This window comes from Podarcis cretensis (genome assembly GCF_951804945.1).
Source record: "Podarcis cretensis genome assembly, chromosome: Z".
In the NCBI taxonomy this organism is placed as follows: Eukaryota; Metazoa; Chordata; class Lepidosauria; order Squamata; family Lacertidae; genus Podarcis; species Podarcis cretensis.
The window spans coordinates 48,289,758-48,433,239 of record NC_137184.1 but is presented as its reverse complement, the minus strand read 5'-3'; the positions used below and the strand labels follow the sequence as shown (position 1 = coordinate 48,433,239).

Genomic DNA, 143,482 nt, shown 5'->3' with positions numbered 1-143,482 from the left:
TCGAGGATCAGAGCCCTACCTGAACTGGAGAAGGAAAGTTTGATAGATTTCCTTACACAGGAATTTGATGACTTTTGGGACTGGGACTTGGGTCAAGAAGAGATTAAAACTGTGAGGGCTCTCGGACTTGGAAGTGGAGGGAAAAAAGAGAAGAGAGAAGAGAAGAACAAAATAAGAGACTGTTGGAAATACCAGAGGAACTTAGAAGAACAACAGTCAAGAGTGGAAATTTTGAAAGACGTCCTGAAATACCTTTCAGATCTTAGATTTAACTACGGAGATTTGGTTGCCCTGTCGAGAAGGAATAAAATCATCTTTAGGCGGGAGTTTCCCCGAGATCTACTCTTTAGCCTCAAAGGAAGGAAAATGAAAATAAGATCAGTGGAAGACAAAGTAAAGTTCATGTATAAATATCAAGAAGACTCGCAGAAGGGACTTGGAAAAGAGTTAAGAGCATCGGACAGAAGATCACCAGGTTGATGGACTATAGGGAATCGGCGGATATGACTGGCAGAATCCGGGACCAGGGAGAAGAGTCGGTGGAAGAAGATTGGAAAAAGTTTAAAGACTATTTATAAAAATATTGTAAAATTAATGAGTGTTAGAAAAATGTTGGAAAGGAGCTATATGGCTTTAGTAGAAATGTCACAAGGAATTAAGTACAAATAGATTATTAGAGTATTAAAGGGAAAATAAAGTTAAAATATGTTAAGACAATTATATATTAAAGGGAAAAATAAGGTTAGAATATGTTAAGATAAATTACAGGACAGAAAACAGAGGAAGATGGAAAGGAATTGCTGAAACAGTTAATTAAAGTGGAATACAAAAAGGGAGGTGTGAGGAGGTCGTTGAAACAAGTAAATGAAAGTTAAGATACTGAACTTATTAGATGTGTTTTAAATTGTGTTTGTTTGGTTTTGTTAATTTAATGTTTGGGGGTTGGTGTTGTGTGGTGTTTTTGTTTTTATTTTTGTATTGTATTGTATTGTTTAATTCTTTGTCTTTCCTTTGCAGTCTTTAAAATGTTAATAAATATTATTAAAAAAAAAAAAAGACCTCTGAAGGTCTCCCTTCTTAGGGTTCTTTACCTTGAACAGATCTTTAAGTCGAGGCCAACTTGCAACAGAGGACTCAGGGCAGCTTTTCCAGCAGCTCTGAAACCTTTTTAAATGGCAAAATGCCTTGAGAGACAAGTGGTGCATAAACAAGGCACATAAAGTACTTAAGGAAGCAAATAAAGAGCAGAAATTCAAACAAAGGAAGAGGCGCAAAGGACAGTGGGCTCACCCACACTTCCACTTGCTCTGCTGCTCCCTCGCCCCAGGAAAACCAGTTCTTTCCTACTGAATCGGAGCAAACATCAAACAAATTTCCCCTGGGTTGATGTTTGCTCTGATTCAGTGGGATAGAGCAAGTTTTCCAGGGGAAAGTGGTGTGGGAAATGGAAAACCGCTTAGACAATGACCCCTAATTTGGCTAGGTAGGTTTTTCATTTTTTAAAGCATTTAAATTAATCTGAATCAATGTGCCTATTATTATTGTTTTCAAATTAAACCTGTGGGAGCCTCTAATGATGGTGCCATGAGAGACAAATTGCATCCCCTCCGTGACATCTCAGTAGGCAAAAAACTGTTTGAGCGAACATTTAAAGGCATTATTTTTAAAAAATAACCCGACAAGGAAGTAAAGAAAGCTTTGAATTTGCCCATATGAGCTCTTTCTCTTTAATGAAATGAACTTGTTGTTTTGCTAAAAATGTGTAATGCCAGATGGCTCTACTGAACTCCAAAAGAAGAGTTCTTTTCTAGGAGACCTCCGCAATAAGTCAGTGGCCTTCTATGCTCATTAATAGCATCGATCAAAATCCACCCCCTCCTGCTAAATCAGGTGTGGGGAGCTGACAGCTCTTTAAATGTTGTTGGACTCTAACCCTCTCTACCTGAACCTTTCTGGCCTCTTTCTCTAACAGGTATGGGAGAGAAGGTCATTTCAGTTCTCAAGTAAGGACAGATTGCCTTAATTCACGTTTTCCAAAATGTGATGCAAATCCAAACACAACTCTCTGCATCTTCCTTCCAGGCACATAAGAGGCAGCATCATTCTTCAAGGACACATTTCATCCGGGGGGGGGGGCGGCCTTGGAGGGTCTACTTGACACCCCCTGCCTCAGGCCTTTGGTTTGCCATCCATGGAGTGGGACTTACAAAATAATCCTTGGCATGTCTGTATTTTATTTTGTGAGCTGTTGCTTAATTTTTCAATCATTATTTACAAGCCCATGGGTAACAATGGTCTCTCTGCAATGGTAGGTGGCTGGTTTCATGTGATAAAAGCACAGGCTGGTATTCATTCCCACCAGACATGGGCCCCTTCTCCATTATACATTTAAGGTGCACATTCCTCACACATTCACACTCCTGTCTCAGCAACATTTATGCTGGCTTGGTCATGCCCACAGAATGGAAAGATGGCAGGATGTCCAAGGATGTGCTCTACAGGGCGCTGGCTTTGGGCCAGCTCAGTTTTACAAAGATGTCTGCAAATGTGACATGAAGGTTGGCAACATCAACCCCGTCGTGTGGGAATCCTTTGCAGACAAGGCCAGTGCCTGGAGACAGGTCCTGCTTCCATAGCAGTGACCAGAGGAGGAATGACTGCTGGGAGGAGTGCAGAAAGAAGAAATGCCATGGTGCATCTGCAGCAACACAACCAGGCGCCTTCATCTACCCCAGCTGCAACAAAACATGTCTCATATTGGTGTCTACAGCCACAGCAGGCGTTGTTACTCTCCATCAGTTTGACTTTTTCTCTGAAGGCTCACTCCTCCATTGTCTCATGAGGCAGCTGGACATTAACCAACCTCTTTAAACAGTCATGGATTCCCTCCCCCCTCCAAAAAGGGAAAGTGTAGCTGGTTGAGGGTGCTGAGAGTTGTTAGACCCCCTCCTCTAAAAAATTTCCCTGACAAAGCTGCAGTTCCCAGGGAACTCTGAGAATAGTAGCTCTGTGAAGGGAAAGTGGGGGTCTTCCTAACAACTGTCAGCAGCTGTAACAAACTTCAGCTCCTATGACTATTTAAAGTAGTATGATACTGCTTTAAATTTACAGTGCAGATGTCCATGAAGAGGCTACTTTCCTTTTGGCTGCTGACTTAAGCTTAATAAAGGCTGAATCACTCACATCGATAATGTGTTCAAAATGATGATTAGGGAGGACTTTGCAGATTTTAATAAATACATATATCTTCCTTGCCTGCTTGTAGATCGCCCTTACATAGTTATGAGTGCTGAATATTTTCAAGAGTGGAAATATATAGTTTAATTCCTATTCCCTAAGCAAATAGCTTAGCAAATAGGGATTTATGGGCATCTTCTGAAAATGCACAGCCTGTCCATCTTTCATAGGAGATTATACACCTATATGATTTCTATATTAGTGGAGAGATCCAAGAGAATAATTAGTACCATGCAGGGCTGTCTCTCAAGCTTTAGAATGAATAATTCTAATAAAATAAATTCATATTCCCCTTCACCACAAAAAAGTGTAACTCCCCCTTTAAAAAAAAAGACCACCAAAGCAGAAGTCAAGCTGTATTTTTCTTATGTCCCAAGGATAACTAAAGAGTTAAGTCATAGACTTAATTCACATTCAGTCATGTATGCCATGCTATCACTGAAATCATGCCATGTGTTGTGTTGTGTTGTCTGAAACAGTTACCTGCGTAATTTACTTATTCAGTGTCAATGCCTGATACTCCAGGATATAAATTATGCCAGCCAGGGGTAGCCAATGAGGTACTCTTTAGGTGTTGCCGGACCACAGCTCCTATCATCTTTGACTATGCCAACTGGGGCTTATGGGAGATAGAGTCTACCCCATCTGGAAGGAGAGGCTGATTTTGGGGAGTGCAACTGGTTCCAGTGTTCTGGGCGCTGACACTAAAGGGCACTGCAGGGCCACAGAGTGGCCCGCCTGAGAGTGCCAGGAGTTTGAGAGCAGAACGGAAGACGAGTTGGGAGGGTGCTGAATTTTGGCCTCACACAGGGCTCCGCTGAAATTTTAAAGCCCACCACTGCTTACGTTCAATACCCCCTCCCCCGATGCGTTATATCAAGCATTTCTGCCTCCTTGCTGTATTCCAGTAACTTCTGCTAAGCAGATCAGTGTTACATTTGCAATGCTCATTGCCTGCTATTACTTTGGAAATTTCTCCTTTTACTTATACCTAAGTTTTTGTTTTTTGGGTGTTATGCTGTATTTGCTTCATCACTCTGCATGGAAAACTTCAGTAAACATATAATTAATAGTAATAACGAAAAGCAAACAACAAATGGTCCCTTCTCCTCTGAGTGCATGGATTCTGCCTTTAAATGGTCGCCTCAAGGAAGAGAAGAAGAGAGATTTTTTTCTCCCTGCTGGATTTACAGTCACTTGCCTCTCTCTTCCTCTAGTCCAGCTCACTGGGACAGAAGATTGTTCCTGATGGATTCCAATCCCTTTTGTCCTCAGAGTTCTATCTGAGATACCTTCCTTTTATCATGCTGTTTTGATCTCGGTGAGAAGATTTTCGAGTCGCTTAATCCTCCAACGCCGGCCTCTGCCAGGGCCTATTCATTCCCATAAAAGTCTCTGAGAAAGCCACAGTGACACAGTTGTTGTGAAATTGTAGCTTATTGATTTAAGGCAAGATGGTTCGCTGTGACATGAAATGTTTCTTCAATAAAGCTCAGAGTGTCTTCGGAACAAAATAAGTGACGTTTTATATCTGTGTCCTCTGCCACTCACTTTTGGTCAGAGATAAGTCATTTGGTTGAGCTTCAAGATTGCTGCAGGTCAGGGAGGACAACAAACCTGGTTTTATTTCTATGATATAGCGGACACACAAATTGATTTTAATAACTGCAGTCTTGCTTTTCATTGGCAATTATTTAGGGAAAAATCAATAGACTGCCCCAGCAACATACTATGAAAGTCACTGGCAAGTAAGAGCAGGGCCCCTCTTAGCCTGTTCAATAATCCAGGCTTGGTCCCAAATGGCCTTGACCATCACAACTGCCTGGGGAGATAAATCGAGTGCAGAGCCAGGTATGTATATGCTTGATTGTTTCGCAACCTTTTTGTGGACCTTATTTGAGCACCTCTGTTCCAATTTTGTGAGGAGTTCTAAGACCCTTGTGAACAACCAGTTTCCTGGGAGGTTATGTTGTTCACTGTTGCAGGCAGTGTGGCTCTGAATAGCAGGTGCCAGGAATCACAGGTGTAGGGAGTTGCTGTTGTGCTCAGGTCCCGCTGGGAGCTTTGCAAGAGGCACCTGGTCGGCCACTGTGAGAACAGGATTAGATGGCCTGATCCAACTGGCTCTTCCTACTGTTCCTTGAAACTGTTCTTACTGTTTGCTTTGAGCTCCCCAAAGTGCTGATTCCTGGTCTTCCTCAGCCAGCACGCAATAACCCTGCACAATGCTGAATCCTTGTGGTTACTTGATGGAAGCACACTATTTATATGCAAACTCTAGCCATGTCATAAGCTGGACAATGAAATATCGCTGCAGTTCTGCATGTTTCTTTGGAAGTTTAACTCCATTAAAATCAATAGGTTTGGCATTGGAAACAGGAACATGTTTAGGAGAAAAGCCTTAATATGAAATTGTACTGTGATTTCTCTTTTGGCAATTTTAACATGTGAGGCAAACAAACTCCTTCAACTACTGTTTTCCAGTCCTGCAATGCAGTTTGCTTTTCAGGTGCTGTTCTTAATGTTGCTATTTTAGTTAACTGCGTTTCACATGCTTTTTACTGTTTTATGGTTTTGAAATATCCTCGAGAAGCTTTTTTATTTTTTATCTTTAAAAATCCAGTATAAAAATATTTTAAAAACAAACAAACATGCCAAAAGAGAAACTTGCTTGATTTCCAAGTAAGCCTTATTGGGGCTGGTCAGAGAGAATCAGCTGACACCCATTTTGATGTATTAGGCCTATCACACCTATGGGTGCTTCTGCCCACAGAAGGAGGCTTCTGTTGGTGGTGGGAAGGGACTGGGGGGAGGGACTGGGGGGGCTTTTCCACCCTTCTGCCTACTAATTCAGACTGCATTTGTGTCCCACTTTGACTCCTTGAAGCCACTGAGGGGGGTGTACATGGCTCTCCTGCTCCCCATTTTATCCTCACAGCAACCCTGTGAGGTAGGCTAGGCTGAGAGTATCATACTTTTGGTCACTTTGATTATAGCTTAAGGAGCATTTCAAGGATGAAGGAGTGAAGGTAAATTTCTAATATTTCTGCAGCAGGGCTACACTTCCTGAGCTTGTCGAAATTGCAAATGTTCCTATGCTAATCCGACTCATTCATATTAATGCCTGGAAGATCAAGGTTAGCCTGATCAAAATATATGCTCAGCGTTGAATTTTTAAAAGAGAAAAATCAGATTTATCGCCAAAACACTATTTTAATGGAACATTAATCATGTCAAGGCAGGAGAGGGCTTATGAAAATCAGTCAGAGAATGTTTTTTTTTAAAGAAAAAAATTAATTAAAGTTTTCTTGGTTTACAAAGGTATGTGCAATGTCTCTTTTTTCAAGTTACGTTTTCCATAGGTCAGTTTTATTTGTTGAGACATTAGGGTTACATTAGGAAGAAAAAGGGGGGGAAGAGGTGGAGGGGGAAAGGTGAGTGGGGGTGGGGTCGGGAGGCGATGTTTCTATGTTGCGTAATGTATGTGTGGAGTTTTGTGTCAGTGTTGTTTGTGCGGGTTCTCTTTGCTATTCGCTTGTGTTCCTTTGGTGGTGAGAGAAATTGGGGTTGGCCTAGGGTGCAGTTGCTTGTTTGTGGTTGGCTATGGTGATCTTTGTTTTCATGTGTGAGTGGAGTGGGTGGGTGTTTTTGAATCAGGTTAGCCATGTTGATTTGTATGCTGTTGGTGGATTCTTGTCATTGTCTTGTTGGGCTTGTTGTATGTGATAAAGGGGAGCCATACCGGGGTGAAGGTATCTTCTTCTTATTTGTTCCCGTGTCAGTTTCAGTTTATTGGTAAATTTTTCTAGTAGGGCTGTTTCCCATACTATTTGTTACTATTGGTCCATGCTTACTCCTGGCAGGTTTCTCCAGTGTATGGCTATGATGTTTCTGGTTGCTGAGGGTAGGTGAGTGATGAGTTCTTTGTGGTGTAAGGTAAAGGTAAAGGTACCCCTGCCCGTACGGGCCAGTCGTGTTCGACTCTGGGGTTGCGCGCCCTTCTCGCTTAAGAGGCCGGGGGCCAGTGCTGTCCGGAGACACTTCCAGGTCATGTGGCCAGCGTGACGAAGCTGCTCTGGCGAGCCTGCACCAGCGCAGCACACGGAAACGCCGTTTACCTTCCCGCTATAAAGCGGTACCTATTTATCTACTTGCACTTAAGGGTGCTTTTGAACTGCTAGGTGGGCAGGAGCTGGGACCGAACGACGGGAGCTCACCCCGCCGCGGGATTCGAACCGCCGACCATGCGATCGGCAAGTCCTAGGTGCTGTGGTTTTACCCACAGCGCCACCCGCGTCCCTCTTTGTGGTGTAAGTGGGCATTATTGTCTTGGAATATGCATAGTAGGGCCAGTTCTGGGGTGATTTCTAATACTTGCTTAGTTATTTTACATATTTCTTGTATGGCTGTTGTCCAAAATAGTTGGATTTGGGGGCATTCCCACCACATGTGTATGTATGTGCCTGGGGAGGTGACCCTCTCCAGCATTTTTGTGAGGTTCCTGTGCATATTAGCGCTAATTTCCTTGGTGTTAGGTACCACTTGTAGGTGAGTTTCAGAGTGAGTTCTTTCCTTTTCATTGATATGGATTTAATGGGGCGTTTAGACCACATTCCGGTCCACTGAGTGGGGTTAATGTCATAGCCTATGTTGTCTTCCCATTGTTTTTTGATTATGTCTAAGGCAACCTTAGCAGGAACACAACAGGAGTTCATTAAGGATTTTTGGAGAGTCAGAGAAAAGGGAATTAGCAGAAGAAGGTGCCAACCAGCTCCTGGGAAGAAACTAATAATAACAGCATGACTTGGAGTGAAACATATAAGAATGTAAGAAGAGGCTGCTGGATTAAGCCAATGGCCCATCTAGTAGAGCATCCTTTTCTCACAGTAATAACCAGATGCCTGTGGGAAACCAAAAAGCAGGACCTGAGCATGAGAGCATTGCACCTCTTGCAGTTCCCAGCTACTGGTACTCAAAAGCCCTGCTTCAGGGCAAGCCCAAGACATTTTGGTACCTGCAGAGAATGACAAAATGTCGCAGCACTCCACCTCACAAGGTGTTTAACGTCCACATGAAACCACTGGGTGGGGTTATCCAGAGGTTCAGAGTACGTTGTCAGCAATATGCTTTTTTCTCCTTCACATCTGCAGGTGAGGCAGTGGAAGTGCTGGACCAGTGTCTCGCCTCGGTAATGGTCTGGATGAGAGTCAACAAACTGAAACTCAATCCAGATAAGAGTGAGGCACTGTTAGTGGGTGGTTCCCTGGACCAGATGGCTGGGGGGTCGCCTGCTCTTGATGGGGTTACACTTCCTCTGAAGGAGGTTTGTAGCTTTGGGGTACTCCTGGATATTTTGCTTGAGGCTCAGGTGGCCTCAGTGGCATGGAGTGCCTTCCATCAGCTTTGGCTGGTGGCCTAGCTACCGCCTATGTGGACAGGGATAGCCTAACTAATGTTGTCTATGCTCTGGTAACCTCAAGGTTAGATTACTGCAATGCATTATACGTAGGACTGCTTCTGAAGACAGTTCGGAAACTTCAGTTGTGCAGAATTCAGGGTCCAGGTTGCTCATCGGAGCAAGACAGTTTGAGCATATTGCACTGATCCTGATTCAACTGCACTGGCTACCAATTGGTTTCCGGGCTCAATTCAAAGTGCTGGTTTTGACCTACATATAAAGCCTTAAATGGCTCAGGACCGCAATACCTCAAGGACTGCCTCTTTCTATATGAACCTACCTGGACCCTGAGATCATCTTCTGAGGCCCTTCTTCGTGTGCCTCCTCCTCGAGAGGTCCGGAGGGTGAAAGCATGAGAACGGGCCTTCTCTGCAGTGGCGGGGGGGGGGGGTCTGTGGAAAGCTCTCCCCAGGGAAGTTCGCCTGGCACCTTCATTATACACCTTTAGGCAACAGGCAAAAATGTTCCTTTTTAATCAGGCCTTTGGTTGATTTTATTGACATCCTGTGCCCTTTTAAAATGTGGCGTTTTTTATGGGGGAGGGGTAATTGGGTTGTTGTTGCTTTTATTGTGATTATGTATTTATATTTTGAATTTGTTCTGTGAACTGCCCTGAGACCTCTGGGTATAGGGCAGTACAGTGGCGTAGCGTGGGGGGTGCAGGGGGTGCCAGCCGCACCGGGCGCAACATTTGGGGGGGGGCGCACTCGCAGCTCTCTGCCCCTACCTGGCTCACTCCCGCCTGCAGCGGCAGCAGCAGCCTGGCGAATAGGGCGCACGGAGTGGCAAAGGCGAAGGAGACGAGGCAGAGGCTGCGGGCTGGCGGAGGAAACAGGAGAGATTCAGATTGCAAGCAAGCCGGGACGCTTCGTCGGCTTGGGGAAAGCCCTGCGGGGGCCAAGGGCACGTGCCTCGCTTTGCTGGGCGCAGAGGTGGGGAGGGAAGAATCTCCACCCCTCTCTCTCTCCAAAGGGGATTTACGCCGGCTGAGCTGGGTTTCGCCTCCTCCGCCACCGCCTGGGGACAGCTCCTCGGAGGAGAAGGACATTGGGGAGCGCAGAGAGGAATCGGGGGGCCGCAGCTCCAGCCATCGCCCATCGCCAGCAGTGTCCGTGCCTCCTTCGGGGGGCTCCTCGGGGGGCTCCTTGAGGAATCCGGGCAGCAGGATCTTGGAGACGCTTTGCCTGCGAGGCAGCTGCCTACCACTCCCAGGGCCAGCCCGGGCAGCCAAGTGAGACCCCTGCTTCTTCAGAAATTTCTCCAAAGGCTTCATCCCGCCGACGGCAGTGGGGGCACCCAGGGGCTCAGCTGGGCCCCAGGATGAGGGGTGATCCAATGTGCCCTTTTCAGCTTAGGCCAAAATTGGGGATCAGGGGCGGCGCACTCTGCGTGCCTGCGGCGGGGGTGGAGAGATGTGCGATCAGAGAGTCATGGCTATGCCAGATGTTGGAGGTGGGCGAAGATCTGGCCAAGAAGGTGGCAGGGAGCTGCCTCTTTGGAGAAGGGAAACGTGTCCGGCGTTGGGGAGGGGGGGTGGAGCGGGGGCGCTGCTTTAGGGGGCGGGTTGCGTGGCTTTAGGGGGCGGGGTGCGTGGGGTCCTGCTTGACTCTCCCTGCAGGGGGAGTGACCAGAGACGCCTCCGATGGCTTCGCGTCCTGACGCCCTCCTGAAGTGGTAGGCGGCGAGAGGCAGACAGGTGGATTGCCGTCTACTCTTTGGCCGTGCCAGAAACGTGGCGAGCGGGGGCAACATCTGGGGGTTAGGGTTAGGGGGCGCAAATCCACAGGTTAGGGGGCGCAAATTACTTGCCTTGCCCCGGGTGCTGACAACCCACGCTACGCCACTGGGGCAGTATATAAATTCAATAAATAATGATGATGATGGTGGTGGTAGGTGAGTGAAGACCTACAGAAGGGGTGACAGTAAGAGTAGTTCGACTGTGGAAATGTCTCCCTTGGGAGGCTGGGGACTCTCCTTCCTTGGAGGTTTTAAACAGAGGTTGGGTGGCCATCCGTCGGGGATGTTTTAGCTGAGATTCCCGCATTGCAGGGGTTGGACTAGATTGCCCCTTGGGTCCCTTCCAACTCTACAGTTCTATGATTCTATCAGAAATTGGGGTGGTGGTAGAATGAAGATCTACATCAGGAACAAGACTGGGAGGAGACCAGCACTGTAGAGGAAGCACTGGAGGGAGGGAGAGAGAGAGAGAGAGAGAGAGAGAGAGAGAGAGAGAGAGAGAGCAGGGGGGTTGGTGAACTGTTCATCTCATTTTGCACCAATATTCAACTAAGTAGATTTTAACACTAGGTGCACTGAAGCAATCTCTTGAAAATCCCCAGCGGTCCAAAAGAAATATGAAACTTATGAAGAGAAGGAGGGGGAACCATGTTATGTGCTGCCCCAGCCTCCAAGCGGTGAGAGACTCCAGGGGTCCAAAGTTCTTTACCCATTGTTTGGTTTCCTTGGAATGAGGGTCAACGCAGACTGTAGTGTCTTTAGGATATATGGTTTTATATGCACATATATGCAACCTCTGCACAGGAAGAAGGGGCTAACACCCCAAGAGATCTTAGAATTATAGAATTGTAGAGTTGGAAGGGATCCTGAGGACCATCTACTCCAACCCCCTGCAAGGCAGGACTATGCAGCTGTCCCCTATAGGGATCAAGCCTGCAACCTTGATGTTATCAGCACCATGCTCTAACCAACTTTGCTATCCAGGCTCCGTTATATTTCCAGAGAAGCCCCAAAGTCTAGCGTATGCTCAGCACAGGGCAATACATATATCTCCCTCCAACTTTCCAACTCTCACACACAATAACTCTGGCTACTGTTCTATCTACCAACCATGTGAAGGTGGGGAGGAAAAGCCCGCCCATTTGTTTCTATGGCAACAAAGCTCACTTATTTAAGATGGTTCTCACTCTTTTAAGCTTCAAAGTTTGGCGCTTAGCTGAGCAGCTAAGGTCATGACCCTGCCAAAGGGACTAGTCTGACGGGCACACCAGTTTCCCTCTTATTTATTCCAGCTTCACAGATACAAGACCACAGGTTTTGCAAGGACCCACTCCATGCAAGTTGTTTCATCAGTGGTGGAGGCTTCCTAGGTATGCATGATGCCATCAGTTGAGCATTGTGCCTCATAACATGTGCATAGCCAGGACTTTTGTTGGCGGTGGGGGGGGGGGCAGAACCGACGTGATTGGTCAGTTAGTTAAGTATTTCTATTGCTTTACTTTTTTACTTAATGGGGGGGGGGGCAGCTGTCCCCCTGCTCCCCCTTGGCTACGCCCATGCCTCACGAGTCCCCATTTGTTTCCCTTGTAACATTATTATTATTATTGTGGTTGTTTGCCATATGCTAATCTGAAAGTCTACAAATCTTTTGCAAAATAGTAAATCGCATTAGGGAGATGTAAAGGCTTGCAGCCAAAACTCCTCCAACTAAGTGGCAATCACAGATAGCATCCCCTTCTCTTTCTGCATTCTCCCCCGCCCCCATTTAGCCACAGGGTGAAAAGGCCTTGTCTTCTTCCATATTTGTATTGTGACAGCTGTTGTCTGAATGAGAAAGCCACTTCCGGCCTGCCCAGGAGGTGGGGTTGCGGGCTTCACGCCCACCCCCACATGAGCGGGGGCTGCTTTCAGCCCCCACGAGAACAAGGGAATCCCGGCCGGGTCTGCCCTATTTAGGGCTGGCGCAGAGGGGGCTCGCCCTCTTTTCGCCGGCGGTAGGCATTGGTAAGAAGGGGTTAAGAGGATGTGTGGGGGGGAGGAACGCCATCACCTCCCCCCAGTGAGCGAAGGGTGGTCCGTTAAAGGACTCCGGGGGGCGTGGCCCTGTCCGAAGCCTATGGAGGTGTGGGCCAAAGGCACGCCCCAGAGCGGTGACCCGGGGGAGCTCCTAGTCGACGTGCCTTGGCAGGAGACTCCCCCGATAAAGTGTTAACCCTTCCCCGTGTCTCCAGCAAATGGGCTGGAGCCGGATAGTCGATAGGACCAATGCCTAAGCCAATGCCTCTCATTCCTGAATTCAATAAAGTTGTGGCCTAATTCGCCCAATTAACCTTAATTATGGTGTCTCGTCTCTTTATTTATCCTGGTGGGGGGCGGGAACTCACCACGCAACCAACTTACTTTGAAATATCTTTGTTCTTCCAGCTTCAGTCCTTTTGTGCCAAGTTCCATTTGCATTTCTTTGGGTAAAAGCAAAGGCCAATGTGAAACTTGCTTGTTCCAGTGGGACAAAAATGAACTTGCCAGGGCAGCAGGTAATAAAAATGACAGCAGCAAAGCTGGCAGCAGCCTTAATCCCAGAACACCTGTGCTCTCTGCAGCTCCATTTAAGCATGCCCAAGTGTGGTTCTGACTCGTCCTCTTTGCACAAAGGAACCTGCTTTGCAGATTGACACAAATGACCGTGATTCTGCTTTGGGAAGAACAGTTGCTCGGGAGGCTGATCCTGACCCCATACACTTGCAAAGTAATGTGCATTTAGCTCTCATTAGTCAGTAAGAACTCCTGAGGACTAACCCCCTTGCCTTAAAGAAACACAAACATCTTATTGTATTTTCCCAGAATAAATGATTCAGCTTCTGAGAACCAAGGTGTGATCTGGCTAAATGGTTTTCCATAAAAAGAAACAGAACGTTGGACTTAAGTCACATCAGGGATCTGGCCCAAAGTAAGCTAAACTAGGCAGTCTTAAAGGGGAATATGAAACTGACTTATAAGGGGCAAGGAATCTAACCCTGGTGTTCAGCAGACAGCTTTTCAAGAGAATAATATCCCCTTTTCAACCTGTGGGATCAGAGGAGGGAGTTGAAAGCAGAAGGTGGCTCTGCCAACCAGGAAAATCCAGGTGGGGCCCTAAGATTGTTGGACGGGGCCTTGTACACTTCCTTCTGGCAACTCTTGCAGCCAAGCTCTGCTTTCCTTTGGACCACATCAGTGAGGCTGAGGGGGGGCGGTCTTGTCACCTGTGAAGCCCAGGACCTCCAGATCTCCAACTCAGGCCTAGGAAGGTCACTTCGTTGCTGCTAACACAGCAGTTTGACTTCACCCCCAGAGGTACACTCCTTTGTCTCTTGGGACAGATGAATGCCAACAACAATAATTCCTCTGGGAAGGATATGCTTTTCAAGTGAATCGTGGGGCAAGCAATACACTCACAGATGTGGCTTACCTTGATCCCAGGAGGCAGGCTTCTCCTGACACCTTTAGCTACTTTGGCAAACTCTGCCAGTATTTTCTGCAAAGTGCCGCTGATGAGCATCAGGTCAGTTCACTCTCCCCAACTTTATATATGCGGCAACAGCTGCCAAGGTGGTAACATCAAGCATGAAGGCTGTGAACAATGGAAGCATTTGTGGCACCAGGGATGCTACGCTAACAACTCTTGCCCCAAACAGGCATCTCTTCTATTTACTGTGAAGACTCATACTGAAATGAATGCTGATGGCAACTCAGCTGGATCCAGGAGCGCTTCCCTTTTCTCCGGAGGTTCTCCTCCTGAGTGAGTGGCCTGAGGCTTGCAGCCATGACAGCGCAAAGTGGCATTATTAGGGCAATAGTTTCATTGGGGCCTAGCAAGACGTCAGAAAGCAGTGGGCAAGCTTTTGAGTTCTCCAGCATTTTTCTCCAGTATGCATGTGAAGCAAAACAACAAGTAGGGAGGTAGAGGGAGGGGAGGGGGAGAGAAAGATGGGACAGGAAGTGCCAAAGGGGAGGGTTTTGCCAGCCCTTTGGCCCTCTTCCTTATACCTCAGTTTTGAATTGAAAGTTCACATGAGAAGTTTTGTCTCAGGAAAAAACCCTGCTAGGGCAAACCAAAAGGTTTAAGGACATGGCAAGAGCCCTGATGGATCAGGCCAAGAGCCTATCTAGTTCACCATTCTGTTCTCACAGTGGCAAACCAGATTCCTCCTTTGGGAAATTTGCACTCAGGACCTGAGTGCAACAGCACTATCCTCATTTGTGATTCTCTGCAACTGGTGTTCAGAAGCATGTTGCCTCCAGCCATGTAGAACATAGCCTTCATTACAATTCATGTACCAACTGCACCAGCTCCTTAACTGGCGATGGGGATGTATGCCTTAGGTGCACCCCACTTGGGCTCCTATCGTGTGTTCTACATGGGACTGGTCATAGAGAGCATGTTACTGCCTCGTTAAATCAACTTCACTGGCAAACAGTCCATTTCTGGTCACAATTCAAAGTGCTACTGAAGACCTATAGAGCCCTGTATGGTTTGGGCACAAACCACCTGAAGGATTGTGTTTCCTTTACATGAACCTGCCCAGGTGCTAAAAACCTTGGGTGAGCACCTTCTCTCAGTCCCATCAACATCAGAGGCATGGTTGAGTGGTGACGTGAGAAAGCACCTTCTCTGCAGCTGCTCCCATGCTGCAGAATTCCTTCCCAAGAGAGGCTTAGGCCGGCTCCTTCCTTGTTATCTTTCTGCTAAAATCTTCCTATTCAGGCAAGCCTTTGGAAACCAAGCGCTGACTACTGGGTTAACTGCATTTGAATCGCTGGTACTAAACGTGTCCTGATGAGTTTTGATTTTTGTTATTGTAGTTTTTTTTAATGTTGCTTTTAACTGACACCAGCTGCCTTGAACCCAAGCATGGGAGAAATGCATGGTAGAAGTACATTTAACAGTAATCGTAATGGGGTTGGTTTTTCTTTTGGGACCATACCAGGGAGGGGGTGGGGAAGTTAGAAATAAATAACACAAAATCACCTAAGCTGGTTTGATTCCTCCCATCTTACCAAGGAAGCACACTCTTAATGAATCCTATTCCATAACACACTCGCTCTAGCAAGCAAAGGAGAGGTGGAGCTCTCATCAGTGTCTCTTCTAATTAGCAATCATGTGCTTTCATGATAATGCGTCTGAAGGGTGCCTCGGAGGATCGAAATTAGCAGCTGGGACATTGTTGCAAGTACATTTCAGTGTGCCTGTGTGTGAATGCAGAAGTGGGCCAGGGGAGGAGAGGTAGGAGCTTTAAAAGAAAATGTGAAGTGACAGGGTGGCAAGGAAGTGTTGGAAACAAAGAGTTGCATAACGGAAACCACACAAAGGAGAACCCTTTGCTCCAAGTTTTCCCAACTGCAGGAAGATATTGTAGCAGGTGGGCAGGGCCAGCCTAGCCACTGGCCATTCTGGTCTGGGACTTTGGAGGGTTGTAGTCCAAGTGGAGTATGCCACATTGACTGCCCTTGCAAACAATAAATTAAAATGCAAGGCAAGATTATGTGGGCACCCACAAGAAATGGGCCCACAGCTGTACACAGGAGCTAAAACAAGCCGTTGGGTTAATTGGCAAAAAAGGCTCATTTTCCAGAGTGCAGCTGGGAAGGTGAGATGATGATTAAAAAGAAAAGGAATAGGGTAGATTTCACACAAAGTCCAAAGCCAACAGACCATCAGCAGGCAGCTATGCAATGCCATTCCTATCAGTCACAGAGACTTTTAAGATGTTAATTTATTAGCACCATTGTATCATTGCCAAGAGCTTTCCCCTTGCTGATTGTTTCTGCTTCTAGAGAAGCTGAGAGTCACCAGCGGGGAAGAGATTCTCCAGTAATTTGAAACTCTGTGGGTTTTCCAGAGGAATGAGAGAAGGAGCATTTTGGAGCAGTTGGTCCAGTGGCATCCTTGAAGGGCATTCGGATAACCCATTTTCCCACAGATGAGAGGGGCCTTGAGCAAAAATCTGGTCTATTTTGCCCCTAAAGAGGTAGCAACACAGTAAGGAATGAGCACACCTGGGTTCGCTTGCCAAGAGACATTGGTTGATAGTTCACGGGGGTCAGATGTGGTTTGTGCTGGCTGGGACTAGAGCTGTAGTGGTTCGGGGTTACAGAGGGTTAAAGACTTGTTGCCATTTCTGTAGAGGGTCTCAGCAGGGTCCTTGTTTCCAGCATCCTAGAGCCAAACACTCAGCATGAAAGGGGAGCTTTTTAGCTACTGAAAAGAAGTCTCCTCCTTCTTTGTGCTGACTGGAGCTGGTCAAAGTAAAAGGAGGAGAGTCTGCCATGAAGGACTGGCTCCTATAGACACCCCAGAGAAGGCGCGTAGGAAGAACACCTTGGAGTTGTTGGTCTGCAAGCTCCAAAGCCAAACATTTAGAAATGCTGAAAGCATAAGGCGTTTCCGGTTGGATCTAGACACATCAAAAAAACGTTTCAGGGAAATGCGTTGTAAAGCTCATAATGGGAAATCAAGTTGTGTGGCTATTCCCTCCCCCCCACAGGTGGAATAAATGAAGACAACGGACACAGAGTTTTAGGTTAATGGGCGAAAATGGCCACAACTTTATTGATTACAGGAAAGAAGGGTATTGGCTTTAGGCATTGGCCCTAACCGACTATCCGGTCTGACCGGGAAGGGTTAAACACCAACAGGGGGAGCCACCCGAGATGCATATCCCTAGGCGCTCCCCGAGGGGTTACCGCTCGGGGGCGCGCTTTAGGCCCTAGCCTCCGTAGGTTTCGGACGAGGCGTCGCCCCTCGGAGTCCTTTAACGAACTACCCTTCAAGCATTGGGGGAGGTGATGGCGTTCCTCCCCCCCAACCTCATCTGCATGATAATACCCCGGCCAATGCCTACCGCCAAAACCGAGGGAGTTGTGACGATTTGCTACGAGGTAGGCGAAAAAACCAAGTGGCTCACAACACCAGCCAATTAGCCAAATGGAAAAACTCCTACCAGGCCCCTTGCGGCGACCAGCCGAAGCCCATAGCAAGGTCAGTGGCAAAACCTAAAGGGCGGGTGGGTGGGAAACTGCGTCGTCTCCAGGGAAGAAAGGGGGCGAGCCAGGGGCTGCCCCGACCTTAAGTGGCCCTAGGAAGGCCCGCCCCTGCCGCCAGCCAATTGGCTGGCGCCACAGGGTATGCTAATTGGGTGAATCCCTGTCTCCTGCGAGGCTGACGCCAGCCTCGCAGAGTGTGGGCGGGGTCGTGATCCCACAACCCCCCCTCCTCCTGAAGATCGGAAGGGGCATTGCTGAACTAATGTAGCTGAGTCTTCTGTTTCAAGAGAATGGTGCATAAGTTCTGTTGCTTCTGTTCTCCCAACATTTCTCAGTACTCTTAACAAACTACAGCTCTGGTAATTCTTTGGGAGAAGCCATGGCTGCCTAAAGCAGCACAATCCTGCTTTAAATGTGCAGATGGGGCTAAAGTCCATCGTTGTAACCCTGCTGCAAAGGGGTTGTGGCTGTTTTGGTGAGAAAGTGTTGGTCCCACCAGCCACCAGGAGCAAGGAATGAGAAGAGGTTTGTCAAGCCCTTGGGAGCCACAATATGGCTGCAAGCAGACTCCCATTTACTCTGCACCCAATGCATTTTGACTGCTGGTTTGGGAAGCAGTGTAAACACAACATTAGCCACAGTCTAGATCTATCCTGTATTTATCCTGTTGCTTCTGGGTTTGGAGACATTATTTCCACAAACTAGTTACGATCTGGACTGAGGAAAAGGACAACATTGCTACGCTTTAATGCAGTCATGTGGGTACAACTTCCGGGGCTCTGGAGCTCCAGCTTGGTGGGTAGCTCACAATTTGAGCATATGTAAGCCTTCACACTGAAGTTGCAAGCACATTTTCTCCATGAGATTACTTTTTTTTCTTTTACACAGATCAGGACTTTTTTTTCAGCTGGAGCTCACCAGATCTTGGCTCCAGCACCTCTCAGGTGGGTGCCATTGCCATTCTAAGAGAACAAGGGAGAAGTTCATGGTGAGCTCCAGCACCTCTTTGTCTAGAAAAATAGCACTGGATAAGGTAATAACAACTGACAACGCTGGGCTTAGTTAGGAGGAGGAGTCTTTTCCAGAACTCCCAGCACTATGATTTCCAAAGCTCTGAGGGCTAATTCTTGCTCCGATTCCTTGTATGCCCTTCTTTTTTCCTTCCACCAGCTTATCCCTTTTTCCAGGGTTCTCTTCCCTGGACATACCAGCAACCACTGGCCATCTGGGAGGCCGATGTGGTTGCTAGGCAACCCCAGCAGGCCAAGGATGTGATAAGTGTTCCAAGTCCTTCAGAAGCATTGGCTCAGGGCTCAAGCTGTGTGATAAGGCAGGGGCAGTGGGGGAGTCCAGCTTCCTTACTGGCGCTGAAGTTACTCGGGGAAATCATTTCTGAACAAGCCAGCAAAAGTTTTCAATATCTGTAGCAAGCAGATAAACAGGGAGATTTGCCGCAGATGTTTTGAAAACTGGGCTTGCTTTTTGGCTTGCCTCACATGAAAAGGACAAAAGTGCCTGCCTTGACTTCCCCAGCCCCCATTTTCCACTTCACTTACTGTTGAGGAGGAAATGCAGACTGCCGCCACTCTGGATTTCAAGGAATATGGATATATATTTATCCTATAAATGTAAGAGTGCTTTACAGAACCAATTAAAAGTGACTCTAGGCAGATAACCGTGGAAAGGCTGGGACCTGAAGGCAGAGAGAGTAAACTGGGGATTGACATACTATTGTTTCACTGACATGTGCTTAGGTTTTGGGCCCAACTACCTGCTGTGTTAACAGTTACCTGATTTGGTACACTGTGGTTTTTTCAAAAAGAAAATACCAAGTGCACAGGAGATAGGGGATGACCCACAGCAGCATGTGGATGTAGCCTACCTTGATTTCAGCAAGGCATTTGACAAGGTGCCCCATGATATTCTTGTAAAGAAGCTGGTAAAATGCGGTCTTGACTATGCTACCACTCAGTGGATTTGTAACTGGCTGACTGACCGAACCCAAAGGGTGCTCATCAATGGTTCCTCTTCATCCTGGAGAAGAGTGACTAGTGGGGCGCCACAGGGTTCTGTCTTGGGCCCGGTCTTATTCAACATCTTTATCAATGACTTGGATGATGGACTCAAGGGCATCCTGATCAAATTTGCAAATGACACCAAACTGGGAGGGGTGGCTAACACCCCAGAGGACAGGATCACACTTCAAAACGACCTTGACAGATTAGAGAACTGGGACAAAACAAACAAGATGAATTTTAACAGGGAGAAATGTAAAGTATTGCACTTGGGCAAAAAAAATGAGAGGCACAAATACAAGATGGGTGACACCTGGCTTGAGAGCAGTACATGTGAAAAGGATCTAGGAGTCTTGGTTGACCACAAACTTGACATGAGCCAACAGTGTGACGCGGCAGCTAAAAAAGCCAATGCAGTTCTGGGCTGCATCAATAGGAGTATAGCATCTAGATAAAGGGAAGTAATAGTGCCACTGTATTCTGCTCTGGTCAGACCTCACCTGGAGTACTGTGTCCAGTTCTGGGCACCACAGTTCAAGAAGGACACTGACAAACTGGAACGTGTCCAGAGGAGGGCAACCAAAATGGTCAAAGGCCTGGAAACGATGCCTTATGAGGAATGGCTAAGGGAGCTGGGCATGTTTAGCCTGGAGAAGAGGAGGTTAAGGGGTGATATGATAGCCATGTTCAAATCTATAAAAGGATGTCACATAGAGGAGGGAGAAAGGTTGTTTTCTGCTGCTCCAGAGAAGCGGACACGGAGCAATGGTTCCAAACTACAAGAAAGAAGATTCCACCTAAACATTAGGAAGAACTTCCTGACAGTAAGAGCTGTTTGACAGTGGAATTTGCTGCCAAGGAGTGTGGTGGAGTCTCCTTCTTTGGAGGTCTTTAAGCAGAGGCTTGACAACCATATGTCAGGAGTGCTCTGATGGTGTTTCCTGCTTGGCAGGGGGTTGGACTCGATGGCCCTTGTGGTCTCTTCCAACTCTAGGATTCTATGATTCTATGTAGGGTGGGGTGGGGTTAAGCTCCCCCCTCCAGCTATGATCTTGGTAAGAATCACCTCCTGCACAACAGTGAGCATTAGAGAGAAAAGCTCCCACTGCTGCCCATGGAAGCTCTTCTCTCTAGTCTAATGACCGTGTTTATCCAGAGGGAAGACTTAAACCACCTACCACACTGTTGTGACACTGTCCATCTCAACCCTCCCCCCACCTGGTTGCATATTTAATAATGCTGCTGCTGCTGCTCAAAGTTACAGCAGAGTCTTAGGGGGACTAAGGGGTTGTGCCAGAGACTTCTTCAAAAAAGGTAGTGAATACAAATTTAAAATTATGAGGATTGTGGAGGGAGCGGGGGGAAGTCCAAAAGAATTTTGTATTATAGTGGATACGAATGTGTTATTTAAATTTGTAAAAGAAAATTTACTTAAAAAATTAATAAAAAAAAAGGTAGTGAATACAGCTACAAGCTGTCTCTACACATGTACAAGCATTTATTATTATTATTTTAAAATGTTCTCCTGGATTCAGCCCTGAGCCTAGATTGGAACTGTGTGGGAGAAGAGTTTCCCCCTTAACTGGGGACACTGGAAGAAGCTGTTCTTGAAGCAAGAGATCTCAGAAGACTCGGCTGGGGCTTGGCATAGTCTGCTGATACATCACACTGGCTGAGGTGTGGTGAACTACCAACTGACTCCCACAAGTCACCAACACTGATGACTTGTACATCAGTCTCCCTTTCTTCTCCAAACCTGTCTTCTCTTGTGGGTTTCTCTCCCTCTTCTTGGCTCCTTTCCTCCTCAGTTCCTCCAGCTGACACCTGTTCCCTCCTTCTCTTGTTTGCTATCCAGGAGTCAGCACTACGCACATCTTCCAGGGTCAGGTGGAGTGATAAGGCAACCCAAGTCTCCATTTTATACGTGGCACAAGAAATGTGAAAACAAGCCATGCGTTCTTGCTTTGGCATCATTCATGTGTTGCATCCAGACTGGTCCAGAAACAGCCCCAGTCTTGTTCCACCACCTGTTCTGTCCAGGCTTGAGGGCCTGTTCCCTTGGACATCTTTCACATGGAGAAGCACCTCTATGCTAATTTGCCCCGGAGGCCTCTGCAGTTTGCAATTATTTTTCATGGGGTCCGGAAGAGTCAGTTGTAAAAAGCCAAGGATGGGGCACACCTGCTTATGAGAGGAAGGGGACACCCCATCACTTGCCTTGAACTCTCATTATACTCCCCAACATCCAGGACTTGTGGACAAGTTGGACAAGGAAGGTGATGAGGTACTTGCCAGCAGACTAAGTTGAAATAATTAAAATAGCCTCAGTGATTAATTGAAATAGCCTCAGTGCAGTTAATCAGGTCAGAGCTGAGTTTTAATGCAAGTTAGTTCTGATCCAAATTGAGGCATGTCAGGGTCAGCATTTGTATGGATAGCTCCATTACATTTTTAGAGGCTCAACAGTTTATCTGAAATTATTAGTGTATCAAAAACAGAGAGAGAAAGGAAGATGCACTTCTCAACGACGAGGCTTCATTGGTGTCCTGAGACTAGAATAGACATATTTCCTATTATGAGACAACATGTCAACAGCTGGATGTACCTGGAGCCCAGCACAGGGGTCTTCTTCTCACTGACTGGCCACCTGGTGTGTTGGGTTCCAGGATGCTCCTTCAAGGCACAGCGCGGCCTCCAGATTTGTGTTGCCTCTCAGCACGCCCCTCCCCAGCTATGGCTATGGGCCTCTCCTTTTCCATTCCTTTTACACACATGCACACACACACACAGTTGTGAGGGTCTTTTTTTGGGGGGGGGGGGTAGGCTGAGTCTCTTCAAATTCCTGGATCCAGCAGGGATCTAATTGCTGAATTAGACAGGCAAGGGCCATAATGGTGTCCAAAGTATGGACTATTAAGGTAACAAAGGAAGTGGCTCTGTGCCAGAGAGAAAATGGGTGGGCCCCTCAACTGTTTGTTAGTTGGAAAGACAAAAGCCAGAGTTGTGTGGGTGTGAGCCAGAAGTTAGAAGCAGGCTGGGCAGCTGAGAGACAGAGTCGTCCCTGATTTCTCATGGAATCCAAGGCTGTGGCTATGGGAGAAGCAAGACTCTCTTGGGGTGTTAATGCTGTGAGCTCCTCCATCGTCAGCTCAGGTTGTATATATGTGGAAATAAACCATATATAACAAAGGTACCACAGTCTCTGCTGTCCCTCATTCTGAGGAAACCAAACCTGGGTAAGTGCCTGGAATAGCTAGAATCTCACCTGATTGGAAAATGGGTGACATGCAACTCACTCTCTCACTCTCTCTCTCTCTCTCTCTCTCTCTCATCTAGATCTAGATCTAGATCTAGATCTAGATCTATCTATCTATCATCTATCTATCTATATCTATATCTATATCTATATCTATATCTATATCTATATCTATATCTATATCTATCTAATCTATATCTATCTTATCTATCTATCATCTATCTATATATCTATCTATCTATCATCTATCTATCTATCTATCTATCTATCTATCTATCTATCTATCATCTATCTATCATCTATCTATCTATCTATCTATCTATCTATCTATCTATCTATCTATATCTATCTATCTATCTATCATCTATCTATATCTATCTATCTCTATCTATCTATCATCTATCTATCTACGTATCATCTATCTATTTATCTATCATCTATCTATCTATCTATCTATCATCTATCTATCTATCTATCTATCTATCTATCTATCATCTATCTATCTGTCTGTCTGTCTGTCTGTCTGTCTGTCTGTCTCTATCATCTATCTCTATCATCTTAGGGCTACCATACATCCGAGATTTCCCGGACAAATCCGGCATCCATCTTTCGGAAATTTCCAAAATGTCAGAAACAACTCTGTTCTGCCCCCCCCCCCCAAACACAAAAATCTCAACAATGCCCAACTTTTTTGTCCAGATTTTTAAAATATGGCAACCCTTATCTATATGTATCTATCTATTATCCATCTATCCAGTGTTTTTTTTCTGGGGTACGCATACCCCTAAACATTTTGTTAATCTAAGTTTGGCCTCATTGAGAGGCAATATTTCAATATGAGTAGGAAAATGAGAGTACCCCTAAACATTTTTTTAGAAAAAAAGCACTGCATCTATCCTTCCTATATACAAAGAAAGGTAAGGTTGTCACTGTTGGGTTTGGTGGGTTTGGGTGAGATATAAAGGGAGGCGGTATGGCAAGGAGGGTGGGGGATTTGGTGGTAGCAGCGTGTGTGCGTGTCTGCGTGTGTGCGTGTGCAAATCCTCCCCAACAGCATCTTAAGCCAAATCGCTTCCATTAAAAACACATTCTCTCTCTCTCTCTCTCTCTCTCTCTCTCTCTCTCTCTCTCTCTCCTCTCTCGTTCTCTCTCTCCCCCCTCTCACTCCCTCTCTCAAATCATCCTCTTGAGCCATCTGAATTTCCAACCGCTCATCAAACAGCATTTAGAAAGCCCCAAACAGCTGTGGTTTAATTGTGCTTAGTCTCCCAAGCTTGTATTCTAGAATCTGTTTTCTTTTCTCCTTCTCTGCCTGGAGACAGATAATAGCTCTTTAAGAGCAGGGGGGAAAGGGGTCTGTGAGGGAGGAGGCAGAATCACTTCTGGCAGGAGTGACAAATGCACACATTCCATTTTAGGGTGGCCACTTATGTGTGGCCTACAAAGGGACCAAAAAGGAGTCAGGTTTGCATAAAATGCATGGGTAGAAATGCAGATTTAGAAATAACTGCCGTAATATAAAAGAAATGCATCTGATGATAGTGGGAAGAGCAATGATCAGGTGAGCTGGACAACTCCATCTGCTGTCCAGGTGCTGCTAATTGCTGATTGAGAACTTCTGCTTTCTGACCTTTCCATGAGTTCTTTGGACCAGGCAACCCTCTAAAGTAGGACACATGGGCACCCTAGTTCCTTTGGCTCCACAGTTGCCACCGATGATACATAGCCAGAATGCTGTGACAAAGAAATGGTTGGCATCCGTCTGACTTGGGAGGAGTGAGCCTTTGGGGGTGAGGTCAAGCTGTTGGCAGATTGCAGCCTGATGTGGCTGAAGAGACTGATGCAGCTGCGTGAATCTCTGGCAGATGATCACAGGGCCTGGAGACAGGCAGACAAGTTGTGTATCCATAGCAGTGACCAGAGGAGAAATGATCTCCGGGGGGAACGCAGAGAGAAGAAATGCCATGCTATACAACTGGATGCCTTCATCTGTGACAAAGAGGAGAAACATAAATACCTAAGAAGAGCCTGCTGGATGAGGACAATGGCCCATCTAAGCCAGCATCCTGTTCTCAAAGGGGTCAACCAGATGCCTGTGAGAAACCAGCAAGTAGGGCAGGACACAAGAGCCCTCTTCCTTCCTGTGTCTTCCAGCAAGTGGCCTTCAGAGGCATATTGCTTCTGACTGTGGAGGCAGAGCAGAGTCATCATGGCTAATAGTCATTGAGAGCCTCATGCCCATGAATTTGTCTAATCCTTTTTTTAAAGCCATCCAAGTTGGTGATCATCCCTTCCTCCATCTGGAGAGAGTTCCATAGTTTAACTATACATTGTGTGAATAAGCCCTTTATTTTATTTGTCTTGAACCTTCTAACATTCAGCTTCATTTGACCTCCATGAGTTTTAGAGTTATGAGAGACGGAGTAAAACTTCTGTTTATCAACTTTTTCTATGCCATGCATAATTTTATGAATTTCTAACATCACCTTTTACTCACATTTTCTCTAAACTAGGATTTGGGACATTTTAAAAAACCTGTTTCTTTAAGCAGGGTTTAGTTAAACTATGGAACTTGCTCACACAGGAGGCAGGGATGGCCACCATAGTGGATGGCTCCAAAGGAGGACTGGGTAAATTCATGGAGCATAAAGCTGTCAGGGACCTCTAGCCCCGATGGCTATGTTCTGCCTCCATGGTTGGAAGCCAGAATGCTTCTGAGTACCAATTTATGGAAACCACAGGAGAGAGAGAATGCCTTTGTGCTCTGGTCCTGCTTCTGGGTCTCCCTCAGGCATTTGCTTGGCCTCAGTGAGAACCGGATGTTGGACTAAATTTCCCTTTGGATTGATTCAGCAGCAGATTCGTCTTATGTCGTTAACAATAAAAGCCTGAAAACACTGCAGAGCAAATAAAAGGCTATAAACACAGCTAAATAGAAAGGTAGAACTACCAGTGCCACCCCAGTAAAAGAGGCATGATCTCACACCCTTCAAATCAAGGGCCAAAGTCAATAGAAGAGCATTTGTTTGGTGGCCTTCTAATCTTAGTAACAGAGAAGCACCCCCCCCCCAAACCCTTTAAAAGGACCACTTTTTATTGAAAGGGCTAAAGTAAGGTTACCAAATGTCCCCGTTTCCTGGGGACAGTCCCCAGATTTACAGCTTTCTCAGCATTCACATGTATGTAGCGAACAATAAGTGTCCCCAGATTCATTGGGGGGAAAATGGTAACCTGTAGGCTAATAGCAATGTAATGAGTCAATGATACTAATTGAGATACATGAAAATCACAGCAGCCAAATTACCTTTTGCGCAGAAGTTGCTTCTTCTGCCAAGAGTGAGCTTGCTTCTGTAAGCACCATTGCAGAAGGCTGCAATTCTTCCTCAGCCCCCCCCCCCACGCACACCTGCCTGGCCCACCAAACAACCCCACCTGACAAGCTATTCTCATCAGAAACAAGGATGCAATGCCACAGTTGTTTTATGTCTGCAAACTGCAGTGCTTCCTAGAGCCTCCACCTGAGCTCAGCATTACGGGGAGTGATGATGACTGAAGAAACTTACGCACAACCAAACCTGACAAAATCCAAACTGGCAGCTGGATTTTGTGCTCAAGTTTGGTAAACAGGGCTTCAGAATGGAGTTGTCGCATGTCTGGCCCCAGAAACTGGGCCTAAAAAATGTTATTCCTCTCTGTGTCCTTCAGCTACGAGCTTATCTTATTAAGGAAGAGGACCCTGCTGATCATGGCCTTAACACTGTGTGCTTCCTGAGTCACACTGAGGCTTTCTGATGCTGAGGTGAACAAACTCTCTAGGAAAGCGACAATGTGTGTACCTGAATTGCCACTTTGCCTCGTTTGCACAATTTTCTTCTCTTGCTTTTCCTTTTGCTGTAGAAAAGGAAAGAAGGTGAGTTTTCTCACCCATCGTTGGGAAAGGAACTGCTTGCAACATAAAAGCCCAAAAGTCTTAGGGAGCAATAAATTATGAATGAGAAGCAGCTCTTGTGGAACAGATACCATCACTAAAGCAAAGTCTCTGGTTTCATGTCACAAATTGTAGTGGGAAACAACTCATCCAAGAGAAATACAAAAGTAAGCACATTTTTAGCTCAGAGGAAATGGGATCTTCCTTGTGCTGCAGAGAATGCCAGCCTCCCAAGAATCTCCTATATAATTTTGAAAGTGGTTTGACTGTTATTTCTCCATGGTTTCAGCTGCCCCTTATCTTGTCACAAAACTTGTCATGAGGGGGTTCATCAATGTTTGGATGCTGGCTACCATTTTGATTCAAGATGGCAGACCAAAACATGACTTTGCTCATTTTCTCATTTGGAGCTGTCTCTTGTGATATCATTGCTAGACCTGGCAAAAGGGTTCCTGTAGTGGGGGCAGCCATCTTCATTGATGTTTGGATGCCAGGCACCATTTTGAATCAAGATGGTGGGACCAAAATATGCCTTTGGAGTGACTTTACCCAATTTTTGGCATGACAGGACCAAACTCACAAATTGCACTATTCATTTAAAAAATATCCACGCCTTTTCATTTCTACAAATTCCCAGGCAGTGCAGGGCATACCCTGATACTAAGATAGACACTGTGGGTCCATTTGTGTTCTGCTTGTGCCTTGGTTGCCAGCTTCCAAATCAGCCCCTGCACCTGTGCATTAAGCAGTGCTTCTCTGTGCAACACTTAGCATGCTGATCGCTTTGCTGTTACTAAAGGCACAATAACAAAACAAAAAAGAATGATGATGAATTGACAACTGCACAGGTGGCCTGTTCACATATAGCAGTACAGTGGTACCTCTGGTTGCGAACAGGATCCATTCTGGAGCCCTGTTCACAACCTGAAAGGAACACAACTCGCGTCTGCGCACGTGCGGGTCGTGATTCGCCTCTTCTGCGCATGCACGTGATGTCATTTTACGCATTTGCACATGTGTGAGCGGCGAAACCCGGAAGTAACCCTTTCCAGTACTTCTGGGTCGCTGCGGGACGCAACCTGAAAAGATGTAACCTGAAGCAAACGTAACAAGAGGTATGACTGTAGTATCCAATGTGGTGTCCTCGACATTGTTGGAACTCCATCTCCCATCAGCCCCAGCAAACATGGCCATTGGTCAGGGATGATGGGAATTGTCCATTGACATCTGGAAGGTCCCACATTCTGTGCCACTGAAATCTGTGTAAGGGGTACAAGACTCTTTCAGCGATGTAGATGATGATGACTCATCCCTTGTAGGAAATTATCTCCTGCTATTGCTCATCCAAGCCTTTTTGGGGATTGATGACTTCAGCTAGACAGATTTTGTACATTTTGTTTGTTGCCCTTTCCCCACTTAAAATGTATTATAAAGTGTTTATTTTTAAATGACTGAGCAGTTAAGCTTTGAATGGCAGCTGCATCACCCCCCCCCCCCCAGTTAGTGTCATCATAACATCATTATGTTGTTGCTGGAACTCTTTTTTCCCTTTAATCTCCCTCTCACCAAAATATGCATGCAAATAAACGCCGATTCATTTATAGAGCAACATCAAATTAAACAGCTTGGATAATGACTTAACACCGATTATCACCGCCCCGAATAATATCCACTTAGACACACCACTTTGGAATCAAAGGCACAACGCCTGTTGTAACATTCTCGTGTTTTTTAAACATTAGATACGGTAATTCCTTTAGAAACCAGGATGGGTGTATATTTCTCTCTCTCTCTTCCCCCTCCCCAAAATGGCCAATCTTCAGTGGGACACTTTGGTAGGTGGACAGAGTCACCAATCAATCAATCTCCAGGCATCCCAAGCAGAAAAAGGCAAAGCCTAAGCCTACAAAGGAATCAGAAGTGTGCCAAAGAGACAGGGCATGCTTGGAAATGACCAGGAGCTCAGATCCCTCCCCAAAGCGGTGCAATGGGGCAATGGGCCAGATTCCAATTGCACCAAAGGAAAAGCCATGGCTGCAAAAGGATGTTCCTATTTACACCCATGGATTCAATTTGTTGGTATGCTCAGTTGCAGCTATACTTGTCCTGCACTTAATGTCAGGTGATGTCAGGTGATGGACAGGCAGAAGGAGAGGCCTGGTGGGCCTAACTGGGCTCCAGGGACAGTGGTTCTTCACCATCACTGCTCTATTTTCAGGCATCCATGCCATACAAATCACTGCAAAAACATTCTTCTCATCCTCCTCCTGCTCGTTAGTTTGAACACTGCTCCTGAAGATGGTTAGATATTTGTTGAAACAAATGAGACCCACAACAATATGTTGCTGTGCATCCTTTTTCACTGCCTAGCAGGATCACTCCTGTTTTGGTTTCCTGCCGTTGTTGTTGTTGTTGTTATTATTATTAATATTAATATACTGCCCTTCACCATAAGATCTCAGGGTGGTTCACAAGATAAAAGCACAAATAACACCAAGGTTGCAGGTTCGATCTCTGTAAGGGACAGCTGCATATTCCTGCATTACAAGGGGTTGAATGGGACAATCCTCAGTGTCCCTTCCAACTCTATGATTACATTGGGGTGAAATACCACTATGTGTGTGAGGTGATAAAAGATGGACTCGTTGATTTTGCATATTGTCAAGCCAAAGAAAAGACAGCCAATATTCTGACCAAGCCACTACCAAGAGACAGTTTTGAGAATCTTTGAGTCAAGATGGGACTCTGGGTGGTTCATTACTTGTGCATGCAATTGTTATATTTTCCAGAGAAGGGGTTTCTGCAATAACCAGCTTCATACAACCAACATGCTTAAGTCTATTAATGCATGAAGGGGTTAATAACATAAGGTAAGCTGCCCTGGCAGGCTTAGTGAGGTCACTTTCCCTTAACTTAGGAGGAAATGGGTAACCAAGCCTATTGTTCAACCCTCAGTCTACCAGGGAAGCTCAATGCCATTTAGTTCCTATACTGTACCAATGATTTAAGAAATTTCCCCAGTGCAACTAAGTCAAGTTTTACTGCCTGTGCAACCTTTCCTGGATGATGTATGGAAAAGCACATGAATCTGACCTTTAGAGAGCTTGAAAGTAAACTATTTTTAACTTACCAAATGTGTGGTCTTTTTATATCTCTGTTTTTTACTTGAACCAACGTGAGTCACATCCATTGCTCCACCCACTATTGTATGTAGCCCCACCCACCACTTGTAAGTGGACCCTGGAAGGCTATACAAAATAAATAAATTCCTTCCAGTAGCACCTTAAAGACCAACTAAGTTAGTTCTTGGTATGAGCTTTCGTGTGCATGCACACTTCTTCAGATACACTGAAACAGAAGTCACCAGACCCTTCTATATAGTGAGAAGGTGGGGAGGGGTATTACTCAGAAGGGTGGTGGGATTGGGTGATTGGCAGATAGCTGTGATGAGCCTGTTGACGACTCTTAACGACTGCAATAGGTCTTACAGGAAAAAGCAAGGGGTGAGAAGGTGAAAAATGGCTTTGTCATGTATAATGAGATAAGAATCCAATGTCTTTGTTCAAACCAAGTCTCTCCATGGTTTTAAGTTTGGTAATAAGTTGCAATTCAGCAGCTTCTCTTTCCAGTCTATTTCTGAAATTCCTTTGTAATAGAACAGCTACTTTGAGATCTTGTATAGAATGTCCTGGGAGATTGAAGTGTTCTCCTGCTGGTTTCTTTGTTGTGGTTCCTGATGTCAGATTTATGTCCGTTTATTCTTTGGCGTAAGGTTTGGCCTGTTTGTCCAATATAGAGAGCTGAAGGACACTGTTGGCATTTGATGGCATACACAATGTTAGACGATGAGCAATTAAATAGTCCCGAGATGGTATGTGTGATGTTGTTGGGGCCAGTAATGGTGTTGTCCGGGTGTATGTGGCAGCAAAGTTGGCATCTGGGTTTATTGCAGGCTCTGGTGCCAGTGTCCGTGTTAAGTCTGGTTGTAGTATTATTGTGGGTTAGGAGTAGTTTAAGATTGGGTGGCTGTCTGTAGGCAATGAAAGGTCTTCCTCCCAGAGCTTGAGAAAGAGAACTGTCATTGTCCAGGAGAGGTTGTAGATCTCTGATGATGCGTTGTACTGTTTTAACTTGGGAGCTGTATGTGATGACTAGAGGTGTTCTGTTATTTTCTTTTTTGTACCTGGAAGGCTATGTAAGAGGGGAGGGGGGCCTTTGAGTTAAACAAGTTTTCCTGCCTCAAGCTTACAGGGTAATTGATCCAGGCACCCCATTTAAATTGTTCCAACAAGATTCCCCTGTTCCACTTCTTGTATATAAATAACATTTTAGTCACACAAATGAATTTTATTAACTATTTTGATTGTGGGTTGGGTTGGGCATATAACAGTTTGGCAAAGGCCAGCCTTCCTCAATGGTTTGGATTTCCAGCTTCCACCAGCCCCAGCCAATTGTGTCCAGCACTGCAGTCCAGCAGCCTCTGGATGGCACCAGGTTCAGAAAGGCTGGTGTACAGAGAGAGATTTGGTCACAGGTGATGGTTGTCCTCTAATCAGAAATGCTCAGCTGAGTCCAGACGTTCTCCACTGTCCAACTCAGGTCTGAAAAATGGAAGTACGGTATTTTAAATGGTGACAGTCTATGGGCAGAATTAAATACTGAAGTCTTGAGATTGGTTCCCCTCTGGATTCCATTAGGCTGTCTACAGTTACAATAAAAAGGAAATGATTGTTTTCCTATCAGGTATAGAGTAGAGAGCCAAGTCTTAGAGGAGCATCTGCCTGATGGCGCTCTCTGTATGGACCACTGGTCATCCTTTGGGATTATCCCTTTCATGGTTGCTCAGATTTTCCAGCCATTGCTTCCTTTTCCACCTGTCCTTCCGCTCTCCACTTAGCTTTCTTCTCTGCGTTTATCTTCAGCAGCGTGTCTTCTCTTTTGACAGCCTTCAAAAATAAGAACATCTGGTTGGTAACATTCCCTACAGCAGAGAACCAGGGTAAAGATCACAAGGGCCCCACACAGCTGACTGTTTCTTGAGCAGCCCCCAAGTGCAGGCGTCACTTGTCAGTGTTTGGTAAAAAGAAAATTTTCTTAAGGACTTTGGGAGAAATATAGAGAACTCAATTTCAAATTAGAAACATGAGAAACTTGGGCAGATCCACACCATATATTAAAAACACGTCCAATGCTTGTTGAAAGCCTATGACTTCTTTCGAAGAATCCTGGGAACTGTAGTTTAGCCTTCACAGAGCTACAATTCACAGGATCCTTAACAAACTGCTGTTCCCACGAATCTTTGTGGCAAGTCATGTGCCGTACTTTAAATGTACATTAAATGTGCTTTGAATCTTAGGTGTGGCTCTACTCCAAGAGAAATCAGAATGGACAGATCTGTCCATCTCTGGCGGTAGCCTTATACAGGTGTGATCCCTCGCAGGGAAGCCCCTCTCAAGTAGACACAAATAGCAAGGCATGTAGAAGCACTGGCGGAGGAAGAGGGGGCGGCGGGTGGAGCGCACCACCCCCAGCAGCACGATCCCGGTGGGGTTCCATTGTGGTTGCCCCCCCACGCTGGGTGCCACAACCCCAGGCCTGTGCACCACACCCCTGTGGGCGGTGCACCATGCCCCTGGGCAGAGCACCAGCCACGCCACGCCTGCTCTTTGCCCCCCCCCCCAGTGCCAGAGTATGAAGCTCCGCCACTGTGTAGAAGCAAGAATCTTCACAAACGTATGTGAACCCCTCTCTCTGTGTATGTGTTTAAAGTACGTTGGGTTGTATTTCTTGGTCTGAGAAACAAATGAAGTCAATTCCTTTACCATTTTACCAGAGGTGATCATGGCCATGCATCCTAGCAGAGTCAATGCAATCATGATGTAGCAGATTCGGATCCTCAGCTGGCTCTGAGCAGCCTTGAGGACTTCAACTCTGGAAAACCAGAAAACAATGGCATTGTAGTGTCATTGACTATTCTAGGCTCCAGTTGGAACCTCCTGGTTGTTTAGGGACTCCATCAGCTCCAACCAACATGGCCAACGGTCAGGGATGGTAGGACCTGGAGCTCATCATGTCTGGTGAAGGGTGAGAGCCACTCATGATCTAAAGTATATCCTCTCTTCAATTAGCACAATACAACACAACACAACACCACCCTAGATACTATGCCACCAAGTACAAAGTACCACATGTTGTCACGTATCAACTTTCAGGCAACAAGTTTTGAAATCAGGCCCCCAAAACTGCACTCCCCTCCCCCTCCCCTCTTCTGGCACAGCTGCAGGTATATATGATTCTATGATATTGGAGCTAACACAATAGTTAATTGATCTCTGGTTTTATTTATTTTTCTGTGCTTTTTGCAAAATATGTGCTTTTTGCAATATGATCTCATGTTTTCTTGCTGTAAAGCACTGTTTTTTTATGAATAGCAATATACATTTTTTATTACTATAAATAAATATATGAATAATTTTTTGGGAACTTAAAGCTTTTGCAAATGACCTTGTATTGACATTACAGGAGCCAATAGCTAGTACTAAGAGGGCCCTAGAATTAATCTAGGAATTTGGCCAAGTGGCAGGATTCAAATTAAATAAGTCAAAAACTAAGGTTTTGGAGAAAAATTTGATGCCGATTGAGAGAGAAAGGTTTCAGAAGGAGACAGATTTAACATTGGTAAAGAAGGTAAAATACCTGGGGGTGAATATGACTTCTAAGAATGTTAATTTATTTAAAGATAACTATGAGAAATGTTGGTCAGAAGTGAAAAAAGATCTAGAGATTTGGTCGAACTTGAAGCTTTCCTTGCTAGGTTGAATTGCTGTTATTAAGATGAATGTATTGCCGAGAATGCTGTTTTTGTTTCAATCTTTGCAAATTATTGACAAGATGGACTGTTTCAAGAGGTGGCAAAGAGATATCTCTAGATTTGTCTGGCAGGGCAAAAAGCCCAGAATAAAATTTAAGATACTTACGGATGCTAAAGATAGAGGGGGGTTTGCCCTGCCAGATTTGAAACTTTATTATGAATCAGCAGCCTTTTGCTGGTTGAAGGAATGGCTACTTCTTGAGAACACAGACATCTTAGATCTGGAAGGTTATGATAATGTATTCGGGTGGCATGCATATTTGTGGTATGGCAAGGTTAAAGTACATAAAGCCTTTAAAAACCATATTGTCAGGAAAGCATTCTTTAATGTATGGTCGAGATATAAAGATTTTTTGGAAAGCAAAACCCCAAGGTGGCTCTCACCCATGGAAGCGAAAGCTTTGAAAAAAATATGGAGACTAAATGGCCAAAATATTGGGAAATTTTGGAACAGGAAGGTGACAAATTGAAATTGCAGAGTTATGAGAAGCTTAAAGATAAGGTGCGAGACTGGTTACATTATTTTCAAATAAGAGAGGCCTATAACCAGGATAAAAAAGTGGGTTTCCAGGTGGAAAAATCAAAGTTAGAGACAGAATTGTTAGAACCCAAAGCTAAGATATTATCAAGAATGTATAATTTGCTGTTGAAATGGAACACTGAGGAAGAAACGGTAAAATCAGCTATGATAAAATGGGCACAAGATATAGGACATAACATTATGTTTGCTGACTGGGAGAAGTTGTGGACCACCGGGATTAAATTTACGGCATGTAATGCCCTAAGAGAGAATATTATGAAAATGATGTACAGGTGGTACATGACCCCAGTCAAGCTTGCAAAAATATATCACTTGCCCGATAATAAATGTTGGAAATGTAAAGAAACAGAAGGTACATTCTTTCACCTTTGGTGGACATGCCCAAGGATTAAGGCTTTCTGGGAGATGATATATAATGAACTAAAAAAGGTACTTAAGTACACTTTCCCCAAGAAACCAGAGGCCTTTCTCCTGGGCTTAGTCGGCCAATTGGTGTTAAAGAAGGACAGGAATTTTTTTATGTATGCAACAGCAGCAGCAAGAATACTCATCGCAAAGCAATGGAAGACACAAGACCTACCCACTCTGGAAGAATGGCAGATGCAAGTAATAGAATATATGGAGATGGCGGAAATGACTGGCAGAATCTGAGACCAGGGAGAAGAGTTGGTGGAAGAAGACTGGAAGAAATTTAAAATTTACTTACAGAAATATTGTAAAATTTTTGACAGTTAATGGCATTGAAATGAACTGAAGGGGTTCTAGCAACGAGGTTAAAAATAAGATTGGTTGAATAACTAGACAAATAAATTGGATATGAATTTGCTGAATTAATTAGCAACAGGGATACAAAAGAGGGGGATGTGAGGAAGTCAAGAAAGTAAGTGAATCAAAGATGAGAAGCAAAAAGAGGGATTTATGTGTTTTTCTTTTTCTTTGAAATGTGTTTTTTCTTTTTTGAGACTAATTTTTCTTTATTTTTTATGTATTTTACAACTTTGTATTTTTGTGTATTTGTTTTTGTTTTTTCTTATGTTTGTTGTTCTTCTAAAACTTAATAAAATAATTATATAAAAAAAATGAATAATTTTTTGGAAGGAGGCAACAGCAAATTTTAGGGGACGCAGGTGGCGCTGTGGGTTAAAGCCTCAGCGCCTAGGACTTGCTGATCGAAAGGTCGGCGGTTCGAATCCCTGCGGCGGGGTGCGCTCCCGCTGCTCGGTCCCAGCGCCTGCCAACCTAGCAGTTCGAAAGCACCTCCGGGTGCAAGTAGATAAATAGGGACCGCTTACCAGCGGGAAGGTAAACGGCGTTTCCGTGTGCGGCTCTGGCTCTGGCCAGAGCAGCGATGTCACGCTGGCCACGTGACCCGGAAGTGTCTCCGGACAGCGCTGGCCCCTGGCCTCTTGAGTGAGATGGGCGCACAACCCCAGAGTCTGTCAAGACTGGCCCGTACGGGCAGGGGTACCTTTACCTTTACCTTTAACAGCAAATTTATTTCGGCTTTCCCCCGCTCTCCAACATTTGTGTGTTACTATCAAGCACCATACAGATGAACCATGATAAAAATGCTGCAGAGATCCTCTGTGTACCTTGTCATGGAAGCAGCTGAGTGCTACAGTAATTTGCTTTGCAAAATTTCTCTCAAAAGCAAGTGGAAGCGGTTATGGATAAACGAATGCTTCCAACTTGGTTTGGTTTATTTTTGGACGGAGACAATGATCGACGCCCACACACTGAACTTCCTCTATCACACACAGCCCCGGTGAAGCTCTTCCAGAGAAAGTACACACTTGCCATTAAATGTATTTTGGGTGACAAGGGAATTAATGGCTGCACAGGCGTTATTATGAAGAGCGAGCGAGAGAGAGAGAGAGAGAGAGAGAGAGAGAGGAGTAGGGATTTAGTTCTCTCTGCTTGGAGACAGGATGTTGCTTCTGAGACAGCAGATGGGTGGAATGATGCAACAAAATGTGACAGGGTCTTAACTCTCATTTCGCTGGTCTTGCTACCACCCCTTGTTTCACAAATCTGGCAGGATGCCTCTGAATCCCAGGAGCTGGGGATCCCAAGTGGGGAGAATGCTGCAGGTGCCCTCAGGACTTGCTTGCAGGCTTCTCAGTGGGGCACCTGAGAAAACGGTGTGCAGTGTCCTTTTACTGTTGAATGAGCACTTTTAGTTAACGATGTTTCTTTTTTAAAAAAAATCTGATGTATTCTAAATTTGGCATGGTATGGTTTTTTTTGGGGGGGGGGAGGAAGCAGCTTAATAATCATGCTAGGGTCATATAAAGAAGCCATGAAGGCTGCACTTGACCCCTGGGCCCTTTCCTTTTAAGGATATTGTAATAAATAACTAGCGAACCCCTGTGGCTACTTACGACAAGAGGTGTGGGATGTCTTCTTCTTTTTTAAACCGTCCCAACCACAGCAGTACCTTTTTGTCAAACTTGGTTGGTCTTCTTTCATTTCTGAATGCTCTGTGACCTTAAAAATATAACCAAAGTTCAGTAGTTGTTGGTTCCAACTGCATCCAGAACAGGATCCTTGATCCCTCCCCCCGCCCCCCACTACTGAATCAATGGATAGGATTGACCACTCTAAATAATTGCCTTGTAGGATGGGATTTGTGGATCATCCCTTTCCAGCAGGCAGGTGATGGAAAAGCCACAAGTACTTTTCAAGGTGAGATGATGTTTTCTTCTCTTAAACTTTGGTTAAAGGGCAAAAGGGTGGGGGGAGTTCCCCCCTTCCTTTCCCTCCACCCAATTTTTTTAAAAAAACACAGCCCAGATGGAAATGGCAAATGTCTCGTCTCCCTTTAGTAATTCTCTTCACTGAAATCAATAAAGCACACAGCTCCCAGAACAAGCTATGCAATGAAAAGAGTCTCTAAATGATTTATAGTTTGTGGGAAGAAAGTACCCAGAATAAATTGCTAAGCCGGGAAGTTATAACAATGCTGCTGCAGCCCCACTGGGTACTTACTTCAAGAAATAGATTATTTAAAAGAAGATTTTAAATTTCATTTAAAATCACCTTTCTTCATTTCTACCCGTCTACCTTCTGCAAGGAAATAGAAAGACTTTTACAAGAGAAAGAGGAAAATCATATGCATGCCTCTCAAGTCTTCCATTATTCAGAAGTAAGCTGTTGTTTTTTTGCTTTGATTTTCTAATAACTAAAACAGGGGGGACCAAGCTGGGTGACAGATCAGGAGTGGAATTAGATGCAGTTCAAATTCCCTGCTTCAACTCTGAAGATTGTTTGGTGACCTTGGACCAACCACCATCTTATTTCTTTCTTTCATTTATTAGGCACCCAGTAACAGCACATTTTGAAAAAAAGGTTGCACACGAGGGAATCTGGCCCTTAGGTGAAAAAACCTCCCTACCTCCGGCTTACTGTTTTCCTAATATTTTATTTATTTGAACTATTATTTGAACTATTTCTATATCACATAACTCCAATAGTCCAGACCCTCCAAATGTCCCTATTTTCCAGGGACATCCATGATTTAGAGACACCATCCCAGTTTCTGATTAGATCCCAGAATCTCCCACTTTTTCTTAGGATGTCCCTGTTTTCACTAGATAAATATTGGAGGGTACAGAGTTATCCGACCCCCAAGCCTTCTGAAGGCAATCTTGTATAGGGAATGTTTTTAAATGTTGTATTATGTTTTTATTTATGTTGTAAGCTGCCCAGAGTGGCTTGGGCAACCCAGTCATATGTGTGGGGTATAAACAGTAAAACTATCATTATGGAATGGGGAGTCCCTATTTTCTTCAGAGAAATATCAGAGGGTATGATAGTCTCCAAGCAGTTTGGAAAGGTACAATACCAAAAATAAATAAAAGCCGGTTAAAACTATAAAATCAAACCTCAGTTAAACAAATGCTAGCTGGAATGCCAAACAAACAAACAAACAAACAAACAAACAAACAAACAAACATCTTCAGTAGATGCTGGTTGTTCAACAGGTAGAGAGCCTGCCTGGACTTAACTGGGAGGGACTTGTACTAATTTGGGCACGTAATACTGAACACAGGGCTTCTGATTGATAAAGGCTGTGCTCTAAGCCATGGGGGACCATTCACAGTGACTCCCCCAAGGATCCCAGTGACTTGGCAGGGAATAGACAGGATTAGGTGGTCCCTTGGACCCAAGTTGCTATGGGCCTGATAAAGTAATGCAAGAACCCTGAACCTGGCCTGGAAGCATGGGAACAGCCAGCACAAGCTTTTGAGCACTGGAATTGTGTGATGTCGATTGTCTCTTCCCATCAACAGCCTAGCTGCAGCATATTGTACCAGCTGGAGTTTCTGGACAAGGGAAGGATGGTTGGATGGCACATTCGCGTGCGTGCACACACACACTGCAGTAATTGAGACTTGAGGTTAACATTGTGCGGCTTATGGTGGGCAGACTATCCCTTTACAAGAAAGGTTGCCTGCTGTGCCCTCCCCCGTGTATATTCCACTTGTTCCATTACTTTTCACACACACACACAAATTCTAAACAGCTTTAGAACTGCTCTTACCGACCTGAAAAAGTTCTAGGAGATGCCAGCCTACTCTTCACTGAGCCCTCCATTTCGGGCAAAGGGGTTTTCCTCGCCAGTGTCATTCCGGTGCCATGGCTCCTACAGAAAGCACCTGTTTTCCACAGTGTGGCTAGAGGCCTGTGTCCAAACAACCTTGCAAACATGCTGGCAGCCTCAGTGCTCCCTTTGGAGTTCTGGCTAGGTAGGCAACACAGGAGCAATTGAGTCTGTTGACTGAAGCAAGGCAGTATGGAACAGGCCGCTCCCTCCTGAGGTGACTCAGAGGTTTTCTTTCTGGGTTAAAGCTGATGATCATTATATTATCATGAACCTTCTCCCAGTTAGATCTCCAAAGTAACAGTGACAACATCAATCAAATCTGCTTCCTTTGGCTGTGTACACACCATATATTTAAAGCAACCCCACCTTCCAAACCTCTCCCTTTTGCCACAGGCCATGCATCCCAAAGGAGTCTGGCACGGGAACAGCTTGGGAAGCAACCTTGCAACGTTCATATAAGTCACCTTCCTTCTCCAGGGCAGAACTCCCATAAACATCCAAATGTAATAGTGCCACAAAACTTAGCTGTGGGTGGTGATGGTTGGCCAGCACATGTGAAGCTATCAGGACACTTCTCCCCTCAATCCCTGGAGAAGTTCTGCAACTTTTTTTTTAGAAAGTGGTTTTGGTGCTGGGGAATAAAAGGAAGGATGAAATGTACATAGAATTGCAGAGTTGGAAGGGACCATGAGGGTCATCTAGACCAATCCTCTGTAGTGCAGGAATCTTTTTTGCCCAGCATGGGGCTTGAACCCATGAGATTGAGAATCATATGTTCTGCTAACTGAGCTAGCTCATCAAAATTTCATTTCTAGAAGGCAGAGGGTTCGTATGAAGTAGGGTGGGTTCTCCCACACTGCAGGTCTCCAAGCAGCCAGCCATCTCTTGAAGGTGCACTTGTTCAGGATTCCCTGCACCAAGGGTCCTTCAAGTCTGACTCTATAGTCCTGTGTTGGAGTGGGCTAACCCAGCATTTGACTCCATGCAAGGATGGGAAAGTGGGAAGGAGCCTGGCACACTAGGAACAGAGGAACTTGGCTTCTACTGAGTCAGGCTAGCTCAGTATTGCAGTGGCCGGCAGTGGCTTTCAAGGGGTTGAGGAGGAGTCATTGCCAGCACTATGTGGAGATGTTAGGGGCTTGACCCTGGGACTTTGTTCATGCATATAGCATACCCTCCAACATATGGGTGATCCAAATGGGATTTTTGGTCTGGTGCTCTGGTCCAAGCCAGTTGACTCATGTCAGTTGATTCATGTCAAAGAATGGGATATTCTGGGATCCAAGCAGAAGCCAGGTATGGCTTCCATAATTCCAGGATGTCTTGCTTAAATCAGGATGGTCCAGCGGTATCACATGGAGGGGACTACACCCTGTGACTTCTCTTTAAATATTGATGCCTGCTCTTCATGCCCCCAGTGACTCCCATTTCTCATTGCTACACATCTTGCTAGAAAAGCCAACAGGTGGCATTCAGTGTTAGCCATACTCAGAGCAGACTCATTGAAAAGAACTGTGATGACTTATTTAGGTTTGCTCGGTTCAGTTGGTCCATTCTGAGTGTGCGTTAGTTGGCGCCTGACCTACAATCTTCCACTTACATATTTAATATGTCAACCCTGGCAATGAAAAAGGATGATACTGGTGAGGGATTTGTCACAGAAGGCTCCTAGCCCAGTGAACTTTGGTTGAATATGAGTGTGATTCACCTTTGTGGCTATAAAAAAGAAACAGCAATGTTTCTATTTTTTAGAAGGGGGGGCGACATTTGCAGGAAGTCAGATGATCCCCGGGGAAGTTAGTTAGTTTGATTTATTACGGCCATTGGCCCATATCTAAAACAATACATCAAAATTCATCCATAAACAATACCATTTAAACAGTTCCAAGTTAAAACACCCATATAAAACCAATTTTACTTCAATTAAGTAAACACTATACACAATAAGCTCCCTCTATGTAAACCGCAATTCAAATCCCTCAGATTTTGGGGTATATGCGTCTTAGTTCTGGCACTTATTGATGGTTCTTAAGTTTAGCTAAGCTGTCAGAGTCATACAGTGATCCATTTCTCCTCTTTTGAAATAAGACATTAATCAGGTATCTAGCGACTGCAAGTGATCTACTTGTGTCTTCGTCGTTTAATATAAGTATATTATTTGGGCTTCCTGAGGTCTGTCAGCAATTCTCAATAAATATGGGGCCAGAAACTTGGACCGTGAAGCCGAATGTAATGGACAACAGATTATATGATATAATGATTCTCTAGATCCACTTTTACAGTCACAGAGGAGTGAGATCTGTCCGTTGGAGAGTCTGTTACCCAACACATTTGATGGGAAAACATTGAATCTAGCCTTTATAAAGGCATACCTGTGCATCACCACAGATAAGGTAGTTAAATAAGATGGAAGCTTCTTTGGTGGTGTTAAGCCAAGGTTTATCGGCGAACAGGTGCCACCACCTGTCGCAATATTAAATTCCCCAGGGAAGTTGCAGCAGGAACAAAGCTCCCCCCCCCCCGCCGCCTTTAGTGAAGAGCCCCAGATCTGCTTACCCCACCCACACCTTTTAAAACAGGCATGGCCAAACTTGGCCCTCCAGCTGTTTGGGGACTACAATTCTCATCATCCCTGAACACTGGGACCGAGGTGTGTCACCCACTTGCCTGCCATTTTGTCACACCCCCCCTCAGTCATGACACCCGGGTGGACCGCACCCACCACACGCCTCACACCACACAACCTTCCCAGGTTGGAGACCCCCATCCTTCCCTCACTTTCCTCTTCCGTATGCACAGAAACTGCCTTCTTGGCCTTTGGACCTATGACTGGTCTCATCTGCTCAATCTGCCAGAGCCTGTCTTCACACGCAGGGCACAGGGAAGTCCCTAACTCACCTGATTCACTGAGAATCTGTTGGAGATGTGGAGACTTTTGGAAAGATCCTGTGAAAATGTGGGAGACTTTGTGAAGGGCTTGTCTGAGGGATATTGGACTTTGCCCCAGCAAGAACCTTGTAAGCTAGAGCCCAAGCTAGACTCAGAGAGTGAAGACCTTCTTGCAGCAACTGTAAATAGTGTTTTTATATAATGTGTGTGCTCGTGTTTGCTGTGTAAAAGCTGTATCTGCCTTGCTGTTGTTTCCTGTGGTGAGCCTAAATGTTTGACTGAACTTCTGTGGCACATACTCAACACAAAACACCCCACCCCCACCCCCATGTAAGTTTTGTGCTGAATGCCCCCCTTTTGAACACCCTAAAAATCTCAGTGACTTTCCAGTTTAGCAGAAGCCAGCCTTCCTCGCTTGATTAATATGAACTGCTTGTTTGGAATCAAACTAATTGAGCATTTTGAAGTGAAAGGTTAATCTTGTAGATATCCTTTAGACTGCATTTAATCAAAGTCAAAGCAAACATGATTCAAAGGGGCTGAGGTACCTAGACAAATATGATACACATGAGAAATTCCAATGAAGTTGATGCAAAACTCCCAGCAAACATGAGTAGGTAGAAAATAAGGCAGGCTATAAAAGACGAAAGGGCCCTCTTATGCCTATGGAGTGTAAAGGTTTGGGTAATGGCAAGAACACACCCTTTGCATGTAAAAGTCCCAGGACCAAGCCCTGAGATCTCCAGGTAAGGCTTGGAAATACTCCCATAGAAGAACCTGGTTGTTGCCAGTCAGTGTAGACAATGCTGAATCAGATGGAATAATAGCCTTCTATAAATCAACTTCTTATTTTTTTCTTGTTTTATCTCAAAATGCAATCTATAGACTGGAAGGTAATTTCAGATCACAGCTTCTGATGTGATGAGGTGAAAAACCTGTGAAGTTTAGGTAGTTTCTATAAGTAGCGGTCATGAGGCCCCCACTCTCCTCATGGATACAATACCCAGAGTTCCCTTGGAAGAGGGATGGACTGTTAAACCAGGGGTGGATCTACACACAGGAAAAAAACACAGTATAAATAATACAGAAATTAAATTGTTATAACAAAAGAAAAAAAAATGCTATGGGAAATCTCAAAGAATTTTTTTTGCTCTCCATCGCCATCTGGTGTTGCATGTTTATAATGTATTCAAAGCACTGTTTTTTTGCCTGATGTAGGTGAGTTCCAGGTCCTTAGTATGTGGGCTGAGAATTGCAGCCTTCAGGGGCACCAGTCTGAGCTCTGTCCTTTATGAACATCTCCATCTAAAGTCACTATGCTAGGTTCCCCTCTCACTACAGTAGCCTTTCACATGACCTCATACCTTCCAACATCCCAGTGAGACAAATCAATGGACGCCATGTCCCTTCTCAGGCCCCACCCCTTCTCTGTTCTCAACTCCCTCCCTCCCTCCCTCCCTTGGGGCTCACCAAATCCCCGCTTGCACCATCCTGCTGGTGGGCCCATATGCACTTTTGCCCACCACCACTCCTTCAAGAGCCACTGCGACTTGGCTTTCCAGACAGCATACTTCTGGAAGCCGGTGCCACTTCTGGAAGGAGGAAGAGGAGTGTGTGACGCTTGGGCACAAGGTGAGAGAGCATCTTTTGGTCTCATCTTTTGGTCCCATGCTCTGGTGGGAGTCAACTGACTCGTGCCAGAATGTGGAACCCAAGAGCACACATCTTTTGGTCCTGTATTCTGGCACGGCCAAAGCACAGGAGCCACAACAGGACATCTGGGAATGTGATCAGAAGCCAGGGTGGCTTCTGTAAATCTGAGATGTCCTTTTTAAAATGGGACAGTTGCATGGTATGTGAGCTGCCAGGCCTGAGAGCTCTCAAGCCTTTCTGGGCAGTAGGCTAGATTAAATGTTCCATACCCAGGTTTCCTAAACATGTGAGAAGAAATGATCCCCTCACTTCAACGGAACCTGGTAACACCCACTTCAGCTAATATGTTAATTTCCCACCAGTGATGTTTTTTCTCATTTGTTACACTTTGTGGTTTTTATTTGAATGCCTGAAACTGTGGTTAATGCTGATGTTTAATTACATCCCCAGGACCCGTCCCCATGACATCTGTGGGCCCCCACCCCTGCTTCTCAGGTTTTGGGAATCTCAAGGAATTTCAAAGTCTGGCATGTGCCTGACTGCGCTTTACATTTGTGCTGCAGATGAAGTTCTGGAGAAAGTCTGCTTAGTTCCATTTTTGATGCTGTTCAGGAGGCAATAAGACAGGCCTGGCCCAGTGCACTTTAGGGACTTGTGTTTGCCAAACTGATTTTTGTTCTTGTTTCTGAACAGTATTCAATGACATCTTTGATCTAAATGTATGATGTTTCTGCTGTCATTTGTATAATGTTTGATATGTGTTTGGAGGATTTTCTTTTCTTTCTGCCTGTGATTTTTTGTGTTCTTTTAGGGTGGTCTGGGAGCTTTCTGTTTTCCTGTGAACTGCCATGGGCAGCCTTTGCAATCAGGTGCCCTTTATGTTTGGGGCTACAGCTGTAATCATCCCCAGCCAGTTGTTGCCTCCAACATGTGGAGGGCACCAGGTTGGCCAAGGCTGGTTTCAAGTAAGCTCAGTTAGAAAAGGAGGCTATATTAGTGGGATAGGCAACAAAATATTACACTGTTGTTTTAGGTTTTTAAATTTATTTTGCAAGCATCCATTCTAATGTGCTTGCATATTGGTTAGACTAAAGTTGTGCATGCACTAACTCATAGTGCTGGCATGTTGACTCCTGATTATGTGAGGCTCTGGGACTCCCACATATGTGGAAGCCTATAAGTCACTGACTTGCACTGATTTAGGCCATCAGCATTGTAGATCAGTATTGTCTACACTGCCTGGCAGGTGCTGTCTGTGGTTTCAGTTAGGCATTTCTCCTAGCCCTACCCAGAGAAGCGAGATTGACCCTGGGACCTCCTTCTACATGCAAAGCAGATGCTCTACCTGCTTCCCCAATATACATGCAGGTTTCCATGCTTCATCTGTATAGGTTTTTGTACAGCAGGGCCCCACTTCCTAGTATAAGTGGGCAAGCCTTTGCATGGAGAATGCATGAAGGGAGCTGCTGTTATGCCCCATTACACCTGGGGGCAGCAGGACAGGGGCAAGCACTCAACTCTTTCCTCCAGCAGCTAGCTCTTGCTGATTGTGTGTGTGTGTGTGTGTGTGTGTGTGTGTGTGTGTGTAGGGCAGGGGGGGGGAGCACACTCTATCAAAGAGGAGAGCCGGCCCCGCTCTGCTGTTCTGTAGCTTTAAAGGCAGTTTTTGCCCTAGCCTCTGCCTGTGCTGGACCACAGCATTTGGTGATGTAAGCAGGATGCTGAAGGTCAAGGAAGAGAAATAATGATGATGATGATGATGATGATGATGATGATGATGTTTTGATTAGTTTTCCACTATTTCCTCAATAATAGCCAAATTATAACAATATCAGTTATTTTTCCAATTTATACAATTATTCAAATGCCAGAGACAGTTTTAAAAAGAAGGAACTTGACAGAGATGGATGGTGGTCAGGTTGAATCCTGACAAGACTTAAGTACTGTCTCTGGGGGGCAGGTGGGGGGACTCCCTGGTCCTGAATGGGGTAACTGTGCCCCTGAAGCACCAGGGGCATAGCCCGGAAGTCATTTTGGACTCACAACTGTCCATGGAGCCACAGGTCTAGGACAGCTGTCTACCAGCTCCGTCTGGTATGCAGGCTTAGACCCTACCTGTCTGCCGACTGGCTTGCCAGAGTGGTACATGCCCTGGTTATCTCCCACTTGGACTACTGCCATGCTCTTCACATGGGGCTACCTTTGAAGGTGATTCGAAAACTACCACTAATCCAGAATGCAGCAGCTAGACTGGTGACTGGGAGTGGCTGCCGGGACCATATAACACCAGTCCTAAAGGATTTTCACTGGCTCCCAGTACATTTCTGAGCACAATTCAAAGTGTTGGTGCTGACCTTTAAAGCCCTAAATGGCCTTGACCCTGTATATCTGAAGGAGCATCTCCACTCCTGTTAAGTTGTGGGTGAACATATCAGTTGGTCAGTCACCGGCGAGGAGGCCCAGGAGTGGCTTGTGGTTGGTGATGAGGTCGAAAGTCCTGCCGTAGAGGTATTCATGGAACCTCTTCACTCCAGCCACAAGTGCCAGTGCCTCCTTGTTGAGCTGGCTGTGATTCCGTTCAGTCGGAGATAGCGTCCTGGAAAAGTAGGTGAGCGGTGCTTCTCTTCCGTCTGGAAAACAGTGACTGAGGACAGCACCGATGCCAAAAGGTGAGACATCGAAGGCAAGGACTAGTGGCCTGGCTTCACTGTACAGTATTAGCACACTGTCCTATGAAAGGAGAGCCTTGACTGCGTTGATGTGGCCCCTTCTGGAACACTTCCAACAGATGGCGTCTCTAAATCGACACTTGGCATGGGAATGGTTGCCTCTGCAGCTGGCACATTCCAATTGGCCCTTGGACTTCTTTTTGAACTTCCCACGCTCCCGCTTTGTCTGGTGCACGTCATCGTCTTCACTGGAGGATGCCTCATCACTGCTGGCCTCTTTGTGATGCACTGGAACTGGCTTCCTAGCAAGACACAGGCTGCTGGCCTTGCGGATCTCCTGGGCAGCTTCCGAGGCCACGGCCTCCTCAATGGCTTTCTGCAGTGTTAGGTCTGGCTTGGCGAGGAGACACCGTTGCAGACGGATGTCCCAGATCCTGCAGACGATTTGATCCATCAGTGCATCGTCTAAGTCTTGGAACTCACAGTGCATTGCGGCCTGTCAGAGGGTGGCGGTGTAGTTGTTAATTGACTCCCCCTCTGCCTGGTTCCGGTGGTAGAACACTTGGCGGGCAGCAATCTTGGCGCGTAGTGGTTGTGGAGCTTCTCTTGAATCGTGTCCCATGGCGCTGCCTGGACTGCTTGAGGTGCAACTAATGCTTGGGCCGTCTCAAACACCTTGGACCCACAGAGGCTGAGAAATAGGCCCTGCTTACACTCCTCTGACACTTCCGTCAGCTCGTTGGCTTGGAGGTGACGCAGGTGGCGCTGTAGGTTAAAGGGACGCAGGTGGCGCTGTGGGTTAAAGCCTCAGCACCTAGGGCTTGCCGATCGAAAGGTCGGCGGTTCGAATCCCTGCGGCGGGGTGCGCTCCCGCTGCTCGGTCCCAGCGCCTGCCAACCTAGCAGTTCGAAAGCACCTCCGGGTGCAAGTAGATAAATAGGGACCGCTTACCAGCGGGAAGGTAAACGGCGTTTCCGTGTGCGGCTCTGGCTCGCCAGAGCAGCGATGTCACGCTAGCCACGTGACCCGGAAGTGTCTCCGGACAGCGCTGGCCCCTGGCCTCTTAAGTGAGATGGGCGCACAACCCCAGAGTCTGTCAAGACTGGCCCGTACGGGCAGGGGTACCTTTACCTTTACCTTTTACACTCCTCTGACACTTCCGTCAGCTCGTTGGCTTGGAGGTAGCAGTCAAACCGAGCGAGGTAGGAGTCCCATGATTCAGAGGCTGGGGCAAACGGCGGTAGAGGCACAAGTGAAGCCATGGTTCCAATGCCAACGTGGAGGGCGATGGATGGAACACAGTGCTCTAGCCAGAACAGTCAGCTCTGAATTGTGATTTCGCTTGGTGTTTCAGCTCAGTGATTCAGCTCACCTCCGAGGGTGGCCGCATCTGGCTGTGCTCTGATGTCCATCAATCCCATCCTTGTCGCCAGTGTTAAGTTGTGGGTGAACATATCAGACGACACAGCGATTCTTCAAACAGCTCTTGTTTATTCACAGGCCAGAACAGAACTGAACTGAACGTGTCCAGAGGAGGGCAACCAAAATGGTCAAAAGCCTGGAAACGATGCCTTATGAGGAACGGCTAAGGGAGCTGGGCATGTTTAGCCTGGAGAAGAGGAGGTTAAGGGGTGATATGATAGCCATGTTCAAATATATAAAGGGATGTCACATAGAGGAGGGAGAAAGGTTGTTTTCTGCTGCTCCAGAGAAGCGGACACGGAGCAATGGTTCCAAACTACAAGAAAGAAGATTCCACCTAAACATTAGGAAGAACTTCCTGACAGTAAGAGCTGTTTGACAGTGGAATTTGCTGCCCAGGAGTGTGGTGGAGTCTCCTTCTTTGGAGGTCTTTAAGCAGAGGCTTGACAACCATATGTCAGGAGTGCTCTGATGGTGTTTCCTGCTTGGCAGGGGGTTGGACTCGATGGCCCTTGTGGTCTCTTCCAACTCTATGATTCTATGATTCTATGATTCTATGATTCTATGATTTGAAGGGTTCAGCCAGCCTGCTTATATAGAGCTCCACTACAACGCAACTGTAACACTTTCTGTAACTATTCAATCATTGAACGTCACTTTCAATCCCTTATTTGCATATGTGGACCTGAGTGAAAACTATCTACAGTATCCCCCTGCTGGCCCAGGGTGAGAACATCAGTACATAACAGGTACCCTCCCTGTGGAACGCCCTCCCATCAGATGTCAAGGAAATAAACAACTACCTGACTTTTAGAAGATATCTGAAAGCAGAGCAGAAGGTTTTTTTAATGTTTTATTGTGTTCTTATATCTGTTGGAAGCTGCCCAGAGCAGCTGGGGCAACCCAGTCTGATACACGGGGTCTACATAAAAAAGTTATAATTATTATCATTATTAGAGAGAAATGTAAACTGCTTAGAGGTGTTTTATGATGGTGCAGTGTAGAAACTTAACTAAACAAGCAAGCAAGCAAACAAACAAACAAACAGAGAAATGTCGAGGAACACGATTACAGCTGGGCAGTCCTATGCAAAGCTGGGGAGTACATAACTGATCTTGTTCCCAGTGCCACTTACGTTGTAAGAATTGGGCATGGTAACAGCTTGCCCTGCAATGAAATGCACCTGGCATGGCTGCAATTTTGCAAGAGCAATGACGCTCCATGGTATCCACTTTTGATAACACTTTTTTGTTCTCCCAAGTTGTTCTTTTTATTATTATGTATATGAGCCAATAAAATTGCACCACGTGCAAACTACGAGGAGGATGCATTTGCTGAGAACGGGGGCGACAAGGACAAGGAGGCAGCAGAACACCTTGAGCTTTCACCCCCGCTTCTCTTTCCCCTTGTCAAGGTTGCTGAACTAAGCAACAGGACGGCATCACTGCAGGCTTGGGGATTTGCTCAAGGCCAATTGCTCTGGCAGATGTTTGTGCATGTTGAGTAGAAGCTGGGTGTTTCTTGAAAACCAGCCCATAGAGGGCAGCATAACCCAGCAGTAAGCATCAAAAGCACTTTGTGCACTGATGATGAAGATTCTCTAGCCCATATGGGAACTCCTGCAGGACAAACTCCCAAAGAAGAAGGTGGATCCAAACAGCACAGTTGCCTCTTTTCCATTTCTTTATAAAAGGCTCACACTGTGCAATTTCGTTTTCATATTTGGCCCTTTAAGTTATATCTCAGGGCTACTACCGTGAGAAGCATTTTTAAGCCTGCCAGGCATTGCACAGAGTTATAAATGGGAGGCCTTGAGGGTAGAGAAGCTGCGCAGGCAGCTTCTATGATGCAGAGGGGATTGGTGTATTAGTGAGCCTCTGTGGTGGTTCTTAAGAAGGAAACCTCCACCTTCAGAGGCACTTTACCTAGGACTGCTATGTGTTGAGGACAAACAGCAATGGCTGTCCCTGTCTGACCTGCTGAGAGACAGGGTACTGGGTCTATTTTGACCTAAGCTGGCAAGCCAAGCCCTCTGCTACTGGTTCTACCCCCCCCCCACTTGATGTGGATAATCACCCCAGGGGATTGTGAGATTGTAAAAGATAAAGGTAGGAAAGGACCCCTGGACTGTTAAGTCTAGTCAAAGGCAACTATGGGGTTGCAGCGCTCATCTTGCGTTCAGGCCGAGGGAGCCGGCAACTGTCCACAGACAGATTTCTGGGTTGTGTGGCCAAACCACTTCTGGTGCAGCAGAACCCCATGACGGAAACCAGAGTGCATGGGAATGCTGTTTACCTTCCCGCCAGAGCGGTACCTATATATCTATTTGCACTTTGACGTGCTTTCGTACTGCTAGGTTGGCAGGAGCTGGGACAGAGCAACGGGAGCTCACCCCGTCATGGGGATTCGAACCGACAACCTGATCGGCAAGCCCAAGAAGCTCCATGGTTTAGACCACAGCACCACCTGCATCCCTTGTGAGGGTGTACATTGTTAGGGAGCCAAAGCCTCTAGTCTCAACCCCGATCTCCTTATTTCCTGCTCCTTTAAAAAACACCATATAGTGGTACCTCGGGTTAAGAACTTAATTTTTTTCTGGAGCTCCGTTCTTAACCTGAAACTGTTCTTAACCTGAGGTACCACTTTAGCTAATGGGGCCTCCTGCTGCTGCTGCCACACGATTTCTGTTCTCACCCTGAAGCAGAGTTCTTAACCTAGGTACTATTTCTGGGTTAGCAGAGTCTGTGACCTGAAGTGTCTATAACCTGAAACGTCTGTAACCCAAGGTACCAATGTAATTGTATTTTTTTCACTTTGGTTACAGGGTGTGTCCAGAGGCATGTATACATATAAATTAATGCATTCAAATTTCATGCCAGTTTGTGTTATGGGCCTTTTTAAAGTACCTCACGACACTTCTGAATCACCAAGAATTTGCAATTTGACCTTGTTGCTACCACATGCAAATCCAGCTGAGGTTTCAGTGAAATCTCATCTTGGGAGACCTTGGTGATATCTTGCCGGAAATCAGCACAGATGCTGGTGGCAGAAGGCCAGTGGGGGCAGGTGAGGTGCATCACCTTGGGAGCTTTTGCCACCCAAGGTGGCTCCTTCACCCCACCTCATGGTTGGGCTATGCCAGGCCTGCAGCTGAATCAAACAGACAGAAATCAGGCAGCAGGAAGTGGGTGAGTTCTTTTGAACTGCTTGTTAGGAATGCTGCAAACTAAAAACCCAACAATGGCATAAGCTGAGGCTGCCCTCTAAGGGCGAAGTCTTGAATGCACAGCACAGCAATGTCTCTTGCAACTTGCTTGTCAAAACTTTCTGTGCCTGTGGAACTATTTCCAAACCGAGGTCTTATCCATACCAACTTAAAAGCTGCCTTGTTTTTCATATATTTTGTGTGTGGATGAACCACATCACATTTCTATAAACTGGCTGATATGCTGGTTTTTGGGAAGGCAAAAATCCAGCTTCCTACTAGCAGGCAATAGCACAGATCTGATTACATGGCAACTTGCCTGCCAACCTGTATTTGCCAAATCTTGGTTTTGTGGTTAGCCCACTTTCCCCTGTCTCCCAACCCATCTGCAGCCATGTCCAAGCCACTAAACCTCAACCTTCCTTTCCTCCTTTCTTTTGTTGTCGTTGTCACTGCTGTTCATTTCCAGTTGCAACTTTCTCTCCTTTCTGGGCGGATTTACCTGGGAGGTAGTTTCTTTGCACTAAACAGTGCTTACTTTTGAGTAGTAGGGTTTACCAGAGGTACAATTCTGATTGTTAAACCACTCTGAGAATTGTAGCTCTGTGAAGGGAAAAGGGGTCAAGCAGGTCAAAAACAAACAAACAGAAATTTTATTGGTTTTGAGATGGCAACATGTTCATTTCCCAAAACAGACAATACAGTGGTGCCTCGCAAGACGAAAAGAATCCGTTCCGCGAGTCTCTTCGTCTAGCGGTTTTTTCGTCTTGCGAAGCAAGCCCATTAGCGGCTTAGCGCTATTAGCGGCTTAGCGGCTTTTAGCGGCTTAGCGGATAAGCAGCTTAGAAAAAGGGGGGGGGGAGGGAAAAAAAGTCGGAAAAACTCGCAAGACATTTTCGTCTTGCGAAGCAAGCCCATAGGGAAATTCGTCTTGCGAAGCACCTCCAAAACGGAAAACCCTTTCGTCTAGCGGATTTTTCGTCTTGCGAGGCATTCGTCTTGTGGGGCACCACTGTATGTTTTTTTGCAGTACAAAAACACACCTGGGGGAAACCCAGAGCTTCCCACCTATCACCACAGGCTCGGTGTCCCTGGCAAAGAAAGTGCCCTGGCCCTATTTTATGTCATGGACTGTGAAGGCAGCTAAAGGACTCTTTTCAGTGAAAGTAGACTTCCAGGACATTGGCCTACAATTGACAGGAAACGTGGAATGAAGGTGGGTCTAGTGGTCATGTGACCGCTTGGTACGGCAGCTGGAACATCCTGCCACATTGCAATGGCATTTTTCTACCACCCACCCACCCAGAATCAAACATCTGGGGACAAATGGTGGCCACATCCACACTATGAGTTGAAAGCACCATGACACCACTTCAAACGGTTATGGCTCTCCCCCCCCCACCCAAAAAAGAAAAAAGAATTCTGGGAGCTGTAGTTTTTTAACGGCACTGAGAGTTATTAGGAGACCCCTGTTCCTCTCACAGAGCTGCACTTCCTAGAGAGGCTTAACCATCCCTCTTCACAGGGAACTCTAGAAATTGTTGCTCTGTGAGTTGAATAGAGGTTTTCTAACAATTCTCAGCACCTGCTTTAAATTTATGTTGTGAATGTGACCTGTTTCTGGGATCCCTCCTTGTGGCTGCCATCAGAACCAGAGTAGCCAGTGCTGCCTGTCCTGACGTTGTTGAACTACAAGTTCCATCACTGGCTAAGCTGTTTGCGGCTGGTGGGAATTAAGAGTCTATCAACATCTGGAGTGCATTGTGTTGCCTACCTTTCCATTAGAACAGTGTTTCCCAAACTTGGGTCTCCAGCTGCTTTTGGACTACAATTCCCACCATCCCATGCTAGCTAAGGATGGTGGGAGTTGTAATGCAAAAACTGCTGGAGAGCCAAGTTTGGGAAACTCTGCATTAGAAGGATAAAACAACTCCACTTCCATTCTTCAACTGAGATGACTTAGGGCAAAGGAAGAGTGTTCTTGCTCCCCCACCCTGTGCCCAAAGAGGCTGTTATCTTTCAGAGCATAGGCCAGGGCTGAAGAATTGGTGTCCTCTAGATGTTATGGGGAACCTGTAGCTCTCTGGCATGGGCAGTGGCTGGGGATGATGGGAATTGCTGTCTAGCAACATCTGGAGAGCTGGACATTCCCCCTCCCAGGTGTTCAGTGGGACAAGGCTATGGACATCTTGCTGTATCCCATTATAGAACCACAGAACTGTAGAGTTGGAAGGGACAACAAGGATCATCTAGTCCAACCCCCTGCAAGGCAGGAATCTTTTGCCCAACCAAAGGTTTGGACCCATGAGATCAAGAGCCTCAGGCTCTACCAGTTGAGTTATCTTCTAACAACAACAACAACAACAACAACAACATTCTGAAATAATATATATATATTTAAAGCCACTTTTCTCTTTTGGAAGTAAACAAATTCGATGCCATAAAGCTTATAGCAGGAGCTTCAGGGAAAGTTCCTTTGTAACTCAGGTTGCCTGAGGGTTTAAAGAATGGCATTTTTGAAGAAAACTAGAAAACAAGTGCTGACTCACTTGTCAACATCCTTAAGAAAAATGACCCTCTCCAGAGACACTCACAAATTAGAGATTCAGGAGAGAATGGGGATAAAGATGGATGAAAGGAAGAGCCTCTTGAGAAGATCGCAGCCATTACTAGCTCAATACAAGATCAGGCAGAACAGAAGCATCGTGAAAGTCAGGTCTTTGGGCTAGCCAGCCAGCCACTCTGGGCTTTCTGAGACTAAGCAAGGCCACAAAGCACAGAATATGGCACTAGGCACAGGACCCAGCTTCTGAAGTGTTGCATTTGAAAAACAAACTCCAAACACCAAGCTGCTAGCCTATATTGCTGGGACTGTAACAATATGCTTAAAGGTGTGGCAGAAACACCAGCTGAAATCCCGCAAAGCCAAAGAGTTGGCTGGATCTTTAGCAACTGCATGAGGGGTGGAGAGCACCTGGCTTATCCATCAAGAAGAAAATCTGAACATCATCATCATTATTTTGCAAGAGGATAAAAACAATAAATTATGCAAAATAAAATAAAAAGTGCACATCACTCAGGTTTCTGTGGTGCCAAATTTGGAATGCCTGGATGCAGAAATACAGATATAGATCTGATGTATCATACACACAGTTCCAGGAACAGGAATACAGAAACAATAGCTAATTGTCAAAAAACTAATCTATTTGGGATTACATCCCACTGACTTCAACAATGCTTTCTTGTAGGTAAGGCACTTGTGTGATACTGAATCACCTTTGAGCATCATGGAAGTGTATTCCTATCACAAAGCCTGTTAGGATGGGCAAGGCTGCTGCCCTCACGTTTTCAGTGGAGGATTAAGACTCCGGGCGGGGAGGATTTCTGCAGGGTTGTTACAGGAATGGATCATGATGGGTTAGGGAATGGAGCCCACTCCTAGCAAGACCTATGTAACAGCCTCCCCTGGGAACAGGGACTAAACTCTGGAACTTCTTCCAGCTCTCCCCATGCATAGCATGGACCAGTTTTAGCACCAGCTAAGGGGTCAGGAGACATGCTGTCTTCCTCACTATATCTAGCAACTGGGCAGGTCAATAGGGCAGTACATGTTAGCGACGAAGAACCTGCCTCCACGCTCCGTTGACTTGCTGTCCATTGATCTATCACAATATACAGTTCTCAGAATAAATAATATGGCTTCCATTATATATAAAAAAACCCCGTTCACACAAACCCAAAAAACCCACTCTCTCTGCTGCACATGAGTGCCAATTGACTCCCAACGGGCCACTTCACTCTGGCTTGTGTACGTAGGCATCCACAGTCGGGATTTCGATGTCTTTCTCCTTCTCTGTGTCAACCATGTTGCGGTATCTTTCTCCACGATTGCGCTCTAGGGCGGGACCCCAGTTGGGCTGGGGCTTGCAGCAGAAAGTAATGCGCTAGAAGGGGGAGAACCAGAAAGGGGGAATGAAGGCTCAGTCTAGAGGTGTCATCCTAGTAGCAAACACAAGAGGCCTGGCGCAATTCCCTGCTGCAAGGTGTGTAGGTGAAAGCCTCTGGTTTAGATAGCTCTTCCAAACAGATTAGGTCAGAAGTATGGAACCTCAGGTTTGTGGGGGAATGAATGTGGCTCCTCTCCCCAGGCCTTTCTATCTAGCCCCTGGGATTCTCCCCAGACCATGCCCCTTCTTCTCAGACCAAATCCCTCACCACTCCTGCTCCATTTCCTTATGAGAAGTGTCCATAAGTTTCTAGTCCTTAATGTTATGAAGAATGACTGGAAGGTACATGGCCTGTGTCAATATGTGACAAGAAAACTCAGGACCCCAAGGGACAGGAATCTGAGCAGCCACCATGCAAGGGTTCAGAGGCACCATATTCCCAAGAACATTGAGCTGACACAAAATCTGATGTCGCTCCACGTCTGGCTTCATGTTAGGCTTCAACAATTGGGGGAGGGGCCAACTCCCTCAAACAAGAAAAAGAAAAAGATTGGGGGGGCAAAGAGCCTTGGGCCCCCTGGAGCTGTTGCCTATGCAAGGTTTCTTGGCCAGCAAGTCTTTGCGGAAAGTAGAAAGCTTATAAACCAATGATTTAGATTGCTTAGCAAAATTGTCCTAGCATTCATGGGAATTTACATATGCATTATTATTATTTGCTATTGTTTCAGCTCTGGCTGAACTCAGTGCCTCTGAGTGCCTCCAGGCTGATGTTTTACTGCAACATTTTCTTAACATAACAAAAGTGCAGTAATAGCTGGTTTTATCTGCTTTAGTTTGGTCTGTGAAGTTTCTCCAATGCTATCACATTATTGATGTCTGGAGGGGCTACAGCAGAACAAAAGCAGGGCACCCGCCTGCCAGAACATTTGTGGTATGAAAAGTTAGGGAATTTCAACTGGAAGTTACAGGGTATGCACTGATGGGAAATGAAGCTGCCCCAAAATCTTTACAGGCACAAACAGTATCAGGATTGCGTCTAACCACTTCAATAGCATTGTGATCACAAATCATCACGAATGCACAATTAAGGGACATCTGAAGGGACCCAGAGAAGGGCGACTATCCCATCAGAGCAGAGTTCATGATACCTCAAAGCACTCACCTGCCACAAGCTCCCTTTTGCTTTTGATATCTTGTAAATGGCAATGATGGGAATCCAAATCAGGCAGAACATGATCATGCACCAACCAACAGCAGCTCCCCAAACTGGGTATTCCACAGAGCCAAATGTTGGGCGCTCAAATGTGACCAAAGACCAAATCAAAATTGCCTGTTTGAAAAAAAAGTTAGAGAAACAGGAGAGTCAAACTTAGACCAGCCAAGACTAAGCTGCATGTGCAGCATTGAACAAGACCTGATCAGACATGTTTTAGGCCCAGCATTCAAGACTTGGTTTCCTAACCTCAAAATCTGGCCAAAAGGGAAAGCCAGGATCTGAGACTGAACCACAGCTGTAGAGCTGGTGGCCCCTGGTAATGTCATGAGGTGGGCCTGGAGATGGACGCTAATTGGAAGAGGGGAGCAGAGGAGGGCAACCCCCCCAAGTGTTTGTGCTATCATTTGCAGCCAGCTCCTGCCAGACTGAAGCCTGCGCTGTCTTCTTACTATATTTTTTTTTTATTAAAGGCACTCTTGCTCACCTGGAGATTCAAGCTCTCCACCTGACACCTGAAGAGGCACCAGGCAAACCTGGGGACTTCAGAGCAGACCTAGATGTCTGGCAACTGCACCAGGGAGAGAAGTTCACCTTGGCCTGTTTTCACACTGCATTTGAACATGGCTGAGCATGGCCCCATCCTTCACCTATTCATGCTTAATGTTTGCAGAGTGCCAAGGAGAGTCAATGTCATTGTCTTCAGTGGTGCAGCCAAGCCTAAAATCAATGTGGCTTGTTTCCTTCTGTGTACCTAAGAACCATTCCAAGATAGCGCATGGCCCCCCCAAGAGAGGCATCTCATGGGAGTGCTGGGGTGAGGGAAATATTTTGCTCCCTCTAGCCCAGGAGCTTATCCAGTCAGCCAGGATATTTCTGGGCAGCCCACAAAAAGACTACAAAGATCTTCAATATTATACGTCATGGCATTACAAGGAGTGGGAGCAAGTAGTATTAAGCTCCTCTCTGTGCTTCTGCTGGTGAGCCAGATTCTTCAGGATTTGGGTGTGCAATGCAGTTTCCTGCAGGGGGCGGGGCGGACATCTCACACATCCAAAGCATTCCTAGATGTGCATGTGAGTTTAATCCTGCTTTCTGCAGGAATCAACCATGCAAGGTGCTGATCCAGCCATGTTGCCACCTGCCCAATACCTGACACCATATATGATGTCAGCTGTGGAGATGAGGGACTTGGATTTGGGAAAATATGGGGAAGCTTGGCTGGAAAAAAAATGACCCACTGAGGTTCCCTGTAAGCCCAGCTCTACCTCCCCCCAGCCTCAGAGCTACTGAAATCTCTTGCTAAAAGTTGGCTACTTACGAGGAGGAGGAAAGGTGTGATGAAAAACCAGCAGGCTCTCCACCACAGCCAGAACAACCAGCTTTTCTTCCCGATCATCATCTCAGTGTCTTCGATAAATCGGTTTCCACCTGTGCAAAGGGGACACAAACCGCTGGCTTAGTTCTGTTTGTGAAGAGTCAACTTTCTTTTACTTCCCTTGGGATGGTCTGCAGACTGTCCTCAACTGCAGGTGTGTGGAACTGAGGTTTATGCCTTGGAGTGACTGAAAAACGGCTGCTAAAGGGTTTTAAGATGGGGAGAGATGTTAACAGACAGAGAAGGCACAGGACTGGAGTGATTGAGTGGATTCCAGAATCTAATCCAAGATGTGACCGGCTTGGATCAGATCCTGTGACTCCATGCTAGAGTCCTGCGATTCCTCCCCACTCCTTCCCTGCCTACCTCACAGGGTCGTTGTGAGGATAAAATGGGGAAGGGGAGGAGCATGTATGCACCTTCAGTTCTGTGGAGGGAAGATGGGATGCAAATGTAATGACGAGGATGAGGATGCCAAGAATTAAACCTGGGACCTTCTGCATGCAAAGCAAGTGTTCTGCCACAGAGCCCCTTCTCACAGGCATAGTGGTTAGAGTGCTGGACTTGCACCTGGGAGACCAGGGTCTCATGAAACCCCTGGGTGACCTTGGGGACCAGTTGCTGCCTCTCAGCCTAGTCTACCTCATAGAGTTGTTGTAGGGATTAGATGACAAGGGGTTCTTTCTGTGTGAAATAAACAAGCTGAAGGTTCCTGATGTTTGGGTTATACCCTCAGAGCGCTGAGTACAGCTGGCTTAAACCGGTTCTCTTATCTCTTTCTGTCAAGGTTGTGCTGACTATGATAATCAGCCAGAAGGAGCCTGGGTTTAACTGTCTCTTTTTATCTCTTTTCCTTCTGGTGTGATGTTTTGTACATAGTGTGCTTAGTATTAAGGTTTAGTCTTATTATAAGTTATTGTAAGTTTAAGTTAAGTCTGCTGCAACTGGATTTCTTATGGACAGTGCCAATCCTGAATATATTGGATTTTTAATGGTTATGCTCATTTGCCTTCAGTAGCAGTAAAATTTTATCTTCTGGATAAAATATAATTGCCTCTGGTCTATTTTGGGGGAAATCCTGCAATGTGTTGAAGTTTTTATTCTGCTAACTATACTTTGGAGTTCTGCTCTGGATCAATATTGAGTAGAATTTCATGACGGAACCATGTACACCACCTTGAGCTCCTTGGAGGAAAAAAAAGGGATATAAAAGCAACAAACAAACAAACAAACAAACAAACAAACAAAGCTGCTAATTCAATCTTACAATTATGGGTGTCACTGGGTCTAGCCATTTGACCAGGGCGAGGTAGCATATAAAGCAATGCATTTGGGAGACTGAATTATCAAAATTTAAGTTAGATGTTAAATGTTGATCACTGACAGAGGAAGAGGGGGGTGGGGGGAGCGCACTGCCCCCGGCACCACGATCCTGGTGGGGTGCCATGGCAGCTGCCCCCCCCATTGGGTGCCACGCCCCCTCAGGTGGTGCACCATGTCCCCAGGATGCACGTCACGCCCCTGCGGGCAGCGCACCACTCCCAGGACACACGCCAGTCTGCCCCCACCTGCTCTCCTGCTCTCTGCCCCCCGTGCCAGAGCAAGAAGCTCCACCACTGATGCTCCCAGGATGCACGTCACGCCCCTGCGGGCAGCGCACCACCCCCAGTACACACGCCAGTCTGCCCCCACCTGCTCTCGCCCCCCCCCCTGCCAGAGGAAGAAGCTCCACCACTGATGCCCCCAGGATGCACATCATGCCCCTGCGGGCAGCGCACCACCCCCAGGACACACACCAGTCTGCCCCCACCTGCTCTCTGCCCCCCCCATGCCAGAGGAAGAAGCTCCACCACTGATGCCCCCAGGATGAACGTCACGCCCCTGCGGGCAGCGCACCACCCCCAGGACACACGCCAGTCTGCCCCCACCTGCTCTCGGCCCCCTCCCCGTGCCAGAGCGAGAAGCTCCACCACTGATGCCCCCAGGATGCACGTCACGCCCCTGCGGGCAGCGCACCACCCCCAGGACACACACCAGTCTGCCCCCACCTGCTCTCTGCCCCCCCCCATGCCAGAGGAAGAAGCTCCACCACTGATGCCCCCAGGATGAACGTCACGCCCCTGCGGGCAGCGCACCACCCCCAGGACACACGCCAGTCTGCCCCCACCTGCTCTCGCCCCCCCCCGCCAGAGGAAGAAGCTCCACCACTGATGCCCCCAGGATGCACATCATGCCCCTGCGGGCAGCGCACCACCCCCAGGACACACACCAGTCTGCCCCCACCTGCTCTCTGCCCCCCCCATGCCAGAGGAAGAAGCTCCACCACTGATGCCCCCAGGATGAACGTCACGCCCCTGCGGGCAGCGCACCACCCCCAGGACACACGCCAGTCTGCCCCCACCTGCTCTCGCCCCCCCCCTGCCAGAGGAAGAAGCTCCACCACTGATGCCCCCAGGATGCACATCATGCCCCTGCGGGCAGCGCACCACCCCCAGGACACACACCAGTCTGCCCCCACCTGCTCTCTGCCCCCCCCATGCCAGAGGAAGAAGCTCCACCACTGATGCCCCCAGGATGAACGTCACGCCCCTGCGGGCAGCGCACCACCCCCAGGACACACGCCAGTCTGCCCCCACCTGCTCTCGGCCCCCTCCCCGTGCCAGAGCGAGAAGCTCCACCACTGATGCCCCCAGGATGCACGTCACGCCCCTGCGGGCAGCGCATCACCCCCAGGACACACGCCAGTCTGCCCCCACCTGCTCTCGGCCCCCTCCCCGTGCCAGAGCGAGAAGCTCCACCACTGATGCCCCCAGGATGCACGTCACGCCCCTGCGGGCAGCGCACCACCCCCAGGACACACGCCAGTCTGCCCCCACCTGCTCTCTGCCCCCTCCCCGTGCCAGAGCAAGAAGCTCCACCACTGAGGTTGATGAAGCCTTCCTAACCATGAAGTTGCTGTTGCTGCTTTGGAACTGGGGAGTTTTTGGTGAGGTTAGTGTTTTATTAGGGGCTGGGTGAGACAGCATTCATCATTTACCATAAATCCAGCAGATCCCCACCAGCTCCAGGACAGCTGCAAAAAGGATCCCCCAGCCAGCACAGAAATGGTCCACCAGGTTGACCCAGTAGATCCCTGCCTGCAGAAACAGGATGAAAGGCATCAGAAAAGTTAGTTCCATTCCACACAGATCTCTTTCAAGTGTCTCTAGATTAGGGATGGACAAGTCTGTCAATTTTTGTTTCCTCTGTTTCTCAAGTTCTTAAGTTCAGTTCACATTTTTGCAGCATTAACAAAATGCAGCAATTTCTCATTTAAATCTTCATGAAAATTTATCAGCATTTTAGTGTGATTTTTTCCTAATATACACGTTTATTGTATGCAGTTTTGCCTAATATACACATTTTTGCAAAGCCGTTTCCTCCACTGTAATGCATTTTCGTGTTATTTTCAACAGCATATGCATTTAAATTGGATGCAATTTTTGTACCCAGTACTTGGCTGGAGAACTGCATTGCAAATTTCGGAGGAAGATGAATTTGGGAGCATGGGTGTGTTTCAGTTTGTATACTGTTTTGGAAATCCAGTGGGTTTATCTTTAAACCCAAACTTCAAATTACCGTAATTTCTCCCCCATTCCTTCTTCTGAGTGTCACTACTTCCAGGAGAGACTGAATCACATCTCAGAAATATAGGCTCACATGGTTAAAAGGGCACTCTCTTGCCCTTGCACAACAAACCCTCTTATCCTTATTCTCCCTTTAAAAAAGACTTTTTGCAGCTAGGGAAGTGACAGGAATTGCACTGAGAAGTGCAGGATGCACAGATCATTAGCAGGAACATGCACAGCCAAACAGGATGATCACTCAATAATGATGGGAATAGGGCATCAGCTGGGCCATGATTCAAAGCAGTATCACACCACTTCAAACACTCATGACTTTCTCTAAAGAATCCTTAGAAGTGTAGTTTGCCATGGGTGCTGAGTGTTGTTAAGGAGATCCTTATTCTCCCCACAGAGCGACATCTCCCAAAGCTCCCTGGGTAGAGGGAACGAGTGTGCTAAACCACTCGGGGAGTTATAGTTTTGAGGAGGGTATAGGGGTTCTCTTAACAACTCTCAGCACCACCACTGTTTAAAGCACTATCACAGTTCTTTAAATGCATAGTGGAGATGGAGCCACAGTCTGACCAGTGTGTAAGCTTCATGCACACAAACCAGGCTGCATGCTCAATAGGACAGTCATCTGGAAAAGGCTATAGTGATTCCCACCCCCCTTTGTCCCTGAGATGAGAGATTCACAAATTCTATCCTCCTGGGGTCCCATGCCTCAAGGGAGAAGGTGGGCCCATGGAGGCTTTGCTCCCTCCTACCTGCGTAACACAGACAAGCCCAAGCAGGAATAGCACGGTGCACAGGCCCAAGGTCACTGGGATCCTCATTTTCTTCATAAGTTTGGGGTAAACATCTTGGATGGTGGTTGTAAGAGTCTCTGCAGGATAAGGTGGGCATGGTGAGCATTAGTACTACTGATTTATTTTATCATTTCAAGCTGCACTATACACACTATACATTTAAAGTGTGCAACTTCCCCACCAAAGAATAATGGAAACTGTTGTTTCTCAAGGGTATGAGGAACTGGATTCCTAGAACTACAGTTCCCAGGGTTCTTTGGGGGAAGCCATGTGCTTTAAATGTTCAGAAGTTTGCCAATCTAACATGCATTGCAAATAATTCATTTCTGCAGAAGGGTTTGCAGAGTTTAAGGGACTGTAATCCTAGGAAGACAGTTCAGAGTGGCAACCTGATGAAATAAAATTTACTACAATCTCTGCTGGCTGATTAATCAAGGGTTCATTTGAGGAGGTTTGAAATGTTAATAAATTATTAACTAAAGAGTGCAATCCTAAGCATATGACTTTTCTGTTCAGGCCAGGCTACCCAGACATGGAATTTTGTTGTATATATTGCTTGCTAATTTTATCATGTCTATTTGTTTATAAAGTCTGTTGATTTTATTGCTATTTCCCCATCATACTAGGTTTAAAAGCAATACATAAATGAACACCTATGAACAGGCTTGTGCAGAGTTTGTCTGAGGCCTGGGGCTGGAATCTTGCTAGAATAAAATTATAAACTTAAACAAAAAAGGAGCCAGTCCTTGGCGGAGCCCCCCCCCCCCCCCCAGCCAGCTTAGCTTTCATCTTTGCATCAGGAAACCAGCTGCGCGAATCAAGGCTGGAGATTAGCATGAAGGTCACAGGGAAGAGTGCCTGAGATAGGAACAGCTTGTTTTGTAGCATGACTCACCTACAGTAGCAAACTGGGAATCGAGCCCCAGGAGCAGGAGCATGAAGAAGAACAAGAAAGACCAGAGGGGGGCGACGGGGAGCTTCGAAAGGGCCTCCGGATAGGCAACAAACGCCAGATCAAAGCCTGTAGCAGAAGAGAAACAATTGTGGGATGAGAAGGCAACAGGAAGTGGTTTCTTGCAGTGTCTCAATGGAGGCCTCTGATGCTGTGGATCAAGGAAGAGCAGCAGGGAGGCTGCAATCTCCAGCCTAGTTTCATCAAAGTCAGCTCTCATTCCGTTCATTCTGCTGCAATTCTGCATCTGCTAAAATCTACCTTGTTCGTCTTGCTATTTGCCATGGCCAAAACTAATGCAATTAATTACATAATCATGCATTTGATTTCAGTGGAGGAAAACAGCATATTTATTCAATGCTTATGGACTAAAAACCCCTCACAATGATAGCGAATGCCGCTCATATTTGCTCGTGGGATTTCTGTTTCTGGCCTTGGAATATATGAATTGATGGGATTTTTTTCTGCTTCCGGTTTCAATGAAATGCTCCAACTTTCCTACCAACACATATCCCAAGAGCAGCACAACCCCCGGACGCCCACAGCCTGTTACAGCAAAAGTAGGTGCCCCAGCAGGCTCTGGCTGCAGATGACCAAGTACCCTCCAGCTGTGCTGCCCAGTGGTCGGAGGGCACCAGTTTTGGCAAGGCTGCTGTAAGATCACCAGCAGAGCCTTGCTGCATCAGAGCAGCTGGGCTGGCACAGAAGAACATTTGGTGGAGTGCTCCCTCAGCCGCCTCTCCTCTGGGCAGCTGCCCCCACCCCCCCACCCCCCCACGCCCCGCAAAGAGAGGTGCCTCCTCACACGGCCCCACAGGGGCCTGGGAAGAAGACATTCCTAGCCTTTGTGGCCCATTGGAGACTGACCAAAGGTGAACATGAGGCCAGCACTTTACCTTGAGAGGCAGCAGTGGCGGCAGCAGGTGCTGCGAGGCCTGCATGGCGGAAGGGCTCCACTTTAGCACAGGGCACTCAGCTCCCAGGCAGGCCTTGCACACAGTGAGCACAAGAAAGGCCAGTGTAATGGCTGTCTGCCTGCCCAGCCTCCCATTTGTCTCTCCATTTCCCAACAGCAAGGGCTGCTGGGCTGGCTGTCTGGGCTCCCTCGCCCACTTGCTTGCTTACTCCGAGGCTGCCTGAGCTCCTGGCAACCGGCACCCCATGTCCAGTCCCAGAGACACCATTTGCCACCCTCCCTGGTGGAGTGCTTATAGCCAGGGCTGCTGCAACAAACAGCTCGGCAAGCCTTTGGCAGGCTTGAGAGAGAGCATCAGAGGAGGGAGGGAAGTAAAGAGGGACAGAAGCCAGGGTTGCCCGCGGCACCCCTGACTATCCTTCAAGGCGCCCCAGAGTGCCATGACACACAGGTTAAAAACCCCTGGTGGGGCAGGGCACAGGGCACACAAACCTGTGCTCGCTCCCCATCCTTCTGTACCCTCAGCTCTCTCTCTGCCTCATGGTAAGGCTAGGATCCAATTTGTCACAGTTCTAAGAAAGCTCAGGAGAATTAATGGAAGGATCTTTTTTATTTTGCTTCTCCCAGCTTGTTTGCTTTTTCTGTCTTAGATTCTCTACATTCTTGAAGCAATTGGTGTACTTTCTTGGTGTACAAAGGCTTGAAAATGTGCCAGTGTTTCATCATTTTTTTTGTGTGTGTGTTCCTAATCAACACATTTTTTTGTATATTATTTTGACTGCAAACATTTCTGCAAGTCACTTCCCAGTTCTGGGGAGGGCAGGAAACAAACAAATAAATACCTAATGGAATGCATTTTTGTATGTCATTTCCACGAATGCTTTCATTTTTTAGGCATGCTTTTCTCTGAAATAAGCATTTTTGTAAACATTGGTTGGTAGGAGAGCTGCATTGCCAATTTTGGAGAAGTGCAAATTTTGATGGCTGGCTGGCTGTGCTCTGCTTCTCATATACTTCTCGAAAGTGCAAACTTGATAGATCCAACTTTAAATGCAAACTGCATAGAATTTCTCCCCCACCCCTACACACAAGTAGGGGATGCTTGCCACAGCCCACTGCTGCTCTATAACACCCAAGAGCGCCACATTTGAATGTCCATTTTCTCTCCCCACATTCTAGGTCAGGACTGCAGGCAGATACACACAGGGTCCATGGCTTCAACAACAGCCAGCCTTTCCTCCACCCAACCTTTACTGCTTAGTATCTAGCGTGATGAAAAGCCACGGAGAACCCCAAAGTTGGCACACTATCATTGTGATATTTTATTTATCATTAAATCATTTGATTCTTAAAATTAGGCCCGATTCATCCTTTCCCCAAATAACCGAGGGCAGCAAACCACTAACTTAATAATTCCAGTACAAACACAGACTGGGAAAAATCTCCGTTTAAAAGAGGAAGGTGTTCAGTTGGCACTGGAAAAAACATCAGAGGAAGTATCTGTCTAATATTTAATGGGAGGGAGTTACATAGGATAGGTACCACAACACAAAAGACCTGATTTCTTTGTTGTGTGGAAGAAATCTCCAGATAAGGAGGCCTTCACGTGCAGAGCATAGTAACTGATTGGGGTGAGATAATCTTTCAGGTTTCCTGGTCACAAGCCACACAGGGCTTTATACACTTAAGCCAGCACCTGTAACTTGGCTGTTAACTGCTAATTAATTGGCAGCCAGTAGCAATTAGGCCAGCACTTTGGTTGAGCAAATAAAAGTATTGCTTTAATTTGGATTAAAAAAGAAGATTTTGAGCTACAGGAGGACAGCTGTGTTGAGCCTCCCACCCTTACGTCTACTTATTACTTATAGTCCTCCTTGTCAAGGAGCCACTGCAGGACAAATGCATTTTGGTGTATCTTCACCCAGGCATGAACTATGAACACATCATACATTAAAGCACAGAGAATCTTGAGAACAGAGCTGCAATGCCCTGCACCCTTAACAAACTGCAGTTTCCAGGATTCTGGGGGCGGGCGGAGGGAAGTGTCGCATGCTTTAAATGTCCCTTAAAAGTACCCAGCCACAGATGGATCTAAACAGTATTTCTCCAGTCTACCTGAATCGACGACTTCTGAGACTTTCTTGCCTGCCTCGTGTGCCATGTGCCCCAAGATGGAGAAAATCGCAAAACCAGCAAAGACGCTTGTGAGGCAGTTTATCACGCAGACAAAAATGGCATCCGAATAGCAGTTGTTGTTGAATTTGTTGTATGAGGAGAGGGCGACCAACCCTCCCCACGCAACAGACAGAGAGAAAAAAATCTGCGTGGCAGCATCTTTCCAGACCTTGAAAAAGACAGATGGAGGTGGGGATGGACAATATAGATATTATTGCATCACAATCCCTGCAATGTAATAGGCATGTGTGTCGCAAAGGCTGTTGTACACAGGTATAGGCTGGGGTAGCCAACATAAAAACACAAGAGATCGCTGGGTCAGGCCCAAGGGGGCCCATCTAGTCCAACATCCTCTTCTGAAAGTGGAGGAAACATCTCTGAGGAACAAGGGGAAGTTTAGGTGTGTGGCCTGATTCTGCTCATATTTATTTTTTAAAATATAATGTCCCTGCTCTCTTCATTTAGCAATGTTAGACAACAGGAAGTTTTTGCAATGATGCCTGCCATGTTCAGACTGGGAAATGATGTGTTTTTAATGCCACACTGGAACTCATACTTTGGGGGGGGGCAGAGGGGAGGTATGTAGGAATTCCCACTTTGCCTGTTATCAGTAGTGTGGAAAGAGGATAACAGGGACTTGATCCTTCTTAGGAACATCATAGGAAGCTCCTTTATATAATGTCAGACCATTGGTCCATCTAGCCCAGTTATGGAGATGTTAAGAGGTCATGACTCCCCAAGGTTTCAAGGAGAGGACACCCCAGCCCTGGGAAGTCCGTTGGGGATTGAACCTGGGGCCTTCTAAATGCAAAGCACTTGTTCTACCATGCACCAATGACCTTTCTCTTAAAAGGTAAGGCTTCTCATGGTTGAAGATAAAGAGCTGATTTAATGGTACATAAGCAGCTAGGACTAATCTACACAGGTGAGTTATACTGTTAAAAATGTGTTATAAAAGTGTGAGGGCACTGTAGAGCTGCGATCTGTCACCAGTGGGAAATTGCCCTGAGAGCAATATTTTTATAGCATTTTTATAGCGTTCTCCTGATCAGTGTAGATCCAGCCCTAGAGTCAGACCCCTGGGCATATCTAGCTCAGTATTGTCACTCTACACTGACGGGCAGCAGCCTTCCAAGTTTTCAGGCAGGGGACATTCTCAGACAGTGCTCTAACATTGACCCTTCTGTGGCCCTTCTGTGCTGTTATCTGATATCTGGCAGAAGCTGTGCTCAGCCCAATTCCACCACCTGCCAGGACATACTCACCTCTGCCTCTGTGAGCTTGGTGAAATTAGACTGCTTTCCAATGTAGAACTCAATGCCCTCCAGAGCACCGTCTAGAGTGGCACCCCGGACCAGCAATATCACAAGGACAACGTAGGGGAAGATTGCTGTGAAGTAAACAATCTGTGATGACGAAAAAAGAAATGAAAGAATGATCAAGATTTTGGATTTGGGAGGAGGATGTAGAAGGTGGAGTCAGGGTGGGACCGAGTCTTAAATGGAGGATTTCACTAGATCTGGAGCAGGGAGCCACTTGCAGCCAATGAGATGGATGCCTTGTGTCCCTCAGCACCCACAGGTCATTCTGACAGATGGGCAGAGATGCCCACCCATCAATCACCCAATGATACAATAATGATAATGATAATATCATTATGTTGGATATTATAATATGTTGGAAAAGAGGAGACTGAGAGGAGATATGATAGCCATCTTCAAATACCGGTACCTTAAGGGCTGTCATATGGAGGAGGAAATATGCCTGTTTTCTCCTGCTCTGGAGGGTAGGACTCAAACCAATGGCTTCAAGTTACAAGAAAAGAGACTCTGACTAAACATATGGAAAAACTTTCTGACAGTAAGAGCTGTTTGGCAGTGGAACACATTCCCACAAGAGGTGGGGGACTCTCCTTCCTTGGAGGTTTTTAAGCAGAGGTTGGGTGGCCACCTGTCATGGATGCTTGAGCTGAGATGCATGCATTGCAGGGGGTGGACTAGATGACCCTTGGGGTCCCTTCCAACTCTACAATACTATGATTCTATTAAGTAAGTAAGTAAGTAAGTACGTAAGTAAGTAAATAGTGTCTCAGAGCTATTTAATATAAAACCAGTGATTTTTTTTTAAAAAGGTGGTATGCGCCAGTAGGCTGTACTGCCACCTCTCCCCCCGCCCCCATGCTACAAATTCATGTGACCCTTTTATCACCGCCAAGTGCCTGATTATTGTAAAAGGTGGTGCCAGGGCAGAGGCGCTTTGGCACAATCCTTTTGTGATTCTCAGGCAAGTTTCTGGAAGGCACTTTGCTGTTTGTAAAAGGATTGCGCCAAAGCACTTCTAGGATGCAGGAGGCAAAGGTGCGAGGGGGGAGGGAGTGGGAGGGTGGGTGGGCAAGTGGGGGCCAGCATGGTGGTGGGGGTTGCGAACAGGCAAAAAGCAGCAGGGTGGGAGAGATGGGGGGGCAAGGTGCATACTGGCACCATTTTCCCTAGAAATAAAGCACTGTGCATTACATACATACATACAGTTGTTAAATAATATGTGCAATGATTGCCTATAGAAAATATTTCTTGAAAATAATTATAATTGTAAAAGCTGCTCCTTCTATCTACATGCAAAGCAGCTGATCTGCATTTGTGACGGCCCCTCCCTCAATTCTGCCGGTACTGCAAAACTTCCTTCTGGGGAACAGCCTCCCTCTCCTCTGCTGCAATTGTGAGCAGTCGTGCAGGTTCTCTGGAATGCATGAGTGTGTGAGTTCTCTGTGTGCACGAGTGAGGACACTCCCATAGGTGATACCCCACAGGAGCCTCAGCTCTGTTTCCTGCTTGGCAGGGGGTTGGACTCGATGGCCCTTGTGGTCTCTTCCAACTCTATGATTCTATGATTCTATGATTCTTGTCCTTGGGATCACCTCCAGATGAGCAACATAGATAAGAGCAACCCACAGCTTCCTGCCAAACTTGTCCTTCTATGCTGGCCCTGCAGAATTGCTTAGGAGAACCCAAATGCCATGCCAAACTAGACTCCTCTGTCACATTGGTAACTGCTAATTTTAGTGGAATCACCCTGCCGATGCTTCTCAGTGACTGGAGAAGGAAAGGGAGTCGGCCCCTGAGCTTAGCAGTGCTTAGAATAATCATTGCACTCTCAGGATGTCATCACTGAGCCAGCCAGGCTGGTTCTGCTCTCACAAACAGAAGCCCTCTCATTTGCTTCACCATCACCACTTGCCAGAAACCATATGCAGATGGATAACCCTCTAAATCTTTCTCTCTTGCCACCCTGAATTTAAAACACCATGATACTGACTTAAACAGAATTCTGGGAGTTGTAGTCTGTTAAGGGTGCTGAGAACTGTTGCCCCCACCTTATTGCCCCCACAGAGCTACAGTTCCCAGAGTTCCCTGTGAAGAGGGAGTGACTGTTAAACCACTCTGAAAATTGCCACCGCACCCTTAAACTACAGCTCCCAGGATTCTTTAAGGGAAGAAGCCAGGGAGGTTTAAAGTGCTTTAAATGCATGGTGTGAAGACGAACTCTCTTCCAACTCAAGGGAGTTCTGAGCTATGTTGCACAACCTCTTCTCAAGGGGGATTTTTATTCTGTAGATAGGTATGAAACAAGCCTGAACATCCCACATTGGAACAAGGGGACAATTATGCCATTGCGGCTGACTGGAAAGAAATGGAGGCTCTCATAAGCTCATGTATCTGTGAGCACAAGTCTAGGCAGTGGCTGCTGGTACTCTTGCTTTGGTGCCCAAAGGTGCTTGAACTATCCAAAGTTATTCTGGATTTTCTAGAGTGGGCCTGACCACTGCTGCATAGGAAGCTGCTGTAAACCAAGTCAGACAACTCGTCTGCCTAACTCAGTAACGTCTACATCTAGATAGCTCAGATGGTTAGAGCATGATGCTGATGATGCCAACATTGCAGGTCCGGTCCCCGTATGGGACAGTTGCATATTCCAGCATTGCAGGGGTTTTGACTAGATGGCCCTTAGGGTCCCTTCCAATTCTACAATTCAACAATTCTATAGTTCTTTGATGGTCACAGCTCTCGAGGGTTTCAGGAAGGGTTCCCTCCCAGCCCTACCTGACATTGGGGATTGAACCTAGAACCTTCTGCATGCAAGGCAGACCCTCTACCATGGACCTATGACCCTCCCCTTGAAAACAGTGCCTCACTCTAAATAAAGGGCTGGACTTAGGAAACTGCTTTGTCCATCAACTTCAGTACAGTATACACTTGACAAGCAGTTGCTCTCCAGGGTTTGAGACAGGGAGTTCATCTGAGTGCTTTCCTTTCAATGTGTTTGCATCCCATTGGAGTACAGGCTTGATCAAAGAGAGGGAGAGCAGATCTGGTGGACTGATTATGTCCTTTCCTCACGCAAAGGAGGCTGGCACTGCAGCTGGTAGCCCAACGTGTCTGGGTTAAGCCTACCTTTCCCGAAGACTTGATTCCTTTAAACAAGGCCACTGCCACAATCAGCCAGGAAAGGAGAAGGCAGAGGGCGAGGTACCACACAACCTCCCCGGTCTCGTCTAAGCCACTTGAACGCTGAAGGACCTTGTTGCTGGGGGGAGACAAGGGAAGCATCAGCAAAGACATCACTTAGAACGGAGTGTTGTAGCCAGCTGTGCAAAATGAGGTGTTCTAAAGGAGGCATCTGTGTAGCCTCCAAAAGGGGCTCCTACATCCTGCAGACCCCAGTTTGGCTTAGGAACTTTTATTTCACCCAGGGATGGGAGAATGGCCTAAGAATATGTTACAGGCCAGACAAAGGGGTTTAGAAGCTATTTGGTTTTGATTCACCAAGATTTCCCCTGGCAACAAATACTAGCTTAATCTTGACTTGGTCATACACCACGTCTGCATGTCTGAACCAGATCTAGCTTGCCAGGGTTTCATCCTGGCCCTGGGCACTGATTTTTTTGCCTCTGGGTTTTGAGCTTGGAGAACTGATCTTGTGAAGTCCCACCACCAGCTTGCAAGATTTCCCAAGCAATATTGGCAATGTCACATTTCTCAAAGCAAACCAGGATCCATGTCTCTCTTCTGGAGGCTGTACCATGTTGTTTCACTAACAACATAGCTTTTATTACTCATATTACTCATCGGGCAAATGTGCCGCAACCCATAATGATTAGTGCACAAAAGAAGCAGGGCAGGTGACACACCTGCAAATTAGTTGTGTTCAGGTGTCATTGCCACTCTCCGATGCCTGCCCCTTTCAGGTTGTATACACCTGAACAAAGGGGTCACCTAGGTAGATGCTTAATGATCAATGAGTTTTGGGTGGGAGACAAAACTGCCTAACATTTCAGGATCTTCTCTCCTGTGTTGTTAAACTGCTTCAGGATAGGTAGTGATTGGGGTTTTTTTGGGGGGTGTTGCAAAAAGGTGGATGATAGAGGTGGATGGACAAAGGTCAGCTTGGATATGGAAGAACCCTGTTGCTCATGTTTGTGGCCTTGGGCAAGTTTCTCAGTTCCCCATCTGCAAAATGGGGGTCAGCAGAGTCTTACCTCACAATGCCTTTGTTTTAAAGGTCATAGATAGTTGCCTATGGCTGTATGCAAACCAGACCTTTAAAGCACATTCTTCCCCACAAAGAAACCTGGGAATGGTAGATTACCCCTCACCAAACTAAGGTTCCCAGCACCGATAACAAACTACAGAACCCAGGATTCTTTTGGGGGTGGTGTGCTCTGAATGTGCTTTAAAAATCTGGTGTGCACTAGAGTTTGGCTAAGTGAGACCACTGGCCTATTTAGCTCAATGCTGTCTGTACCTTCTTTCTCCACTTGCTGCCCATCATCCCTGGCCATTGACGAGAGTCATGGTCTAAAACATCCAGACGGTACAAGGTTGGGCGAATGCTGGTCTACACTGACTAGGCATTTTTCCACCTAGGGATGCCAAGGATCAAACTTGAGTTCCTTCTGTGTGTAGCTGTTGAGCCACAGCCCCTCCACCCACTGAGGGCAACCCCAATGACACCTGCAGACCACATTTCAACTGGAAGAGCAACAGGCCCAGGACTCACTTCCAGTATTGTTCGCTGGGAGCCTGGGTGTTCGCAAACACCTTGGTGCCATTGATGCAGGTGAGGTTGTTTTTCTCAACCCAAGAGTAATTCGCGTTGATAGTAGTCTCATTGTCTAATGTAATGTTGCAGTCTAACACTGAAAGACAAAAAAGTGTTGCTCAGCAGTTCTGCAGAAGGAAGGGGGTACAACAAGTATGTGAAGCAACAGCAGCAAAAACATTTTTAACCCCCAGTGTGATTTTGACCTCTGACCATTTCTTATGAGCAGAATGCCCATCACAATGACACAAAGGGTGTGTGTCGGTACAGAACAAGCAAGGATGGGGACCTTGATGTTGATGGATGTTGTTCTGGTTGTTGGCATTGTCACATTTATTAATCACTTCCCAAACCACTGTCAGAGTGATTTATACATATGACAAAAACAGTTAGAAACAGAAAAACAGCAAATACCTTTAGAGCAAAACTAAAACCATAACCACTGAACACTTACGGTAAAGAACCATTTTATCTAACTGGGAAAGCCTGTTGGAGCAAAACTGTCTCCAATGGTTTCTACAAGGTGCAGGTGATGGTCGTCTGTTGTATATCAACAAGAATGCTATTCCACAGACAGGGGCAACACACTAAAAGCCTTGCTCCAGGTTACTGCAAAGCAGGCTTTCTGAGATCTTTGGAACTTGCAGGAGAAACTCTTCTGCAGAGCACAGTGAATGTATAAGAGATAAAGCAGGTCTTCCAGGTAATTTGGTGCTGAGCAGTATAGGAACCTATACTCTCTGCTGTATTATGAATCCCCATCATCCCTGACCACTGGCCATGCTGGCTGCTAATACTGAGAGCTGGAGGCCAGGAACACCTGGAGGAACCAGGCCAGGGAAGATTGGCCTACAGAAAATGATGGGGGACCTGATAGCCACCAATTAACACCCCAATTGCATTGGTTCTTTTTATGTGGTGCTTTGTTAGTTTGCATCAGCACTTGCACACATAGGTTAAAACACTGTAGAAAACAGGCCATCTCAATCTGACTGCACATCCAGGTGTATTAAGAGTCTTGGTGTGGTGTTTTACCACTATGCATGGATGCCTATACTGTACCTATCAGTAGATCACCCTGAAAAATGAACTGAACATAGGAAGCCTCCTTAGACTGAGTCAGACCATAGGCCCATCTAACTCAGTATTGTCTACTCTAACTATCCAGTGCTTTGTACAGGAAGTCTTTCCTGGCCCAGCCTGGAGATCCTGGGCTACTCTACCATTGCACTACAGAGCTTCCTTGCATTGCAATCATACATATGACCACATCAAGATTGCTCTTTTGCAGTGTTTTATCAGTCCACATTCCATACTGGTAACATGGAGGTTCAAATGAACAGAAGTTGTTGAGCGTGGAGGCAAACTCTGTATTTCCCCAGAGAAGTAGATGCAGGCGGGGGGTGGGGGGAGGAGGTTGTAGTTAGAGTAGTAACTGTCGGGGGGGCACAGGTGCTTAGCGGACCTCCCATCTCCAGTTTTGCTGCAGCTTACCCAAAAGAAGGAGTGGTGAGGTCAGCATAGTACAAATGCATTGGTAGGAGTGCCAGATTGGTTCTGCCAGTGTGTTTGCACTGTGCCAGCCTCATCCCTTTCCGCAGTGACACAGTGGGCAGGAAACCAGGTAAGAGCCACTTGCCCTACCCTGCCAACCACTACAGACTTAGAGGTCACCATTAGCAGTAGGGTCCCAGCTTGCTTTCTGCCCATGGTGACTTGGCCACAGATAACCAAACTCGCTTCTAACCGCATAGTGCCACCTATGCATGTCCACACGCTTCATTTGCAGAGTCAATCCCTGTTTTTTGGTCACACACTGATGTGTGATGGACTGTTGCAACATTGCTCTTATATACTGAGGCACCATTTGGGAGGGGTAAAGAAAAATGATGCACTAATCCAGACTCCAAATAAGCCATCATTCAGCAACAGCAAGAGACCACGACATCAGTTTACTGTAAATAAGTTGCAACACGATCAAGGATTATTGAATGAGCTTGAAAGAACAGTCTTGCTGCTATGGAAGTCTTACCTAGCCTCGTCTTGCTGCAGTTTGCATTGGCCCACTCAGGATTGCAATCTGCCCAAGGGAGGACGCTTTGGAAGGAGGCAAACAAGTAGTAGAGGCTGTAGCCAATGATGACATTGTAATAGATGGTCACAAACGTTGAAATGATCACCATTGTGACTCCGACTCCTAAAGGGATAGAGAGGAGACATCGTGATAAGAGCAGGAAGAGCATTTCTAATGGCCATGATGTTCGTTCCCTCAAAATTATTTAACAAACTCACTGGATTGGAGAATAAGGCTTGTGGGGAGCCGTCCCTATCTCATTCCTCCAGTACCTGCCCAAACTGTCCTCCAAACTTTCTAGTTGAAAACGGCATTCCACATGGGTCAAAGCACTTTCTAGAGCAGAGATGGGCAACACTGAGCCTAAGGGAAGCATCCCTTTCCAGGGGCCACATACTAGATGCAAAAGTGGACAGAGCAACAAAAGTTAATTTTACCTCTGTACAGTACCCTGGCTTCTACACCTATGCAAGAGGCATGATAAGAGTTTAAGGGCACAATTCCAACCAGGCAAAAGCAGTCGAGGAGGATACAAATCAGATGTGTTGTTGAGTTTATGAATGGTCCCCAGGGATCATGCCTCCTACCTCTTAACATTTTCCATCCAAGGGGTGGTGAATATCCCATTTTGACCACCAAGCATGCAATTTTGCTTCCTCTGCTGCTTTCCCAATAAGCCACAAGCAAGACAAGGAAGATGCAAAAGACGGAGTGGATGGAAACTGATTGACTCAAGTTCTAGATCAAATTCTTTTGGGGGTAAATATTGTGGGATGTAATCCATGAGAGGCAGTCAAGTACAACATTCCTTGAAAAGCTAGAGAAGACGTGTGAGGGAGGGTTTGGTCCAGCCAGTTGAAACTTCCTGTTCCTCCTGGCTGGAGCATCCTTCCTTTTGCATGTGTTAGAAGGTGGGCGTGACCTCACCTGTCCAGGTAACAAAAGGACGAGTCACGCAGCACACCTCTCTCTTTTTCACTTCTTTCTTCATTTGACCAGCTTCTAGCTAGGACTGCTCTGCTAGCTCTCAGCTAGCAGAACACTGGGATTACTCCTCCATATGGGGTAGAATCACATGTACATATTTGTAACTAAGTCTGCCTTCAGGGATTCAACTCTGAACTGATGTAAGTAAACTTCTTTTATTGACTTCTTTATTCTTTGAAGAGGGATTCAAGGGAACTTACCAGGAATGTACAATTCAATTTGAGACAGACTGTGCATTTTTAACATACAATGTCTATGGGTCTCCCTCCACTGTTTGAGGCTGTGTGCCTCTGAATACCAGTTGCTGAGAATCACCATTTGGGAGAATGCTGCTGCACCCACATTGGGGCATCTGGCTGGCCACTGTGAGAACAGGATGTTTGCTGGGTTAGATGGGCCTTTGGCCTGATCCAGCATGGCTCTTCTTATATTCATATGTTCAAGGCTGTTGTGCTGATATATAAACCCCTGAACAACTTAGGTCTAGGGCACCTTAAGGACTGCCTGTGGTCCAATACCTGAGATCACCCAGAGGAGTGCTGTTTGTTGCCCCTCACGTTGCAATGGCCCAAATGGCTTCATCCGTAAGTCAGGCGTTTAGTGTCACCAGCCCCATTCTGTGGGGCACTCTTCCAGCAGTGATCCAGCAAGCACCCTCACTTCTCAGGCATCTCTTGGAGGTGTTATCATGCTGGCAGGCCTATGCAGTTGCTTAAAACTCACACAAATTGTCTGTTCTGTGCTGCTTAAAAAAATGTTTGTATATTGCTCTGCACCACCCTGATATATTATGAGAGGGTGGTAGATTAAAATACATTCCAAAATAAAATAATGAGCACAAACCACCCTCGATTTTGCATTAGAGAGCTACAAACAGAAAACTTCCCAGGAAGTGTTGTGTATGTGTGTGAGTGTGTGGGTGTTTCATGGCAGCCCAGTGGAAACCAATGTGGAAAGGGTAACAATGCCAACCTTGTAAAAGGGGTAGAATCCTCCAAACAGAAATGGGTCCCAAGCTGGCAAACTGCCCAAGCGAGCATTCCAGGAAGAACAAAGGCAGCCCAGCCAGAGCCAGCATGACGGTATAAGGTATCAAGAAGGCCCCTGCCAAGAAGACAACAAAAGGAAAGAATGTGAGCATTGGACCAGCCAACCTTCCAAGACGTGTGCATATACAAAGGCAATAAAATGTTACGCACCACAAACACACTGGGGAATAGGCAGATTAGCAGCCTGCTGATGGTGTGGGCACAGAGAATCATAATCGCTCCACCCCCACCCCGGAAAAAAGCACCCTTAAACAGGCATTTGGCATTTGGATGAATTCTGTTGTTAAAGTATTACCCCAACTTCTGCGTAAATCTAAACTGGGCTTCTAGAAATCTGGTGTTTGGGGCTCCCACTCCCAACACCCTTGCTGACTGGGACTGGCGGGCATTGCTCGAAGCACTGCACCTTTTATGCCAACCACACTTGGCACAATGTAAGTTATTTCTAGCCTGCAGCATTCATGCTGTTTGTGTCTCAAGGGCTGGATGAGGAGTGGGAAGAAATGCCTTTCATGGAAATTTCCTTGGCTGGTCACCTAAAGGCACTTTCAACACACTCTAGGTGAGTAGGTAAGCAGCTGTTTGCCAGCATGCATTATAAGACAGGCAACTTCAACAAACGCTCCACTAAGGTGCTTCTCCACTTTCTCCTTCTAGGATGGCCTTGCCACTGACACAGGAAGCACAAACAGAAAGCCTACCTCCTCCATCCTTATAGGTGAGGTATGGAAAGCGCCAGACATTCCCCAAGCCAACGGCATAGCCAACCATAGAGAGGAGGTAGTCTGATTTGCGTGACCAGTTTCCTCGTTCACTCTCTTCATCTTTTTCGGTAATTTTCTCAGTAGACAAAGTGAAATCCTTTAAGAAGGAAGAGAGAAAGTCATTCATGCATTTATATCAAAACCTTTGCATCCCACCATTCTGTCCATGAATGAACATTGGTGAGAGATGGAGAGAGAGAGATGATACAAAAGAATGCATGCCAATTATTATATTAATTTATTATATTATTACACTGGTCAACAACAAATTTGTTGTCTGCGTTTTTTCAGTTGATTTAGGACAAATCTGATGCACTGAATCCAGAAATCACATTGGTTTTGCTCAATCAGGTCAAGTTTTTGAGCTATGGCCACATGTCATTTTTTATGTTTTTGTTCACATGTACGCTTGTGTGGAGCATTTTAGAAGAAGTTGGTGGGGGTAAAATGCCATGTTGAATAATTGTTTTGATTGGAAATGATTATTTTAATGACAAGAAGTATTTAGGTCCGATAGTTCTGGGTGATTATGTCGAAAAGGGATCAGTTTGAAGTCATAAAACCTCGAAATCTTCCATAAATTGGTGCGGCAAAGCATAAAGTTGGGGGATCAAAACTACCATAAGTTAATGGGGCAGCCGCCCCACGAAGTATCCTGATCTTCAATCAGCACGTCGTCCTGTAGCTCATTGTGATGAAATTCCAGTGCCTATCTTCGGAGAACTTCCTGACATTAGTGACGAAGATGCCTCCAGTGTTGAAGGACATGAAGAATAAGTGGTTCTTGAAGATGATGCTCCACATCCATTTTTCCAAAAGGAGTTGAATGATCTAGTTCGCGATCTCAGCTTGTCAAAGGACTCTGCCGAACTGTTGGCATCCAGATTGAAGGAAAAAAACCTCCTCTCTGACAGTGCTCGCATCAGCTTCTCGCGCAACAGGCATCAAGAGTACCTCCGTTTTTTCTCGGAAGAGAAGGACTTGGTGTACTGTGCAGATATTGCGCAGCTTCTGCTCAAAGATTGGAGTGCCACAGTACGAACCCAAAGACTGGAGACTGTTCATTGACAGCAGCAAGCGATCACTGAAATGTGTTCTGCTACACAACGGCAACCAGTTTGCCTCTATACCCCTGGCTCACTCGAGTACACTGAATGAAAACTATGAAGCGGTGAAGTATGTGCTGGAGAAAATTGGTTATGATCAGCATAAGTGGTTTATTTATGTTGACCTGAAGATGGTGAACTTTTTGTTGGGACAACAGTCTGGCTTCACCAAGTACCCATGTTTTCTGTGCATGTGGGATAGTAAGGACTGTGCTCAGCATTACATGAAGAAGGACTGGCCTGTGCGGGAGGAATTGGTGCTTTGCAAAGAAAGGAACGTCATCAACGACCCTCTGGTGGACAGAGACAGAATACTCTTCCCACCGCTGCACATCAAGCTCGGCTTAATCAAGCAGTTCACCAAGGCTCTGGACAAGAATGGTGACTGCTTCACTTACTTGTGCCAGGCTTTTCCAGGATTGACCATGGAGAAGTTGAAAGCAGGCATCTTCAGCTCATCAGAGACCCAGAGTTCAGAAACTCAATGAACAAAGTGGAACTGGAAGCGTGGAAGGCATTTGTTTTGGTAGTGAAGAACTTTCTTGGCAACAATAAGGCCAGAAACTACGCAGAACTTGTCAACAACATGCTGACTGCTTTCAGAAACCTGGGCTGCAACATGAGCGTCAAGATGCACTACCTATTTTCACATATGGACCGGTTCCCTGAGAACCTGGGTTCAATGAGTGACGAGCAGGGGGAGAGATTCCATCAGGACATGAAAGAGATGGAGACCAGGTATCAGGGTCTCTGGGACGCAGTCATGATGGCTGACTACTGTTGGACTCTGAAGAGAGACCTCCCTGCCGCTGAGCATTCCTGGAGTTCCAAGAAATGGAAGTTCAAGCCCTGAAGTTTGAAAAATGCAATTTACGTGTACTTACCTTTATTAATGCCCACCATTCAGTTTACAGTAAACCTGACCTGATGGAGAGAAACGGATGCCATTTCCTGATTCAGCAGTGCAAAAATACCCTAAATCAGTTGTAGAAATCTAGACAACATTTAAAAAGTAAAAAATTGTTGCCCAGTGTTATATACTCAGAGTAGACCCACTGAAATTAATGAACATGCCCATCTTAGGTCCATCCATTTCAATAAGTCTACTCTGAGTAAAACTTAGTTGGATGCAGCCCAATACTTAATATTTATTAATTTATATTAATTAGTTTACATTAATTTACATACACGACAAGGCCCAAGTAGACCCATTTTGTTATATAACGATAGTCATAATGCTCACCAGCCATGGCGACTATGTTCTGCCTCCATTACAAGAGGCATAATGCTTCTGAACACCAGTTTCTAGGAATCTCAGGGGAGAAAGTGCTCTTGCAGACCCTCCAAGTGCCCCTATTTTCCAGGGATGGTCCCAATTGACAGAAGCCATCCCAATTTCTTATTTGATCCCAGAATGTCTTAAGACGTCCCTGTTTTCACCAGAGAAATGCTGGAAAGTATGGAGTTATGTGACCCCCTGAGCCAAGGAGATAGGTATACAGTGGTACCTCGGGTTACATATGCTTCAAGTTACATACGCTTCAGGTTACAGACTCTTCTAACCCAGAAATCATAGAATCATAGAATCATAGAGTTGGAAGAGACCACAAGGGCCATCGAGTCCAACTCCCTGCCAAGCAGGAAACACCATCAGAGCACTCCTGACACATGGTTGTCAAGCCTCTGCTTAAAGACCTCCAAAGAAGGAGACTCTACCACACTCCTTGGCAGCAAATTCCACTGTCGAACAGCTCTTACTGTCAGGAAGTTCTTCCTAATGTTTAGGTGGAATCTTCTTTCTTGTAGTTTGGATCCATTGCTCCATGTCCTCTTCTCTGGAGCAGCAGAAAACAACCTTTCTCCCTCCTCTATGTGACATCCTTTTATATATTTGAACATGGCTATCATATCACCCCTTAACCTCCTCTTCTCCAGGCTAAACATGCCCAGCTCCCTTAGCCATTCCTCATAAGGCATCGTTTCCAGGCCTTTGACCATTTTGGTTGCCCTCCTCTGGACACGTTCCAGTTTGTCAGTGTCCTTCTTGAACTGTGGTGCTGTACTACCTTGGGTTAAGAAGTTTGCTTCAGGATGAGAACAGAAATTGTGCAGCAGCAGCAGGAGACCCCATTAGCTAAAGTGGTGCTTCAGGTTAAGAACAGTTTCAGGTTAAGAACTGGCCTCCGGAACGAATTAAGTACTTAACCCGAGGTAGCACTGTACAACCTTTAGAAGACCTCTAAAGGCAGCCCTATAAAGGAAAGTTTTTTTTAATGTTTAATGTTTGGTTATCTTTTAAATATGTTGGAAGCTGCCCAAAGTGGGCAGCAAATAGCAAAATTATCATTATCATTATCATTATTATTATTAGATAGGACACCCCTATTTTCATTGGAGGGTTTGTTGTTGTGCTCATATCCTTCTTGGGGGCTACCCTTGGGGGCATCTGGTCGGCCCCTGTGAGAACAGGGATTTGGCAGAAATGACATAAAGGATTAAGTAAAAATGAATTGGTGAAAGAGAGAACATAAAATTATAGTATATTAAGACAAATTATTAAGATAAAAACAAGGTTGGAAGGATTTGCTGAAATAACAATTTGAATTAGAATACAAAAATGGGAGGTGTGAGGAGGTCAAGGAAATAAGTAAAGGAAAGAAAGCTATGTAAAGGTTCGATTTGTTCTTTTTTAATTGATTGTATTTTTTCTGTCTTTTTTATTTTTATTTTTTATTTTTTTATTTTTGTAACCTTTAAAATTTGAATAAATATTATTATTTTTTTAAAAAAAGAGAGAACAGGATGCTGGACTAGAAGGGCCATTGACCTGATCCAGCAGGCTCTTCTTATGTGCCTATGTTCTTGGCAGTTTACAAAATAAAAAAGCCAAGTTACACCAACATTAAACTATAAACACCCATGATTGAAATACACAATAAAAGAAAGCCACTTATAACAATGCAGCAATTAAAGGCAGGAGACTCAGGAAAGGCACCTGAGCCAAGGACAAGGTTAATAATGCCCCCCATGGTGAAGCTCTCAAGGTTTACCAATCAAAGGCCAGAGATGGAAGAGATGAGCCTGTAGGCGCTGGGGGGGGGGGGAGTTGCTCTTGCACTCATGCGCTGCTTCTGCTTCCCAGAGGCCGAAAGGGGAGCTGGGCCAGTGGGCCTTGGACCTGATCTAGCAGCCAGGTCCTTCCTGTATTTCTCCACCATCAGGGCAGAATCAACAGCAGCAACAGTGAAGCAGAAAAGCATTTCACATAATTTTTCTGTGGCTATCCAGGTCAGAGCATGTCCTGGGCTGCAACTGAAATTACTGCTGTTGCTTTAAAATCAGCTGAGAAAAAGGCAGAGAATCTTTAGTTCTACATGCAGAGCATGGATTCCTCCAAGGCAGGAGTGCCATCTTGGCCCTGCGACTGTGGGTACCACGCAGCTTGCCTGGTCCTGGCGCTGAAATTTGTGGGTGCCCAGCCCATTCATGGGAATTTTGTAGGCGGTGCTCAGTCACCCAGGGTCCCAGGCACCTATGCTCCAAGGCATCTTAGGAGCTGTAATTTGCCCGCAGCAGAGCAACAATCGCCACCACCCTTAACTACACTTCCCAGAATCCTTTTTTTTTGGGGGGGGGAGAGTTGTGTGTTTCAAGTATGCTTTAATTATATGGCAAAGTCAAAATAAATTTGTCAGCCACCTTTAGATCTCATGGCAGTTCGCGGCATAAAAATACCAATGCTTCCCTCACATGCACCTGCCACTTTAGTTCTGATACTTTTTTAAACACACACACACACACACACCCAGGATCAATCCTCATGGGCTTGGGGGGGGCAGGGGGGTAGTTGCCCCCCAGATCAAGTAAAACAGCAGAAATACTTAACTAACTGAGCAGTCACCGCCCATCAAAATCCCTCACTATGCGCACCTTAACCCTTTTACCTCTTGGCCATTTCTGCTCCATCAGAGGTTCCCAAGGGGGGAGCAACAAAGGTGAGCTCTTCTGTTCAACCTTGTGGAAGCCTTTGGGCTGCCAGAACCCTGCTGTAATTGCTAATCTTCAGTCATGCAAGCCTTTGCTCCCCCTTTCGCTTCTGACTCCGTTTCCCCTACCCCTGGTCTCACCCTGGGGTAGAATGCTATTCGTTCGTCCGTTCGTCTGTATCTATATCGATATACTTAGCGATAAGACTGTAATGAGAGCCTCGAACTACAGCAGTTCAGATACTTGTTCCCTTGTTCTGGATCTTGATAAGACGCAGTTAATCACTAAAACCAGGGGCGAAACCAGGCTTTATTTCACCCGGGTCAAAGACCCAGTTTGGCACCCCAAGCCCACGTGCAACCCCCCCAAAAAAAAACCCCACACAGGCAGGGCGCCTCAATGGCGCCCCTCTGGAGGAGTCACAAGGCAAAAAACCTGGCTAGCCCCGCCCCCCAGCTAAGGCACTGACTAAAGCCATCTATTTATGCCAGTGACTTACCAAGCAGGACTTTTAAATTATTGTAGCAAAAAGCAGAACAAGTGATGAAGGCACAAGCCCAAACCCTTTGCTGTAAGAATTGAGCATTTCTGATTTGTAAGCTATTGTTCGTCATATATCTGTGTCTGTATATCTCAAAGTATCTAATAGATCCAAAAGCAAATCAGGAGCAGATAAAAAAACTACCATAGTTAAACTAACCAGGGGTGCCAACTTGAATAAAATATGGAGCGGGAGCCCCGCCCTGCATAATCGATCACATTACACGGGGCACACACACCATTTGAATGGCAATGCCCATCAATGGGGGAGGCAGTCCTCTCAAATATTTTATGGGGGGGGGGGACGGAATCAAAGGCACCTTGGCCCCTCGGAGTTGGCTCCAATGAAACTACCCATCACTAACTCGCTCTGAATGTAGAATCCTTCATTCTACAGGAAGCGGCCCCCTCCTTGCAACTTGAATGAGCGACCCATTGAACTGAGGGGGCTTTGATGCACAGGGGGTGCAAAGATGCATGGGCAACGGGGCACACAAAACTTCCCTCTTGCGCTCTGAAAAAGGCTACAGGCAAAGAGGAGGAGGAGAATAGGCAGAAGTTACCTGCCGCAAGGAGCTTACAATCTAAACCTCTACCACATATGATGGAGGAGCCCCTAGGAGCTTCCACGCACCCCGGCTTGCTGCCCCATGTTATTTAGTGGGGAGGCGGACTTTTCAGTCGAGGCACCACAGTTTGTTTGCGGGGCATCCTGGTTATTCCGAGCAGCCTCCTCCCGTCCCTCCTTGCGCGTCCGGCCGGACGCCGGTGACGCCTGTTCGGCTGCATCCTGCCCATCACTGTGCGGACTCACCTCCTTGTTACCGCACCGCAGGAAAGACGGCAAGCTGAGCCACCCCATTGCTGTCTGTGCTCGAAGCCCGGAGTCTTTCGCAGACTGCTACTTTCTGCCGTCCCGTCCAGGTAGCTTTTATGGGGCGAGGCGGGCCGGGCCCGCCCTAGCTGCTCTCCTCCTCCACCTCTCCGGGAGGGACCTTACAGGTGGAACCGGGAGAAGGGCAGGCCCCTCCCCTCCCCCACCCGGTCATGTCCCGTCCCGTTTGGGCACAGCACGTGGGGAGGAGGCCGCGGAGCAGCGTACCCGTCACCCGCCTCCACTTCTCCATTCAGGCAATATGTCCCCCCGCCCCAAATCGGAGCCTACCACGGTCTCAGGAGGACAGGTAGCCGTTCAAACGTTCCTCTGTCGCTTCCCTTTTCTTCAATGGATTCACGTCTAAGTTCACTTCCTCTCGTCTCTGCCGCTCAGGCGTCCCATACTTCTCTCTCCCCCCCCCCCCCCTTCCACCCTTTGCTCATCTGCGGACCAGCCGCCCTTCCCGCTTGCCCCCTCTCTAGCAAGGCTTCCCTTACCCGCTTCAAAATTTTAAAATGGATTTTTCACAAGGTGGGAGCTTCCTTACCCTAGCCTGGTCCACACGGGACGTTGAACAGGAGTCCAAGCTGCCTCGGTTATTTATTTACTTCTTACATTTATGTCCCACATATTGGTCCTCAAGGAGATCAAGGTGGCCTGCATGCTTCTCCCCTTTCTCATTTAAGCCCAGCAACAACCCAGTGGGGAAGGTTAGACTGAGAGGCAGGGACTGCCCCCCAGGGTCACCCCCATCAGGAGCTTCACTGCTGAGCAGGCTTCAAACCTGGTCTTTCCCGTGTCCTAGTCCCAGAGACTCTAACCCAGAACAGCCCAACTTTTCAAACCAAGTGGGCCGAAAAAGTACTTTGACACAGAACCCATAGGTTGGACACTGCCCTGTTGCGCGGGGGTGGGGGTGAAGGCTGCCAAAATTTGATTCCCCCCCCCCAGTGTGCTGCCTTGTAACACCATACAATCAACTTATAATCTACTCCTGTATAAGATAAGTGTGCACACTAATGTACATAGATGGTACCCTTGCTGAATAGCGCACATTAAGAACCATAGGCGTGTGCAGCTCAGTCGGTTTGTGTACACAGATTGTGCACTCATCTAGATCTGATGGTTGGTCCATCGAGCCCATTATCCTTACTGGCAGAGGCTTTCTCCCTCTCTCTCTGCCTGGAGATGCCTTTGGGGGTTGAACCTGAGACCTTCTGCATTCAAGGCAGATACTCTGCCACGGAGCAACAGCTCTTCTTCTAAGAACAAAACAAGGTACTAGTCCTCATAGTTTTGTATTAAGGGTGGATTTGATAAGAACATAGAAAACTGCCTGGTACAGAATGAGATCATTTTGGGTACAACCAGCTCAGTATTGCCTGCACTGACTGGCAGTGGCTCTCCATGGTTTCAGGCGGGCGACATTCTCATCCCAACCTGCAGAGGCCATCAGATGGAACCTGGGCTCCACCTGCAAAGTGGGTGCTCTGCCACTGAGTTAGAGCCCTGCCGGAGGCAAGAGCAGGGGGCATAGAGCTTCTCCATTTAGAAGGCGAGAAAGATAAAATCTGTGCCTGATTCCAGGAAGGAAAAGTAGGCAGCAAGATGCTAAAGAACCATCTGTCCACTGAGCTTTCTTTTCAATCCATCATCAACTGCCTCTTTAGGACTGTTTTGGCATCCATTCCTCCATCTATTCCTCCCTTTCAGTCCAATTATCCACCATTCCATTCATTTTTGCCTGGCTCTTTATCACGGACTGCTGTGTGTGTATGAGAATTGTGCGGGGGGAGGGAGAGGGGGAGGGAGAGAAATGTCTCTGCTAACTTTTCAGAATCACAGTCTCTCTCACTTTCTCCCCTCTCAACCTCTATTCACACTTTTCATTTTATTTGGAGCAATAACATTCATACATTTTGCAAAGTACGCTTTTCAGCTCCATCTTTTTTTTAAAGGGAACCATAGGAGCCAACTCCTAGGGTCCCTGGGGGCTTTGGCCCCCAAGATAAAATATTTGAGGGGGCCAGGCCCCTGCAAAGTTGATGGGCATTGCCATTCAAATGGTCTTGTGTGTGCTGTGTCATGTGATTGATTATGTGGGGTGGAGCCCACCTGCGCCCCCATAATATTTTATTCAAGTTGGCACTCCTGAAGGGAAGCACACAAGGCCTGTGTTTTCCTTGCTTTTCGAGTCGACTCCCACAGTATAGCTTTGCACTCTTGAACAGTGCAAAGCAGGACAGCATTTGCATCTGAGGGACAAGCAAAGCTAAGCTAGGAAAAAAATGAGATTGCATTGCTTGGATAAGATGTTTGCACTCTAGGGAGCAAGTAGTGGACAGGAGGACAAAAGAGTTTTAGCTCCCCCACCCACAGCCAAATCCAGCTGAACAGAGCCTCTCCTACGGAAGGGCTTTAAGAAGACCAGAAACAGCTGGAAGGGGAGGAGTTTGGCGGCAGGGATTCTTTTAATTTTATTGCTTCTTTTTGCATGGCTTTTTATGTGTTTCGGTATTTTATGTATTGCAATTCTGCTGCTATTTTTATTGATTATAATTTAAGTAATGGTTTATTGTAATTGTTGAGAGCAAATTTCCAATCGTTATTTGTTGATACTTGAGTGTTGATTTTGTTGTGTACTATAATAATAATCATAATTATTTCTACCCCGCCTCTCTGACTGGGTTGTCCCAGCCACTACATTCTAATGGATTATTGAATACTACATTATTTGATATGTTGTTTATTTTAAGTCATATTTTTGGTATGACTTGTATTGGATTAGATGGTTGTAAGATGTGTGATATTTGTTGTATATTTCCTTGTTTCTTCTGTCTGTAAACTGCCTTGTTGTGTAGCAATACAGAAAAGCAGTATGCAAATTATAAGTGAAATGAAATGAAAATGAAATGAAGGTTGTTAGAGTAGGACCTGGGAGACCAGGGTTCAAAGGTGCCTCTCATCCTAGCCTCCCTCACAGGGTTGTTGTGAGGATAAAATGCAGAGAGGGAGAACCATGCATTCCACCTTGAGCTCCTTGGAGAAAAGGCAATATAGAAACGGGATAAATAAAATAAAATTAATATTGGGAATTTGAGAGGTTTTGCCATGGTTTGAAGAACACATAAATCCGGTGGGGGGGGCGGGGTTTAAGTAGAAAGGGTAAGGCAAGTGAAGGATAGCTGCCAGTTCAACATTTCTTCACTTCTTCTTTCATTCTTTGCAGATCCAGAACTTTGCTTCACAGTCAGCTGAGAGAAAGGGTGACTTCAAAGAGGAAAATCCAGAATTGCCCCATCACTTTTCCTGCACCCACACAGTTGCTGTGCAATGCAGAATTTCATTCACTCTGAACTAACAACTCTCCAAGGTGTCTTGCAATGTATCTGGAAAAACCTAAGTCACCATCACAACAGCAGCTGGAGCAATAAAACCAAGGTAGGTAGGTTGACTCATAAGGAGGTAGAAACCAAAAACTGAAGACCATTAGAGCAACCAGAATGGCACATAAGAGTGTGCAAGCTTTTGAGTTACCAGGAAAAGTGGGTAAACAAAGCAACCGGGATCTTTTGTGGGCGGGAGTGAGGGGCGGAGATGAAGCTGTGAGTTTGCAATAGGGAAGAGACTTACGATGGAATGTGGGAGGAGATAGCAGACATTAGAATAAGGTCACCTGTGTGTGGTGAGGTTTCAGGGTGCACAAAGGGCTGCTGAGAAATAAGAAGGAAAAAGGGAGGAGTCATAGGTCAGCAGCAGAGCACCTGCTTTGCATGCAGAAGAATATGCCAGGTTCAGTCTCCAATGGCATCTCCCCGTAGGGCTGGGAGAGATCCCTGCCTGAAACCCTGGAGAGCTGCTGCCAGTCAGTGTACAATACTACTAATGGACAGCTTCCTGTGTTCCTAACGTACAGTGACCGACTCCCCATCTGTGGGAATTCAAAAGAAGAAAATTACCTTGATCCATTGCCACCCTTAGGAACAACATAGGTGTCTCGGAACAGATGGGAAACAGGAGTGAAGAGGAACAAGGCAGTAGTTATGTCAAGCAGGTACAGGCTAATGTTAGGTGCCTGAGATTGCTTTATTCCTCTTACCTCCTGCTCCACTTTCCCTTGTGTTGTGTTGTGTTTGCTTAGATTATTAGCCTGTGGAGAAGGGACTGTCTTGTTTTTTAATGTAAGCTCGTTTGGGAACCATCCCCCGCCCAATGGTATAAAATCCTTTTTCCAGTTTAGAATTTTGCATCCAAATTGCTTAATTTAAAAATAAATAAATCTAAAGTCGCATAAAAAGTTAGAATCTAGAATCCATTTTGGGCAGTATCTTTATTAGGCCACCAAAATGTCACGAAGGATAGGTCCGGATATTATTAGTATTGTTGAGATCTGGAAATGGCCTATGTCTCCAGATTTAAGGACTTAATAAGAGCATTGCTAGATCAGCAAACGTTAAGCACGTTGGTGTTCATCATCATCTTCACAGTCATCATTTTATTATTTATATCCCACTCATCTCACTTGGTTGCCCCAGCCACTCTGGGAGGCTTCTAACAGATATTTAAACATCATACATTAAGAGATTCCCTATACAGATCAGACCAAAATATGGCTTTCCTGCACTTAGAGTATCCTTTTCAGACTGTGGTGACCAGAAATATATACTCTATTCCAAATGTGGCAGCACCATAGATAGGCATTGCAGTACTGACAGTTTCAACACACAGTACACAAATGTCCCCATTTAGAAGTCAAGAAGAAATCTTTTGATTGTCTCAATAGCTATCAGGAACGCCAACTTGGGTCTCGGCTTATAGGTGCCCAGCATATGTGACATGACATCATGATGTGACATCGTGATGTGATGTCATGATGTCACACACCCCGTGACCTCAGAACCTGACTTCCAGTGCCACCGGAAGTCAGGTTCCAAGGTCTGACAAGGCCTTTGATAGCATCTCCAAGGTCTTGCAAGATGCTTAGTGAGGCCCCCAGGACTCCCTATAGTTGGTGCCCCTGATACCTATGTTCTTCCACTGTAGAAGGAAGCATGCCTCCAAATATCAGTAGCTGAGGTCAAAGATGTGAGGTGAGGATAAATTCAATCCAGTTCAGATTTTAAGACATCCTTCAGAATTTGCAGCTCTCCAAATTTTGCACCGTGGTTTTCCAACCTACCAAATGACTACAAGAATCCAAATATTTGGGGAAGTTGTGCATAAAAACAAATATATTAGTGAAAACAGCATACAAAAAATGTAATATATTAAAGAGAAATTGCCTGCATGCATGTGTGAATGAGTCAAAACTGCATACAAAGATGTGTTTCTTAGGAGAAATTTGCACTAAAATGCTGAAGAATTTTCATGAGGGTTTTTTTGAAGGAAAAAAAGGAAAAATCACAGATTGCTGCAGCAACATGGAAAACTGAATTTAAGATTAGAAAAATGAGAGAACAGAGAGAACCAAAGCTGACAGAACCTTCTCCCACTAGCTGGGAATTGCAGGTGTTCGGGTGCTGATGTGCTCATATCTTGCTTCCAGGCTTCCCATTGGAGTACCTGGTTGGCCACTATGAGAAGGGGATGCTAGACTTGATGGGTTACTGGCCAGATCCAACTGTCAGGTCCTTCTTGGGTTTTTATGCTTTCTGGTTCAGCTACATTTGTGCCTAACTGGCCAGTATACCTTGAAAAATGATAATGTGGGGCTGGGAGAGGGGGCAGAAAATAGCAAAAAACACCAGGGCCATTGAAAAGGTTGTTTCCTTCTCAATGGCCTTTGGAATCTCTTCCATTTATGAATGCATTAACCAGGGTGAAGGGTTGCTTATTAGTCTTCTCTAGGGAATATCCCCAAACGGCCAAGCAGTTTCCCTCCTTCAAATGGCCAGTTTGGAATACATTGGCACGGTTTGGGATTCTGCGCCCGTGTCCTACAAGGTTTCTATATGCCACAAAGCCAGATGGGCATGCCTCTTTCCAAAGGAGACGATGAGAGTGCCTGGGATAGGATGGCCTCCTGCGCAGTGCACTGCAGAACACAGAATAAATGTCTGCAAAATGCTTGCTCTGCTGAGTGACCGGGAGAAAGGGACCTTCCTTCAAAACAAACTCGGAGCAGGAACAGCATTCCTGTTGAGATCTAACAGGTACCTGCTACCTGCACTTCCCAGGTACAATTGGAATACCTTTTTTTTTGTTCCAATGGGCTTTCTCAGATGGATAAATGGCTTTTAGTACTTTGTATGGTTTTAGTTCTGTTCTACATGTATTCGGTTGGGGATTTGCTGTGTTTTTAATAGTTTTTATTGTACATTGCCTTGAGACAATTGCATAGAAGATTAATGAATAAATGCTAATGATATTAATTATCCCCACCATCTGTCCCCTGAATGGCTGCTAGAGGCCACTCAACACACCCTCATTCAATGCATTCCACTCACCATTCAGGAACATTTATCTATGTTCATCTGGCGATCCAGAATCTCAACCCTTTCTAATGTATTTCCATGGCCATTTGGAAGGGCCATGGAAATACATTAGAAAGGGTTGAGATTCTTTTTGTTCTGGCCATTTGAAGACGGTCCCTAAGGATCACCAAGGACACTGGGCCAATCACCACCCTGATGGTGGGAAGCATGTAGCAGTTGGGGCCTGGCATTCCTTTGGCTATTCAGAAGGAACCAATGTATTCCATTTGCTACTCCCTGTTATTGGCTTGAATATCTCCCCAAGGGAAAAGCAAAGGCATTTGGAGCTTTGGAGAAGGGTGGGTGGGTTATAAAAAACCATGCATGGTGCAGAGAAAGCAGGCAGGGATCATTTTCACCACCTGCCTCTTATGCCACTAGAACTCAGGGGCCACCCAATGAAACCAGCCTGCAAGAGGCAGAGAGCAAAGCGAAAGGGGGCACAGTCAGCTAGTGGAATTTGTAGGTGCTCAAAAGTGGTTTAAAGAGGGCTTGAAGGAGGGGATCGTTATTCTGTTGTGGTTGTTACAACCTTAGGTCTGATCCAGCAGGACTCTCCAAATTTTCTTACTAAATTGCCTCCTTTCAAAAGCACAAGAAAATGAAAACTTTCTGCAGAAAGCACCTTGATTCATGACAATTTTGGGCTTTGAATGCTTTTGGGGGAGCACTCAAGGCACCATGCCACACCTGGTTTGGGGCTAATCTAGACGCTGTATTAGCCATATATGTATATAACCCCCCCTTTTTTAGGTGATCTCCAACACATTTTTGGAATGATGCAGCCTTGGCTGGGGCTCATGGGAGCTGTAGTCCAAAAGATACGAAGGGCACTAGGCTTGCAAGGGCTGCTATAATACAGTTTTCAAGTCCATTTATTGCAAAATGAGAAGTAATGGAAATTAAAGTTGCAAGCCTCGTGACCATCAAGGGCTAAAACTAATAACCTTTGCAGCATAAATCTGCCAGAATAAATTTTAAGAGACAGATTAAATTGGTATACAACTGTATAACAAAATCTTCCTCTAAAAACTATGTGCGTGTTATGGTCGGGTGTGTGTTATAGAGCGAAAAATACGGTATATTTACATTTACATAAGGGAACCCTGCTGGGCCAGACCAAAGCCCAAACTAGGTCAGAATCCAGTTTCTTGCAAGTTGATTGCCCTTTAGCAATCAGGAAGCATAAATCTCTTTTGTTGAATGGCACACTGCGAAGTTCCCTTGTGTAATTTTTTTTATTTTTTATGCTGTTGTTGATTTCCTTTTGTTTGATCTTGTGGTGTTCTGTGTCGCTGGCTTTTGCCGTAATAAAACTAACTTGACTTGGCAAGTTGATGCATCTGGAAGAGACCATACATCAGTAGCAGAGCATCTGTCTTGCATGTTAAGGCCCCAGGTGTGACACCTGGCTGGGAATGTCCCCTGCCTGAAACCCTGGAAAGCTGCTTCCAGTCAATGTAGACAAGTACTGAGTGTGATGGATCATTGGTTGACTCAGCACATGCAATTTCCTTTGTTCCAATGGGATGCCCACAAGAGGGACTTAAGAGGACAACGAGCCCTCACTGTCATATGTCCACACCGTTTGGTAAGCAGATGTAGACTGCTTCTGAAAACAGAGGTTCCATCATAACTCCTAGCTGCTCATTCATCAATCCAAAATTAAACGTAGCAATGGTTTTTCATTGTCAAGCAAACAACAACAACGACATCATAAGCAGAACAGAAAGCAGCAAATGTCCGGGGGGAGGATGCAATTAAGGCTGGGTTTTAACTAGGCACCAAAAGCTACACAGCAAAGTAGCCAAGGCAAGCATTGCTTGGGAGATAGGGTTGTAATCACAATAAAAGACCTGCTTCTTGAGTCACCCACTCAGCTTCCCACAGGTGTTTGAGATTCATGCCCTCCTGCCCAGAAGTGCAAAAGGCTATCATTTGCCCATAGTAACAAAAGTGTTTTCTGAAGACTAGCCCTAAAAAGAAACCAATTTGCTCCAAGCTATCATTATTACAGTGGTACCTCGAGTTACATACGCTTCAGGTTACATATGCTTCAGGTTACAGACTCCGCTAACCCAGAAATAGTACCTCGGGTTAAGAACTTTGCTTCAGGATGAGAACAGAAATCGGGCAGCAGGAGGCCCCATTAGCTAAAGTGGTTCCTCAGGTTAAGAACAGTTTCAGGTTAAGAATGGACCTCCAGAATGAATTAAGTTCTTAACCTGAGGTACCACTGTATTTCAGTTTATTATTGGCCCCTCTCAGGATGAACCAGTTAAAACTATTTTCAAACAAGATAATAGGGCTGGCCCTCCTATGAAGAGGAGGAGGAGGAGGAGGAGTTTGGACTTGATATTCCACCTTTCACTCCCCTTAAGGAGTCTCAAAGCGGCTAACATTCTCCTTTCCCTTCCTCCCCCCACAACAAACACTCTGTGAGGTGAGTGGGGCTGAGAGACTTCAGAGAAGTGTGACTGGCCCAAGGTCACCCAGCAGCTGCAGGTGGAGGAGCGGAGACGTGAACCCGGTTCCCCAGATTACGAGTCTACCGCTCCTTACAACTACACCACACTCGCAAGATGAGGCAATTGACTTGGGTGGCAGGATCCACAGGGGCAGCAAATCTGGCTTCCAATAAATGCATCACCCACTGCTGCTGCCACTTCCATAATGACAGTGATGGCTGTGGTGACTCAACATTCTGTTTGGAAGTCTCCCCACCCCCACCTTCTCTACAATGGCCTCTTGACAAATAGGAGACACTACTGGTTTCCTCCCACCCTAGGGAGGAAATGATGGGAGCTTCCCTCTGGGGTTTCCAGGGGTCTGCACCTACTGGGTCGCCACCCCACAAAGGCCTTTGATTCTCACTTCAACTGTCAGGTAAGCCTGATTTGATTCCACTGCCCTTATTCCCAATGTAGACCTTCACTCACCCCCCCCCCTTCTTCCCTGGAGGGGGCCCACCATTTTGTACTTTGCCTCAGGTCCCAGATGTCTTGGTTCGCCATCCCCCTCCCACACACAGCAGATGGGGCTCATCCACCTGGGAAGGGAGCCCATCTAGGAGAAGGAAAACCCTGATCTTAAACCTCTACTGCCTTGCAAGATATCTTCAGGAGAAGAAAAGGCTAAGGAGTAAACCTACAGAAATCTGGAGTCCCTAAGAAGGGTTGGGTGGCGCCTTGTACGTCACCTTCCGGCAACTCCTGCAGCCAAGCTGGTGCCCAACGTCTTGCTCTGCTTTCCTTTGGACCCCATCAGTGAGGCCGAGAGGGAGGGGTCTTGCCAGCTGGGCAGCCCAGGACCTCCAGACACACTGCCCAAGCTTGTGCCCCTGAGGGGTCACCTCAGTGCTGCTAACACAGCAGTTTGACTTCCTCCACAGAGGCATGGGGAGGAATTTCTACTGCTAAGGAGCTGCCACAGAACAATGATATTGAAACCCTACTCCTCAGGTGGATAACAAACAGCCCTTAGGCTTATAACAACCCCAGGCTTGGTGCAAGGTTTTTGTTATGATTATTTTTTTTTTTTAAAAAACAAACACTCTATTGGCATCTTGCCTTAATGATTATGGAAGGCTCCTCTGAGATAATCTGTATTTACTTGGCAACACGCCCTGATGCCAACCGCACTGTGCAGTCACGTTCATCCCTGCTTAGCAGGATGAAAGTATATTTTGCAATGTTAATGATGTCATGCTACTGTGGTGTTTTGTTCCTTTCTTTTTAAAGGTGCAAGCACAAGGTGCCCAGAAAGCAAAGTGTCAACACTGCAAGATAAACAGAATTTAATCCTCATAGGGAGTGGGGGAAACCTGGGTGTCCGGGGGATATTTACATTATTTCCTTCTTTAAAAAAATATAACCAGTGTGTGTAACTAGGCTGGCAACTGCAAGGCTATGGTGACTGCTGTGAAACAGACTTCTGGCATTTTCTCTGGGTGGAGAGTGGTGGGCTTGGCCTTACAAGAAGGAGTCTGAAAGCCAGCTCAAGCAGGATTTGGAGTTATGGGGGTGAGGAGGAATCAAGCTGCTATTATTATTCACTTTCTACACAGTTGTCTCAGGCAATGTACACTAGAACCTGCAAAAAACAACTTAGTTAGAAATATAAAAAACAGCAGATTTAAAACAAAACCAAAACCATACAAAGTATACAACTCACAGTGAAGACCCATTTATCCAGCTGGGAAAGACTGTTAGAACAACAGCAGCAAATGTCCTCAGTTGTTTTTGGAAACTCTGGCGGTTAGAGTACTGGGTTGAGACCTGGGAGACCAGGATTCAAATCCCCACTCACTGGGTGTGACCTTGGGCCAGTTGCTTTAGCTCCTTGGAGAAAAAGGTGGGATATAAATGTAAGCAAAGAGATAACAAATAAATGTGTGTTTATTCAGAAGCAAGCCCCAAGGTGCTCAGCGGATGTTATCCCCAGGAATGGTTGTGTTGGGATTACAGCCTTAAATCCATGTGATTGGCAGATTAACCAGGCAATTAAGTAACAAAACAAGTCGATTAACTGGGGGAGGCCAGTTCCAAGCTGCAACTGATGCTGAAAGCGAAGGGGAAAGCTTGTTGTTTCTGTGCCATGGAGTTGTGACATTTAGGAGGGGGGAGTCCCCACCCTTCTAATAACCAAACATGAATGAGAAAAGGAAAATTCATAATTGATTCTTTTAAGAATAAATGGCAGCTGCTGTTTATAGATCTGTAAGTTATCTTTCCTCACTTTGTAACACTTTCCCCAATATATTAGTTGAACTGTGGAACTCACACCCACAGGAAGAGTTAGTTATGGTCACCAACTTGGATGGTTTTAAAAGGGGGCTGGACAAATTCATGGAGGAGAAGGCTATTGGGGACTGCCAGTAGCCTCTAGCAGTGATGGCTGTGCTGCACTTCCACGGTCAGCCTCTGGCTACCAGTTTCTAGAAACCACAAGTGGGGAGAGTGGTCTGGTTCTCTGTTCCTGTTTCCAGGCTTCCCACGGGCCCCTGGTTGGCCACTGTGAGAACTGAAAGGTGGACTAGATTGGCGCCTGTTGGCCTAATCCAGCAAGCCACCTTTGTGTTCTTATGCTTAGGAGACCTTTGTATCAGGGGTTTCAAAATAGCACTTTCTTTTCTTCACTGCACTGGAACCTTCTGCCCTCTTGCCTAGGACAAGGGACAGGTATGCCAGCCAACTTGTTTCTGTTTTCACCCAAACACTTTCAGACAGGTTCTCATCCCTCAACTTGCAGGTGGAAAATGCAAGATCCACAGAGTAAATCAACTTGTAGGGCAAGTCTGCCCACATGCCACTCATGGAAGCGAGGTGTCCCTTAACAGGAAGTCTTCCCTGAAAAGTGCTGGCAGGAGCAATGAGTGCATGCCAGGGACTTAGATGCCATTGTGGTGGAGATGAGTGACTGTCTTACAAGACCAGGCTGGGCACCCCGTCTGACATATGCGAGAGGCAGCCCTTACACAAGCAGGTTGGCAGAAGGAGAACACCCAGGTCAAACAGTATGTGGTCAAACAGAGGTGCTGCCCAGGTGATGGAATTGCAGAGCTGAGTGACTGTCAAAGCAAGGTTAGTTCAACACAGAGAGCTCCAAGTTGCTTCCAGGCCAAATGGGTGTGCCTGGCATTCCAATTCTCGTCCAGACATAGTTTCAGGAGTTACCTTAAGCAGAACAAAGGCACATGTGTATTCGGACTCTGACCAAAGATAACCCCAGTTCTGTATCACCATCAATTTTGTCAACCTGGGATTTTTTTTATTACAGTGCTACCTCGGGTTACAGACGCTTCAGGTTACAGGCGCTTCAGGTTACAGACTCCGCTAACCCTGAAATAGTACCTCGGGTTAAGAACTCTGCTTCAGGATGAGAAGAGAAATCGCGTGGCAGCGACAGCAGGAGGCCCCATTAGCTGAAGTGGTACCTCAGGTTAAGAACAGTTTCAGGTTAAGAACGGACCTCCAGAATGAATTAAGTTCTTAACCCGAGGTACCACTGTACTCATATTGTATATTTCTGTGTAATTTACCGTATTTTTCACTCTATAACACACACCTGACCATAAAACGCACGTAGTTTTTAGAGGAGGAAAATCCGTAGGCATGCCACCCGTAGGCATTCCCTCCATAACACGCACAGACATTTCCCCTTACTTTCTAGGAGGGAAAAAGTGAGTGTTATGGTGCAAAAAATACGGTATTTGGCTTCTCAGATTTAATGAAATCTATGAATATGTGTGGGTGGGAAAGACTTGGTGGTTGAGCAACTACCAGGACCATGATGCAGCACAGCACGATCAATCAGGGTTTTGTTGTTGTTGTTGTTGTTGTTGTTGTTGTTGTTGTTTTGTTTTTTAAACCCTTCAGGAATGGGGAATTTGTAGCTCTCCAAATGTTGCTGGGCTACAGCTCCCAGCCTCCCTGGACATTGGTACTGCTGGTGGGGGCTGATGGGAGTTGTGGTCCAACAACACAGAGAGAGCTAACCATCCCTGTTCTAACTCTAACTCTAATGGTGCAGTGTGCACCATTGGCTTGACAAAAATGCTAAAATTGTGCTAAATCAGTTACAGGCACACACACCCCATTCACACGCATTCAGTATGTGTGCAACTGCACACACGTGCATAGTGCGGAACCTGGAAGTGACCTGCTGTAAACTTCACAGAAAGGGGCAGAGTGAGGGTGGACTTTTCCAGTGGTATTTCAAATATATGCGATTTCGCTTAAATGCACGGTACCTTGGAACGTAACCCCTGTGAAAATTGGAAGCTGCCTGTACTCATTTTCCAACCTTAAATTTAGTTTGTGGATTTTTTGAAGTCCTCATGGAAATTCATCTGATTTTAGTGTGAATTTCTCCCAATATACAAATGTTTGCATACAATCTTGCCTAATATGGACATCTTTGCAGAGCAGTGCTTATTATTATTATTATTAGCCCTCCCTTTACCACAAGGTATCGGGGCAGTTCTCTGACTGGAAGAAGTAGAAAGTGGAGTCCCATAAGGATTGGTATGGGAGCCTGTGCTTTTTAACTTGTTCATAAATGATCTAGAGTTAGGAACAAACAGTGCGGTGGCCAAATTTGCCAATGACACTAAATTGTTCAGGGTTGTTAAAACAAAAAGAGATTGCAAAGAGCTCCAAAACGACTTCTCCAAACGGGTGGAATGGGCAGTAAAATAGCAAATGCAATTCAGTGGTAACAAGTGTGAAGTGATACACATATGTGCTAATGGGATCTGAACTGGAAATGACAGACCTTCATATGAGATAGCTTGATGAAGATGTTGAGCCAGTATGCAGTGGCTGTAGAAAAGGCAAATTCCATGCTAGGGATCATTAGGAAAAGAATTGAAAATAAAACGGTAGATATCATGAATGCCATTATAGAAATCTATGGTGCAACCACATTTGGAGTCATATGGACAGTTTTGGCCGACTCACCTCAAAAAGGCTATTGTGGAGTTGGAAAAGGTTCAGATAAGGGCAACTGAAAAATAATCAAGGGGTGGGGGGTGACTCCCCTCTGAAGAAATGTTGTAGCATTTGAGACTTCTTAGTTTAGAGAAAAGGTGAGTAAGGAGCAGCATGACTGAAGTTTGTGAAATTATGCTTGGCATGCAGTCAAATGCATGGAGAAAATGGGTAGAGAAAAGTTTTTCTCCCTCTCTCATAACACTGGAACTCGTGGACATTGAATGAAGCTGAATCCTGGAAGATTTAGGAAAGATAAAAGACAGTATTTTTTCCAAGCAGCACATAGTCTAAGTGTGGAACTTGCTCCACCAGAAGGCAATCAACTAGGGTGGCTTTAAAAGAGGATTGGGCAAACTCAAGGAGAAGAAGGCTACCCATGGCTACTCGCCAGGAGGGCTATGCTCTACCGCCACAGTCAGAGGCAAAAGTGCTTCTGGTTGCCCTCCTAGGGAGGGGAAAGTGCTCTTGTACTCGAATCCTGCCTCTGGGTTTTCCACTGGGGCATCTGGTTGGCCACTGTGAGAACAGCAGACTCTCCAAGTGTCCCTATTTTCCAGGGATGTCCCTGATTTAGAGAAGCCATCCCAGTTTCTGATTTGATTGTGGATGGGACATCCCTATTTTCATTGGAGAAGTGTTGGAGGTTATGGAACAGGATGTTGGGCCACTTGCTTGATCCAGCAGACTATTCTTATGTTCTTGTGGCAGTTACAACCATTACAACACAATGGCTAAGGACAGTTTAAAACAACTTACAGCCACAGAAATAAGGCGAGTCCTGAAATAGACATCGAAGGGGCCTGTGTCTTTAGCATCTTTCCATGTTATTTTAACCAATAGTACATTTTAGGCACACTTTACCCAAGTGAATGTGTTTTTGTACACATTACTTGGCTAGAGAAGTGCACTGCAGAATTTGGAGAATCTGGAAGGAAAGTTGTGTTTTGGATCATGTGCAAATCAGGCAGATTCGCCTTGGAATGCAAGTGAGACTGATTTCTCCCCATCCTTATCATCCTTGACATCAGCCGAGTTGAGCATCGTTGGACTTGGCAATGATACAGAGGAACAGGCTGCCCCTGTCTTGGGTTTCTGACGCTGTGATAGAAACCCACAATGGAGATGGCGCAGCAAAGGAGGATGCACAGACCGCTTTGCATTACGGTGCAGAACATGTCTGGGTTCACTGGGATTAGAGATGGCAGCAGTGACCAACCCTTTTTCCCGCAGCCAAAGGGCCCCCCGCCTCCCATCTGGGGCTAGTGATGGCTGTGGTCACTGCCAACTCCCACCTCACATGCACACATCAGAGCACCACAGTGACCAGCTGGCAACCCCTCTCCTGTCAAATCCTCAGCAAAGGACAAGGGCCTGGGGGGACAATTTCCTCCCCATCACAGCGCTGGGATGGGCAGAGTGCTTGAAATCTCTTTGCTCAGCCCAGTGCCGAGATGGGGAAGAAAACCGCAACCGCTCTGCTCTTCAGATGAGAGGCAACAGGACTTGCTGTTACTTATGAGATACTCAAGGCCACTGTCGTCCACCTCCTTCTTCCAAAATTCCTGGATCTGGGCAGTGCAAGGATTCTTCCATGAATCATTCTTTCAATTTCCCCAGGCAGTTTCAGTTTTTGATTGACTCACATTCCTGGGAATGTTGAACCTTCCTCTTGTTCCTGTGCTGTTACATAAACAGCCGTTCAGTAGTTGATGGGGGAAGTTTCTCTAGGGTGTCTCAGTCCAACCATCTAGTTTCCAACACATTCCCATCTAATTGGGGGGTTGGGGTTGGGAATGTGCCAAAAAATACTTCTAAGGCCTCTGGCCGCAGAATGGGGCTTCCTAAACATTTCTTGAGCCTTATACATGCTGCTGAGGTCTTCCAGGTTTCACTGAAGGTGAGGAGCCAGCCTACCTTCTCCTGGCAAGCGGCTCCAAATCTTTGCTTTCAAAGAAACAATAAATGTCACAATTCACGAGGAAATACTCAAAATGTAAGTCATTTTCAAAGGAGGTTGAATCGGTGCACATACACTCTCTTTGACCTGCTCATAAATTCTGGTAAAATATTGTGGTGGCACATCAGCACAATCTGTTTCTTTTTTGAAACCTTTGTTTCCTGCTCTTCTGGTGCAAAAAACCAGCACATCGGGCGGCTTATGGCTTTCAACATTGCAATGACATTTGAAGCAATATAAAATAATTGTGCAAGGTGACAAGGTTGGTGTTTGAAAAAAGGCTAAAACGTAAAAAGTCTGCCAGAATCCAACGGTCTTTGGGTATCGATGCAGGAGCAAGGTATATTTCATGAGGCAAGATGTTCCATAAAGTAGCTTGGCCTTGGCTAACCTGAGTTGTAGTCCAAAACATCTGGGGGGCACCAGGCTGGGAAAGGTGCTGAGATATGAATTTTATTGTGGGAAAACAGAAGCTAGTGGCTCACTAGGTATGAGGCTGCCACTGAAAAGGCTTTTCTATAGAACATAAAAGACTTCCATATCCAGCTGGAATTTGCTCCATATACCTGCGTGGGTGGGTGTGTGAAATCTCAAGGTGTTCAACATGAGCAAATGAAGTCATCTTACCCTTTTGAGTCAGATCCTTGGCACATCCAGGCCAGTATCACCAACACTGAATGGCAGCAGCTCTCCAGCATCACAGACAGCCATCCTTAGATGGTGGCTTAACTGGAGAAGTGCACTTTTTCATGAAATGCTTCCAATTTCCTTCTTATGGTCCTCAGTGCATCCTCTGACTTGTGTGGTTAATAGAGTTGTTTTTCTGGTGATGCAACCATTTTTATTTTTATTTTTAAAAAAGTATCAATCTAAACTTGCCTAACTAGAATTGCAATACATAGCACGCAAACCTGTTCAGCAACAGCAACCTGCATGTGGTAGAAACTGAGGCTATAAGTCAATAGATGCTTTATCCTGCCAGATTATTTGCCAATGTGACTGCTTCCTTTTGTGCTCCTTTGGCCACCTTCCTTATTTGTTTTTATGCAATACATGTTGAAGAAGAGTTCCCCCATCTAAGAAAATTATGGACTCCTTTGCAATAGTCATCAAGTGTTTGTGAGAACATGCTGGTTTCTCGCTCCCCCCTCCCCCCGCCAAACCCAGTGAACGCAGATATGCAAAGTATGTATAGAAATATCTCAGCTTGCCAATACAACATTTGCATTCAAAATTAATAGGGAGCAAGATTTGGAGTTCACCAGCACTCTTCATCAGACTGTATGGGTAGCCAACATGGTGTGTTCCAAATGTTGTTGGACTACAAACTCCATCAACCTTAGCCAGCATGAGCAGCCATCAAGGAAGATGGGAGTCGTAGTCCAACATCAGCATCAAGGCATTTTCACTTGACAGAGTTCCAGAGCAGGGGAATGAAATCCTCACCCCCACATCTTGTGGAAGGGTACCACGTCAGCTCTATGGGGTTCAGGTTTCAATTTGCTCTGCCTTTCAGGAGTGCCAACTTGAATAAAATATTGGGGGGAGGAGGTAAGCCCTACCCTGCATAATCAATCACATGACACAGTGCATGCACACCATTTGAATGGCAATGCCCATCAACCTGGCGGCCTCCTCAAATATTTTAGGGGGGGGGCAAAGATCCCTCAGCACATAGGAGTTGGCTCCTATGCTGTCCTTAACATAAAAAGGGATGGCATGCAGAAAGAGGAGTCAGGAACTAAAATGCTGAAAAGTCTTCAGCTGGGCACTGGCTGGTCTCCCAAGCAGGTATCACATTAGTATGGAGAATTTGGCACTGGGTTTCAACAGTCAAGAGAGCATGGAAGTAGACCAAGCAGACAGATCAATATTGCTTCAGGGGGAAAATGAATGGTGCATTTCCAAAATAGACCAACCTAGAAGATGAATGGTGCCTGCCATGGCCAATGAAACCTGTCAGATCAGTTGACAATGAGTGCAAGATGGTTGCACAAGAGCATAGTGGATCTTCATACACAACAAGAGGAGGCATCTATTTCATCACTGTTGCACTGTTGCACAGATTTCATCAAATTTTGCATGGAATTTTCAGTTTGGAGTCAGCTTTACTTCTTCAGAAGGGGACAAACTCTCAGGCCTTGTCTTCTGAGCCCAGGAAGGGGATATGATTCATTTTGGAAGCTGTCTGGTTTTTTGTGTTGCTGTTTGTTTGTTTTTGAGTCAGGAAGGATGTCACAAGGTTACATGTACATTTCTTTTGAAGTGTGAAATGCATACATTGTGTTTCCTCCAGAATGAGCTCCAAATGATTCAGATAGGGTCCCTAGGTGGGCTGTCCTTCATTCATGACTTTTATCGAGGATGGGCTAACTCAGGTTTCAAACTCTGAACCTGAAATCTCATTGGAAGGAGGAACAGGGGAAGCAGATTTCATCAGCGGCACCCTTGAGAAGCAATGTTGCCTAGGCTTCCAGGTGCGTTTCAGGCTGCCCCCCCCCCATCACTCCCAGGGTTACAGGAGCAGAGCAGAAAACAAACTAAACAACAGTTTCAAGGCTGTTTACCGACAGATTGGTTAGATCAAGATTGTGTGCATTATTTGCTGCTTTAATAATATCTGACATTTAGCGAGATGGCATATCAAATTTCTGCTCAAGCAGAGCTGGGGCTGCTCTCCCGTCCAAGGCCAGTGCCTGCCTTTTTTATTATTGTACACATCTGAGTCTCTGTCCTCCTCCATTGTAGCAGAACTTCCCTGCCTTCTTGGTCCTTCATGTTGCCTTTGGCCATGTCAGCATCTGAGACCTCCTCTGAAGACTCAGGCAGAGCTCCCTCTACTTCTTCCTGAAGATCTAACCTTGCTGAGGCTGTGTAAAACTTTTTGATTAGATGTCAATAGGATCCATCACAGGCGTAGAATGGGGGTGTGAGCCAGGCGCCCCTGCACAGAGTGTCCCATCCCACCCTGCCTGCTGCTGCTGCGTCCCCAGTCCCCTCACTGAATGGCTGCCTGGCCAGCATCAGGGGGGATTTGCCCACCAAGAGCTGCATTGGTGTACCGGGCTCCACATGTGTGGGCAGGGGCACAGCCCTGCTTGGCTCAGGTGGCCAGGGCTGAGCTGGTGCACGGGCTGTATGAACCCTCTGCACCTGGTAGACATGTGCTCAGCAGTGTTGGTGGTAATGGCTGGCCTGGTGCAGTGGCTTCTGTGGCCCTGCCCAGCACATACGCACACACATGCATGTGTCCCAGGTGTCAAAAAGGACACAACACTGCTGGTATCCAGTCTGCTTAGATTGGAAACAAAGAGCTATGCTGCCATTTCGCTTTCCAGCTAGCCACAGTCCCACCCTAGGATTCTGTATGGCACTGCAGACACTCCATTGTGTCAGGAGCAAGGAGCCATCCCTGGAGGACACTGTACCCATCCACCAATGACACCAACAGCTGTCCAGAGTTCTGGGTGGGGTAGGGGATTAAAGGGGAAGAAATGCTGGTCTGATGTGAATGATTTTTGGACTAGGGAGAGGTTGAGGTTTTGTTTATTAAGTAGAGAGCCTGAGTGTTGCTTTTATTATTATTAGGGTATGTTTTATATGGACATTATGGTCTCAACTTGCTGGTAGTTAGAAAGACAAAGACCAGAGTTGGGGGTTGTGTGTGCAAGCTAGAAGCTGGAAGCAAGCAGGCTGCAACCTGGGCAGCTGGGAGGCAGAGCCATGCCTGATTTCTGCTGGAATCCAAGACTGTGGCTAGGGGAGAAACAAGTCCTTCTGGGGTGTTAATGTTGTGAGCCCCTCCATCATAGGCTCCAGTAGTATATATGTTCAAATAACCCATATATCATGAAGACACCCAGTGCCGAATTCACGTGTAAGCTAAGCAAACTATAGCTTAGGGCCCTACTCTCTTGGCCCCCCCCCAAAAAAAAATAAAGGAAAAAACCTGGATGTACATTTCCAAAATATAAGAAAAAATAAATAAAACCTACATATTTTGTTATGTGCAAATGGCTTGAGCTACCTATTAGGTCCATCAATTACCATATAGCATATATTCAACACAAAAACCAGGACCGGGTTGTTGTTGACAAAGGACAGCTGGACATATAAAGGGCCCCATTACCTCCAGTAACTTTGGGCCTCATCAAACCTAAATCCAGCCCTGAAGACACCACAGTTGCCACTGAGCCTCATTCTCGAAGGAAATATGAACCCTGGGTAAGCACCTGGAACCCCTGGAATCTTGCACCACTCAAGAGATTATGGTGGCCTGCAGCTATACTATTCAAGGGATTCTGAATACTATAAAAGCCAGAGTAAATAGGATGGCCTTTCCCTAAAAGAGATGAGGACGGGCAGATCTGCATAGCTTTCAACAACCTGGCATGGCTCCCCCAGATATTTTGCTTGGGGCTGATGTGAGTTGTCAGAAACATCTGGTTGGTGGAGCCTGGACTAGGGGAAAAGTGTGCCATGTATGGCAGCCTCCAGCAACTTGGTGCCCTCCAGAGGTTATGGACCACCATGCACATCAACCCCTGGAGGGCGCTAGGTTGGCAAAGTGTGGTTTGCAACTCTTGTGTCCTGCAGACTCCATGGATATGTCGATAGATGCTATTAAACTACAGAATCTGATCTTTGAATCATTGATAAGGGAAAGGAACAACGAGGAAATGGAGATTAGTTTAGGGTAGGTGTGCAAGAGAATGTACAGACTTGCTGCCCCAGATGATAAGGAAATGGTGAATAAGGGTAAGGGCGTACAAAAAGATGCATTATCTGATGACAAAGATGATGAGACATTAACAGACCCCTCTCCACCAAGAGTGAGTTTGGGATGTTGTTGGAAAAAATAATACTTTCATAAAACTGTATTTTGGTTATTATGTTTTCTTTTGAGTCTGTGGCCTAGCTAAACTGAAAGAGCCTGTACCTGCCTCTTACAGTACAGAACTAGCTGCTTTTAGGTACTGTAAGTAGCTAATGTCCGTTACAGAACATTGAAAAGAATAAGCTGTTAGAATCTAAGGTGCACAAAAAAAGAATCAGTTAGACACAGTAATTGTGATTAATCTTGAATTGTTTTGCAGATGGATGAAAGGCGACATTGGAAGACTTTTAACCAACAGGAAAATTAGTTAAAGTCTTAACAGAGAAAGACGCTGAAGAATGGTTAGATGTAATCACATGATATTATGGTGAGGGCTGATCTGAAGAGTCAAATGACTTTGACTGGTCCAGGATGGTGACACTGGGTTGCAACAGCTAAGATTGCTGTGATCCTTTGAGTATTGAATAGAAATGATGTGTGCAATCTGGAAGTGTAAAAAAAAGAAAAACCCATGGCTTTGGATGTGGTTCTTTGCAGCCTCCTCCTTACTTCTGGGGCTGGCCCTGTTTGCATTTGTACAGTCATACCTCAGGATAAATGTGCTTCAAGTTAAGTATTTTCAGGTTGCGCTCCGCAGCGATCTGGAAGTAACGGAGCACATTACTTCCAGGTTTCGCCGTGCGCGCATGTGCAGATTGTCAAAATGACATCATGCACAGACGCGGCAAAACGCAACCTGTGCACGCACAGACGCACGGACGTGGATTGCTTTCGCTTCAGGATGCAAACGGGGCTCCGGAACGGATCCTGTTCGCATCTCGAGGTACCACTGTATTTTAATAAAGGCCTATCTTCTCACTTGGAGCTTGCATCCTTTTCTTTTAGGTTTCTAGGAGGGATACCTCCAGTCCAGGAATCACTTTTTAAATTTATCCAACAATGTCTCTGTGGAAGTGCCTCAATACGAGACCAGGCCTCTTGAGGCATGGCCCCCTACCTGTGGAGTGCTCTTCCCAGGGAGAATTGCCGGGTGCCATCTTTGCACAGCTTTTACATGTTTCTGCTGGCCAAGGCTTTCAGTTAAGTAAGGGTTACCTCCTGTGGTGTTGCTTGTGTTTCAGTAGGTGGGCAGGATGTGGTCTGTATTAGTAGGTTGCTAGATGAACATTTTACCTACCATCAATGTTTTAAACTTAGCATGGCTTTCAACTGTTTTCAGCTATGCTGTGTTTGATTTCCGTCAAGTTATTTTGAGACATTTGATTGCAAAAAAGCAACTGATAAAAGTAATAAATAATAATAAATAAAATCACTATAAAAATTATATACAGTCTGAAGATCGCAGGGGAATCTTATATAAAACACTTAAATAAACTTATATAAAATATAAAGCTCTGTCTACTCCCCCCCCCCCAAGAAACACATATATACATTACATGTGCGCCAGACCAGGACAAATCTACAATGTTCAAAATTTAAAAATAAATTTATAAATATAGATACATTATTTCTTGCCCACCCTTCATCATAATGTCCCAGTGTGAATTATATCAACATATTGCACAGTTAGAAAAACAGGTAGAACTATTATAATGATACAACAAGTAAAGACCATTCCAAGTGGAACAGAACAGTTATAGATGAAAGAGGGTCTCACAAAACAAGACACATTTCTGTCAAAGGCAAGGGTAGAGAGGGGCATCTCTTATATTGAAATCAGGCTCCATATACCTGCTGTGTATCTTGCAATGATGCCTAGAGAGAAGGATTCAAGTCTAGCTCTCTCTCTGATAATTTTTAGGTACCCAAGTGCCTAAAGGAGTGCCTCTCCTAATACCTCCGATCTTGGGTCCTAGGATCAGAAGGGGAGACCCCAGTGGTGGTGGGTTCAGTGCTGCCTGCTGCCTGTTGACCCCAGCAGGTCCTTCTCAGTGGTGGCCCCCCATTGGTGAAATGCCCACCCTGGTAAGGGATGTTTCTCTTCTTTTCCTCCCTTCTGTTAACATTCAGAAGGAATTTAAGAACATTTCTCTCCACCCAATCATTTGATGGCTCAAAGAAACTTGAAATTATTAAGTGTGAGGGTGTGCGACTGTTTGTCATTCTTCTTAGATGTTGTAATTTTTAAAATGTCCTGTGGTGCATTTGATTTTTTTTTATTTGTTTTGTTTTGTTTTTAATTGCCTTGTTTTCTTACTTTGTAGTTTGCTGTCCCCAGCTCCTTGGGGAGGAAGGATGGGACAGAAATTTAGTAAAGAAAGAAAGAAGTCAAATTTTGTCTTCCAGAAAAGGAGCCTGCCCCAAAGATCCTTATCACTCTTGGGAGCTGTGCTGTTCCAAATGGAAGTCTAGGAACTGATGTGGGACAAACCACACAGCAGTACTCACCAAATTCTAAAGGTGCTAGCCAGAAAAAGAATTACTCTGTGTTGACTTTGATGCTCTGCAGGAAAAAGGCAGAGGAGAGTCATTCAAGAACATGATGACGGCTCTTCATTTTGTGGTTTAGTATCTGGGCATGAACATCTAAGATCCCTGCTCACTTGAGCATGAAGCAGACAGTGGTGCCAGGTGGAACATCATGTGGGCCCCAGGTGAAAAAACTTTCCTCTCACCTCAGCCCTACCCTCTGAATTACACACCAGCTTTTTGCTCCTGTCGGAAGCATGCCAACCCAGTAACCATATATAGGGATGTAAATCAAGCACCTACTTTGTTCCAGGCCTGAGCCTCTGGACCTGGCTCGCCAGTCCCGGTTCCTGAAGCATTATTCTGTCCTTTCTGGCTGAGGGTCCACAACCACAGCAAGCCCTGGTCCCACATTTTGGGGGGCAGAGCCTTCATGCTGCCAAGTTCTGGACTGCTGGAGGCTAAGAGGGAGAGAGGGAGGCCCACCATGCACTGGGTGAACCCTGGGTGCTGAGAGTTGAGAGCAATGCCTGCTTAAGCACCCAGCTGATGCACAGCAGGTGCCGTTCAACATTCTAAATCCCCACCCAGTAAGTGGCTTGACTAAAGGATTGCTGGCCAGTTCTAAGCATGGGCTTCTATGACCTTGGATCATGTTCGAGAGTTGTCTTTGGCAGGCGGGGCTTCATGTGGAAAACCCCCAGAAGATGTCCCATCTCCCAAGGAAATGGAACAGGAAATGCCCACACCACTAGGATCCTCTCCCTGCCACCTGACTCAGGTTCTGGCTAAATGACACTCATGGCTCCCACTGGCTGGCTTATTTGAAAAGCTTCAGCTGCATCTACCTTTATGACACCAGGTTTACCTCATTAGCTACTTCAAAATGAGCAAACAATGAAATTAGTCAGAGGGATGCCTCTGAGTGATGGTTGGGTGTCCCTTCCTAACCTGTTGCCCCTTTCATGAGGAAGTAAAATTGTTATTTAATGACACTGAGGGAATTGCTGTTCCTTCTTCCTCTAGTGCTTGACTTGCTAAGATCAACATTATTCTCAGTACAGACTTTCCACAGCAAACTTATTTTGATTGCTGGGTTTCTGAGCTTTCCATGTTTCCTCCAAACTTTCCATTTTATTCAGCAACATAACAGCATTTTGAAATTTTGCGGTCAGATTCATGGCTTTCCAAAGGTTCTGAGTGTGCTTGGGGAAAAGGTGTTTCCCTGTAGAAAGTTATAGTGCTTGTCATAATCACCAGTCCAACACAATTCCACTTCACTCCCTTTCAAGGTATGCTATTCCTACCCTCTATTGCACAAGCCCCACTCAAAATGGGGATGCCCCAAATTCTTCATGTCCTGCATTGCACAAAGAGCACTTAGTTCAGGAATGCATCAAATGAAGCCATTCAGAACTCACTCCACCCTTTCATATCTGCCACCAGCTGTAGAGGCAAAATGTACAGGACTAACATTCTTTGGCACTTGTTTCAGTGACAAAGTGAATTTACCTTCTGCAGTGTAACATGGACTTAGTCATGAAGACAAATTAGTCATCTTAATTCCTCTGTACAAACACACACATCTTAATTCCTCTGCACAAACACACACAACTCCATGTAATCTTACCTGCAGGAAATGTACAGCACAGCAGTGCCAAGTTCTAAGATTACCACACCTGACTTCCTCGTTTCCCTTCATGGGCACAAGCAGTCCAAACAGAACAAACATTTCAGGCCTCACAAGTCAAAACTTTGAGGCAGCAAAAAGAATACCATAGAATTCAGACTGTGATACAGCAAAATACAATATTAGAAATAAAAACTCAGTTAACAAAAATACAGTGCCTAACACAGCACATTCCAAATGATAAAACAGGCAGAAAAATTACTAGGTGGTCTGCTAAGACCAGCAGCAATTTTCAAGTGGTTCGTGGGGGGAGGGGGGTTTGGAGCCACATTAAAAAAGAGAAAGTGTAGTGGTTAGTGTGTTGGACTGGGACCTGGAAAACCAGGGTTGAAATCTCCACTCAGCCATGAAGTTTACAAGCCTAACCTACCACACAGGAATGTTGTGGGGATTAAAGGAGGAGCAGTAGAACCACCTTGAGTTCCTTGGAGAGAAAACTGGGATATAAATACAGTAGATAAAAAAAGGATCCCTGGACTCCTCTAGATGATGTTTAACTGAGCATTTGCTGGTGAGGTGTTTCATTGATCAAACATTTGCCCATTCAATTCTCTGTTACTTGCCTAAATGCAGCAGCCGGCTTCTTTTTGAAAGTGCATTGTTGCACCAGGGTAACAGCACTTTAACCCACCTAAAGAAGGCAAACCTAAATCCTACCACAGAATTAAGCCACATTGGATCAATGGTCTTGAGCCCAGTGATTGTACCTTAAGAGTGGATAGTGGAGCTATCCACTGGGAACTAGAAAATCTTACAAACACAGGATTGCTGAAAGTGTTCTTGAGGACTCTCCATAATTTAGGTCCCAGGTGGGTAACATGCCTCCTGAGGCCCTCAGCCAAAGGGGGCCCATCTAGTCCAGCATCTTGTTCTTCCAGTGGCCAACCAGATGCCCTAATGGGAAGGGCACCCACAGGACTTGAGGGCAACAGCAAGTCTCCCCACTTGGGAGTCCCAGCAACTGATATTCAAAGGCAGATGGCCTCTGACCCTGGAGGGAGAACATGGCCATACTGGCTAGCAGCTGTTGAGATAGCCTGGTCCTCTGTGAAAGCCATTGAAGCTGGTGGCCATCACTGTCCCTTGGGGCAGCCAATTCCATGTTGTTCTTCAATTCCATGAAGATGTACAATCCTTAGCATCTCCAGGCAAGGCTGGGAATGTCCCTTGTCTGGAACTGTGGAGAGCCTCTGCTAGATAGAAACCCTGAGCCAACTGCACCCAGAAACACGGAGAGCTGCCCTATACCAAGTCAGATGATTGGTGAATCTAGATCCGTATTGTCTACACTGACCAGTAGCAGTGGCTCTCCAGGATTCCAGGCAGGGGTCTCTCTCAGCCCTACCTGGAGATACTGGGGATTGAACCTCAGATCATTTGCCAGGTCTTCTACCAGGGAACTACTGTTGCTCCATTATGGACCAATGGTCTGACACAGCTGAAGATGGATCCATATGTTCTTCAAAACCTTTAAGAGTAGATCAGTATGCTTCCTAAAACGATTTGTGCTTCCCAGAGAAGCCTAATCTAATGAAACTGTTCCATCTCACAAATGGAGCTGGATCACCTCCAGAATTCTCAAAGCTCTTATTATTGTTTTCCTTTCAGAAACTGTATTTTGTGTACTTCAAGTGACAGCTTGAAAACAAATGAATCACTGAGGCCTGGACCAAACCACTGATGCTTATCTTCTTTGCCCTATGGAGGCTCACTTTGGGCAAACATGTAAATGAGAAACCCCAAATTAGTGTAAATGTGATGTCATTCTTTCTGTTGGTAGCCACCGACTATGAATCAACCTTAATCGTGTTTAGAGTAAGGGATTCTTTGGGCTCAAGCACAGCCTCAAGAAACCAGCATTTCCCTAGGTACTGCCACTAGGATTCTGACTCTGGCAACAGCCCCCTGGACTTGTTGCAGAGAGGAGGGGGCTCAGTCAGAGAGAGGATGTCTTGTCCAAGGGCTTTCTATAACCTGGCACTGACTGTGCAGAACACCTATGTTTAAAGCTTATTTAGCCCATTATTTTCTCCCAAAGAATCCTGGGAGCTGTAGTTTGTGAAGGATCCTGGGAATTGTAGTTCTGTGGAGGTAAACTATGCTTCCCAAGCTTCTTGGCAGGGAAACCATGTGATTTAAATCATATGGTCATTAAAAAAAGAAACCGTATAGATTTGTATAGAGTATAAGATGTAAACCATAAGCATCACAACCTGGAAGGATAAAAATACAGAGATACAGCACAGCTCCAAAGGGATAATAAAATGTTAACTCATACAAAGGTTCCCTTTACAAATAATAAAGATGCATAAAAATAAAAGTATTCTCCACCTTGAATTCCATCATTATTGAGAATTATTATTATTTTTTATATGATATTTATTAAGATTTTCCAATTACAACAAAAAGAATAAAAAAAACAAAACATCCAATTTTAAAATCTTTTTCCCAATAACATCTTTTCGGGACTTCCCCTCCCCTCCCCTCCTGTATTCCAATTCTTACAAATAAAAAAAAAAATTTCAACAAATTCTTATCCCAAATTTAAACTTATTATCATTGACTCAATTTTAAAAATATTTTCCCATCCCCTAAAATCGACCTGTTCCCTTCCGCGAGTTCCCCCCTTTAATATGCAATACAGATTAAAATAGAAGAAAAATAAAAAAATAATTTTACACCCTTTGGATTCCAAGTTTCCCTCCCTCCTTTCCCGGTTGCGTTCCCAATGTTCCTCGACGTCTGATGTCTTCCTGGAGTTCCCACATCTCTCTAAACCATAGTCCTTTCCCAGTCATCTTTAATTTCGAATGTCCAATCTTGGAAGGAGTCTGTTTCAAAAAAGGCCCATTTCTTCCATCCAGATTTTTATATCTAGGAGTAAAAGCTCCAATTTTATTACTTTAAACCTGTCAAATCTGGATGTCCCAAATGTTCCCATTTCCAGCTTTGTCCAGTTCTTATTATTCTTGTTGTTCTTGTTGATCTCACTCCTCCTTTTTTTTTTTTCTCCCTGCTCTCCTGCACAAATGTTCCAATTCCAAAAGCTTCTAATTCCTCTGCAGAGGCTTGTTATTCAAGGACAAAATATTACGTCAAGTCCCTTTCATTCTTCAATAGATAAATCTATTGTCTCCTTTAGTGCGTAGACCTCTGTAGACAAAATAATGTTCCATTTCTGCAGTTTCCCAGGAGATAGAGAGTTCTGGTCAAATTCCACGCCAACAATACTTGTAATGTCCCTCGGCTCCTCTAGGTGGTTTGCAATAACTAAATTCCCTTCCAGATCACGTCCACCAGTCAAAATAACTTGTTATTCCTTGTTTGTAACAATTTGTATCCAATTTGTAACAAAAGTAACCGGCAAAGTCCTCGTAACAAAGTTCTCTATTTTATTCTTCCGCTTTGACAGCTCTTTGACAGCTGTCAAAACCTCTATTTCTCTTCTCCCGGCGCTCTCACAAATCGCTCCCAGGGTTCCGGGGGGGTGGGTGGGTGGGTTGCTTTTTAATTCAATTCAATTCCACCTTTCTCCTCCAGCTCAGTCTTATGATTTTCCCTCGCGAAGTTAATAACTTTGTCAAAGTAGGGTTGCACTCGATCTTAGTTGTCAAATCCTTTGCTTTAACTCTTCTACAACAGGGGGGGGGGCTGACTTCCTTTTTGCACCTCCCCCGCTCGCTCCGAATTTTTTTTAAAAAAATTATCCCCCTTTTTAGTCCAGGTTCCGATTACTCACGGGTTATTCTTTTAAGTCCAGATTTTCAATAGAAGAAGTCAGCGCTCTCCATCGAATGGCATGCGGCTTCGCTCGGCAGGGGAAGCGAAGGACTCAAAGCACCACCCCCCCCTGTCACCCGCTCCGCAGCCTTTAAAAAGGCTCCTTCGCGGGTCGGGGTGCCAGCCGAGTCACCATGTCCATGGGTTTCAGCGCCCATGGTTTTTAAGGGTCCCCGCGTCGCCGGCGCGGTAGGACCCAGCCCCTGCCGAGCAGGCTCCCTCCGGAGCTCGGAGGGAGTCCGCCATTCGGCGATGGCGCCAACCCGGAAGTCCCCTCATTATTGAGAATTAAGGTTCTATGTGGTCTTAAAGGAACAAGACCTTTGCATATCATGGCGCCTATGAGAGCTCATCCTCAGGATGTGCCAAAGCTGAGCATTCAGGACCACGGAAAACACAAGGTGCTTCAGTGCATGTTACATACAAGGGAGCTTCAAGGAAGGCACGAGTGAAGTCACTCCAGGAGGAGACAGTGGAGCCCTCCACATCCTTTGCCCTTGTACTCATGTGCCCAGGAAATGGTTGTTGCTGAAAGGCAACACAGGGAGAGCTGCACTGATGGCTGCAATGTATCCATAGTTATAATTATGCTATAACCATGAGATTAGTTTAGAATCTTAGCAGGTTTGTAATCTTAGAAATTGCCTTGGCTGTGACTATTATGAAATGACTCTGCATGTCTGAATTTGCCACTACGCTACTGCTTCTGAGTTAACATCAGACCAGGCTGCTAATCACTTTCAAAATACGTAAGGCAGATGTTGTGTTTTTAGGGTCTTGCTGCTTTGAGTTGGCTTACAGTAGCCAGATGGCATTAGGTGCACTGAAGCACCACAAAACAGTGGGTGGGAATTTTGAATCAAAGACCTCTGGGTTATTTTTATTTTGAATAAAGAAAGTATATAGGAAAGGGACCAGAGTACTAAAACATGCACGAAAACTTTCAAGCACCCCTGTGATGCCATGTTTCCAAATCAATGGATTCTATGATCCTCTTAGCAGTCAAGTGCAGGCTGAGAAGAATTCAGGCCTCCAGCAAAGCATCACTGTTTGCCTGGCACGTGGAAGACTTTTTGTTCCACAATGGATACTAAGCAGATGAACAGTGAGAGGTAGATGGGCTGTTCGTCTTTCAGGCCAAAAGCTCTGAACCATGGGCATACACCTCTCAGTGTTAAAACACTGGAACCCATAAATGGCCAGAATTAAAACAGAGAGAGAATTACCGATGAAAGAAGAATGGAGGATGAAATTGATGGACTATGCAGAGTTAGATAAAATAACAGGAAGGATTCAAAACCTGCAGGACCAGAGATTCTCAGAAGACTGGAATAAATTTACGAAGTATCTGAAAAGCAATTGTGATGAACAGATTACGCTAGTAGGATTGCAAGAAGTTTTGTTAGGTGAACTATTTGAAATATTGCAAGAAAGACTATGAGGAGAATTATTAGTTAAAGATAATTAAATGTAATATAGAAATTAAGAAATGCAGAATAAGTGATAGAGAATGGGAAATCATCAGAGGTATTGATGGAAGTCTAAAACATTTTATAAGATGAGAAGTTATGTTGTATGAATGTTGGAATTGATATATTAAAAAATTAATAAAAATGTATATATGTGTGTATATAGAGATAGATAGATAGATAGATAGATGATAGATAGATATAGAGAGATAGATAGAATTAAAACAGAGAGAGTAGTTAGTTTAGCTGTGAAGTGTCATGTCCTGATGGAAGTTCAATTGAAAAAAATAATCAAGAGAGAAACCAGATTAAGAGATTAAAAGAAGGAGCTTTTCATATTCACAATGTCATATAACTGGTTGGTTGATGAATGCTGGTATTTTTAGCAGTTGCCTGTGTTTTCTGTGACAGTTGTAAAACTTCTCCCTCTCTCATGGCAGTAGACCTCAAGGTCACATAATGAAACTGACTCATAGTAGATTCAAGGCAGGCACAGTGAAGTACTTCTGCACATGACACATAATTAATGCTTGGAATTTGCTGCCCCAGGAGTCAGTGGTGGCCACTGGTTTAGATGTCTTTAGAAGGGGACTGGACACAATTGTGGAGGAAGATAGGTTATTAGCTATTAGCCTCTGTGTTTAGGGAGATCTGCCTCTGAATGCCAGTTGCTAGGTATAGTACTAAAAACAGGGGAAGTCCTGCTTGTGGACTTCCCAGAGGGATCTGGTTGACCACTGTGGGAACAGCTTACTATAGAATTGTATGGTCTATTATTCATACAAAGATTTATTTCCCATGTTTCTTGAGTTTAGGTACCACCCAGCGTGGCTAAAAAGAGTTAAAAGGGGCAATATCATCCCACAGATGTTCTTCCCTTAGAAGAACAATACAGGGGTACCTCGGGTTAAGAACCTAATTCGTTCTGGAGGTCTGTTCTTAACCTGAAACTGTTCTTAACCTGAAGCACCACTTTAGCTAATGGGGGCTCCTGCTGCCGCCGTGCCACTGCTGCGTGATTTCTGTTCTCATCCTGAAGCAAAGTTCTTAACTCGAGGTACTATTTCTGGGTTAGCGGAGTCTGTAATCTGAAGTGTCTGTAACCTGAGATAGCACTGTACGATAATTCTCAGGTCAGTCATAAAGTTGGAATCTATGCACAGAGGTGAGGACAATGTTGGAATAGGTAATAAGCCTCATGTTTCCTATGAGGGCATTCTAGGAAGCAGGTAGAATTCCAGGCAGTGAAACTCCCATTCTCAAACAACTTGTGTAACGTGCACAAAGATTTGCATTATTGGAAAGTTTTTGTGAACCATGTTGTAAGCCCAGAAACCCAAAAGAATGTGGATTGGATTAAAGGTTAGGGCACTGCCAGGGCTGGTGATGAATAAGCTGCACCTTGGCTGATCAAAGGATACCACATGGAGGAAGCTCAATATTCATAGACAGATTTATCTAGCATAGCCTTCTCCTTGCCTGAGATGCTATTTATATTTTTTGCACACAGGAGATTTTGACACAAGGAAGCCTTCAAACGTGAAGTTCCCCATCAGTGTGCTCTTAAGTGACAGAACCTCAGGAGATTTCTGCACTCAGTATGTATGTGTGTGAGCGAGCAGTGGCAGACCATGGGGTCTCAAATTTCAGTGACATCCTGTGCGGTGCCAAACTTCGCATCCCGATTCCTGCGCTCAATTCCAAATAATAGTTGTGGAGACCCTGCAGCTCTGTGCACAGTGCAACCAAACTGATTGGCTCCCCAAAATCCACCTCTGGAGATATTTCTCCAAGTCTACTCACCTTCTTAGGTGGGGGCTGTTGCGGGCTGTCATGATTCTGGCAGCAGAGGCCCCGCTTCCTGGGGCGCTTCCCAGGCAGGAAAGGACGTCCCTGGACAGAGCTTGCTACCTGGGAACTGGATTCATCCTGCTCACACAATTGGCCAATCGAGATCAGGCTTGGGGTGGTCCACTCCTGGGGGGTGGACCCAACAAGGCCTGTTGGCTTTTCTCAAGTCCCCTCCTAGGGGATTTATATGGGGCCTTTGGCTGGCCTTGGCAGCCACTCCTTTGCTGGATCACCCTGCCGCCCTATTTTTCTGTTGTGTGTTGCATTGAATGGCCTTGCCAGGGATATTGGCCATCACCATATTTGGCAGCAGGTTGGAATTTTCCCATTTGGCTAATTGGCTGCTGCCATCTGGTTTTCTCCATCCTTGTAGGCATTGTCACTACTTTGGCAGTTTAGGCATTGGGTAGGCGTAGTCTTAGACCAAGCGGAAGTTGTAGCCTCTGCTTGCCCCTCCAGAAAATGAGGTATCCCATTAAAAGGATCCAGCAGCGATGCTTCTGTCTGGATGCCCAGGCATGGGCTAGGTCCACAGCATTTCCTAAGTGCAATCCAGAGGGGCAGCTACTTCCTGATGTAGGTCAAGAACTCCCTCCTGGTGACCCCATATTAAGTACTTGCAGCAGGTGGGCTGGAAGAAGTGTGGTCTACCCAATGCCTATGCCAAACCTCTTACAGCCAATAAAGTCGATAAAGTTGTAGCCTGATTTGACCCAGACGCGCTGACTTAGGCCTCAGATGATGCTTCCAGGGTTATGGCAGGGGTGGGGCGGTGAAGTTGGGGTGCACATCTGCAGCTGCAGCAGGCCCCAACAAAGGCCCCGTGGTGAAGACAGAGGCCCAATCCAGTTGCCACTGCAGGGCCGGAGAGCTGGAGGTAAGGCAGCAGGTGGCAGCAGGAGGAGGCCGGGCACCCACAGTGAAAATTTTGTGGGTGCCCAGGCCCCCCTGCAGATGGCACCAGTGATTTGATGAAAAATGGAACTTGTCGGTTCTTATTATTTACAGTTTAAGATGTTCCATCAGATAGGGATGCCTGGGAACGCAAGGGACGTTCAGGGGTGCAACGCTCACACAACATAATTTAAGAGGTTCCTCCTTTACCTGCCATAGGCCAACAAAAATGGCACAAAATAGGGTGAAAGCTTTCAAGTTCACCCAAATAATTTATTATTTGTACCCAACCCAGCTGACTGGGTTGCCCAGCCACTCTGGGCAGCTTCCAACAAATTATAAAAGCACAGCGAGACATCAAACATTACAAACTTCCCTATACAGTCATACCTTGGGTTGAAAGTGCTTCAGGTTGAGCGCGTACAAGTTGTGCTCCGCGGCAACCCAGAAGTAATGGAACGCGTTACTTCTGGGTTTTGCCACTCGCACATGCACAAACGCACAAAATGATGTCATGCGCATGCGCGAAAGAGCCAAAACACGACACGCACATGTGCAGACGCACCGTTGCATCTTACGTTGTGTTCAGGATGCGAACGGGGTTCCAGAACAGATCCCATTCGCATCCCAAGGTACCACTGTATAGCACTAACAATGCAGTTCTTCTGGTACCATTGTTATATGGTCCTGGTGGTTGCTCCTTGTCACCAGTCTAGCTGATGCATTCTGGACCAGTGATAGTTTGTGAGTCACCTTCAAAGGTAGCCCCACGTAAAGCACATGGCAGTAGTCCAAGCAGGAGATGACCAGAGCATGCACCACTCTGGCGAGACAGTCTGCGGGCAGGTAGGGTCTCATTCTGCGTACCAAATGAAGCTGGTAAACAGCTGCCCTGGACACAGAACTGATCTGCGCCTCCATGGACAGCTGTGAGTCCAAAATGACTCCCAGGCTGCGCACCTGGTCCTTCAGGGGCACAGTTACCCCATTCAGAACCAGGGAGTCCTCCACACCCACTCGCCTCCTGTCCCCCATAAACAGTATTTCTGTCTTGTCAGGATTCAACCTCAATCTGTTAGCTGCCATCTATCCTCTAATTGTCATTAGAAGTAAAATACAAGCTATAACAATATAATAAAATGGGTGGGCGTTATAAGCATATTGTACAGCCCTTGTGTTTGTCAAGAGTGGCAGCAAATACCCAATAAATAAAAGTATCTCCAAATGGTTTTTTTTTGGGGGGGAGGGAGAAGCAGTACCAGTTTGGGGGTGAACTGAACAGGTTTTTTCTGAGGGATGCAGGTGGCGCTGTGGGTTAAACCACAGAGCCTAGGACTTGCCGATTAGAAGGTCGGCGGTTTGAATCCCCACCGGGGTGAGCTCCCGTTGCTCGGTCCCTGCTCCTGCCAACCTAGCAGTTCGAAAGCACTTCCAAGTGCAAGTAGATAAATAGGTACTGCTCCAGTGGGAAAGTAAACGGCGTTTCCGTGCGCTGCTCTGGTTCTCCAGAAGCGGCTTAGTCATGCTGGCCACATAACCTGGAAGCTGTACGCCGGCTCCCACAAGAGAGATGAGCGCCGCAACCCCAGAGTCGGTCACGACTGGACCTAATGGTCAGGGGTCCCTTTACCTTTATTTAGAACAGGTTCTTTAATAATTTTATAGACTTATTCAAAAGCTCTAGACCAGAAACTTTTACTAGTGGACGCTCCCACCATAAGTGGGACCCACATCCCCCAACTCTTCTCAAGATAATACATGAAAGGTGTGTTGGGGTACAGTACCACTTGCCTTATTGACTGCCCACCCTACTGCTGTCCCCGTCAGCTCACCGACTGAGTGAGACTCCCTGCCACCCTCTCCTCCCTGAGGAAGGACCAAGGGCAGTGGAAGCGCAGCCATTTGGGTGTATGAAGCCCTGCCCTGCATACTCTCTCTGCCCAGTGCCAACCCCTGCCTGCTTGCTTTCCTGCCTGAAGCTGGGACAAGCAACAACTCTGGATGTCAGCTGCCTTCTCCTACTTAGTCCCAATTCTGCCCTTGTAGAACTGAGCAGGGAGAATGATGGGGACAAAACTAGAATGAGACACTCTGTCTGTCCATGGCTCTGGCACCACCTGCTGTTGGTCTTCCAGCCTTGCCAGGCACCAGGGGCCAAGGGATCCTTCTTCAGAGTGAGGCATCGGGTGAGGTGGCTGAGGGAGCACCTGCACTGCTGCAGTTTGCCATGGTGGTTTTAGCGAGACAATTTTCCTGTTGCATACACTGGTGAAAGGTGATATTGCGGACCTGAACCCTGCTGATCAAATAACTGATAGTGCAGGTAATAGTCCAGCAAACTTAGCACATCTTCTCCAATGGATGCCTGTTGCTCATGCCCCTTTCATCGCTGCCTTGTTAGAAACTATCCTCTGGTCCCCCATATGTCTGTCGTTCATTAAAATGCCTGCGCTTCCCATGAGAAGGCACTAGCCCTTCCCGGGCATTCCTGGGTGGAGAGCTGCTGTACCCCAGACCCCAAAAGAAAATCCATCAGGCAATGCTAAAAATGAATTCTGTTTTAAATGCAGTTTTTTTAGATATATTTGCACAGAAGAGCAGCCAGAAATGTTAAAAGTGCCTGTGTTAGAAATACAATTGGGTTTTTAGCTGTTTTTGGACTACAATTCCCATCATCCCTTACTGCTGCTAGCTGGGGGTGATGAGAGTTGTAGTTCAGAAAGAGCTGGAGACCCAAGTGTGGGAAGACCTGCTCTAGTGAAAGGCAATGATATGGACATGAACTGTTCTGATTAAATTGTAGATTGGATCTTTCATAGCTCCGATAAGAGTGAAGTTCAGGGAGCAAACAGCCCTCCTACTCCCATGACATCGCTCCCCCTGCCTTGCTGAACTTGTGTGTGTTTACTCCCTTGTAGCCAAGGCATCTGCTGTTGTTCATGCTCATGCTGCTATCTTTGCTGCCTTGTCAGAAGCTGCCCACTGGTGTCCCCCAACCCCAGCCATCCCCGTAGATGCATCAGTCACTATAAGGCTTGGACTTTCCATGGCGATGCACAAGCCATTCCTTGCCACTGGCGGAGAGCCTGCCCAGACCCCAATATGTCTCTTTGGTGCTCTGCCACTTCTTGTGCCAAAGATTCCCCATTTTTCCACTGGGCACATGGGCAAGAGGCGAAGTAGGCATACAAATCCTTAAGGCTGGGTTTGCTGTGAAGTCCACAGGATCTAAGCCAGGAAACCTTGGTTCATTGTGGGGATTTGCTTCTCTGCGCACATGTAACTCGTTAGGAAATTAATTCTGGAAATGCATGGTTTGCGATGTACTGGATTTTCCCAAAAGGGCAGTCAAAAAAGTGAAAAATATTATGATGCTTTAAGCCAACCAGCTAAAATGTGAATTTAAAAAGGAGAAACTGCTGTTGAGGTCATCCCTCTGTCTCAAGAGACCATGGTGTGTGCCTTGGGGGCTGAAGCCAAACCGCTGGGCTAACAGCAGTGAAGTGACCTCCCCAGGGCATAAGCCTGGGCAGTGTGTCTGGTGGTCTTGGGCTGTCCAGACGACAGGACCCCCCTCTCGGCCTCGCTGATGGGGTCCAGAGGAAAGCAGAGCAATGCATTAGGCACCAGCATGGCTGCAGGAGTTGCTGGAAGGAGGCACCCAAGGTGACAGCCAGCTGCCTTATGGACTCCACTCCACATTGTGTAGGGTTTACTCCTTGGCCTTTCCTTCTGAAGATATCCCACAAGACAGAGGAGGTTTAGGATCAGAGTTTTCCTTTTCCCAGATGGGCTCCCTTCCCAGGTGGACGAGCCCCACCTGCCCCTCAATTCCCACTCCAGCACATGCAGGAACCGCCTCCTTAACCGTTGGACCCATTATTGGTCCCATCTGCTCCATCCTCCGGAGCCTGTCTTTGCATGCAGGTGAAGTCCCTAACTCACCAAGGGTTTGAGACCCATTGGCTACCCTCCCCTGGTTTAGCCAGCCAGTCGAAGCTGCTCCTGGCATGTGGCCTCTGTCACGTGCTGACAGCTTCTAGGACCAATTTACATTGAAATGGATGAAAGTAGACACAGAAGCATTTGGAACATACCCACAACCACATTGCTTTTCTATATTTGCTGTAAGTCACGTGCAGAGCTTCGGGTGACAGGCAACTAATAAATGAAATGATTATACTTCCTTCTACCATGATACCTGTCACTTCTATGCTGTCCAGCGCTCCATGTCACAAAAGCCGCTGTTGGAATACACTGACATATAAACCAAGAATGGCTGTTAACTGTGGTGAGTGAGAACATTTATTTGACATTTAAATGAGAAACTGTACTTTGTTAAAATTGTTCCACGAGGCTTTGTTCACACTATAACTGCAAAGCACATTCAAAGTACATTCATTGCCCCCGAGAATTCTGGGAATTGTAGTTCACTAGGATTCCCAGCAGGGACGCAGGTGGCGCTGTGGGTTAAAGCCTCAGCGCCTAGGACTTGCCGATTGAAAGGTCGGCGGTTCGAATCCCTGCGGCGGGGTGCGCTCCTGCTGCTCGGTCCCAGCGCCTGCCAACCTAGCAGTTCGAAAGCACCTCCGGGTGCAAGTAGATAAATAGGGACCGCTTACCAGCGGGAAGGTAAACGGCGTTTCCGTGTGCGGCTCTGGCTCGCCAGAGCAGCGATGTCACACTGGCCACGTGACCCGGAAGTGTCTCCGGACAGCGCTGGCCCCTGGCCTCTTAAGTGAGATGGGCGCACAACCCCAGAGTCTGTCAAGACTGGCCCGTACGGGCAGGGGTACCTTTACCTTTACCTTTAGGATTCCCAGCAGCCCTTAACAAACCACAGTGCCCAGAACTTAAGGAGGGGGGGGGATGTACTTTGAAAGTACTGTACTCAGAAGCATAAGGCAGAACCCCAACTCACAAGCTACAGGTTTGGGATATTCTCTGGTGAGAATTTCTCTCTTCTGTGGGTTCTTTGATGTGAGAAAAGGAGTACACTTCCTTCCAAGCATCTGCTGTGTGAATTCTCTTATTTCCTTTGATTTAGCAAACGTACTGGGAGCCAATGAAGAGCTTTCAGGACCGGTGTTATATAGTCTCGGCGGCCACTCCCAGTCACCAGTCTAGCTGCTGCATTCTGGATTAATTGCAGTTTCCGGGTCACCTTCAAAGGTAGCCCTACGTAGAGCATATTGCAGTAGTCCAAGGGGGAGATAACTAGAGTATGCACCACTCTGGCAAGACAGTCTGCAGGGAGATAGGGTCTCAGCCTGCGTAGCAGATGGAGCTGATAAACAGCTGCCCTGGACACAGCTTTGACCTGCGCCTCCATGGACAGCTGTGAGTCCAAAATGACTCCCAGGCTGCGCACCTGGTCCTTCAGGGACACAGTTACCCCATTCAGGACCAGGGAGTCCTCCACACCAGCCTGCCCCCTGTCCCCCAACAGTACTTCTGTCTTATCAGGATTCAGCCTCAATCCGTTAGCTGCCATCCATCGTCCAACCGTCTTCAGACACTGGTCTGAAGACACCGCCTTCACTGAACCATGTTGACACTGGTCTTCAGACACCGCCTTCACTGGTTCTGATTTGAAAGAGAGGTAGAGCTGGGTATCATCTGCATACTGATGAACACCCAGCCCAAACCCCCTGATGATCTCTCCCAGCGGCTGCATGTAGATGTTAAAAAGCATGGGGGAGAGGACAGAACCCTGAGGCACCCCACAAGTGAGAGCCCAGGGGTCTGAACACTCATCCCCCACTACTACTTTCTGAACACGGCCCAGGAGGAAGGAGCGGAACCACTGTATAACAGTGCCCCCAGCTCCCAGCCCCTCAAGATGGTCCACAAGGATGTTCTGGTTGATGGTATCAAAAGCGGCTGAGAGATCCAGCAGAAGTAGGAAAAAGCTCTCACCTTGTCCCTAGCCCACTGGAGATCATCAACCAGCGCGACCAAGGCAGTTTCAGTCCCATGATGAGGCCTGAATCCCAACTGGAAGGGATCCAAATGGTCTGCTTCTTCCAGGCGTGCCTGGAGTTGTTCAGCAACCACTCGCTCAAACAGCTTGCCCAAGAATGGAAGATTTGAGACTGGGCGATAGTTGGCCATACTGGCCGGGTCTAAAGATGTTTTTTAAAGAAGCGGTTTAATGACCGCCTCTTTCAGTGGGCCTGGGAAGCATTCACCACCCCGCAGAACCCATCACTCAGCCCTTCCCAGCTTGCTTTTATCAGCCAGGATGGACAAGGATAAAGAAGACAGGTGGTTTCACTCGTCCAAGCAGCCTGTCCACTTATCATTATTACCATTATCATCATCATCATCCCACTTTTTTCCCTAACAGAAACTGAAGGTGGTTTTCAGAGTAAATCTGGATTATTTTGAAAGTTGCAGCTAGTTTTGCATTAAATGTTGAGTGCTTGACAGAACTGACCACATTATTTCACCACTTTCTGCTATATGCTTTACATATTTTTAGAACAAAAATGCAACCGATGATAGTGTGAGAAAGTCACTTTAAATCCACCAAGGTCAGAGTAGTTATGCTCAAGACATTCACTGATAATTTACTAGTAACTGCTTTTCTACATAAAAATGCAAACATAATTTTAAGTGATAGACATTAGGCCAGTAGAAAAAGATTAAAATAAACTACATCTCTGTTAAAAGAACATGCAGAGAATATAGCTCACATTTGCTCCAAGCAAGCTGCTTGAAATTATCAAAGGTTTTTGTTTCTGGCAATGATCTATTTGGCAATGATATCATAATCAGTTGAAACTGTATGCAGGATTTAAAAGGATAATATTTGAAATAGAATAATATGTCTTAGCTGAAACGTTTATCAGAATGCAGTATGTAAAAGGGACGGGATTAAGAGCAGCAGGGAGGGAAAGGCGGGAAGCCAAAGTTTAAAGAGAAATGTACGTATAGCAAATTTGAAAGCTGGAATTTATATGTAAAGAAAAGAAGAAATGGAGGTTGGTGGTTGGTGGCCCATTGAGTCCAGCATCCTGTTCTCACTGCGGCCAACTAAGTGCCTGTGAGAAACCAGGGCTAGGGTTGGAACCTGCATTGGGAGAAGGTTTGGAGATGCTCAGCTGAGACTCAGATGGCTCAGAGATGGTGGCTGCACCTACCATGCCCACAGAAGGAAGCCTCGGTCTTACTCAGCTTGATTTGCCAGCAAGACAAGCAAAGGGTTGCAGGCGACAGTGGCATCAACTTTCTGCTGTGGCAGGGCAGCCCTGTGCCTCAGAACATGGGAAGAGCCTTTAAGGAAGATTGGAAAACGTTTGTAGAATCATTGGAAACTGATGAAAATGTTAGCAGGGTTAGAATAAATCCAGCAGTTTAAATTAAGTGAAGATATAATGGGGGAAATTATTATTATTTAATTAGCATATGCAGTCGTAACAGAAAACTAAAATGAACCATGGAATGGGGGGGAGGGAAGTTGATGACTATTGTATGGTAATATTAATTTGAATGTGAACCTATGTAATGTAAAATTACAAATACGTTTGGTTTTTTTAAAGAACACAGGAAGAGCCATGCAGCTGGGTCATGCCAATGGCCCATGTAGTTCAGCCTCTCGTCCTCTCAGTGGCTGATCAGGCACCCAGAGGGCGGAAGCCCCCAGGCAGTATTCCAGCACAAGAGACCCCTCCTCCCCTGTGGTTTCCAGCAACTGGTATTCAGAAGACCTCCAACTGGGGAGGCAGAGCATAGCCATTGTGGCCAGGAGCCACTGAAAGCCCTCTCTGCAATGGCTATCTACTGAATCCTCTTTGGAAGCCATCCAAGTTGGTGGCCGTCACTGTTTCCTGGGGGAGGGAGTCCCAGAGTTGAACTCTGTGCTGTGTGAAGAAGGGCTGGATCTTCCCACATTCAGCTTCCCAGCTCTAGTGTTGGGAGAGAGGGACCAAAACCTTCCTCTGACTGCCAGCACAGTATGCTGATGCAATAAATACTCAGAAAGATAGGGAGAAAAAGTTCAAAATGCACTTTAAAGAGTGGTTGCTTCAACTCTTTTGCAGGAGAAGTGACCTGTTCCAGGTGGCGGCGGGGGGGGGGGGGAGATGGCTAAGTGGAGTCCTTCGTATGGTGAGGTTAGCTGAAAATTTGCCTTGTTTACTAAACTTAGCTTTCCAAATCATGCAACTTAAAAGCAATACAAAAAGACCTTTTGACTTGTTCAGGTCTTGATCAGTTTGCTATCAGGAGTTTGAAGGAGGCATGGCAGCTGGGAGTCTGGGAAATTATTCAGTGCCAGTGTTTTGCTGTTTCCTGTGTAAAAGAAAAAGAAGAAGAAGAAGATAAGAAGCGGTTTTATACATTCCTAGTATCTTTGAAAACCCAAAACAATGCAATGCCTGGGACAAAGGGAATGTAAACTATTTCTGCACAGTGTGGGAACTCTCAGAATCAGAACAGTAGAGTTGGAAGGGACCCTGAGGCTCATCAAGTCCAACCCCCCTGCAATGCAGGAAGAAATGGGTGCCCTGTTAATGCTGGAATCCTTGCCACCTTCCAGTCAACTGCTGGAGATTCCATAGGTCTTGATTCCCTGCATTAAACAGGGTCATTTATTTATTGCTTGTCTGATATATATGCCACATTTTGGGCTGCAATTGGCCCAAAAGAGCATGAGAAGAACCTGTCAGTAGCCCATCCAGTCCAGCTTCCTGCTCTCATGGTGGTCCCCCAGATGCCTGTGGGAAGCCAGCAAGCAGTGCCCATGTGCAAGAGCTCTCTCCTTTCCTCTGGTTTCCATCATCTGCTGTTCTAGCCTGCATATGTTGGAACTGATTATAAGTATTTAAATCCAGGTGGGGAAAACCTGTACCTCCTCCGGATGTTGCTGAACTACAACTCCCATTATCCCTGACCATTGGCTTTGCTGGCAGGGGCTGATGGGAGTTGGAGTCCAGTAACATCTGGAGGTCCACAAGTTTTTTCTTCTGTGTTTTTATTCTTTTATTGCCTGTGTGATTGCTGCCCCTGGCTCCTTTGGAAGGAATGGCAGGTATGAAATTAGTACTGGTATTACTATTTCTGCAGAACCTTCTTCGGCTTGCCTTCTCCATCTTAGAGATGAAACAATCTTGGTAATATTGCCACAACCCACCAATCAGGGACTTGTTCAGGCAACAACGGCCATGCACAACTGTAGACAAACACATTATGACAATGACCAGAGCAGTCCCCTACAATACGCTCTGCTTCTCCGCATGCCGAAGTGTGGAGAAACCCCAATGCAGCCCCCCCCCAACCTCTCTCAGCCCCTCCTTACTCTCTGGAGACTACACAACTTTCTTGCGTGTTTTTCCCTAGATGGAATGTGTCCTTGAAATGTGCCTGGATGAAAAATAGTGATGCAGACTCCTCTGACTCTTGAAAGGCTGGAAGGCAAGGACCACACACCTTCCTCTGACTGCTTTCACAATAAATAAAATACTTTTTGTTCTGCCTGCTCAGTTCCTGCATGCACTTCCTAAGCCTATCCTAAAGAAGCTCACAATCAAGTCTGGGGCAAAAGAGCACCTTCACTCCTGCGGCTTCCAGCAACAGGTCCTTGGACTTCTTCCTGGGCCACGCTCTGGTCATTTTTGAGCTGCAGCTTGTAGCTCTTGGGTGCTCAACATAAACACAAGTGGTGCCAGAAGTGGGGAATCCATAGGTGGCAACCATCTCTTGACCATCTCCACCCAGAGGAACATCAGAAGATCCTTTATTACCAGGTCAGATGAGGTCCCCATCCAGGCCAGCACTGTCTACACAAGTCTATGTCTAAACATTTGCCCTGGCCAATGTCTTGCAACCTCCTTCATCCCAGTTCCTGTGGAAGATCTCTCATGAGATCCTCAGCAGTGAACATCCAAAGAGTCTTCTGGATCAGGCCAGTAGCCCATTCAGTCAGCATTCAGTCCAGCATCCTGTTCTCACAGTGGCCAACCCACAAGCAGGATTCGCACACAAGACCACTCTCTCCTCCTGTAGTTTCCAGCAACTGGGATGCAGAGGCACCACTGCCTCCAACAATGGAGGCAGAGCCTAGTCATAATATCTAGAGCAGGCATGCCCAACCGGCAGATCGTGATCTACTGGTAGATCATTGGACGTCTGTGGTAGATCACTGGCTCCCCCCAAAGAAGCTCAACAACTTTGGCTCCCCTAAAAAAAGCTTAACAACATTGCCCTGAACCCCTAAAAATGGGGCTTTCCTCCTTCTTAAAAAAACTGCCAGTTTTTAACTCTGTGAGTAGATCGCAGTCTCTTGGGAGTTGGCCACCTCTGCTCTAGAGCCTCAGCAATCCTCTCCTCCAGGACTCAGGTTAATCTTGAGGCCCAAGAAGACCCCTAGATGTTTTTTCACATGTGCTGCTGTCAAACCAGGTGTCCCTATCCTATATTTGTGCATTATTATTCCTGGCTAAGTGTAGAAGCTTTGTAAATTCATTTTGTTAGTTCTCCAATCTGTTAAGGCCACATGGAATGCTTTCTTCTGCAGCATTAGCCACAGGTTGGTGTCACTGCAAATTTGTTGAGCACCCCCTTCCATTCCTCCACCCAAGTCATTGTAAAGACGTGGTCCAAAATGTTCAGACCCTTGACCAGAGTAGAGGAAGACTGAGATTTAGACCCATTTTTTAAGAAAAGAGATGGTGAAATATGACTTCTAGGGATGGAGAGAGTGTGCAGGCTTTGTTGATGCTTAGTCATTTGTGATATATAGATAGCACAGGTGAGGGGGCTTTAGTTACCAGAGTCCCCATTTCCCAGGGACAGTTCCTGGATTTACAAATCAGTCCCCTGACAAAATCCATCTATTTAGTAGGAAGTTGAAAAGTGTCCCCTGATTCACTGAAAAAAATCTGGTAACCTTACTTTAGAGACACCTGTGGAGCAGATGCAACTGTGGCTCTGCAGGTATTTCAAGCCCCTTGTATAGTGGTTTGGTATCTTCTACACTTGAGGGATTGCCTTACACCCTGTGTGCCTACTCAACCTGCACAACTGGGACTGTTACAGCTGCCACGTAAGACTCATTCCACACTTGCAAGAAATCTATATTTTAGTGCAACAGCACTAACACTTTGGAACTCCCTGCCTAGGGACCCAGGCAGCTGCCTTCACTGTACTCTGCCTCACACCTCCGTAAGGCCTTCAGGTTTAGGGGCCTTTGGAAGACATGTGGAAGGCTGCAGGGTGTGGAAAGCCTTTTGCTTACTGCTGAGTTTAATGGTCATGGCAATATTTTGAAATGTGTGCCTGTATTTCACTGCTTCATTAAACATGAAGTGACATTACATGACATGAGGTGTTTTTGTAAACTTGCTTTAATTTTTTTGACAATCAAGTGGGGTATAAATGATATAGGATGAATTAAGGTAAAGGTAAAGGTACCCCTGCACGTACGGGCCAGTCTTGACAGACTCTGGGGTTGTGCGCCCATCTCACTTAAGAGGCCAGGGGCCAGCGCTGTCCGGAGACACTTCCGGGTAACGTGGCCAGCGTGACATCGCTGCTCTGGCGAGCCAGAGCCGCACACGGAAACACCGTTTACCTTCCCGCTGGTAAGCGGTCCCTATTTATCTACTTGCACCCGGAGGTGCTTTCGAACTGCTAGGTTGGCAGGCGCTGGGACCGAGCAGTGGGAGCGCACCCCACCGCAGGGATTCGAACCGCCGACCTTTCGATCGGCAAGCCCTAGGCGCTGAGGCTTTAACCCACAGCGCCACCTGCGTCCCATATAGGATGAATTAAGTTATATTAAATTAAAATGAACTCAACTGAAGTTGAATCAGAAGCGGTGGTGGTCTATCTATCTGCTTGTGACTTATGTTATTCCTGTACAGGATTATTTTTGTGCTTCTTCCTGATTTTGTTGTGTCTTGAGACTGAGATAAAAGCCTCTCGACCTACAACAGCCATTCTCCTAAAAATATTCAGGACTGACTTCAAGGGCTGCAACTCTTTCCTATCTAACCTTTCCTCTGTTTTTTGACCATGTAGAGGTTACATGCCCCATATGTTTTAGAAAGCTCTCCTCCTTTTATGGAAACTTTCCCTCAAAAGGCCCGCACTAGTGTTCTATGACAAAAGCTTCTGAAGAATGTTTAAAGCGTTCAGTGGAATTCATCTTATTGTGAGGCTACTTATGTACCCTAGGAGTAGAATAGGGCACATAACATATTTCAGATCAATTTTACAACAGCCTGCAGTTTGATTCCACTCTTTGGCTGACAGAACATGGGAGGTCATGAACTGGACAAGCCTAAGTGATGGGGATAGTGTTTATCCCCACTGACACAGGGTTATGCTGTTATGCTGCGTGGGTATATCAGAGCCAGGTTGGGGGCTCCTAGATAGTCTTCTCACAGCCTGAGGTCAATCCTTGTTGGGGGCTGGCAATGTAGCTATCATACCTGAGTTCCCGGGGTTGTGTTTTCATTGTGGCAGCATGGCCTATAAGAGGCTGCCAGTGGGGGGTGGCTCAAAGGGGATCATTTTTCCAACGTCACCATCACCCGCAACATCACAGGTGAGGAACCTTTGAACTAAGGCAGCTTTGCACATAGAAGAGAATCGGGAGAAGCAACTGCAAGCCCCTTAACAGACAGAAATCTGTCCTGGTTGTGGTTTGGGGAAAATACAGTGGCGTTGTGTGGGTAGGGTCACGGGGCAATTTTCCTGGGCACAAAATTCTTAGGCGCTTAAAATTTCGAAAAAAGAAAGAAAGTAGTAATAATAAATATAACACCCCCCCCCAAAAAAAATCTCCCAACATTCATGTGAGGAGCAGATTTGGGCAATGGTTGGTTGCAAGGGCACCCTCCACACAGTCTTTAGTAAGATGCCCACTTCCTACCAATCCTCTGTGCTCAGTGCTCAAGGGAGCTGTGGCTGGCACTCAGGTAGTTTGCCGAGCTATTGCCCCTTTGTTGCAGCCTGTTGGGAGTTCTGCCCTGCCCCACGTCCCCTTGCTCACTGGTGCCAAGGGAGGCCCCCCTCCCCCGTCTCTGCAAAGGGAAGCTGGTGCTACCTCTGTGGAGGAAGCTGCTGGTCTCTGGGTGCTGCAGGGCTGAGTGAGCTGGTGCGGGGCTGGTGGGCCTAGATTGAACTACAACTCCCTTCATCCCTGGCCATTGGCCATGCTTTCTGGGGTTGATAAGAGTTGTAGTTCAGCAGCATCTGGAGTTTTCCACTGCTGGTATATATGAATAATAATAATAATAATAATAATAATAATAATATCTTTATTGTCATTGCCCCCTCTCGGGGAATGCATGGGTGGTGAAGTGTGTGACCCTTATTGTTGCTCTAACAATGGAGGGGGGAGTTTAGTGCTGGGGGGGGGGGTGTCAGTCTATGCTTCAGGAAGCAGAATGTCCAGTGCCAAGATTGCAAATGCTGGCTATATTGGCCAAAACAAAATGCCTAGATCTTTGTTTTGCTAAATTATAAGGAACACTGTTAGAATATCACAGACAAAATATGCCTGCACAAGAAAAGCAACCAGGTGTTTCAAAAAAAGGATGGGGAAGTTGGGGCTTTGGAAAGGGCCTTTACTGTGACCCCCTCCAGATGTAGATGTACCAACCATCTGAGGAGTCATGACTTCCCCTCCCTGCTGTAGCAGGTTAGAATAATAGATTCACAGAATTGTAGAGTTGGAAGGGACCCCGAGGGTCATCTACTCCAAGACATGGGTGGTTCTGATGATTCCACTGTTAGGAAGGGGTAGAACATATGAGGCTTTGGGGCTATGCGAGAGGGGGGAAAGTGGGGACATAATAGAAATATGCATGATGTGGAAAAGGTGAATAGCAATGCTTTCTCCCTCGTAATATCAGAACCTGGATCTCTTTAAGAAAGCTGAATGTTGGAAGATTCAGGCCAAACACACAGTGCCTAGTGACACTGAAATTTCCTCCTTCCAGAGGCACTGACGGGGATGGCTTTAAGAGAGGATTAGTCAAGTTCATGGAGGGTTAGACCATGTTGCACCTCCAGCCGCAGAGGCAGTCTACCTCTGCATACCAGTTGCGGGCGTCCCAAGTGGGAAGAGTGGGGCTGCATTTGGAGTCTGCTTGGGGCTTCCCTTGGATATCTGCTGGGCTGCTGAGAGCTGGACTAGATGGGCCTTGGTCTGATCCTGCAGGGCTGTGACAATAAGAGCCTGGAGTATGGCTGCTTCGTGAACAATTCAGTGAACAGTAGTGCAGAATTTCATCTCCCTGGGAAGGGGCACGTGCTCAGTAAAGCTGTCTCTTGCTTCTGGTCCTAAGAGTTGGGGTGGGGACAGGGAGGTAAGGGCTTCTGTACGTGGGAATGTTCAGGAAGGCAGGAGAGGATATATTGTTTAATTATATCCTTCCCGACTTGTGTTAACAAATTCTACAATTTAGCAGAGTAACAGTCCCCTTTTTAAACTTACACAGCGGATAACACTTTTGCCAGGATTGTTTAAGCCTCTAAAATAAGTTTCCTGGAAATTCCCCTTTTATTCCCTCCTAAAAAGATAGACACAACACAGTCTTGTATAAAAGTATAAAATAGTTTACTCATAGTTTCATTCAGTTCACAAAAGGATCCCTGAAGGCAGACTTGTTACAAAACATATACACCTGGAATCTATCCCATAAGGAGATCGTTCCTTTGATGCTTTGATGAAAGCAAAATGGTGGCCACTCCTGTGCTTTTGTTACCTGCACAGGTAAAGTCACACCCACCTCTGGTCACATGTAGAGGAAGTTTGTTCCAGCCTAGGAGGAAACAGGAAGTTCATCTACTGGCTGGACAAACATCCCTCTTCATGTCTAAACATGTCAACTCTAGGAATGTTGTATTTGACTGCTTTATGTTTCACAGTCCATACTGCAGAGGCCAGTCTCTCTCCTGCCTCTCTCTGCCACCTCTGAGCTGCCCTAAAAGGCAGTTGGCATAGGAAGCGAACCAATAGTCAGGTCCATCTGTACTGCTCAGTATGACCTATTCTGACAGATGCTGCCTTTCATATTCACGCCCAAGAGCCTTTCCGCTCCAGAGATCTGGGCCTGAACCCGGGATCTGCACGCCAAGGCTGGAGTAAGAAAGAGCCCTTGCCAGCTGGCCACGTTGGGCGCCTGCCTGGAGAGCGGAAGCCGGGGGTTGGAGGGACATCGTGCTGCTCCTGGCAACCCCCACCCAACCCGACGTCCTCCTCCGCCTGAATCCCGCTTCCCCCGGGACGCACAGACCCCGTACTTAATGCCCCCTCTTCGCTTCTTCCAGCCTGGTCTCCCTCCCCGTGTCAGTGGGCATCCCACTGCCTGCAGCATGCCAGGATTCTCCAAATCGCGAAACAAACGCTCGGGTGTTTTCCTGAGTGTATCTTCACAACCACCCTCTGTCAAGGAGGCCCATCTTGATAAAGGTCTGGCCCAGGGTAGCCCTGTGGAGCTGAGAATGCGAGCGGGACAGCATTAAAGAAGTGTCGAACATAGCGAAGCTGCAGGACTCTGGCTCTTTACCTTTGCCAACCATTTCAGAGCTGACAGTGAAGAAAGCAGTTTTTTTGCCTGAAATAATAAGACTGAATGAGTGAAGTTTGGAAATACTGGTGTATCATAAACCATACATTAAGTCTTGTCACTGGGTCTTAGGAGCTTGTAGTCAAAAGGTAACTTTAGAGGAATTCTGACAAGGCCGCTGGATGTCGCTGGATGCCATCACCCAACACAACACACAGAGAGTGGGGGGGGGGGAGAGAGAAACTTCTGTTTTGGATGAGAAAGGGCATTGAGTCATGCTAGTGGCCTTGACTTGCTCTCAGGCATCCCATCGCACTTTGTTTTCATACTTGGCATTGGAGGAGGGCAACTGACCCAAGCACATTCAACGCCTTGAGGGGAGGGGGGCAGAACTGCCCACTTCCTTCTCTTATTGGCCGACTGCAGCACGCGAGTTCCAGCCTTTCCCCGACAATTCAGTAAATTGGGGAGAGCAGCACATCCCAGGTTGGAATCTCTGCTGGCGGCTGCTGTGTCCGGAGCTCGGTCTAATCCAGGAGAGCGCGCGTGTCCCGAAGCGGAGGCTGCTACAGAGAGGACTCGCCGAAGCATCCTCGGAATGGAAAAGAAAAATCCGCCCGAGAAGCCCGAAGAACCTTCTCCTGCCCAGGTTGCTTGGGAGAACTGCAGGATCCGATCTCCTATTCTCACCTCTTTTCTCTTGCGCCAGGAAAGCTTGGTGCCCTGCCGCCGTCCAGAGCCTGTGTTTGAATCGCGCGGGCCCCACGACCCGTCGACCAGGGCTCCAGCGCAGGCTCCAGCGCAGCCTCCAGCGCAGGCTCCAAGGCAGGCTCCAGCCCAGCGACGTCCGGATGAAAAGGTAGGGAAAAGTTGGCAGAACCCACACGCTATTGTGCTATTGCTATGTTCGGTTTGTGGGGAGAATAGTGCCTTTTTCCTGTGGGTGGGCAGGCAGCAGCAGGGTGGTATGTGGGCCTAGGGAAATGACTTTGTTGGGGACCCTCAGAACTCATCCCCTGCATGTTTGTTCCCCATTGTACCAAAGTGGGAACTGTCTTGCAATTCAGGCTTGTGGCACACAGGTAGAGAAAGTGAGTTGTTCATTTCTTCAGATGCCTGGGAGAAGAGAGTAGTGGGTGGGGGCAGCCTCTGCTACTCCTTCTAGAAACATGAGTGCAATTCTGGGTGGGAAACATGTTTTCCCATCATGGATTTGGGGGGATGCTGCTGCCAGCCAGTGTGGGCTATTATATAATATTATATAAGATATTAAGCATCTTTTTCCTGTAGGCCTGTTTATTTTGCTGTATTTCAATGATTGCATATTTTCTGACATGGTTTTAAAGTGTCTTGAGATTCCCACATAATTGGTGGCAGGTAAATACTCTAAAAAAATTAAGTTACTTCCCCCCTATCATGTCACAAAGTCAATTGACATAGAGCCTAAAATAATGCCAATGTGCTCTTCTACCTGGACATGCAACATTAGCCCTTAACACAACAGCCCATTCCCCCCCTTACTTGAAGGAGTCATTGGATAGCTCACTCAGTAGAGAATGAGACCCTCAGAGTTGTGGGTTTGATGCCCACGTTGGGCAAAAGGATTCCTGCATTGTTGGGGGTTCAGCTACATAACCCTGGTGTTCCCTTCCAACTCTACAATTCTATGCTTCTATGAATAATGCAGGTCTGAATAGTGATCCTTTGGTCTTCAAACCACAAGGAACCCCCACCCCACATGCAGAAAAAGAGCATCTCCCCCTGAAATCCTTCCACTTTAAAGTGTGTGAATAAAATACTTTGGGTCATGTGTCTCATAGAAAGTGCCTCCTGGCCGACAACAGGCTCCTCAGGGAAACAGGCAGAATACTATCCAACCTGTAATGAGATTTGCCGAAAGAGCTACAGGAACATGGACTCCAGATTTTGGCGGTGAGCTGACTTGGTTTGGGGTGGGAGAATGTGCACTGTGTGTGACTGGTCTGCTTATGCTCATTTCTAATTGGTGTTTATGCTGTTTAGGTGTGCATCCTCTGAACTACAAATATTTGACTAGCATTGTATTCTTCTCCTGCAAGGCTGCAGTTAGGTTGGCCAGATCGCAAATCCTGATAGTTGGGTCAGGATGCATATGGAATGGGTTGGGGAAAGAGGGAACTCATTTATAAACTCAAGAGCTGGTTATATGTTGGGATAGGGGAGGAAGAGGGCTGGGTAGACTCTTATGGTTTGTGTAGCAGGCTGTGAGAGCTTTTGGCATTTTCCTCAACAGCTGTTACGCTGCATGCTAGTATGAAGGTGGAAACCAGCAACTTTCCGTTGTGTGTGGGGTGTTGACCACAACACTTTTGTCAGGCTGTGGTCTGAATGGAGATGCATTGCAGCCTTAGGACTCAACTTGATGCCTTTCCTAAATTGGTGTTTGTGGTTTTTGCAGCTGGCAGTAAGAAGAAAGCATTTGGTTTTGTATTCAACTCAGACCAAGAGATCCATAGTTGGGCGTTTGGTGGTGGCTTGGATTGTCACCTTTGGTTGGGTAAAATGCAAGACAGGTGGGGCAGGGAGGGGGGCAGAGAAGATGGGGGGGTATTTTTTTACCTGGTGCTGAAATGACTTCAGAGCAATCCATTACAAAGACACATGTGGTACGCGGTGCTTTATTCAATGAAAATACATCAAGAAAAGCATTATGGTTTAGAAGTGTAAGAAAAATATTACATATTACGTGCTTTGCTGGGCTTTGTACTGCTAATTGTTTTGACACAAATCAGCATGAAATATCAGCTGCATGGTGTTCACCCCAATCAATTGGAAACTCTCTGTAACTTCAAACAAGAATTAAGCAAATTAACATCTTTGTTTCTGTGGAAAGGGCCCGTCAGTAAGTCCCTCTGTATTGAGCCAATAGTCACTCCACCCCCCTCCTTCACCTTCCACGACTACATTCTGTCACTCCTTGCTGCATTCAGCAGTGGTCTGCCTTCAAATATAGCAGGGAATGGGCTTGGGATTTTGCCACAAGACAGGGGAGGCATAAAGGGGTTAGGATTTGGCACAGCAGGGCAAGTTAAACACATTGCATACAACATGCATAGCTGAGCTGGCTCTTGTAATACTATTTGCTTAGAGGCAACCTGCATAGGATTTCACAGCAATAACTACAAGCATTCCCAAAACAACTCCAGGCATGCCTGGAGGACCATTTGGATCCCTTCCAATCAGGATTCAGGTCCCATCATGGGACAGAAATTGCCTTGGTTGTGGTGGTCTCTGGTGCGCTAGGGTCAGAAGTGAAAGCTGTTTCCTAGATCTGCTGGATCTCTCAGTGGCTTTTGATATCATTGACCATGGTACCTTCTGGACTGCTTAGGGGGATTGTGAGCTGGGGGCACCATTATGCAGTAGGTCTTCTCCTTCCTTCTGCTGTGATCAGAAAGTGGTGTTGGGGGATGAGTGTTCAGACCCCTGGACTCCCACTTATGGGGTGCCTCAGGGTTCCCTCCTCTCCCCCATGCTTTTTAACCTCTATATAAAGCCACTGGAAGGGATCATCAGGGGGTTTGGGCTGGGTGTTCATCAGTATGCGGATAATACCCAGCTCTACCTCTCTTTCAAATTAGAATCAGTGAAGGCGGTGAAGGTCCTGTGTGAGTGCCTGGAGGTGGTTGGAGGATGGATGGCGGCTAACAGATTGAAGTTAAATCCTGACAAAACAGAAGTACTGATTTTGGAGGACGGGGCGGGCTGGTGTGGAGGAGTCCCTGGTCCTAAAGGGGGTAACGGTGTAGACATCCTGAATAGATTAAAAACTGCAAAAGGTTCCTATACTGAGAAAGCAATGGGAATATTCGTTCTGTTTCTCCTTTTCTTCAGAAAATCACAACCCTAATACAATGTCGCCTCCTCTCCCACCCCAGGTACTCCTGTGCAGCCTGTCGCCTTTCGTCCAGCTGTGCTACGTCCTGCACCATATCCAATCAGGACTTGGATCCCTGGCTGCTGCTGCTGCTGCTGCACCTATGCGGCTGCCATCGCTGCCACCTTACCTGCCGCTCTCCACTACCAGGCCAGTCACTATTCCTCCTTTAACTTCATTGTGTTTTCAAGCAAATTAATTATCAAACTTAACCAAAGGTCCAAGTGCCAGTCAACATCATCAGTGTATTTTAAAACTTTTCCACGTAAGAAAACAAACTATTACACCCTGCATGAATCTCATTTTCAGAGTTCATAAAGACAAACACAGATCCGAGTTACGAGAACCGCACCACAGAATGTTGCCACCCTGGACTATTTAGTTTGCTGCAATCACCTTCCCCATGCAGCCTCACAGAACCACGTTCAGTGCAAGAAAGAAAAGGGGAAGAGGCATACTCCGAGAGCATATTTTAAAACTTTCCCACATAAGAAACAAAACTACTACATCCCACATAAATCTCAATTTCATTAGTAGATTTCATAAATACAAAACCCCACCTGCTTAGTTTGTTTCTGTCACTCACAAATTCTTTAACCAGTGTCTCTGAGTCTTCTGTAAACACCTGGAGTAAATGTCTACCCATCTCTGTCCTCTCCAGGAAAATCTGGCTCGGAAGATGGGGGTCGAGAGACTTAGGAGCGATGTGCAAAATACATATAGCGATAATCAGGCACTTAACAGAGCCATTCAGGTGTTTGAAGCAGACATCTTGGAGTGTGACACAAGATTCCAGGAGCCGCAAGCAGGAGGTATTTTTGAGAATCCTGTCTTCACAAATTCCGGGGACATGGTCCTCCCAATGATATTGGGTTTCAAGTCCCATCATCCATGATGAGCGCTGGCCATGTTGGCTGGGGCTTAGGGGAGTCCCACCACAGTCTGGAGCCCAGTTTAGTGCGCCTTTGTGGGGAGCTGGTAGCCATGCCAGGGTCGCCTTCGCTGCGTGGAAGGGGTGGCATCCCTCCCCCCAGGAGGCCAGAGGCTAGTAGCAGACTGCGCGTGTGCCTCTGAAGGGCACAAAGGTTTGCTGTCTTCCTTGTGTGCCCATTTTCTTGCCAAAAAGAATAAAAAACAGCTTAATGAAAATACAGTATATGGTTGCACATACCAGGCACCAATTTTAACCCGTGGTTCTTTGGCTTTTCTCTCAGGTGAGGAACAGGAGGAGGAGCAGGAGGAGGAGCAGAAGGAGGAGAAGGAAAAATAAAGAAAACTGGAGGATATATTTTTTCATATCTATTTCTATTATCAGTTATATTCCTATAATCATTTTTAAAAATACATGGTGTGTATTTGTAATAGAGATTAGTCTTCTGAGCACAGTCTGTGAAAAGGTTTTCTGAAGATCAGCAGCACTTGGCTTTAGCTTGCTGCTAAGAAATCACTCGTTGCTCTTGCCTTTCATATCCAGGGCTGGATTTAGGTTTGATGACACCCTAAGCTACCGAAGGTAATGGGGCCCTTTATATGTCCAGCTGTCCTTTGTCAACAACAAATTATCATTTTTTTTGTGTGTTGAATAGATGTTAATAGATCCATACACAACACAAAACACTGTTGCTGTATGTAGGTTTTATTTTAATTTGTTTTTTATCTTATATTTTGGAAATGTACATCCAGTTCTTTTTTCCTTTAATTTTTTTTGAGGCCCCCAAGATATTGGGGCCCTAAGCTATAGCTTGTTTAGTTTATATGTAAATTATCATTGTTTTTTCTGTTGAATATATGCTAATAGGTCCATACACAACACAAAACACTGTTGCTTTATATAGGTTTTATTTTATTTGTTTTTTATCTTATCTTTTGGAAATGTACATCCAGTTCTTTTTTCCTTTTTTGGGGGGGGGGGCCCGCAAGAGAGTGGGGCTATAGCTATAGCTTGCACTGTTCATATATCACTGTTCTATTGCAGTCCTTGCTATAGCTGTCCAGAGAAGTATTCTCAGGATCCTGTTGAGGTTTCTGCCTTCCCTCCTTCCCCCCGGACAGAACTGGTTCTTTGGAATCTGGTAGCCACTGTCCCTTAAAGTTTAGCCTTTTGAGACGCAGGACCCACTTTTCACCCAAGCATGCACCTGAGAGCTCATTTCTTAAATTTCTGGGGCATGCATTTATATTCCCTGAATTGTGGAGGCTCCATTGACAGCAATGAGAAACCGAGCCTTTAGAGTCATCAGCCCAGACCTGTGGAACTCCTTGCCAATAGAGATTAAGAGGGCACTTTCTGTGCCAACTTTTAAACGCCTGCTGTTTCATTCCACCAGGCCTATGTGGGCACATCTCCCACAATGGTATATGGGTACGCCTTTAACTTTTTTACATTTGGATTGTTTTTAGTGTTTATGGTTATATCCTATTACTTTTATGTTTCTGATTTTGTAACCTGCTTTGATATATTTAATGGTATATATTCCTTTATTAATAAATAAAATTGTTAATTAAATATGTTGAGAGTACTTCTGTTGTGAAGCTGAAAGCAACACTTTAAAGCAGGTGTGGGGAACCTCTGGCCTTCCAGATGTTGTGGATCTGTAGCACCCCCCACCTCTGGTCCTCGGCTGTGTTCCTGGGGCTGTTGGGAGTTGCAGTTCAGCACCAGGCTCCCCAAACCTTCTTTAAGGTATCACCCTCTGGGGCAAAGGGTGCCTGGGACCCTGATCTGACAGCTCCAGGTTATTAGATGACAACATTTATTTTCCACAGCAATCACCCCCAGTTTGGTTTGCAGAAGGGCCATAATGTAGTGTGGGAGCAGCTTCCTGCTCCCATGAGAAGGTCCCCGTTTCAGACCATGATGTCTCCAGTCAGAGCTGGGAAAATCCCACAGAATGGCTGCCAGTCAATGCAGAAATATGTCCCCCCTCTTTTGATTTGGGAGAGCTCAACTCAAAGAAAGGAGCAAGGGGCACAAGCGGCAGAGCACGGCCAAGAGAGACTAAAATAAAACAGGAGTTTACAGCACCTTGTTTATAACCTGGGGCTCGGGGAAGAGGGTGAGCATGTTCAGCTCCAGATTTAGAGTGGTGTGGGGCGTTCCACTGCACAGGGTGCCAAGCAGAGGTGCGCACAGCAGCAGCAGCAGCAGCAGCAGCAACAACAACAACAACATTTATTATGGAGAAGATCCATTAAAAAGCAACTGCATCAAAAGGAATTATTGTGAAAATAAGACCTGGATGTGGCACCAAATTTTGTCCTCGCTTAGAGAGCCATATTCCCAAAATGTGCCTTTCACAAAAAATGCACCCCCAGCTTGCAGCCAGAGGCTCTTGATTAGCTTATTTTGCAGAGTGGGTTGACGGCAGATAAAGATCTGTCATCCATCTCACCAATGCCCTGGCCTTTTGCCAGCTGCTGGCATGAGCCTCTTGGCAGAAGCCAACTTCTAAGGGCCGTGGGGGCTTCAGACCCTACAATAAAACATTTGAAGGGGTCAGGTCCCCCTAAAGTTGATGGGCATTCCCATTCAAATGATGTGTGGAGACATGCAGGCTGCATACGTGGACTTGAGGGCAAAAATATTTCCCATCCTTATGACAAGTAGAATTATGCTGCCCTCCCCCACCTCACAATGCAAATTAAACAGTAGATTCATACAGGTTGCAAAAACGTGAAAGTGCTAAGTAGAGTGAAGAACAGCAGGACCATTGTAGAAAGGGTTACTTGTAATGCCATGCAATGAACAATCCATGCCCTCCAACATTTCTCCGGTAAATATAGGGACGTCCTAGTCCATAAAAATAATATTAATCATTTATTATTTATACTCCACACATCTTACTGGGTTGCCCCAGCTACTCTGGGTGGCTTCCAGCACATATAAAAACATAATCAAACATTAAACATTAAAAAAAACTTCCCTATACAAGGCTGCCTTCAGGTGACTTCTGGTTGTATAGATACTTATCTCCTTGGCTCAAGAGTCATAACAAGACACTGACACTAGCTGAGCAAATGATCAATGTATAAAGTGCAATTCCCAAGGTCTCCTGGGAACTGAAAAGGCAACTGGTAACTCTGTGAGGGATAAATTACACTTCTGCTGCAGGATTCTGTCCTGGGTCTGTTATTGTTCAACATCTTTATAAATGACTTGGATGAAGGAATTGAGGGGATTCTCATCAAATTTGCAGATGACACCAAACTGGGAGGGGTAGCTAATGCCTCAGAAGGCAGAATCAGATTTCAATATAACCTTAACACACGAGAACTGAGCCCATACTAACAAAATCAATTTCCATAGGGACAAATGTCAGATTCTGCACTTAGACAAGCAGAACCAGATGCACAAATACAAGATGGTGAACACTTGGCTTACCATTACAGTGATACCTTGGGTTACAGACGCTTCGGGTTACAGACGTTTCGGGTTACAAACTCCGCTAACTAGGAAGTGGTTGCTCCAGGTTAAGACTTTGCCCCAGGATAAGAATGGAAATTGCGTGCCAGCGGTGCAGTGGCAGCAGGAGGCCCCCATTAGCAAAAGCATGCCTCAGGTTAAGAACTGTTTCAGGTTAAGAACGGACCTCTGGAACAAATTAGGTTCTTAACCTGAGGTACCACTGTAGTACATATGAAAAGGATCTAGGGGTCTTGGTGGACCACAAGCTTAAAATGAGTCAACAGTGTGATGCAGCAGCAAAAAAGGCTAATGCTATTCTAGGCTGCATCAACATAATCAAGGGAAGTAACAGTACCACTCTTTTCTGCCTTGGTCAGAACACAATTTAAGAAGGATATTGACAAGCCGGAATGTGTGCAGAGGAGGGGTCTGGAAACTAAGCCTTTTGAGGAACACTTGAAGGAGCTGGGTATGTTTAGCCCGGAAAAGAGGGGACTGAAAGGAGATACGATAAAGGTAAAGGTAAAGGTACCCCTGCCCGTACGGGCCGGTCTTGACAGACTCTGGGGTTGTGCGCCCATCTCACTCAAGAGGCCAGGGGCCAGCGCTGTCCGGAGACACTTCCGGGTCACGTGGCCAGCGTGACATCACTGCTCTGGCGAGCCAGAGCCGCACACGGAAACGCCGTTTACCTTCCCGCTGGTAAGCGGTCCCTATTTATCTACTTGCACCCGGAGGTGCTTTCGAACTGCTAGGTTGGCAGGCGCTGGGACCGAGCAGCGGGAGCGCACCCCGCTGCAGGGATTCGAACCGCCGACCTTTCGATCGGCAAGTCCTAGGTGCTGAGGCTTTAACCCACAGCGCCACCTGCCATCTTCAAATACCTTAAGGGCTGTTATATGGAGGAGGAAACATGCTTGTTTTCTCCTGCTCTGGAGGGTAGGACTCTAACCAAGGGCTTCAAGTTACAAGAAAGGAGATTCCGACTAAACATATGAAAAAACTTTCTGACAATAAGAGCTGTTTGGCAGTGGAACATATTCCCATGAGAGGTAGTGGACTCTCCTTTGTTGGAGGTTTTTAAGCAGAGGTTGGATGGCCACCTATCATGGATGCTTTAGCTGAGATTCCTCCACTGCAGGGGGTTGGACCAGATGACCCTTGGGTCCTTTCCAACATTATAGATATATGATTCTTTGATTCTTTGCAGGGAAGCCTTGTGATCTAAATGTGCTAATTAGCTAGCTATTTAATGATCTAAATGTGCTAACTAGCTAGCTATTTAGTTATTTAGTTGTTATTTAGTTATATTTTTAAACTGCATTGATTTAATCAAAGGCAAACATGAAAAACAAAACCTGCAAGGTTAACCAAAAGGAGGAAAACAAATAATAAAAATATAAACCATAAGCATCACAACCAGGAAGGATAAAAATACAGAGATACAGCACAGCTCCAAAGGGATAATAAAATGTTAACTCATACAAAGGTTCCCTTTACAAATAATAAAGATGCATATAAATAAAAGTATTCTCCACCTTGAATTCCATCATTATTGAGAATTAAGGTTCTATGTGGTCTTAAAGGAACAAGACCTTTGCATATCATGGTGCCTATGAGAGCTCATCCTCAGGATGTGCCAAAGCTGAGCATTCAGGACCACGGAAAACACAAGGTGCTTCAGTGCATGTTACATACAAGGGAACTTCAAGGAAGGCACAAGTGAAGTCACTCCAGGAGGAGACAGTGGAGCCCTCCACATCCTTTGTCCTTGTACTCATGTGCCCAGGAAATGGTTGTTGCTGAAAGGCAACACAGGGAGAGCTGCACTGATGGCTGCGATGCATCCATAGTTATAATTATGCTATAACCATGAGATTAGTTTAGAATCTTAGCAGGTTTGTAATCTTAGAAATTGCCTTGGCTGTGACTATTATGAAATAACTCTGCACGTCTGAATTTGCCACTACGCTACTGCTTCTGAGTTAACATCAGACCAGGCTGCTAATCACTTTCAAAATACGTAATGCAGATGTTGTGTTTTTAGGGTCTTGCTGCTTTGAGTTGGCTTACAGTAGCCAGATGGCATTAGGTACATTGAAGCACCACAAAAATTATGGTGGGAACTTAACCTAGGCAGTCAGGGTGGGGAAAACTGCAATGAGGTATCCGATTGGCTTTATGGGGTCATATGATGAAGTTGTGGTTTTGAATACCTTATCAAGATCTTCTTCATTGCATCTACAAAAACAAAAAACAAAAACAAAAAAAAAAACCAGCAGCAGGAGACTCTTCCAGGTGGTTCATGATCTAACAGAACCACCTTCGCCATCCAGGCCAAGCATCCCAATAACTCTTGCAATGATTTTGCAATTTTTTCCCCCAGATAAAGTTGCTCAGATTTGGAAAGAAGGTACCCTCCACTATGGGAGCAGGGCTGGGGCAGGAGAGTGCTAGAGTAGTGAAAATCCAGACAGAAAAGTTGTTGAGCTTTTTTTATGGAAAATCAGCAAAAATAGCACTGCTGACATGGGCTGCCATACACCCAAATTTTTCTGGGGTTTTTGTTTTTTTGCTGATTTCCACTCAGACTGCTGCTGGCTGGGGTATTCCAGATATATCAGGGAAATTCTGGACATATGGCAACCCTATGCTAGAGTCCTGTCTAGTCAAGTTGCATGGAATCAATTCCAATCTGTTACCTCCGAGGATGTGGACAGGCTGCTTGGACAAGTGAAGCCTTGATCCTTGCCCATCCTGGCTCATAAAAGCGAGCTGGGAAGGGCTGGGCAGTGGGCAATGCAGGGTGGTGAATGCTTCCCTCTGTGAGGGAGCCTACCCAGACCCACTGAAAGGTGGTTACTAAAGCACTTCTTTTAAAAAAACATATTTGGACTAGGACAATATGACCAACTATCGTCCAGTCTCAAATCTTCCATTCTTGGGCAAGATGATTGAGTGGTTGGCTGCTGAACAACTCCAGGCCCACCTGGAAGAAGTGGACCATTTGGATCCCTTCCAATCGTGATTCAGGCTCATCACACTGGTCAATGATTTCTGGTGGGCTGGAGACAAAGGTGAAAGCTGTTTCCTGGATCTGCTGGATCTCTCAGCAGCATTTGATACCATTGACCATGACATCTTTCTGGACTGGCTAGTGGGGTTGGGAACTGGGGCACTGTTATATAATGGTTCCGCTCCTTTCTCCTGGGCCATGTCCAGAAAGTGGTGATGTGGGATGAGTGTTCAGCCCCTGGGCTATCACTTGTGGGGTGCCTCAGGGTTCCGTCCTCTCCCCCATGCTTTTTAACATCTACATGCAGCTGCTGGAAGAGATCATCAGGGGGTTTGGGCTGGGTGTTCATTAATATGCGGATGATACCCAGCTCTACCTCTCTTTTAAATTAGAACCAGTGAAGGCAGTGAAGGTCCTGTGTGAGTGTCTGGAGGCGGTTGGGGGATGGATGGCTGCTAACAGATTGAGGTTAAATCCTGACAGGACAGAAGTACTGTTTTGGGGGGACAGGGGGCGGGCTGGTGTGGGGGACTCCCTGGTCCTGAATGGGGTAACTGTGCCCCTGAAGGACCAGGTGCGCAGCCTGGGAGTCATTTTGGACTCACAGCTGTCCATGGAGGCGCAGGTCAATTCTGTGCCCAGGGCAGCTGTTTATCAGCTCCATCTGCCACGCAGGCTGAGACCCTACCTGCTCGCAGATTGTCTTGTCAAAGTGATGCATGCTCTAGTTATGTCCCGCTTGGACTACTACAATGTGCTCTATGTGGGGCTACCTTTGAAGGT

The 143,482-nt window shown here is 46.2% G+C and overlaps 3 protein-coding genes and 1 long non-coding RNA gene across 7 annotated transcripts; 2 read left to right on the top strand and 2 right to left on the bottom strand.

Moving 5' to 3' along the window:
- Positions 1 to 31,025: 31,025 nt before the first annotated feature.
- LOC307208295 (protein FAM162B-like) lies at positions 31,026 to 38,814 on the bottom strand. Its single transcript, XM_079962962.1, has 4 exons — positions 38,614 to 38,814; positions 36,448 to 36,553; positions 32,477 to 32,585; positions 31,026 to 31,600 (listed from the first exon to the last, which is right to left on the bottom strand). Exons 1-4 carry the CDS (start codon positions 38,774 to 38,776, stop codon positions 31,487 to 31,489), a joined length of 492 nt encoding a protein of 163 aa, XP_079819088.1. The 5' UTR covers positions 38,777 to 38,814; the 3' UTR covers positions 31,026 to 31,486.
- Positions 38,815 to 52,885: 14,071 nt separating this feature from the next.
- SLC6A14 (solute carrier family 6 member 14) lies at positions 52,886 to 107,017 on the bottom strand. Of its 2 annotated transcripts, none has more exons than XM_079962792.1 (14): positions 106,458 to 107,017; positions 76,413 to 76,572; positions 75,635 to 75,766; positions 73,634 to 73,798; positions 71,560 to 71,698; positions 69,954 to 70,086; positions 66,771 to 66,911; positions 65,446 to 65,674; positions 62,358 to 62,483; positions 61,421 to 61,539; positions 60,086 to 60,185; positions 56,992 to 57,101; positions 55,620 to 55,787; positions 52,886 to 54,454 (listed from the first exon to the last, which is right to left on the bottom strand). In XM_079962792.1, exons 1-14 carry the CDS (start codon positions 106,641 to 106,643, stop codon positions 54,305 to 54,307), a joined length of 2,058 nt encoding a protein of 685 aa, XP_079818918.1. In that variant the 5' UTR covers positions 106,644 to 107,017; the 3' UTR covers positions 52,886 to 54,304. The 2 variants fall into 2 exon arrangements, with proteins under 2 accessions (XP_079818918.1, XP_079818919.1); XM_079962793.1 differs by lacking the exon at positions 106,458 to 107,017 and adding an exon at positions 82,923 to 83,026.
- LOC307208314 lies at positions 83,155 to 127,156 on the top strand. 3 transcript variants are annotated; one of them, XR_013835070.1, is made up of 5 exons: positions 83,155 to 83,292; positions 86,215 to 86,426; positions 114,604 to 114,691; positions 120,062 to 120,129; positions 125,181 to 127,156. It is a non-coding gene; the product is annotated as an uncharacterized lncRNA (long non-coding RNA). The 3 variants fall into 3 exon arrangements; XR_013835071.1 differs by lacking the exon at positions 120,062 to 120,129 and adding an exon at positions 105,950 to 106,145; XR_013835069.1 differs by lacking the exon at positions 120,062 to 120,129.
- A 3,934-nt stretch (positions 127,157 to 131,090) lies between these two features.
- LOC307207796 (uncharacterized protein) lies at positions 131,091 to 135,490 on the top strand (the record flags this gene model as incomplete). The annotated part of the gene is made up of 4 exons (XM_079961857.1): positions 131,091 to 132,221; positions 133,183 to 133,294; positions 135,280 to 135,428; positions 135,470 to 135,490. Exons 1-4 carry the CDS (start codon positions 131,961 to 131,963, stop codon positions 135,488 to 135,490), a joined length of 543 nt encoding a protein of 180 aa, XP_079817983.1. The 5' UTR covers positions 131,091 to 131,960.
- Between the last annotated feature and the right edge of the window lie 7,992 nt (positions 135,491 to 143,482).

Bases quoted from the DNA above. Each gene is read 5' to 3' on its own strand.
- LOC307208295 (XM_079962962.1), bottom strand. From the start codon at position 38,776: ATGTTTGCAAGGTTGTTTGGACACAGGCCTCTAGCCACACTGTGGAAA. The intron at 36,554-38,613 runs GTCGGTAAGAGC...TATATTTTTAAG, and splicing joins ATCTCCTAGAACTTTTTCAG to GTCACAGAGCATTCAGAAAT. The intron at 31,601-32,476 runs GTAAAGGAATTG...TTATTTTTGAAG, and splicing joins TGATCACCTCTGGTAAAATG to GCTGTCAAAAGAGAAGACAC.
- SLC6A14 (XM_079962792.1), bottom strand. From the start codon at position 106,643: ATGGTGGGCCTCCCTCTCTCCCTCTTAGCCTCCAGCAGTCCAGAACTT. The intron at 70,087-71,559 runs GTGAGTCCTGGG...GTCTCCCCCCAG, and splicing joins CCCAGCGAACAATACTGGAA to CAACAAGGTCCTTCAGCGTT. The intron at 60,186-61,420 runs GTAGGAGGGAGC...CTGTTTCTGCAG, and splicing joins GGCTTGTCTGTGTTACGCAG to GCAGGGATCTACTGGGTCAA.